The 144,179-nt window shown below is 37.8% G+C and overlaps 2 protein-coding genes across 2 annotated transcripts; both read right to left on the bottom strand.

Annotated features, from left to right (window-relative positions):
• Positions 1 to 1,993: 1,993 nt before the first annotated feature.
• On the bottom strand, positions 1,994 to 77,389 carry SLC30A9 (solute carrier family 30 member 9). The gene is made up of 18 exons (XM_060012633.1): positions 77,132 to 77,389; positions 65,910 to 66,062; positions 54,578 to 54,640; positions 52,483 to 52,582; positions 50,276 to 50,368; positions 49,824 to 49,906; positions 42,356 to 42,414; positions 38,922 to 38,989; positions 36,510 to 36,612; positions 28,516 to 28,571; positions 25,885 to 26,020; positions 23,950 to 23,989; positions 22,725 to 22,796; positions 22,031 to 22,138; positions 19,577 to 19,742; positions 14,669 to 14,798; positions 12,975 to 13,088; positions 1,994 to 6,225 (listed from the first exon to the last, which is right to left on the bottom strand). Exons 1-18 carry the CDS (start codon positions 77,241 to 77,243, stop codon positions 6,181 to 6,183), a joined length of 1,701 nt encoding a protein of 566 aa, XP_059868616.1. The 5' UTR covers positions 77,244 to 77,389; the 3' UTR covers positions 1,994 to 6,180.
• Positions 77,390 to 102,985: 25,596 nt separating this feature from the next.
• Positions 102,986 to 123,878, bottom strand: TMEM33 (transmembrane protein 33). Its single transcript, XM_060012634.1, has 8 exons — positions 123,701 to 123,878; positions 123,513 to 123,584; positions 120,286 to 120,380; positions 119,573 to 119,760; positions 116,258 to 116,325; positions 115,173 to 115,306; positions 110,268 to 110,351; positions 102,986 to 106,103 (listed from the first exon to the last, which is right to left on the bottom strand). The coding sequence occupies exons 2-8, from the start codon at positions 123,555 to 123,557 to the stop codon at positions 105,974 to 105,976; spliced, it is 744 nt and encodes a 247-aa protein (XP_059868617.1). The 5' UTR covers positions 123,558 to 123,584; positions 123,701 to 123,878; the 3' UTR covers positions 102,986 to 105,973.
• Positions 123,879 to 144,179: the final 20,301 nt, after the last annotated feature.

Raw genomic sequence — 144,179 nt, forward strand, 5'->3', positions numbered from 1 at the left:
CTGGCTTTAAAGCTTCGAAGGAGGGACTTCCCTGGTGGTCCAGCGGGTAAGACTCCATGCTCCCAATGCAGGGGGCCCAGGTTCATGCCGCAACAAAGATCCCGCATGCCGCAACTGAGACCCAGCACAGCCAAAATAAATAATTTTTTTTTTTTAAAGGCTTCAAAGGACAGACTGACTCTTTTGTTAGGGGCTAATGCCCATTTACCATTCCCAAAGTCCTAGGGTCCTTAAAAGTTAGGCTCAATCTACTCTGCTTATGCTCTATAAATGCAAGAACAAAGCCCTAGATGACAGCATATCTGTTTACAAGATTTACTGAATATCTTAAACCAACTGTTGAGACCCATGGCTCAAAAAAAAGGTTCCTTGCAAAATATTACTGCTTATTGACAAGGCACCTAGTCACCCAAGAGCTCTGATGGAGATGTATCGCAAGATTAATGTTTTCATGCCGCTAATACAATATCCATTCTGCAGTCCATGAATCGAGGAGTAATCTCAATTTTCAAATCTTATTTAAGAAATACATTTCATAAAGCCACAGTGATTCCTCTGATGGATCTGGGTACAGTCAACTGAAAACCTTCTGGAAAGGATTCACCATTCTAGATACCATTCAGAACATGAATGGTTTGGACTTCCCTGGTGGTGCAGTGGTTAAGAATCCGCCTGCCAGTGCAGGGGACACGGGTTTGAGCCCCGGCCCGGGAAGATTCCCACATGCCGCGGAGCAACTAAGCCCATGTGCCACAATTACTGAGCCTGTGCGCTGCAACTACTGAAGCCTGCACGCACCTAGAGCCCATGCTCTGCAACGAGAAGCCACCACAATGAGAAGCCCGTGCACCGCAACGAAGAGTAGCCCCCGCTCGCCACTACTAGAGAAACCCGTGTGCGGCAACAAAGACCCAACGCAGCCAAAAATAAAAGAAAAAAAAAGAACTTTAGTGGCTCACGGGAAGAAGACAAATTATCAATATTAACAGTACTTTGGAAGAAGTTGATTCCAACCCTCGTAGATGACTTTGAGGGCTTCAAGACTTCAGTGGAGGAAACAGCAAGAAAACTCGAATTCAAAGTGGAGCCTAAAGATGTGACTGAATTGCTGCAGTCTCATGGTAAAACTTTAACAGATGAGAAGTTGCTTATGAATGAGCAGAGAAAGTGGTTTCTCGAGATGGAATTGACTCCTGGTGAAGATGCTGCGAAGATTATTGAAATGACAACAGAGGACTGAAAATACTATGTAAACTTAGTTGATAAAGCAGGGCCGGGTTTGAGAGGATTGACCCCAATTTTGAAAGTTCTGCTGTGGGTAAAATGCTATCAAATGGCATTGCACACTACAGAGAAACCATTCGCAACAGGAAGTCACATGATGCGGTAAACTTCATTATCCTAAGAAATTGCCACAGCAACCCCAGCCTTCAACAGCCACCAACATGGAGACAAGACGCTCCACCAGCAAAGAGCCCCTCAAAAGGCCCAGATGATGGTTAGCATTTTTTAGCAATAAAGTACTTTTAAATTAAGGTATGTACATTGTGCTTTTAGGCATAATGCTATTACACACTTAATAGACTACATACAGTACTGTGTAAACATACTTTTTTGTTTTTTGCGGTACGCGGGCCTCTCACTGTTGTGGCCTCTCCCCTTGCGGAGCACAGGCTCCGGACGCGCAGGCTCAGCGGCCATGGCTCACGGGCCCAGCCGCTCCGCGGCGTGCGGGATCCTCCCGGACCGGGGCACGAACCTGTGTCCCCTGCATCGGTAGGCGGACTCTCTACCACTGCGCCACCAGGGAAGCCCTAAACATAACTTTTATATGCACTGGAAAACCAAAAGATTTGTGTGACTGGCTTTGATCTTTGCTTTATTGCAGTGGTCTGGGACCGAGCCTGCAGTATTTCTGAGGAATGCTTTTACATATAAAATGGTACCTGGCATAAACAGTTCAAATTATCCTGTTGATAGCTATTATATACAATTTTTTTTTTTTTTTTTTTTTACTTTTAAGTCTATTTTAAAACCTCTACAAGCCCTTAAAGACAGACACAATTCTGTACTTTGCTACACAAATTCTAAACTACAGTGCTTCTATTTTCAATACATTTTGATTTTGGGGTGGGAAATATGCCCTCTCAAAATACCAAATTACTTTGGTTTAGTTTCTTGTGAAAAAGAAAACACAGTTGCAATTCCTACAGGATTAGTATAGAATTCAACCTGGATCCCACCGCAGGCTGGCTCTAGGTTCTACCTTTCGGTGTTTTTAATTTTGTATTTTTTCCCCAAATATACTATACTATATAGACACAGTCCCAAAAGAAATAATCCAACTAACATGTTTAAATAATCTTATTTTGTCAAAGTGTAATCATATACTGTGTCACTAAGGGATATAACTTTTTGAATTTGCACTTTACCAACCTACATGACATCCTAATGGTATATTAATAATAGTTCTCTCTATACTTAAAGTGGATCATAAAACAAGAGTTTTTATATCTTGGTTTTGTAAAATGAGGACACCCACAAACTAACAAGCATACTCAAGGAATAATAAATTCTGTTCAAAAACAAAGGCATGATTTTTAAAGGTTAGCACATGAGGTAAAGAAGTGTTTAACAAACATTTATCAGCGGGGAAAATCCCAAACTAAGAAGTGAACTGCTCTTATTTACATACAGCATTTATTAAGGAAAAATGCACCCTGATGGACCAGGAAAATCTTAACCTGCCACAGAAATCAGACAGATGAAATACAATGTAACAGAAACAAAAATTTTCTCTTTTCCATAAAACCAAGATTAGGGATGCTAGTAAACTTAAATGCAAATATAAAGGCTGCCAGACCAATCTTCTATATAAATGCCTTCCCAACTTCCATTTCAGAGACCAGGATGAGGGATTTAGGGGGGACAATCTTTGAATCAACATTTTATCTTCAATTCTTTACTTCACTGACTTCTGACAGTTTGGCAAATTGGGGGTCATCACATTTAAAAGAAATGCCAAAGCTTGACAAATGCATCTAAGAACAATAGTATAAATTCCAAATGCCTGTGCAATTTTCTGTAGTTCCTAGCATTCTACCCCAAAGTTATCACATTTAAAACTTAAGCCGCTTCCTTTATATGATATAATTTTAGCAAAAACCATCATCCAAAGTACAGGATAATTAAGGTAACACTAAAATCATATACCCAAAATTCAAGCCTAATGCCCTTTTGTTGTTCTGGGTTATTTGGTGTGTAGGAGGATGTATGCAGATATTAACTTTGTTTTTGAAAAAACCTGAAAAATTTCCAATCTGATTCTATCTTACAGTTTCCTCAGTATATGTTCAGGAATCTCCCTCTTTGGAACTGAATACTACTTACTGGCCACCAACATGGTCCACTTAAAAATAGATCTCCACCCCTCATCCCCCATCTGCCATGGTCTAAAAAATGTGCCAGCTTCCAGTTTGGGGCCTGTTACTTACAGCCAGAGCTGAAAACAAATATACTTCACCTTTGCTGGTTTCCAGATTTCAGCTTAATACAAACAGGAGCCATGGCCTTGACTGACCTCTTCTCTGTCCAACATTACTTTTGCAATTATTCTACTACAGAAGCTATCTTCCTTAAAAATATTAAGATTTATATGCTTAAATATTCGAACACTACGCATAAGGGTAAGACAAAGTAAGAAGTATTAATTTGGAAAAAAAACAAAAATAAGAAACCTGAACAACTAGATATTATCTTATTTTTAAAGAAAGGGGACCAAATTCCCTGGTTTCAAAATTCAAACTTGACTCTAGTTTAAAAGGAAGGAAAAAAAAAAAAAAAAAACGGACCAGTGATGTCATACATTAAATTCCTAGATAGGCTGTACTTCTTTATGTCAAATTTCACTTAAACAAACTTTAAGGTATCAGTGCAGAACAGAACTGCAGTGAAAGGACAGAAACATAAGCCTTCAATTTTTATTTAAGAATAGGTATGACTTCAATCAAAATAAGGTTAGAACCCAAAGAAATATCAGGAATTGGCCTCTTTCAGGGAGTCCTTTAAAAAATCTACCATTTGGAATAACTACTGCACATCAGCTTTTGAGTTTTTTTTTAAATGAGTTAATATTCTTGTCTAACTATGTGAAAATTTTTAGAGTAATTTTACTGGGAGGAAATTGGATATAATTTGGTGCCTTCCCACATGGCACACTGACATGGAATAAACAAAATGGCAGGTGGGAAAGGGGAAGGAGGAAGACACAGAAAGTAGAGTTAACTATAATGGGTAAAAAAGTTTTTTAAAAAGTAGGAGTGAAGAATTTGAAACCATAAGAACAAATTGGGCTTCCCTGGTGGCGCAGTGGTTGACAATCCGCCTGCCATGCAGGGGACACAGGTTCGTGCCCCGGTCCGGGAAGATCCCACATGCCGCGGAGCGGCTGGGCCCATGAGCCATGGCCGCGGAGCCTGAGCGTCCGGAGCCTGTGTTCCGCTACGGGAGAGGCCACAACACTGAGAGGCCCGCGTATCGCAAAAAAAAAAAAAGAAAAAAAAAAAAAAAGAACAAATTGTGTGCGTGTATGTACGTATATATGTATAAAACAATTTCATATCTTAAAAAATAAAATTGGAATGTTATTTCACTTAAAATGTACAGCACACAAAATGTTTCGTAGTGGTAAAAAGTGTACACCAATGTAAATTTTTACAATTTTCCAGTAAATAACAGTTCTGAATCAAAAAATTACTATTACAAACCCTTTAATCAAATGTTTATTTTTTGTTTCCAGCATTATAACTTGCTATAACTCATAAACTTCAATCTAAGTAAGTTTTTAGACACTGACCTAGGTTCTTAAGCACTCACTTACCCAGCAAAGAGATTATTCACCCAGCTACCACTCTTGCATGGACAATGCTCACTGGTACCTGAACAATTTAAAGTGCATATGAATTCTTTTGATGAATGGAGACACAGCTGTAGTTTTGCACTAAATTTTCAATTACTGAATTGCATGTTTTTTCATCTTGATACCTTATGATCATTAGAAAGCTACTTATCACATAATATTATAATCATACAGTATGCTAAATGCCCATTTGTAACTGCAAGAAACTCATGTTACAGACACACTACTGTCTTATGATATTATACAAAAGTCATGGCCACAAGTTTCTGCATAAGAGGTTTACTTCTCTATCTCTCAAAGAAAGAACTATCCCACAGTTCAGATTTACACAAGTAGTGCCTCTTTTAAAATAAATTAAAAATAAAATGCTGTCCTTTCTGTGAAATTATAAATATTTCTAGTCCACTTTACATGTTAAAATGCTTATAAATGCATTATCTCCTAGTAAATACACATTATGGGACTGAAGCCAGTTAAAAAACAAAAACAAAAAACCAGTCATCACACTGGCCCATGGAAATATCTAGGGCTATTTTATATTTCCTATCACTAGGAAACTTAAACTAAATAAGGAAAAAAAAAGCAAAGAAGAGAAAAGAAATTTTACAAAATGGCAAGTAGCATGACCTAAAAAGAGTGTACTGAAATCTCTTCCTTCCATTCAGTAACAAAGCCCTTTCTGGAATGAACGTTTATGGATAACTAGGTTTGGAAAGTGTTCCTCTTCGTGCTCAGGGCAAAAAACACAAGGTACGTTAAAATAATGTCTACATTCTATAAGGAAAGACAGACTTTGAAATGGAGTGACTGTTTTAAAAACCGCAAACCAAGATTTAGTCAGAATGTTCAAGATTGACAGGTTTTGACGGAGTGAAATCTTCACTGGCAATAAAATTAAAAATCATAATCTTACAGATGCTGCTTATTTTTTACCAATGTGAAGAAAGGAAACATGATTATAAGGTACAATACACAATGACAGGCTAAAATAAGAAATTATGAACAATTTAAGTAACCAAAATGTTTCCTGCTGAAACATAAAAACACGATTTTCAAATTGATTCAACTTGTAATATGTCTCTTAGAAGAAGTTGTCTCTTAGAAGAAGTTGGACTGTTGAATTGCTCTTTACATAAATATTTCCTCCATCTTAAAAAAAAAAAAAAACGGCTTCTGAATGGCATTGACTCCTTCAGTGTGGGAAAGCAGTCTTGGCAAACTTGTTTCCAAGACTCCCTCCAAGGTGATTCATTCCATCAAGTCTATAATATCTCCAGATCTACATGTCGAACTTCAGGATTTCGTTTCTGGAAGGAAAAAAATTACCGCTACGTTATTAATAGCAAAAGACAATTTTCTGTTTCCTTTTATTCCTTTTGGTCACTAAAGCCAATGAAAACATTTGGTCAAACTATTTCATTGTAGCATACTAGCAAGAGAAATATTTACAGAGGGAAAAACATAAGATCAATAGATGAACAGGCCAGTTATACACTATAAAATATATAGTAAGTAGTCCAGCCTCCCTGAGTTTTGTCCATATGTTCATTAATACAATAATGGATTAAGAATCTAGTATGTGCCAAGCACTGCAAAGCACTGGAAATATGCTCATTTGTGGTGAAAATCACTGCAAAGCAATAATAATAATTGAAAGACTAAACTGATATTAACTTATTTTATATGTTCTAGTAGCAATCCGTATAGTCTTGATCTAGCACTGTGCTAGAAAGTAGAGCTATGATTATTAAATAAGACTCTGCTCCTTACCCTGAGGGACTCAGTTTAGCCAGAGAGAAAAGTGTATGAATAACCTCTACGAGCAAAAGCATTATAGCTAATAGGGACTTCCCTGATGGTCCAGTAGTTAAGACTCCACGCTCCCACCGCAGGGGGCCTGGGTTTGATCCCTGGTCAGGGAACTAGATCCCACATGCATGCCGCAACACAACTAAGAGTTTGCATGCCACAACTAAGGAACCCATGAGCCGTAACTAAGGAGGCTGCCTGCCACAACTAAGACCTGGCACAGCCAAAAAAAAAAGCATTATAGCTAATAATAATAACCAGTTAACATATATTGAGCGGTTACTCTTGTGTCAAGTACTATGCTAATAATAAGTAAGGGGGTTCACGGGAAGTGTGTGTTTTAAAATCCTCATAATAACCCAATTATTTCCATTTTACATATTGGAAAAATGAAGGTTAAAGAAATTAACCTGTCCAAAGTCACACAGCTAGTAAGTGATGGAGCCAGGATAGATTCCAGGCCTGACTCCAGACCCCAAGGCTCCTAACTATTTTAATGTACTAAATAATAACTCTGGAAACAAAAACATGAGATTACTTTTGCTCATGAGATCCAGAAAGAACTCACAGAGGATATAGTATCTAAACAAGGTTTGAATACGGTGAATTTTCCAGATAGATGATGAAACGGGACTAGATGAAAGAAATAGCATGAGTAAAGTCAAGAGAGCCTGGAAAGTATGCACTAGCAGTATGGTATAGTTAGAACAGCAGCTGCAAAAAGCAATGAGGTTGGAAAGACAGGCAGAAGCCAGACTGTGAAAAACCTTAAGGAATTCCATTAACGATGAAAAATATCTTTTTAAAAAAATATTTATTTGGCTGCTCCAGGTCTTAGTTGCAGCACGTGGGATCTTTGTTGCCACGTGTGGGATCTTTAGTTGCAACATGTGGGATCTAGTTCCCTGACCAGGGATCGAACCTGGGCCCCCTGCATTGGGAGCGCAGAGTCTTAGCCAATGGACCACCAGGGAAGTCCCTAAAGATACCTTTATTATATGCCTACACTGTACCAAGCACTCAAGTATACAACAATGAATGGGAAATAAACAGCACTTGCCTTGAATGAACTTATCTCTAGTGAGGAAATACGGGTAAGTAAGCAGGCGATTGTAATAGTCTCCTACTACAGAGCAAAGCAAAGATTTGAGGGGATTTTTCCTCTATGGATACATAAAGGAAGGACGTCTAACACAATGTGTGGGGGGGAATTAAAAGTTTAATAAAGTGAATATAATGATATTGTGAGACTGCAGGACAGAAGAGACTTATAAAATAACTAAACCTATACCTACCTAAGAGGAAACGTTTAAGTTAGGAGGAGCAATGTCAGAATCTTACGTAGAAATACGGCAGTAAATATAAAATACTAAAACTATTAAAAATGGTTCTAAAATGTAGAACTAACGATTGAGGAAGGCGAGGCAGGTGACACTTTTGTATAAGCTGTTCAGTTCTGATTTTGTAAACTGTGTGTATTATTTGATAAAAACCGTATAAATAAATCAACAAGGGGAAAAAAGCTCTTCTAAGGGATTCTAATAATCAGTCAGGATTAGTAACTCCTAGCTTAAAAAATAATATCCCAGGAACATTTGCATACTATTCATATTAAACAAATTTAATTATAAAGACAAAAACCTGGTATAATACTGGAGTGTAGCTCCAGCTACAGCACTCATTCTGTTTAGTGTGCACTGGGATTTTTCTTACAACTAGTGCTGGTCAACTGTACCTAGGGGTGCTTTCCTCTTGGGTCCTAAGGTAAGAGTGACCAGGGACCCCACAAGGGGGTGGTAGATGACACTTTTGTTCTCAGTGTTTTCTTTATCTTAAACTATTCCCTCTGTCTAGAATTTCTTAAATTCAATATGGAATAAAAAAGACTTCCTCAAACAGAAATGAAATTGAATTTTGTTTTCCCATTCCAATCAACACTTACTCATCCCAATATGACTTGAAAAATTTTAGCTGTTCATGGAAAGTTTAAAATTATTCAATCTAAAAAGCACTATATAACAAATGTGTAGTAATAAAAAATCTGATCTTAAGAAAAAGAAACTAAAAAGTTAATTTACTCTGCTTTTTAAAATCAAGTTTTCAGAGAGAAAATTAACCAAATTCCTAAAATGTATGTGTCCATTACAAAGCAGACACACACAATGTGTTTGCTGAATGAATGAGAAAAGAAATAGGATTAATATCCTTAAAATTTAACGTTTAGTGTGTAAACAAGATATCATGTGCATAGTAGAAATTAATATATTCATATATTCATGAATATATAACTGTTAAATAGAACTGAAAATCAGTAATTGGTGTCCAACTTATAATTTTCATTCATTTTTTCACCAAATACTTATTGGTCTATTATGTCCCAGGCACTGTTCAATGCGAATTGGAATATTTTACACATCACAGATTTTTTTCCAACACTCATATTATACAGAGATAAAAACCAAATTACATAATTTATTTTACAATGTTGTAGACTCAAGTAAAGAAAATACTACAGGAGGATGTAATTAGAGATTCAAAAGACATAGTAAAGGGCAGAGCATTTAACTGGAATTTATTAGAAATTTGCTATGGCATCTTCCCACTGAATTAATTTCCGATAGAATTATTTCCCCCCAAACAAAAAAACTTCATGGAGATATAGGACAAGAGTCTATCTACTGATTGAATATAGAGGTAGAACAACAACAAAAATCTACATTAACAATTCAAACAATTTCAAAATAAGAACAAGATGTATTTCACATTATAATATGGGACTTTATAAATTAGCCTCTATTATTTGTAACATAGCACTATAAGTTACAGACTTCAAGCCAAAAATATCGCCTGTTCTAATACTTAGATCAATGGCATTTACTCAAAGAGATGGCTATAATCCTGCAGAATTTTATCACTGAGTGTGACCTTCCAAAGTAATTCAATAATTATTAAAATTTAAACTTAGAAGGCAACTATGCTTAGATACTAAAAAGGAGCGAAAATACCAATGTACAAAGTTTTTGTTTTCAAAAGAAAATCAGCTTATTTTCATGCACTCTCTCGGTCTGGTACCTTAACTATGAAGAACTTTCTTTTCACTTGAGATTAATTTACCTTATTACCACCTTAGGGATGTTTCCACCTGAAAGTGTAGGCAAAATGTGGCTTCTTGGTTTGAAAGACTTATATAATTCAAAAACACGAGATAATTCAGTCTATTAATGATTTAATAGCTTCTAGTTAAAGCACAAAATTAGCTTAAAAAATAATAATAAGCATATCTGATTGTGATAAGAGTAAATACAATTAAGAATGGCTAACTTGTTAACTATTCTTAAATCGGCTTCTGACACTATTTCTATTAAAGAGTAAAGCCAAAATAGTTAGTTTTAAAAGTCCATTATTTTCCTTGCCAGGGAAATAAAAACAGATAGAATGGAAATGCAACGTTTATTCATTCTCCAATCACCTTGCAAAAAAATAATCATCTCACATTTTATTGAGAACAATGGTATTCAAAGCATGGTTCAAGGATTACTGGGTTACTGAGACATTTTCAGGGGGGACTCCGAGGTCAAAACTATTCTCATAATTACAGTAAGATATTTTTTGCCTTTTTTTACTATGCTGACATTTCCTCTGATGGCATGGATAAAACTGCTGGCACCTTCACACAACTCAAGGCAACTTGCACCAAATCATACTGGTAGTCATTGTGTTCCTTTATTGCCACCCAGTTTTTTTTTTTTTTTTAAAAAGCCAGTTTCACTTTAAAATGTCCTTCATGAAGTAGTAAAAAGTATTGATTTATTAAACTTCAACCCCTGAATACACTTTAAAAAAATATTCGGTGACAAAATGGGAAGCTGTGCTTCACGCTGAAGTCTGATGTTGTCACAAGGAAAAGCATCCCTGTGATTGCTTGAATGAGCTCAATCAGACGGTTTTTATCTCAACACCCTTTTTACTTGAAAGAATAACTAACAAACTATGGTTATTCAAATTTGGGTATTTGGCAGGCATCTTCTTAAGAAATAAACAAAATGAGTCTACTACTTCAAGGAAAACAACAGTATTTGTTGCTAATAATAAAATGCAAGCTTTCAAGTCAAAATTAGAATGTTGAAAAACTCATATCCACCACCATGAGCCTGACAGCTTCCCACTACTTAGAAATGTATCAACATTTGCATGATGTGCATAAATTCAGTGAGCCAGTATTTTCCAAATGACCAATTCATAATGTTAAAGAATCAAGCATGGGTTAAAAAGATTCAATCAGACAATAAAGATGTTAAAAAAAAAAGATTCAATCAGAGTATAAAGACAGACCAAGAGATTTTAATATAATAGTGTATAGGAGACTGCTAATCATACTCAAAGCAAGGTCTGGCCTTTGCTCTTGGCTATTGGGAGGTAATCTCTAGGTCCTTGGAATATTCTGCCTGATAATTATGTCTTTGTTTATCTTTGTCCACACAGTATCTGCTCTACCTCCAGAAGCAGGTGGAAACTAAAGGTGTCGGCTCTTCCTGAGAGGGGCTGGAGATGAAAGGTCATCCACTCAAGCAGTCAACTACAGAGCCCCAAGAACATTTCTGGACACCAAGGCTCGGTTGAGCTTCTGTGGTTGGCAATACTCCATGCAAACTGTCACACACCACAGTCAGGAAAATAACACCGTCCATGACTCCATGGGGAGAGGACAAGTGAAACTCCAGGTTTGGAACTCTGCCCTATGCATCTCTTCCTTTGGCTAGTTTTAATCTGTATCCTTTCATTATAATAAACCATTCAGTGAGTTCTGTGAGTCCTCCTAGTGAATTATCAAACCTGAGGGTGGTCTTAGGAACCACCTGAACTTTGCAACTGGTATTAGAAATGAAGGTGGTCTTCTGGACTGTGCCCCCTAACTTCACAAACAGTATATGAAAAGTTCATCGATATGGTTTCAGATTTCACAGCACAACTATGCTTTAAGAGGTTACCGGTTGTCAGGTTTTGGTGTAATATTAAAAGAGAATACCAAGTATCTGGAAAGACTATAAGAATACTTAAAAAGGCTCCTCCTTTTTCTTCATATTCTTCAACCAAAATAACGTATGGTAATAGACTGAATGCAGAAGCACAAATGGGAATCTAGCTGTCTTAGATTTTTGTAAAAATGTAAAATACCACTCTTCTATTTATTTCATTTTGGAAACTATAGTTACTTTCCTTCAAACTGTTATTTATATTAACATGAAATACGTTTATTATGTTTTCTAAATGAATAAATATTTTTAAATTTCTCAATTTTAATTAATAATTTGGTAAATATAAATAAATATAACTAAAAAAAACTCTTTGAGTCCTCAATAATTTTTAAGAATCCTAATATCAAAATATCGAGAATTGTTCATCTAGAAATTCTGAAAATCATGCCTGATAAGCTCATGAACTATAATATTAACATTAACAAAATCATCTCTTTTGAAGTGCTTCTATTAATCTGATCACATATCTAGATTCTAAAAGATAGTAAAATAGTGAGAAATGTTTCCCTTCAATTTCTGTCTTTGTTTCTCTTCAATTTTTAACAAAATTAAACAAAAATCAACATCAGCTAAAGAAAATGCATTGCCTTCAACAAGTTATAAACGTTAAAGATCATTTACAAGTTTTCTTCATTGCAAACAATTAGAATTCAAATGTCAATAAATGACAATTTGAGAGCACTGACACTTTTTTAAAGGCAGTCTGGTTAGGTAATATTTCAGTAAAAAACCAACAGGTTGTAATGATCTCCAACTGAACAGAAACAAACAGAAAATATAAAATAATGTCAGACGGGCTAAAGCAGTATGTATGTATATGTTTAAGGTCACACTCTTTTTTAACTTTAGAACAGAGTCTAAAGTTTCCCTTTTACCTTTCTCTAGAAATGTTAGAAACGCTTCTTATTTAAAGACAAACAAGAAAAAAACCGATTATTTTAGAAACTAAGCAAGCAGTATAGAATAGTGGTTATAAGTATGGAATTTGAAATTGAACAGCAAAGGTTCAAATCGCAAGTCCTATACTACCCTGAATACATTATCCAACTTCTCTAACCCAATCATTTTCTTGCCCATAACTACTGATACATCATGGGGTTACTGAGAAAATAAAAGCACATAACTGATGCAATTAGCATAGTGCCTGACATAGATAAGTACTCAAAAAGTAGCTGACACTGTATTATATTATTATTATGAATACATCTTACTTTCAGTTCCTTCTCAAGCCTATCTACTTCAGCTCCTAAAGTATCAATAATATTTTCTCCATGTTTAAGCATAAAGGTCTCTAGTTCTTCAGGAGTCTTCACTTCTTGAATTTCCTATAAAGAAAATGATAGCAGAAAAATGAAACAGATTCTTAAGAAAGTCATAGTGGTACACTGATAATTTCTTTTAAAAATTATAACCAACACCGTTAAGTTTAATAAAAAATGAAAAACTTTCAAGCCATAGGCAATGGACCACATATTTCAAAAACAAAACTCAATTTGAGAAAAAATTGAGTACAACGGTCTACAGACCGTAGCACTGCAAAATCAGTGGGAAAAGGATAGACAATCAATAAATAGTGCTGGGGAAGTTTTTTTTTAGAGGAAAATGCATATACACAACTGAGGAAGGATTAGTAACTAGTATATTAAAAATAAAACATTTTTAAATCTGTCAGAATAACAGAAATTAAGCGAACAAAGCAAGTACAGGAAATCCCAGTGGTCAATAAATTTCTATGTTTATTAACCTCACTACTACCAGGGAAATATAAATTAAATCAACAGGATACTATTTCATATCTATCATAATGATAAAAATTTCGAAACTCTGTCAATACAATCTAGCGAAAATGTGAAGCAATAGAAACTTTGATACATTGATGGTGGGAGTTAAATTGACACACTTTGGAGAACAATTTGCCAACATCTAAGGAAGTTGAAGATATGTTCATCCAATGGCCCACCTATACTTTAAATCTAGCTATGTAATGCCCTAAAGAAATTCTTGCACATGCAAACAAGGAAACATCTATAAGAATGCCACTGTGGCACTGTTTCCAATAGTTTAATACTTGAAACAATATAATTGTCCGTGAAGTAGGGACTGGATAAGCAAACATCTTACTAATATGGACTATTAAATAGCAAGTAAATTAATTAGAGGTATATATATTAACATGGAGGAGGAATCTCAAAAACATGCTGTTTAGCAACTTATAGAGGAAACCATTATGATACAATTTATACCAATTTTTAAACATCTAAAATGTTACATATTACGCTAAGAAAAATATGTTGAGAAGTATAAAAAACTGAATGGAAATGACAGGTACTAAATTCAAGATAATTGTGAGTTCTGGGGATGGAGAAAAGAGAATGGGATCTATAAGGAGAAACAAGGGCTGTAATATTTTTGTAATGATTTCTTTCTTTTTTTAAGATCTTAAGCAAGTACAGTACAGTAAAATGTTAATATTCGACAAAGGCAAGCGGTAGCTTCTGCTCTGTTCATTATATTATCCTGTATAAATTTTCTTTTAAAGTACTCTTAATAAAAAAAGCATGGATTCTGGAGTCAGAGAGATCTGAATTCACATCTGATCCCATATGATGGCTCTGCAATTTTAGGCAAGTTACTTAATCTTTCTGTGCCTGAATTGGCCTATATATAAAAATGAAAATATTATTTCTTTACCTCACAGGTTGTTGACAGTAAATAAAGTAACATATATAAAACACCTGGCACACAACAAGCACTTTAATAATAAGTTACCTCTTCTACTGTCTGAATCAGTTGAAACCTGAAGTGACTTTTACGACTTATAAAAGAAAAAGTTTTATTTACTTAGGAAGTAATTTTTATAACCCTTGGCTATAATAAGAAGAAATCAATAAATACTTTAACTTACTTGTAGCATTTGGTCAAAATCTTGTTTTTCCAAATATGATCTCGTAACAACTCGTCCATCGAAATCTACTTCTGCCTTAAATCTTACTTTCCCTAATCCTAGATCTGTGGCTTTAACGTCATGAATTGCCCTGCAACCAAAAACAATACATACAAATTTATATACACAGACATACATTTTAATGGCAAAAAGTCTAGAATTCTTGTTTTTTACTACCAGTGATGAAAAATGGACTAAGATGGCTTTCAAAGTGTTCGCCATTAAGCACCACCTATCATTTTCCAAACAAATGTTCATTTAGCTCTTTTTGCATAATGCCATACGAAGGTGTAAACAATAAATACTATTTTATGGTAATTTGTATATATATGAACTGCATAGTTTGTGGATTAAAAAATCAACTCTAAATTGCTTTTCTAAAAAACAAAAACAATTGCTTTTCTACAATGTTGTCATTTTATCTTATAATCCTTTTTTCCTTTTTTCAATAGCTTCTTTAAAAGTCTTCATACAACTCTGTGAAGTACTCCATTAGCATGAGGTTGATAATAACTACCTAATGGGACTGATGTGGGGAATGATGAACCAACATATATAAAATGTTTAATATGCTACCAATTACACAGCAGGCATTTAATCAATGACATTCATGAAGTAGATTAAGATGGCATCTTTACTTTACAGATAAAACAATCCCAGAGGGGCATAAGTGACCTGCCTAAGGTAACTCATCTAGGCAACAGGAGAGCCAGGACTCACCCCCAGATCTTTAGATACCCAAACCTAGTGGTCTTTCCATTGTACCATTCTGCCTTCCAGAAAAGGAAGCAGACGCTCAAGCATAATTGCTCTTCCATACCTCCTGCCCTAATCCTCAGGAATCAATTTTCTCCAGAAAACTACTGAGAAATTCCTTTCTTTCTAGAGTAATCATTATAATATCTTTTCTTTAGAGGATACATAAGAAAATTATAAACACTCTGAATTCTGAGGACATAGAGACATCCTACTGGGAAAACAAGCCTAAGTGAGAATCCAAGTACTCTTAAAACATCTGACTCTAATTTCTGAGAGATCTTAAGCAAGTTACTAAATACTGAGTCTAAAATTCTTTATCTATGTGAGTAAAGAAGTATAGATGAAAATAAGAATTAATGATTTTACATTTATAAAGTTATGTATGCCCAGACTGAAATAGAACTTGTTCAGATTGGTAAGAGGTTATATAATTTATTCATTTAAAAAAAGCATATCTAACTCAGTCTTAACACAAGATTTAAAATACTCATGATTTGACTAATGCTTAATTAGCAGTTAATAAAAATGTTCTGATATACTTCTTCCCTATGTTCTTACACATAACTAACTGCAGACAGAAAACTGTGATAGGCAGCTTCTATCATGGTTCCCAATGACCCCCCCCCAACCCCCTACTGTGTTCAGGCCCTTGTGCAACCCTCTCTCCTTCAACTGTGGGCTAGACTTAGCGATTTGCTCCTAACCAACAGAACACGGCAAAATGATGATATGTCATTTCCAAGATTAGATGATGAACCTGTGACTTTTATCGTGTTCATACTCAATATCTATTGTCTTCTCAATCTGCATACTTTGATTAAGCAAGCTACCATGTTGGACAGTCCCACATGGCAAGGAACTAAATCCTGTTGATAACTACATGAGAAAGCTTAGAAGCTGATCCTTCCCCAGGAGATGAATATAGTCCCAGCCAACACCTTGACTGCAGTCTATGAGAAACCCTAAGGTAGAGACTTAGGTAAACCGTGCCCAGATTCCTGACCCACAGAGGCTGTGAGGTAATAAATGTTGTTTTAAATCACAAAGTTTTGGGGTAATTTGTCACAGAGCAATATAGATAACTAATACATTGATTAAAAAACTGTATGAACTTCCTGGAATACTAACATTTATTTTTTCCAACAATTTAATCTACAGATCATCACTATTCCAGAAAATTTCAAATTTGCCACAGTCTTTCTATTTACAGTTCTTTTTTTAGACTTTAATTATAAACAATATATGCAAAATTATAAACACACATATACCTATCAAATGGGTACCAAAATACATGAAGCAAAAACTGAGAGAAATGAAAGGAGAAATAGGCAATTCAACAATAACAGCAGGAGACTTTAACATCCTACTTTCAATAATGGATAGAACAACTAGGCAAGAAGATCAACAGGGAACTAGAAAACGTGAGCACTATAAAATCTAACAGACACAATGCTCCATACAACAGAAGAATATACATTATTCTCAAGTACACATGGAACATTATCCAAGACAGATCATATGCTAGGCCATAAAACAAACCTCAGTAAATTTAAAATGACAGAAATAATAAAAAGAATGTTCGGCAACCACAATGGAATGAAGTAAGAAGTAACAAAGACATTTGAGAAACTCACAAATATGTGGAATTAAACAACACACTCCTAATTAACCAATGGCCAAAGAAGAAATCTAAAGTGAAATTAGAATATATTTTGAAGTGAATGAAAATGAAGACACAACATACTAAAATTTATAGGATGCAGTGAAAGCAGGGCTTAGAAGGATGTTTATAAATGTAAAAGCCTATATTAAAAAAGAAGATGGATATCAAATAAAAAACTTAACCTACCATCTTAAGACACTGGAAAAAGAGCAAACTAAACCTAAAGCAAGCAGAAGGAAGGAAATAATACAGATTAGAGGAGGAACTCATGAAACAGAGAAGAGAAAAACAAAGAAAATCAATTAAACCAAAAGCTAGTTCTCTGAAAAGACCAAGAAAACTGAAAAATCTTTAGCTGGACTGACCAAGAGAAAAAAGAAAGAACACTAAAATTACCAGAATCAGAAATGAAAGAGGAGACATTAGTACCAAACCTAAAGGAATAAAAAGGATTACAAAGGAATACTAGGAACAGCTGTACACCAACAAATTAGATAACTCAGAAGTAATGGACAAATTTCTAGAAAGACACAAACTACTGAAACTGACACAAGAAGAAATAGATAATCTGAATAAACTAATAACAAGAGATAGAATGAGTAATCAAAAAACTAACCATGCAGAAAAGCCCATGTCCAGATGGCATCACTGCTGAATTCTACCAAACATTTAAAGAAGAAATAATAACAATTCTTTATAAACTCTTCTAAAAAAACAGAAGAGGAGGAAACATTTCCCAATTCATTCTATAAGGTCAGTAGTATCTTGATAACAAAATCAGACAAAGACATCACGAGGGAAGGATATTAATATGGAGTATCTCACATTAAGTTATTAAGCCTAATACTGATTCTAAGAATGCTCAATTTCAAATCTTGATCCAGTAGGTAATTACTTCTTAAGAGTAAACATATAGAGCTTAGAATATAAATCTACTACTTACATACTCATTTGTTCTACTGAAGATATAGAGGTCATTTGTTTTTTTTTTTTAATTAATTAATTTATTTATTTATTTTTGGCTGTGTTGTGTCTTCCTTGCTGCACACGGACTTTCCCTAGTTGTGGTGAGCAGGGGCTACTCGTCACTGCAGTGCGTGTGCTTCCCATTGCGGTGGCTTCTCTCGTTGCAGAGCATGGGCTCTAGGCGCATGGGCTTCAGTAGTTGTGGCACATGGGCTCAGTAGTTGTGGCTCATGGGCTTAGCTGCTCTGCGGCATGTGGGATCTTCCTGGACCAGGGCTTGAACCCCTGTCCCCTGCATTGGCAGGTGGATTCTTAACCACTGTGCCACCACGGAAGTCCTAGAGGTCATTCTTAAAAGATTTAACTTAAAGATTTTAATTAGGAAAAATACATTCTTATTTTAAAGTTTATATATGCATATGTAGGTAAGTAGTAGAAAAATCAGGATTTTTTTGGATGTGGACCATTTTTAAAGTCTTCATTGAATTTGTTACAATACTGCTCTGTTTTATGTTTTGGTTTTTTGGCTGCAAGGCATGTGGGATCTTAGCTCCCCAACCAGGGTGAAGTCTTAACCGCTGGACTGCCAGGGAAGTCCCCAAAAGCAGGATTTTAAAGGACTGTTCCTTCCCCTTCATTCTGAAACTACACTGCTGCTGAAGTTCAATAAAAAGTCCTATTAGAAAAAAAAAAAAAAAAAAAAAAAAAAAAAGTCCTATTAGAATAGAACTTTGCATCTCTTCTGATTACCTCCTAACTCTTCAATTCTTTATTTGTATATCATTTAAAGATAAAGATTATATGGAAAAAACATTTAATATAATCTAAAACAAGAAGTCTATTTTCAAAAAAAGTATAAATTATATTCAACTTGGTAATCATATCCCCATGAATAAAAATCTTAAGTTTAATATATTTAATTTGAAATTATAATACAAATATAAGGCAAATACAAATATGAAGGTTTCATATAAGTGGTTCCACATTAAAGAGGCAAATACTTTGCAAACTTCTGTTCCCATTACATCATCTAACTGTTCCTTATTCTAAAAATTAAAGATATACAAATTTAAAAGGAAATTTAGGGAGTGTCCTACATGCTTTCACTTGCTTTCTTGTAAGGTTGCAATGCTGCAAAGTAATAAGATTAAAAAGTTCTAGGGCTTCCCTGGTGGCGCAGCGGTTTAGAGGCCGCCTGCCGATGCAGGGAACACGGGTTCGTGTCCTGGTCTGGGAAGATCCCACATGCCGTGGAGCGGCTAGGCCCGTGAGCCATGGCCGCTGACCCTGAGCGTCTGGAGCCTGTGCTCTGCAACGGGAGAGGCCACAGCAGTGAGAGGCCCGCGTACCGCAAAAAAAAAAAAAAAAAAGTTCTAAAGGCTAGGAATTCAAAACCTCTTCTGGAAGTATTTACAAAACAAGCATTTCTATTTCTTAATACGTTTTTGTAAACCTTAACAGCATCACTGGAATAAGCTGACCTTACTGATGGGTCGTTCTCCAGGAGTTCAGTAAGCCGTTGTACTTGTTCTGGCTGGATGGATCGCCCTAAGAGCGCTTCTGTGTTAGTGTAGATGAGGAATGCTGAGACCACACCTAATAAGGTGCCCACACCCAAAGAACCTAGGCTGTCATACAGTGGATTGCCTAAATAAAAGCACAAAAGAAGTCAGTAAATTAACATTTTCTATTATTTCAATGAGCTTTAGTGAGCAAAGAACCAGAATTAGTAAATCAAGGGACTGTAAATTCATTTCTAATTCCTTTAATGACTTTCTCCTAATAGTTTTACTATTCTATGCAGTTGAATTACTTATGATCTGTTTCTTGCACCTGGTCACATGGGTGAGGGTTCAGAGCATTTTCAAATTAGAGACATACTAATAATACAATGAAGAGTCCATTTCTTTTTGATATATCAGTAGCACTTTTCCTATCTCAAGTTAACAAAATAATTGTAAAATCAAAAGCTAAAAGAAATAACCATTTTTGTGTCTTATTCTTACCAAGATTCTGTGAAAGAACTAAGCCATACAAAAAATTATATGAGGTACTCTTATCTCATTCAACCAAGAATGATACATAGCTAGTACCATTCTAGATTTAAAAAAAAAAAAAAAAAAAGGAAGTTAATTCCTTGCCTCTAATGGCTACCTCAGAGCAGTGGTTCTCAAAGTGCAGTCCTTTGACCAGCAGCGTCAGCATCACTCAAGAACACGGTAGTAATGCAAATTCTCAGGCCTCGCTCAAGATCTTCTACATCAGAAATCTGGGGTTCGGGGTGGGGTGGGTGTGGGTCTAGCATTATGTGCCTTCCCAATCCTGCCAGATGATTCTGATTCTAAAGTTTGCCTTAGGTTATTAGGGCTTTATTCTCTTCCAGAACCAATGAGAAGAGTTGATTTATTATCTATGAATGCATAGGTTAATATTTATATAACAGACATAAATAAATATTATACTTTAAATCTTTATAATAAATTTTACACACAAGGCTTTTATAATGAAAAGTCTTTTTATTCCAAAGATCAAATGTCAATATTAAATTTAACTCTCTTAATGCTTGATAAAGCATTTTTTGTTTTACTAAAAAAATCGCAATTTACATTAGTTTTATTAACATTTAGTCAAAATATAACACTAAAAACTGAATGACTTATTTTGTATTACTAAAGTGTAAAAATATATCCATTTGTAAAACATAATCCACTAGCAAGTTTGTAATTATAGAGTTCAAAATCAAATATTGCTCTTTAGAAATCCAAAGTTAATTAATTATTTTCATTTTAAAATACACATCTATTAATAATCCTACAGAAATCACAGAATTATTAGCTGGAAAATATTTTATTTATTTCTTGGCATGTTATTTAATTTAAATGACAATTTAAATAATTAAATAAAAATTAATGTGAAACTTTCTTGAAACAAAACTTTTTATAAGTTTGATTTGACTGGTTTATAATACTACGTTAAAAAAAATCTATTAAAAGTCAACTTACCTATCAAGTCACACTTTCCTTAAGCCTAAAATTTTGCTAAGTAATAATTTAGGTCTAAAAAAATGTCTAAAATGGTAAGGTCAACCAGAAAAACGATCAAAACAATTAGAAATATTTTGGATCACAGTGAACATCAGAGAATGCTGGTTTACTCTTAAAATATACATTCAAAATGAGAACGACCTATTCATATTTCAGGCTATTTTAAGAAATACTGCAAAACTGTGGAAGCTCATCACCTAAAATTATTTAAAATACGCTAGGACAAACAGGTAAGAATGGTAGTACCATTTCAAGAGAATTCCAACCTCAGAAATTGAGTCTTTTCATACTAAATGGTTCCTTTGTTTTAGAAAATAAAAATAAAATGGTTTTTGTCTTCTTATCCGCCTGTGCTGTACCGGCCTTCAAAACATTTATCTAGCTACCAAAATGAGGATGGAAGCAACTAAAGGGTCAAGGAAACAGGAAAGCAACAGCAGTTATTATTGGTACTAATAGTAGAAAAAGACAAAAGGACAAGAGCTACAATGTATATTTATTTTAAACTTCAGAGTTTATTAAAGTTCTCTCTCATATATTATCTTAAACCTGCAAGGTCACTAGGACAAATATTATTAATATCTTTATAGGTAAAGAACTTAAAGCTCTGTGTAGTTGTGTAGCTTATTAAGTCACAGCTAGAAAGGCTTCGAGCATTACAGAAATGCTCTATTAGCAGCCTTCTTTATTTCTAACTAAGAAATTTCTAATTCAAAAATCTGAACACTTTTACCATCTTATTTGTCTTATACAAACAAATGGTTAGTATGAAATTCACATTTAACCATCTATTGGCTTAAAATTATTCAATGATATAAAGGAAAATTCCCACATATTAGAGAATTATTTTAGTAGCACAAATAAAGCACCTGTAATTTGAGAAATATTTACCTGTTATAGAAGTAAGGCCCATACAAGTGGCTGCTATTGTCACTCCCAACACTGCTGCAGTATCCTCCAATAATATAACATTTGTACTAGGATCACGACTTTCCATTACTTAATCATTGGGGTAGAGACAAGAAAAGAAACTTTTGAAATCTTAATACTATCAGATAACATTTTAATAAGTATCCATTAATTTAATTAAATTAAGATTAAGAAGGAGTTCCCTAGTGGCCTAGTGGTTAGGATTACAGGCTTTCACTGCTGTGACTAGGGTTCAATCCCTGGTCAGGGAACTGAGATGCCTCAAGCCGTGCAGTGCAGCCAAAAAAAAAAAAAAAATTAAGATTAAAAAATGTATGAGATCCTGATTTTTAAAACCTGTTCAATATAAATATAATTTCTTGGTTTAAATGTTAACAATAACAGATATTTAAAGTCAAATTACTTTCTCAAGTTATATAAGCATACACAGAAATACTATAGTTCACATAAGTTAAATCCAAATATAAAGTACTGCTGTTCAAATTACACTACATTTCTCTTTTTAAAAGAGCTGATATATAAGTAAGAGCCACATAGGGAAGACACTGAGATATATTTTGTACACATCTATATGGAACAAAGCAATAATAGCACTAGGCAATTTTAAGGAAACAAAGAAGATGAAATAATACACCTAGGTTTCTAAAATACATACCATACTTGTAAAGTGACATTCCTTTGGCCCGAGCACTCCTACGAAGCTCATTTACAGCAACAAGAAGTGTTGCTGAAAGAAAAGCATTCATATCAGCAAGGAAGAAACTTCATGCCTCCAAACTTTAAAGATGGCATCTCAAAAGATAAATAGGCACAACACTTTAATGCTAAGGGCTGTCAATAAGGAAAAGTTCTATATTAAACCAGTCATTATCAAGACCCCAATTAATCATTATGATATAATGAATCCCGTATTTCTAAACCACAATAATTTAAATATCATTACCACCACAACAGCCTTAATTTATTAGACAGCTACTAGCTGGCAGGCACCACACTAAGCACAATCACTTTGATCCTCCCAACCTTTTGAGGCAGGTGGTGCTATCACCATTTTATAAGACTGCCAAAGATGAAAGGATGATGCATAAAAAATGACAATGTTTTAGAAGTAAGCATACTGTGAGTACAGCAGTGAATTAGGCAGTTTCATACATGATATTAGCACTTCTCTGTCATAATACTGCTATGGCTGAAACTTTCAGAAACATTAACATATTTGTACTGCAAAAAGACAGTCCTCCCTGATAAACGTTACTCAAACCTGATTTTTAAAAACTCAGTATATAGTTAGTTATGTTTTTATACTCCATGGACCTAGAGACTGTCATACAGAGTGAAGTTAAGTCAGAAAGAGAAAAATATCGTTTATTAAGGCATACATGTGGAATCTAGAAAAATGGTACAGATGAACAGGTTTGCAAGGCAGAAACAGAGAGACAGATGTAGCGAACAAATGTATGGACACCAAAATGGGGAAGCAGTGGGTGGGGTGGTGGTGTGATGAATTGGGAGATTGGGATTGACATATATAGACTAATATGTATAAAATAGATAACTAATAAGAACCTGCTGTATAAAAAAATAAAAATGTTTTTTACTTTCCAAAAAAAGAAAAAACCTCAGTATATAGTTAGGTATGTTTTTATACTTCATTTCAAATGATATGATACTCAAGAACAAAATAAAAAGCTTTTCCAAACTTGCCCCATCTTACAGGAACAACCATAGTACATTATACAAAGAATTTCTTCCCTCAAAGAAGATAAAACGTATATTCCTATTTCCACAGCTTTCTTTAATCAAGAGAACTTAGCAATCTATAAAAATAGACTGCTGAATATATATTACTAAGAATAAAAAGATTCTGTGACAGTACATACCTCCTTCAGATACTAATGATCCTGCTAAAATACAATATGCCTAGGAAATATAAAAATAAAGCATAAGTTGATATCTCACTAAAGAATTACAACAGTTCGTGCATAAACTTAATGTTTAAGATGGAAACATAAATTCAAATCCTAGCCAGATAAGGATTTTGATGGGAAACAGTTCAAATGAGGACGAGATAGATGGTATCTTCATAAGAAGAAACAATTAAAAGTTAAAAATTCGATGGCCATCTCATTTTTTTTTTTTTGGCCATCTCATTTTTTAATACTTGAAAAAGTAATACACACACGCACCCCCCAGTGTAGAATGTTATACCATGACTAAAGTTAAATTCATGATATAAAAGAATTACTTAATTAGTAAAAAAAAAAAAAAAAAAAAAAAAAAATTTTAACTTTAAAATGAACACAAGCATTTGAAATCTAGGGTTGTGGATACCAGATGCAGTAAGATACACAACCATACCCAGTAACTTTCAATTTTGTTTGCCCAGCACCAAGAGAATCCTTCCTCAGTCCTCATTCAGAAAGATAAGCAGTTATAAAAAGTAAACAATTTGGGGGAGGAAGATAACACCACTTTCCTTACAATCCCAGACACTCTTGAATTAGATAAAGATACCAAGAATAGCTTTAATCCAAGATATATAGAAATAATTAACACAAATTTTTTAAAATTTTAAGTGAAATTCAAATCAAATATCTATAGAATTTTCAATATTACCTTTTCGGAACCCTAGGCTTCCCTGAAACAGAGGTTTAAAAATTTTGAACCCAGTCCAACACTCTTCTAATTCTGTCAAGGAAACTGAGATTTCCAAGGCTGTGTGGTTTGCTTGAGTAAATAGAAATGGTATTGGAATAAGAACTAGAATACAGGTTTTCCTAACTCAATTCTAGGCTCTTTCCACTGAATCTTACTGGCAACATCAGCAAAAATAGTCTGGAGCTACACTGTGAGATACAGAAGCTGACAGGGGTGCCACATGCCCAATTTGCACTTGTCAAGGGAGCTACAGTCAGAGCTGCCAAGCAGAGTAATCTCCAAGAAGTTTCCATGAGAGGAAAAGAAGACAGCTTTAAGCATCTACAAAGGCCAGTGGAAACCAGTGCAAGATGACGTTGGTGCCAGTAAAGTAGTACCTTTCTGTCCCCTATCTCTACCTTCAGTGCTGCCAGAGGCAATCTATGGAGTAGGAGAGAAGAGAAGCCCTTAAGTGAAAAAATACAGAAGGGAACCACACTCCCATTCTCTCAATGTAGGCTTCCTACCAGAATGAGGGAAAGGAGAAGGTTTAACTTTAAATAAAATTCTAACATATGACTGTTACAAAGGAATGGTTATTTTAACTACTGATAGGACATTTATTCCTGGGACTAAAAGTGAACAGAGGTCTTCTTGCTTTTCAAAAGTAACAGCAGAAATTAACAGAATTGCCCAAAATTTTAACCAAGGACAAAGTGTTTAACAACTGTACCTACAGAGATACTCTTGCTCAACATCACTGAATCATATGGATTTAGAGGTCATGTCCAGTCACATTCTAAAAAACACAACTACAGATACATAACCCTATATTACAGTCAAGAAGGTATATTTCGGGCTTCCCTGGTGGCGCAGTGGTTGAGAGTCTACCTGCCGATGCAGGGGACACAGGTTCGTGCCCTGGTCTGGGAAGATCCCACATGCCGCAGAGCGGCTGGGCCCGTGAGCCATGGCCACTGAGCCTGCGCGTCCGGAGCCTGTGCTCCGCAATGGGAGAGGCCACAACAGTGAGAGGCCCGCATACCGGAAAAAAAAAAAAAAAAAGAAGGTATATTTCGTCCCATTCTTTAACATCAATATGACAAAGGCATTCTACTGTACCTAATCACTATTTCATATTACTTCAAAACTGAGGGGGGAGGAGGGGAGAAGATTACCCATAGAAGAGATTCTATTGGTTGAGGATTAAGCAATCCCATGACTCCATGGTACCAAGATAATCCTGCACCCATCATGAAAATACCAACACCACTAATTAGTGAAGCAATATAGCGCATATTTGAAAATCCATACCTGAAAAATAAAAAAGATAATATAGTTTACAAGAAATACAAATGATTTCCTCTCAAAATGTTTAACAGGTCAATGAAAAAAAAAAACTTCTTATAACATCATGATGTTATGATTTTATATTTAAGTAAAATGTAAGTGCCAAACTCAAATCTAATCAGAAAATCAATACATAAAGTGGAAAAAACTGCAAGATCTTTGAAACTATATAAAAAGAGAGTGAATATGATTTAATTCAGGTATTTTCTAACCCCTCTTTCATATATTTGCTTTGATTTACTAGAGCAACTTTACTTTTATGTAACACAAATGCAGGCAAAATTTATTTTTTAAATGCATTCAGATGTTTAATGAAGATGGTAACATTTATATTTACTTGTAATGCAGCTTCTAATTTGTCTTCTTCTATAATTTATATTTCCTACAATTTATATTACTTATAACTTGACGCTAGATACTTTTTGCTGTTTCTGTATAGTGTAACACACAGTAACTAACTATTATCTTTTTTTTTTTTGGCTGCACCGAGCAGCATGTGGGACCTTAAATCCCAGACCAGGGAGCGAACCCACGCCCCCTGCAGTGCAAGTGCGGAGTCTTAACCACTGGACCGCCAGGGAAGTGCCACTAATTACCATCATTAAAAGACTAAGAGCTTCAGTTTTCTGGGTGTTTTTATGGTAATTTTTTTTGGTTAAATCTCAGGGGTTTTTTAAAGTCTTTTGGTCAGTGTGTGCATTATTCTGTATTACTGTATGTACCAATAAAATACTGAGTAATAAGAAATTTTAAAATATGGGATACTACAAGAGGAAAAGAATCATTCATTAATAAAAGTATTTTCTGGGAAATTTACTCCCAAACCCAAACTCTATGGCACCCTTCTAGCAGATGCAAATTTAAACAAGAGTTCTGAATTAAAATTGCTTTTTGAATTCTTTTTGCAAATATGTAATCTTGCCATAGGAAATTATCAGTTTATAGATGTGATGGTGTTCTATCAGCTTGATTTAGAACAATTTATATTCTTCTAAAGCTTCCCCCTCAAAGTAAGAAAGGAGATATATTTATTTATTTATTTAAGTTAAGGTAAATTAAGATCTAAATTAAATGGCATTACTTTCATTTTATGTGTTTTCAAGGAATTTGGAGATTCTCATTAAAAAAAATTTTTTTTTTGGTTGCATTGGGTCTTAGTTGTGGCATGCAAGCTCTTAGCTGTGGTATGCATGCGGGATCTAGTACTGGGCCAGGGATCAAACCCAGGCCCCTTGCATTGGGAGCCCGCAGAGTCTTAACCACTGCGCCACCAGGGAAGTCCCTAAAATTTTTAACTATGTAGATCTGCACTGTCCAATGTAAGTCGCTAGCTACATAAGACTATTTAAATTTAAATTACTTAAAACTAGATAAAATTTTAATACAGTTCTTCAGTCGCACTAGCCACATTTCAAGTGCTCAACAGCCACATGCAGCTAGTGACTATCACAATGAACAGATATAAATAAATATTTCTATTACTGTAGAAAATTCTATTGGGCAGTACTAAAGTAGGTTGTTGAAAATATCTTAAGAAGAAATCTTTACAACCTAAAACTTTTAAATTTTACCGTTTTTAAATGTTTGGCATATAAAACTGGTCCGGAAAAATTTTTTTTGACAGAGTAAAATACTATAACCATGTGTAATTAGCAGACTAGAAAGGTAGCTGTTCTCTGTCCGAGCTTACTGATAGTTATAGGATATTCAATAATATGCTATTATTTATATGAAAACAGGAGTGCCTGACTTTCAAGTAAAGAAAGGCATTTATATAAAGCACAGAGGCAGATTCCTTTATGGAAATAAAGGTGTATTTGTTTTTTGCCTTAAGGCAAATTTGACTGCTCAAATTCTACTACAGAAGCTTGTTAAAAACAAAATAATACATGTGGAATTCAAAATTTTCACCTGGTTATGTTAGTAGAAGCAACAGAAAAAAAGTCTTTGTATCAAATAACTAATATAATTCAAAATAATATACCCTAAAGAGCATACTCATTTTACAAATAAGTAATTTTGAAATATTAATAGAATCCTATTTCCAAATCACAACAGGGGGATTAAAATACATTAAGCATAAATTTAATAGAAATTATCACTAAAATTTTAGATTGAGTGGCCTATTAGTCCAAATGTGAAATATATATATCTCCTTTGACCAAATAAAACAGAACTCTAAGATCAAAACACGTGCTTTGTTATTAACTATCAAATACAAAGAGGACAGGTTCTCTTTGCTATGTTACAAAGCATAAAAATAATTTGAACCTCATTTTCAAATTATATCTTGAATTTACTTTGACACAGAGGTTGAGTTCTGCATTTTAAATACAACAGCTGAAGAAATGACCAAATCTTTAACACAAAACTGCAGGTCTATAAATTGCAAGAGATTTCTATAATTCAACTACTTGCTGCCAAAACACATGAGAACAAAATAAAGACAACGTCCTTACGGATGAGTAGGATCTGGTGTTTGAACAGACTTACTGATGCCCAATGCTAGTAAGGCCTATGGAGAGAAGAAGGTAAATAATCATTAGCAAGGGAATATAATAAGCCAGTCTGGAGGGCACAACCTGACAATGACAAAGAAGTACTTAACATGTGTATGTCCAATAGCCCAGCAATTCTTGTTTCCAGTACTTACCATAGAGAAATAAAGGTGAACCGAAAGGGGTTCAAAACAACACTGAATAATGATGTAAAATGTGAAAGCAACCTAAAACTCCTTCAGTGGGGAGTGGCAAAATAAATCATGGTATAACCAAACCATAAATTACTTCTACAACAGTGTAAAAGGGAATAGAGCTCTCCGTACTGACATGGTGAAAGCTCCTAGACGTACCATTCAGTGGACGGGAAAAAAGCAAGTTTAGGAACCGCACGTACAATACAAAAGAACTTATGTTTTGTAGTTTTTGTAAATGACATATAATGTAAAGCACAGGAAAAGGTCTGAAAGAACTCACATTTAATTCTGTTTATACCTCTGAGGAGAGAAGTAGGTTTAGCGTGGTCTGTAATATCTGATTTTTTATAGGAAGAATAACTTGTATAGCTGCACAAATAAAAGACACTAAAAGTTTTTTGTTTTGTTTTTTTTTTGATGTGGACCATTTTTTTTTAAGTCTTTATTGAATTTGTTACAATACTGCTTCTGTTTTATGTTTTGGTTTTTTGGCTGCAAGGCATGTGGGATCTTAGTTTCCCGACCAGGGACCGAACCCGCACCACCTGCACTGGAAGGCGAAGTCTCAACCATTGGACCGCCAGGCAAGTACCAAAGACAGTAAGAGTGAGTACAAACTGTATGTGGACATGATACATTTACATTTCTAGTAAAACTGCAAAACCATGCGCATGAAGTATACACATCAATGTATACAGAGCAGTGACTATCTGGGGTGTGGAAGGAAGAAATAAAGATGGAAGACTAGTTATAACTAAAATTTTATTTCTCTACGGAAAAAAAGTCTAAAGTAAATATAAGAAAAATGTAAGTCTTTAATCCTAGTTACCACCTTTCTCTCCTTCCTTCCTCCCTTGCCTTCATCTTTTCTTACTTTTATTTCTGTTTCTTTTTTTGATTGTATCTTTTGTTAAAAAGAGCTATCCACTGGTACCGCTCAATATTATGCTTGCACTTAGTATCCTTTCTCTTAATTTGATGTAAATTTAGAAATCTGAAAAAGATTACACTAGAATTATTTATTTAATAAAAACACAAAGCCTGAGTGAATACCCTATGTGATTTTTTTTGACTAAGCTAGGGTTTTTGCATTTTTTCAGTATTGTATCAAATAATCAAATAGGTAAGTCTTCAAGATTACCAAATTCTTCATGGATGAAGTTTCTCTGTAGGTTACTGGGCATTTATAGAAACATTCCCTCTTGTAAAATACATGGGGATTATACCACCTTGCAAATGGCTAGTCCATTCAGGGACTTCCCTGGCGGTCCAGTGGTTAAGACTCCACACTTCCAATGCAGGGAGTGCGGGTTCGATTCCTGGTCAGAGAACTACAATACATGCCTTGCGGCACAGCCAAAAAAAAAAAAAAAAAAAAAAAAAAAGGCTAAAACAAATATATACTGACTTTTAAGTTTTGATATCAGAAATCCAATCCAAAATATACAGAATATTACAAGTTTTTTTCTACTGTATTCCAAAGGAAAAGAGAGTCAAAACTATCTAAAACACAGATGATGGCTTTTCAGTGAATTAAACTAAGAGAATGAGAGTAAATTAAGAACATATAATTTTTAAATCTGTATATTAAAACTGAAATATTCATTATCAATTCACACTATATATGTATCTGTGTTTATAATGTTTACATAATAGTCAATGAGTGTTCAATTATTTTTAAAGTACTTAATGTTCAGGTTGGCTGTGCAATGAAGTGTGAGATGACAAATGTTTCATAAGTTGAATATGGCCATTATTTATTAGTTCTTCTTATAAAAATAAGATATCATAGACTATCGCTAATCCTGTTCTCCCCCAAAGATTAAAGCCAAAGTTCTATTCTAGAACTTAATATAAATGGCATCACACAGTAACTACTCTTTTGTATTTGCCTTCTTTTATTCAACATACTGTTAGAGATGCTTATATGCTACTTACGGATAAGTATTTCTTTTTATTTCTAGATAATATTCTATTGTATGACTATACAACAACTTGTTTATCCCACTGTTGATGGACATTTGGGTTGATTCCAGTTTTTTGCCCATTATAGCACCTTTATGGTGCTAGAAACATTCTTATACAAGTCTTTGTGGACATTTGTTCACATTACTCTTGGATAAATACTTAGGAGTGGAATTGCTAAGTCAAACAGTAGGCATATGTTTACAAGAAACTGACAAATTTAAGAGTAGCTGTAACATTTTATACTCCACCAGCAACGTCTAAAAAGTCTGGGTGCTTTACATCTTCACCAATATTTGATTGTCAGGCTCTTAAATTTTAGCCATAATAGCGGATGTGTAGAGATGTCTTGTTGGGGTTACAATATACATTTCCTGATGATTAATAGTGTTGAGCACCTTTTTGTGTGTCCATCAACCACATTCAGGTATCATTGTGAAGTACCTTTCCAAGTCTTCAGCTTGTTAAAAAGACTGGACTGTCTTTTTTTTTTTTTTTTTTTTGTGGTATGAGGGCCTCTCACTGTTGCGGCCTCTCCCGTTGCGGAGCACAGACTCCGGACGCGCAGGCTCAGCGGCCATGGCTCACGGGCCCAGCCGCTCCGCGGCATGTGGGATCCTCCCGGACCGGGGCACGAACCCGTGTCCCCTGCGTCAGCAGGCGGACGCTCAACCACTGCGCCACCAGGGAAGCCCTGGACTGTCTTTTTAATACTGAGTTATACAAGTTCTTTATTTATCCTGGATACCAGTCCTTTGTCAGATTATATGCTTTGTGAATATTTTCTCCCTATGAGCAGCTTGCTTATTTATTGCCTTAAAAGTATTCTTCAGGGACTTCCCTGGTGGCGCAGTGGTTAAGAATCCGTCTGCCAATGCAGGGGACACGGGTTCAAGCCCTGGTCTGAGAAGATCCCACATGCCGCAGAGCAACTAAGCCCATGCACCACAACTACTAGAGTCTGCACTCTAGAGCCGGCAAGCCACAACTACTGAGCCCATGTGCCACAACTACTGGGCCCATGCATTGCAACTACTGAAGTCCACGCGCTCTAGGGCCTGCGTGCCGCAACAACTGAGCCCACATGCCGCAACTACTGAAGCCTGCGCACCTAGAGCCTGTGCTCCGCAATGAGAAGCCTGTGCACCACAATGAAGAGTAGTCCCTGCTCGCTGCAACTAGAGAAAGCCCATGTGCAGCAACAAAGCCCCAATGCAGCCCCAAAAAAAGTGTCCTTTAATAAGTAAGAGTATTTAATTTTGATGAAGTTTAATTTGTACATTTTTTTATTTTATGGTTTTGTTTCTGTGTTCTGTTTAAGAAATCTCTGCCTACCCAAAGGCTTAGAAGATATTCTCCTAGGTTTCCTTCTAGTATTTTCATAGTTTTAGCTTGTACATCTGGGTCTATGACCCACCTTAAATTTGTACATGGCATGAGTGGGAATCAAGGTCCTTCGTTTTTTTATCCATGTGGATATCCAACCTTTCCCATACCGTTTGTTGAAGAGTTTCTTTTCTTCACTGAATTGCTTTGGTGCCTTTGTCAAAAATCAACTGACTATGTAACTGAGGGTCTGTTGCTGGACCCTCTATTCTGTTCCACTGGTCTGTCAGTCCTTGTGCCAATACCGCACTGTCTTAATTACTGTGCTCTGAAATAAGTTTTAAAGCCCTCCAAATTTCTTTCATTTATTTTTAGATTGCTTTGAATATTCCAGGTTCTTTACATTTCCATATAAATTTTATTTATTTTTATTATTATTTTGGCCACGCCATGCGGCATGCGGGATTTTAGTTCCCCAACCAGGGATCAAACCCATAACCTCTGCAGTGGAAGAGTGGAGTCTTAACCACTGGACTGCCAGGGAAGTCCCTCCATATAAATTTTAGAATTTAATCAGTTTGTCAATTTCTACAAAAGAATCTGCTGGATTATATGAAATCTATAGATTAATTTAGGGAAATTTGACATATTAACGTGGTTATCAAATCCATGATCATGGTATCTCTCTCCACCTCCTTAGGTCTTTTTTTTTTTTTTTTTTTGCGGTATGCGGGCCCCTCACTATTGTGGCCTCTCCTGTTGCGGAGCACAGGCTCTGGACATAAAGACTCAGCGGCCATGGCTCACGGGCCCAGCCGCTCTGCAGCATGTGGGATCTTCCTGGACCGGGGCACGAACCCGTGTCCCCTACATCGGCAGGCGGACTCTGAACCACTGAGCCAGCAGGGAAGCCCCTTAGGTCATCTTTAATTTCCCCTAGTTACATTTTAAGATTCCAGTGTTAAAGTCTTACACATTTTTTGTTAAATTTACTCCTAAGTATTTAACATCATAAATGGAATTTATTAAAAATTTCACTCTCCATTTGTTTCCTGATAGTAAAAATACAATTGATTTTTTTAAAAATAAATTTATTTATTTACTTATTTTTGGCTGTGTTGGGTCTTCGTTGCTGTGCGTGGCTTTCTCTAGTTGCCGCGAGCGGGGACTACTCTTCGTTGTGGTGCACCGGCTTCTCATCGTGGTGGCTTCTCTTGTTGCGGAGCACAGGCTCTAGGCGTGCGGGCCTCAGTAGCTGTGGCTCGCAGGCTCTAGAGCGCAGGCTCAGTAGTTGTGGCGCACGGGCTTAGTTGCTCCACAGCATGTGGGATCTTCCTGGACCAGGGCTCGAACTCGTGTCTCCTGCATTGGCAGGCGGATTCTTAACCACTGCGCCACCAGGGAAGCACCTGCAACTGACTTTTGTACATTAACCTTCTATTGATTTTGAATGTTAAACTAACCATGCTTCTTGGAATAATACTCACTTGATTATGATGTATTACCATTTTTGTGTACTGCTAGATTCAATGTGATTATATCTTAAGGATTTTTGCATCTATGTTCATGAGAGATACTGGTTTGTATTTTTTTTTCTTGGAATAACTTTAAGGTTTTGGTATCAGGGTTATGATAGCCTTACTAGAGGAGTTGAAAAGTGTTTCCTTCTACTCTATATTTGAAAGTCTGTGTACTACTGGCATTATTTCTTCGTTAAATGTTTGACAGAATTCTCTTGATAATGTCCCACAGGTCTAAGGCTCCCTTCATCTTTTTTAGTCTCTTTTCACTCTAGTTTTAGTATGAATGTTTTCTACTGCCATATATTTGAGTTCACTCATCATTTTTTTCCATGACGTCTAATCTGCTGTTAATTCTATATAATGGATTTTTCACATCAGATATATTTTTCAGCTCTAAAAGTTCCATTTGGTTCTTCTTTGTATCTTCCATTTCTCTTTTCATGATGTTCATATTTTCTTTTCAATACATGAACGTAGTTATAATAGCCACTTATCCTTTTCTGCTAATTCTACCATATGTCAATTGAGTCTTTCTACTGACTAATTTTTCCCCTGGTTGTGAGTCAGACTTTCTGCTTCATGGTCGTCTACTAATTTTTTTATTAGATGCTGACACTGTGAATGTTATACTGTGTGTCTGGATTTTGTCTTCCTTATAATAGCATGTGGGGCTTTATTCTCACAGGTAATTAAGTTACTTGTAAATCAGTGTGATCCCTTAGAGCTTTGTTAGAAAGCTTCTAGAACAGCAGCTGCCAACCTTTTTGGCACCAGGGACCGGTTTCGTGGAAGACAATTTTTCTACGGACCAGTGGCAGACGGTGGGGGGTGGGGTGGAGATGGTTCAGGCGGTGATGCAAGCGATGGGGAGCGGCAGGTGCAGCTTTGCTCGCTCGCTACTCACCTCATGCTGTGTGGACCAGTTCCTAACAGGCCAAGGATAGGTACTGGTATGCGGCCTGGGGGTTGGGGACCCCTGTCCTAGGATAGTCTTTACAACTAAGATAATTTAGCCCTACTACTAAGGTCTGAGCCTTCTACTGGCCTGGGTAATCAGTCAGGACTCTCTATCTCAGAACGTCAGAACTTAATTAATCCAAGCCCGATGTGAACTCTAGGAATTACTCAGCTTAACGCTCCCTGCTGGTTCTTTGCCTGGTCTCATGGAGCTTTACCCTACACATGTGTAATCTAACACTCAACAAAGATTCAACTCAAGGAAAACCCTATGTAGACTTCTGTAGCCTTGTAATTTCTAGCCACTTCAGACTCACTAACCCTAATTTCTACCTTCTCAACTCTATGATGGGTCTCCCACCCTGTTCCACTATCGCAAATGCGCCTCCAAGCAAAACACCAGAGAAATCACAGAGTTCAATCCACCTGTTCCCCTTCCTCAGGGATCATGGTCTTGCATTGCTATTGTCCAATGTTTGAAAATATTGTTTAATATATTTTGTCTAGTTTTTTAGCTGTTTATAGCAAAAGACTGAAGTCCAATCCTCATTAGTCCATCATGGCTAGAAACATAAGTTCTGTACATAATGTTTTACAACTTGATTTTTTTATTCATATCATGGTTATTATTCCAGATCAGTACATAGCTATCTACCACATGCTTTTAAATCCCTAAATAGTATTTCAGAGTACAGACACTTAAAAATTGTATTCAGGGCTTCCCTGGTGGCACAGTGGTTAAGAATCCGCCTGCCAATGCAGGGGACACGGGTACAAGCCCTGGTCCAGGAAGATCCCACATGCCGCGGAGCAACTAAGCCCGTCTGCGACAACTACTGAAGCCTGCGCACCTTGTGCCAAAAGAGAAGCCACTGCAAATGAGAAGCCCATGCACCGCAGCGAAGAGCAGCCCCCGCTCTCCACAACTAGAGAAAGCCCATATGCAGCAACAAAGACCCAATGCAGCCAAAAATAAAATAAATTTTTAAAAAATTGTCTTCAATGTTTTAAATAACAACTAATACTAAAATTAATAATATGTACATATCTCCTTGGCCAAATGTACAAATATTTTCACATTTTAATTTTCTTATGTTCACATAAGCTTTCAACAAAATAGGTACTGTGTGTCATCTCTCTCCCACCCTCCTCTCCCCCGACTCAACAGGCAAAATATTATATAATAGTAGTTATTAAATATTTACTGAGTATAAAAATTTAATTCAAGAGAATGACTGTTAGTACTAATAGCAAATGCCTGTATTGTTTCCTTACTTTTACAAAACGTTTTCATCCATTTGACAGTGAGTTACATGAGTTCTCAGGTTTAATTTTATTAAGATTGCTCTCCCTGCTTCTTACCATTTTATTATTATTTTTAACTTTCTCTTAAATATTCTTATTATGCCTGTGTCTTTTATTGTAAGTTCTCCCAAATCTGTTCTTACATAACAGGAGTATAAATAAATAAATAAATACTAAAAAGGTTTTCTCCTTAACAGGCCACATTCTTTAAAATGTGAAATGATATACAAGTAGAAATGTTGTGTTCTTAAAAAAGGCTTAGATTTGTAGTATTCAAAATCAAAATACTAGTCTAAGGTGAAAATCATTATAATTCATCAATCACATGTGACTATTTTATATCTTTATTCAAAACACTTAAATCCACCGGCTCTTACAGTTATAAGAACTCATATTCACAGACCAAATTTCTACCTAATATAAGAATCTCTTCTACAATATAGCCTCTGTGACTGATAATCTTACACTTCATATTTGATTATTAAAAGTTTTTAAAGCGTAACAAACTGCTTTCAAATACTATGTCATATTTCTATGTACGTCATCATTCAAAAGTAAAACAACTTTCATTTTCTTCTACAACCCAACTATAGGAATCATTATGTTTTTAAATATGTCAACTTTTAGACTAAAGCCTCAAAAAATATATTACTTTAATAAGAAAGAAGCTTTTACCCCTCACCTGATTACAAGTATCAGATAAAGAGTGTATGGCTTCTGAGAACATACTTGCTGAACCCGTATAAATCCAGGCAAGAAATTTGAAGAAACAGTTTAATCCATTGCTAGGAGAGAAAGAGAAAATAACTTAGCATAGGTTTAAATAAAAATTCCCATTAAAAGCTTACTTAATTTACACACACACACACACACACACACACACACACACACACACTAGATTCTGTTCAAAGTAAATTAGAAAGAATCCCTAGTCTTTAAGATTTACTATGTTTTAGGCAACAGGAGTACAAATTTGAAGAACACAGATTATGGTTTCATTAAATATTTAAATGAAAGAGGCATGATACATGCCAGCAAATTACTTAAGTACGTTTTGAGAAGATGAGAAAAGAGGGTGTTCTACATATGAACAAAATGGAATCAGAAAGGAAATTATGTGTCTTATGTGCACTTGGTATTGTTCAGTAGGCCAGTGTCAAAGGGAAGACGTTGGTGAAGGTCGGTTTATTCAATTAGGCAGATGCCAGAGGTGAAGACAAAACTAGACCAAATAGTCTGTGTCATATGAGAAGGCCATACATGCTAAAATAAACATGGTTAGCTCTGAGGAAGCCAGCTGTACTCAGATTCCAACAGTAATAACTAGTATAATTTATCTCAGGCACTATACTATAGTCACTTACCATGTTTTATTATAATTCTATTATGCAAATGCTAACATTGTAGTAGTTACTTCACCCTCATTTTATAAATGAGGAAACTGTACATCCCCTTCCAGCTACCTTTTCTCCTCTCCTCCATTTCAAATAATTTCTTGAAAGAATTATATGCACTCTTGCTGTCTCAGTTTTCCTCACTTTGCACTCAGTCTTCAATCCACTAAACAGTGGCTTCTGCCGCTAACACCTCATAAGATTGTTTTTATCAATATATCAACTGTTTCTTGCTATTAAATTCCTGAAAACATTTTAATATTTTCCTTAATCTCACAGAAGCATTTGCCACTATTTTCTGAAAACACTGTCTTCCTTGATTTCCACAATACTACTGGTTTTCTTCCTACCTTTCTCTTTACTCTTCCTCAGTCTCTTCTGCAGGCTCTTTTTCTTCTACCCGTTTCTTAAATGTTAGCGTTCTTCAAGGTTTTTTCTCAAGAGCTTCTCCTTCCTCATACACTATATACACATTCTCCAGGTGATCTTAACTACTCCTATGGCTTTAATTATCATCTATATACTAATAACTCTTGATTCTATATCTCTAATCCCTCCTGAGCTTTGGAGCCATATATACTAACAATAATAATTATTAAGTACACATTATGTAACAGGTACTATGCTAAGCAGTTTATATACATTACATACATTCCTCCTATGTAAAAAGCTTTCACTGTTAATCCTGTTTCATTAATGAAAAGAATTAATTCTGCTGACCGACTCCCCTTGGGTGCCCTATAAATAGTTCAAACTCAAAAAGGAACTCATTATTTCCTTTACTCCCACCCTGCCCCCTCCTTCCAGCATTCCTTCTCTCAGTGATGGTGCAATATCTATCCAATTGTCCAAATCAGAAACCTGGGCACCATCGCTAACCAGACCACCTAAATACTTTTTGAAACTAACCGTGACTCTCCATCCCTACTACCACTATCTTTTCTGTATTATTACAAATGACCTCTTCTAGTCTAGTGTTCCTCCAATCCTTGAAGATAAGAATTATGTATTTTACCTTTACATTTCCAGACCATATCAAAATTCCTGACACACGTAACATATGTATTTTAGAAATAAAAGAACAAACTAATGAATTAAGGAATTAATGCTCAAACATACAAAATTAGATTATTCAGTAAAATAGATAAAAGGCAAAATAACAGGAATCAAGAAGAAAGAGGAGTACTTCACTGCTATATTTAAAATGAATAACCTACTGTATAGCACAGGGAACTCTGCTCAGTGTTATCTGGCAGCCTGGATGGGAGGGGAGTTTGCGGGGAGAATGGATACATGTATATGTATGGCTGAGTCGCTTTGCTGTGCACCTGAAACTATCACAACATTGTTAACTGCCTATACTCCAATATAAAATAAAAAGTTAAAAAAAAAAAAGAAGAAAGAGGAAAAGAGAAAGAGGCAAAAGCATTAATTATGTTCTATCAAGGTTAAGTGGAAGAAAAATAAAAGCGCAGGTCCTCTTCAGTAGTTATAACCCAGGTTGCTTTAGTTACTCTAAAAATAACCTTGGCCAATTCAACTTTTTAAAAAAGACTTCTATAAATGCCAGTGAAAATGAGAGAAAAATTTTCAGATAGCACCTTTATCTTTATCTAGATACCAAGTAATAAATTTATACATTCAAGGATATATACATTAAAAATATTTCTATTTTAAAAGGCTTATATTTCAGTACTTACATGCAAATGGCAACCATCACCACCTTTCCTGGCCCCTTAAAAAAAACTGATGTTGTTCTAGAGCGTGGCTATAAGACAAAAACAAAAACAAAAAATCTCTTAACATTTCCCAGAGAAGCATTGTGACGCTAATAAGTGACTCTTGACACACCAGAAAATACCTCCTTTATCAATGCCTCTAAACAACTAGATTTACTTATTTAATTCTTTTTCTCTAGAATTTCCTGTTTAAGATGTGAGAAGACAGAAATTGAAAGTACATGTGGGTCCTTTTGCAGAACCCTAATTGTTTATTTCCTTGTAATTCATTTCCTGCCTACTTCAGGAAAAAATCTGAGTTGGTTACATAAAAACCAGAAGTAAAGTGATAAAAATGTACTGCACTGAAATACTCTAAAATTTTCCCATTTCTTGAGCAACTTCTTAACTCATAGTACAAGGAACAGCCAAAGCCAACAAGTTTGTTGCTCTAATTTAACTCATGACTGTTCTCTAAAGACCAAAGACATCAAGTGTTAACAATGTGTTTAATTTCAAAACACACCAAAACAAAAGGAAATCAAACAAGAACATATTCAGGGAAAATATTTTTCTTCAGTCAAATGTTCTTCTGCTATTCCTTGAATTTATACTTTCTGTGTTTCTCCTCCTGCTCTTTCCTCTCCTTGGAATGCTATCATCGTCCACTGCAACCTGGGCAAGCTTTACTCATCTTCTTGTATATCTGGCCAAGTGTCAGCTTTCTACGTAAAGCCTTCCTTGGTCCCCCACAGAGAATACTCACTCTGCTACACATTTATTATTGTACTTTATTTTTCTATTATAAAGTAATAGAAAAATAAAGTACGTCTTTAAAGTAATAGAAAAATAAAGTACGTCTATTGAAGTACGTCATATATTCTGCCTTATGTAATTTATTCAAGAAATATTTACTGTACAAGTACTATATGCCTGGCACAGTTCTAGATGCTGGGGCACAACAGTAAACAAAACAGAGTCCCTGCCTTCATAGATCTCACTGCCTAGTATAGGAAGACAGAGAATAAGTCTGTCATATCTGATAGTGATAAATGTAATAAAGAAACTAAAACAGAGACTGAGAGAATAGTGTTGGGGGGGTATGATGGAGAGGGTTATTTTAGTTAGAATAGTGAGGGAAAGAAGTTCAACGATGAGAAGGAGGCAACCATGAAAAATCTGGAAGAAAAATGGTTGAGGCAGAGTATACAACACACTCAAAGATTCTGAAACAGAAGTAAGTTTCGTGTGAAGAATGGACAAAAACAAGGCTGGTGACTTCCCTGTTCGCACGGTGGTTAAGAATCCACCTGCCAATTCAGGGGACAAGGGTTTGAGTCCTGATCTGGGAAGATCCCACATGCCGCAGAGCAACTAAGCCCATGCGCCACAACTACTGAGCCTGCGCTCTAGAGCCCACAAGCCACAACTACTGAGCTCACGAACCACAGCTACTGAGCGCACGTGCCGCAACTACTGAAGCCCGCACATCGCCCGTGCTCCACAACAAGAGAAGCCACTGCAATGAGAAGCTCGTGCACCAAAACGATGAGTAGCCCCCGAAACTAAAGAAAGCCTGTGCACAGCAACAAGGACCCAACGCAGCCATAAATAAATAAATAAATAAATAAAAATTTTTAAAAAATTAAAAATAGAACTACCATATACCCAGCAATCCCACTCCTGGGCATAAACCCAGAGAGAACCATAATTCAAAAAGATACATGCACCCCCCAATGTTCATTGCAGCACTATTTACAATAGCCAGGACATGGAAGCAACCTAAATGTCTATCAACAGAGGAATGGATAAAAAAGATGTGGTATATATATAGAATGGAATATTACTCAACCATAAAAAGGAATGAAATCGTGCCATTTGCAGAGACGTGGATGGGCCCAGAGACTGTCATACAGGGTGAAGTAAGTCAGAAAGAGAAAAACAAATATTGTATAGTATCGCTTATATGTGGAATCTATGAAAATGATACAGATGAACTTATTTGAAAGCAAAAATAGAGACACAGATGTAGAGAACAAACGTATGGACGCCAAGCAGGGAAGGGGGGGGGGTGGGATGAATTGGAAGATTGTGATTGACATATATACACTACTATATATAAAATATCAATAGATAACTAGTGAGAACCTACTGTATAGCAAGAGAACTCTACTTAGTCTGTGGTGACCTAAATGGGAAGGAAATCCAAAAAAGAGGGGATATATGTCTACGTATAGCTGATTCACTTTGCTGTACAGCAGAAACTAACACAACACTGTAAAGCAACTATACTCCAATAAAAATTAGTTGAAAAAAAAAAAAAGAAAGTAAGATTTGGGGCTGGTCACCAGAGGAGCCAACCATGTAATTAAAGGGTTATAACTTTCCAACCTCCAGTGCTGAGAAAGAGGCTGGAGATTGAGTTCAGCCTCCAATGGCCAGTGGTTTAATCAGTCATGCTTATGTAATGAAGCCTCTGTAAAACCCTGAAAGGAGGGCGTTTGGTGAATGTGCGGAGATTCAGGGAGAGTGGCTGCCCAGAGAGCATGGAAGTTCTGACCCCCTTCCCACATGCCTTGCCTCCTGCACCTCCTCCATCTGGCTGTTCCTGAACTATATATCCTTTAATAATAAACAGGCAATCTAGTTTTAAAAAAATAAAATAAAGAAGTGGGACAGTAAAGGTAAACTTTCTGTACTGGTCCCAATATTAATTTCCTTCTGATAGGAAGGAAAAGAGTTATTCTGGCACACTTGTCAATAAGGTAGTAAGTCTGCTAATGGAAAGATAAGGTACTTCTATCAGATTAGATTTTTTCAATGAAATATAAAACAAGGTCATCAGCTGAAGAGGGAAAGCGAGTCTGCAGGAAGTTTGGGAAGAGAGGAAAAGGTATGCAGTAAGTATTTCACAGAATGGAAGAGTGAACGTACTATGGAAGTTTAGTAAGACTGACAAATATTGAGTGTCCATAGATTTTGTACACTTATATAATAAAGAAAAAAAATCATCAAAATGGCTGTGCAATTTTCTCCTCTAAGGGCTGAGCTTCTTGGGTACAAGCAGAGGATTAGCACTTTGAATGTTAAACAAGGTTAAGAGTAGAAGGAAAAAGAATAAAGGAAATTAAAGGTGTACACAAGAGCTAAATCTTGCTAAAAATCTAACAGAATAAATCATCTATATCTATATGCTTATGTGTATAACACAGTTATGAATTTAAAGAGAACTTATGTCCCACTTTTTTTAATTTTAAGGAAGACAGAAGCAAAGAGACTGTAATTCAGTAAATTACAATCTACTTAAGAAAACCTTGGTACAGGATCACAGACATGCTAGATTTTCACCATGGACTGATACTAGGATTTTCTGTGCAACACATACACACATAACATTAACAGAAAGATATCCTTACCTTGGTATTTCCCAGAAACTCTCTATATTCTCTCAATACTTTTTGGTTTCTAAATAGCCCTATAAGAAAAGAATTACGCAATACATTTAGGTCATACATATTCTTATCAGTCACATTTTAGATTAACACAATTATTCTAAGACTATGTTAAATCATCTTCTACTAGCTACCAACAAAAATGTTATCAGAAGAAATCTGAATTTGCAACTTGATTAAAAAACAGGCAAAGGATTTGAATACTTTTCTCCAAAGATGATATACAGATGGCCAACAGGTGCATGAAAAGATGCTCGTATCACTAATCATCAGAGAAATGCAAATCAAAACCACAACGAGGTATCACTTCACACCCATCAGAATGGCTACTATCAAAAAAAAACAAAAACAAAAAAAAACCAACAGAAAATAACAAGTATAGGGACTTCCCTGGTGGTCCAGTGATTAAGACTCCACACTCCCAATGTAGGGAGCACAGGTTTGATCACTGGTCAGGGAACTAAGATCCCGCACGTCACAGAGCACAGTCAAAAAAATAATAATAATAGTAACAAGTATAGGCAAGGATGTAGAGAAATTGGAAATCTTGAGTATGTTGGTAGGATTATAAAATATTGCAACTGCCATGGAAAACATGGAGGTTCCTCAAAACAATTAAAAACTACTATATGGGGTTTCCCTGGTGGCGCAGTGGTTGAGAATCTGCCTGCTAATGCAGGGGACACGGGTTCGATCCCTGGTCTGGGAGGATCCCACATGCCGTGGAGCAACTAGGCCTGTGAGCCACAACTACTGAGCCTGCGCTTCTGGAGCCTGTGCTCTGAAACAAGAGAGGCCGCGATAGTGAGAGGCCCGTGCACCGCGATAAAGAGCGGCCCCCGCTTGCCACAACAAGAGATAGCACTCGCACAGAAACGAAGACCGGACACAGCAAAAATAAATAAATTAATTAATAAAACTCTTACCCCCAACATCTTCTTGGAAAAACAAAAACTACCATATGATCTAGCAATCCCACTTCTGGGTATATACGCAAAAAAAATGAAAGCACAGTCTCAAAGAGGTATTTTCACACCCAAATTCACAGCAGCACACAGCAGCACCATTCACAATGGGCAAGAAGTGAAAGCAACCAAAACATCCATGGACGAATAAATGGATAAACAAAATGTGGTATATGCATATAATGGAATATTATTTAGACTTTATGAGGAAGTAAATCCTGTCACATGGATGAACCTTGAGGACATTATGCTAAGTGAAATAACTTAGTCAAAAAGACAAATACTGTATGATTCCATTTATGTGAGGTATCTACAGTAGTCAAATTCATAGAAGCAGAAAAAAGAATAGTAGTTACTAGGGGCTCGAGGGAGAGGGAGAAGGGAATTGTTTAACATGTATAGTTTCAGTTTTGCAAGATGAAAAAGGTTCCAGAAGAACATTTTCTGGAAATGTTTCATAACAATGTGAATATACTTAGCACTTCTGAACTGTACACATAAAAACAGTTAAAATGATAAATTTTATGTTGTATTTTTGCAATGAGATAAAGGCAGTTTGCTAAGAGTCTCTTCTCAGTATTAACTAAAAAATACAAGAACCAACTCTTCATTGTTAGCTCAAAGTTTAAAAATACAGGAAAAAATATTTTTCTATTACCGTGCTTTCTCAAATTCTGTACTTTAAATATCTCCTTTAATATATGTACAAGGCTATTCATGGTATCATTATTTTACTAGCAAAAAACTGGAAATGACAGAAGGAGGAAATAACTGAATAAACTATGCTGTACCCCCCAAAATGGAGTATTATAAAAGAAATGAAGAAATGTCTCTATTTCCTGCTATGGAATATTCTCCAGGACATATTATCAAGTAAAAAAAAAAAAAAAGCAAGCACAGAAAGTATGCATAGTATGCCTTATTTATGAAAAGGGGAGTCTAAATTACCAGTATTTATGCTATTTTATTGCTTTTTTTTTTTGCGGAACGTGGGCCTCTCACTGTCGTGGCCTCTCCCGTTGTGGGGCACAGGCTCCAGACGCGCAGGCTCAGCGGCCATGGCCCATGGGCCCAGCCGCTCCGCAGCATGTGGGATCCTCCCGGACCGGGGCACGAACCCGCGTCCCCTGCATCGGCAGGCGGACTCTCAACCACTGCGCCACCAGGGAAGCCCTGCAATTTTTAAACGGAAAAAATAACCCCCAAACTAAATTTTTTTAAATTAATTTATTTTATTTTATTTATTTTTGGTTGTGTTGGGTCTTTGTTGATGTGCATGGGCTTTCTAGTTGCAGCAAGCGGGGGCTACTCTTTGTTGTGGTGTGCGGGCTTCTCACTGCGGTGGCTTCTCTTGTTATGGAGCACACGCTATAGACGCGCGGGCTTCAGTAGCTGTGGCTCGCGGGCTCTAGAGCGCAGGATCAGTAGCTGTGGTGCATGGGCTTAGCTGCTCTGCGGCATGTGTGATCTTCCCAGACCGGGACTTGAATCCATGTCCCCTGCATTGGCAGGTGGATGCTTAACCACTGCACCACCAGGGAAGACCCCAAACTAATTTTTTAAACAGTTACCCATGTTAGAGAGAGGGAGTAGGGTAGAGAAGACAGGGATGGGAGCTAAACTTCTCTGAAGTGTTTTGTCTGGTAAAGGTCGCTTTGGAATTGTGTAAACATTTTACAAAATGATAAAATAAAAATAATTTCTCAAAATGTAAAGCAAAATGAAACAAATGAAGCTAATTTTACATCTGTTAGATGGTTTATCCATACAATGAGAAATTAAAAGTGACTTTAAAGGATAGACATTTGACTATATATCTCCCTCGTGGGATATATAATGATGACAAAAAAAAAAAACCAGAAATCTTAAAACACCTTGATAGCAATATCGATCCTGTTAGTTTGAAACTACACTGTATTCTCTCTATATGTGTGTATACCCACATAAGAACAAACCAAAAATGTAATTAATTATGTTAATGAATTAAGAAATAAGATTTTCAGTGTAAGAGATACAAAAAGAAAAGAAACAATGTTTATCAGAATAACCTATGTGTCTTTTCTTAAGAAACAAAAAGTACTTCCTAGCTCTGTCCACTGAAAAGACCTTAAAAATACATCAACCTGTTAAGAATGAGTATCCCTAATGCCCATAGGTCTCTCAATTTTATTTCCTATTAAAAGGAAAGGGTCTCCTATTAGAAATGGCTGATTCCCAATCTGGGGCAGGAAATATACTAAATAAACCTGAAATATCTTATTGTACTTAAAAGCAAGGATGCTACAACAGTACCTGGATTATGACAAAAGGACTTCGGAGCCAATGTGAGATGTTTCCACTGGCCAAAGTGAAGTTGAGCACTACGACTTTGCCTACTTTGTTCTTTCCTTCCCTGCAAGTCTTCTTCATGCTCTTCCGATCTCCTGATCTCCTTCCTACCCACTGCTGTCCCTCTTGACACTGAACACCCACACACTTAAAACACTCTCCCAACCCCTTTTCTTCCTGTGCTACTGACCACAACTGTCTCATAATTTCCACCTAGAAATTTCACCAACTCATGAGAAGGAAATATTGTCACCTTTAAGCCTTGGTCCTATACAGAACTTAGAAATATAGTTAAAGAAGTCAGAATCCTCCTAAATAAAGCCTGACCAAAAAAAAAGTCTAATTTTTGCAAATACTAGCACGTCTATCTCTACTTTAATCCTGCCACATTACCGTTCAGTTCCACAGAGTAACAGAACTGTAACTGTAGTACAAGTATCTAATTCCCCAATGGATTACACCCTACTCGAAGATTTCATCATATCCTATATTAGCACCTGTATTGCCTATAAAGAAACCCAATGGAAGCCATTAACTGAATAGTGATACCACAATTCTGGGGCTCCCTGACACCCACATGTATTTCTTTCATCAAAAGTAAACATTTCAGGCTTCCCTGGTGGCGCAGTGGTTAAGAGTTCGCCTGCCGATGCAGGAGATGCGGGTTCGTGCCCCGGTCCGGGAAGATCCCACATGCCGTGGAGCGGCTGGGCCCGTGAGCCATGGCCGCTGAGCCTGCGCGTCCGGAGCCTGTGCTCCGCAACAGGAGAGGCTACAACAGTGAGAGGCCCACGTACCGCAAAGAAAAAAAAAAAGTAAACATTTCATGGAATTCCCTAGTGGTCCAGTGGTTAGGACTCTGCACTTCCACTACAGAGGGCACGGGTTCAATCCCTGGTCAGGGAACTAAGATTCCACAAGCCGTGCAGTGCAGCCAAAAAAAAGAAAAAGTAAACATTTCAGCTACAGGAGAGGGTGCAGAGAAAAGGGAACCCTCTTGCACTGTTGGTGGAATGTAAATTGATACAACCGCTATGGAGAACAGTATGGAGGTTCCTTAAAAAAACTAAAAATAGGGCTTCCCTGGTGGCACAGTGGTTGAGAGTCCGCCTGCCGATGCGCACTGGTTAAGAATCCACCTGCCAATGCAGGGGACATGGGTTCGAACCCTGGTCCAGGAAGATCCCACATGCCATGGAGCAACTAAGCCTGTGTGCCACAACTACTGAGCCTGTGCTCTAGAGCCCACGAGCCACAACTACTGAGCCCATGTGCCTACAGCCCATGCTTGGCAACAAGAGAAGCCACTGCAATGAGAAGCCCATGCACCACAACCAAGACCCAAAGGAGCCAAAAACAAATAAATAAAATAAATAAATTTATTAAAAAAAAAAAAGAAACATGCACCCCAATGTTCATTGTGGCACTATTTACAATAGCCAGGTCATGGAAACAACCTAAATGCCCATTGATAGACGAATGGATAAAGAAGATATGGTACATATATACAATGGAATATTACTCAGCCATAAAAAGGAATGAAACCGGGTCATTTGTAGAGATGTGAATGGACCTAGAGACTGTCATACAGAGTGAAGTAAGTCGGAAAGAGAAAAACAAATATTGTATATGAATGCATATATGTAGAATCTAGAAAAATGGTACAGATGAACCTGTTTGCAAGGCAGAAATAGAGACACACATAGAGAACAAATGTATGGACACCAAGGGGGAAAAGGAGGGATGAGATGAATTGGGAGATTGGGATTGACATATATACACTAATATGTATAAAATAACTAATGAGAACCTGCTGTATAGCACAGGGAACTCTACTTCACTTTGCTGTACAGTAGAAACTAACACAACATTGTAAAACAACTATACCCCAATTAAAAAAAAAAAATACATTTCAGCTACAGACTCAACACATCCCTATCAAAACCCCAAGGACATTTTTCACAGAAATAGAACCAAAAAATTCTAAAAGTTTTATGAAACCACAAAAGACCCCAAATAGCCAAAGCAATACTGAGAGAAAAGAATAAAGCTGGAGGTATCACATGCCCTGATTTCAAACTAAATTACAAAGCCATAGTGATCAAAACAGCATGGTATTGGCAGAAAACGAGACATACTTCAGTGGAACAGAATTTAGAGCCCAGAAAGAAACCCACACATATATGGACAATTAATTTATGACAAAGGAGCAAACATCATACAATGGAAGAAGGACAGTCTCTTCAACTCATTAGTTGGGAAAATTGGGACAATGGGACAGTTACATGCAAAAAGATGAAACTAGGCCATTATCTCACACCTTAAACAAAAATCAACACAAAACGGATTAAAGACCTCAATGTAAGGCCTGAAACCATAAAACTCCTAGAAGAAAACATAAGCAGCAGTACACTCTGACATCGGTCTTCACACTATCTTTCTAGCTATACCTCCTCAGGTAAGGGAAACAAAAGCAAAAATAAACCAACAGGACTACATCAAACTAAAAAGCTCCTATGCAGCAAAAAAAACCATCAACAAAATGAAAAGACAACGAACTTAATGAATGGGAAAAGAAATGAAATATCTGATAAGGGGTTAATATCCAAAAAATACAGACAACCCAATTAAACAACAACAACAAAAAGAACCCAATTAAAAAATGCAGGGGAGGGCTTCCCTGGTGGCGCAGTGGTTGAGAGTCCTCCTGCCGATGCAGGGGACACGGGTTCGTGCCCCGGTCCGGGAAGATCCCACATGCCACGGAGCGGCTAGGCCTGTGAGCCATGGCCGCTGAGCCTACGCGTCCGGAGCCTGTGCTCCGCAACGGGAGAGGCCACAGCAGTGAGAGGCCTACATACCGCAAAAAAAAAAAAAAAAAAAAAAGCAGGGGAGCTGAATAGGCATTTTTTCCAAAGACATTTTTTCATACAGATGGCCAACAGAATATGAAAAGATGTTCAACATCACTAATTATTAGGGAAATGTAAATCAAAACACAATGAGACATCACCTCACACCTGTTCGAATGGCTAGTATCAAAAAGGTAAGAAAAAACAAGTGTTGGTGAGGATGTGGAGAAAAGGAAAACCATATGCACTGTTGATGGGAATGCAAATTAGTGCAGCTTACTAAGGAAAACAGTACGGAGATTCCTCAAAAAATTAAGAATAAAATTACCATATGATCCAGCTATCCCATTTTTGGGTATTTAATCCAAAGAATATGAAAACACTAATTAGAAAAGATATACGCACCTCTATGTTCATTGTAGCATTTATTTTCAATACCCAAGATATGGAAACAACCTAAGCCCCCAACAACAGATGAATGGATAAAGATGTGGTATTTTTACTCAATGGAATACTACTCAGTCATAAAAAAAGGCGAACTCTTACCATCTGCTAAGTGAGACAAGTCAGATGGAGAGATGTAAATACCATATGATTTCACTCATATGTGGAATATAAAAAACAAACAAACAAATGAAATAAATGAACAATCCAAAGCAAACCAAAAATGTAGATACAGAAAACAGTAGTGGTTACTTGAGGGTGAAATGGGTAAAACGGATCAACTGTACAGTAACAGATGAAAACTAAATTTTTGGTGGTGATCACACTGTAGGGTAAACAGAAGTAGAAATATAATGTTGTACACATGAAATATATGTTATAAACCAATGTTACCTCACTGAAAAACAAATTTTAAAAAAAGAAACTAAACATTTCATTCCTGTGGATTTAAGTGCAGCTCTCCTTAGCATATCTGTGAATATAAAGATGCGCAACAGCTGTTTGCTTCTTCTGAGAGGCCAAAACCCCTTAGAAACTAGGATTTACCTTTAAACAGGTACAATCTTCAAATCAGACCCTAAGTTTTAATATTCATATATCTTATAGAAACCACGAACTACCTTTGCTTGCTCTCATGATCTTTAAAAAGCTATAGAGGAGAAAACAAATAATACTGTTTTTATAAAATAATTGAATCCCAAAATGAAAACTGGTATTTGCTAGAAGCAACAAAGCCAAAGCCAAGAGGTGGGCAACCACTAGGGAGGGCATAGTTATTATAGGCACAAGTCTTACTTACAAGTTGCTTTTCAGTTAACTCAGCTGTAAATTTAATATACTTACTTTCTCTATATTCTATTTCTGCTTCCTTACGAAGTTTTTTCTCTCTGGCAAGAGCTTCAGGGCTTCCCCAAACTTCCAAAGATCTATGTACACACGACCACCAACAATGACAATTTTAATGACTTTATTATAATCATATTTAAATCTAGATAACTAAAACTATATGAGAATTTAACAACAAAGCATAAGGTCCTTTAGGAAAAATATAAAGCACTTAAATTTTTCTAAATTAAATCTAAACAGTATGAGTGAATTCAACAGCAAGTTTTCTCATAAATTATGACTTTTTTTGCTAACTAGTACATACTAGTAACTCTCAGATAAATTTAGAAATGTAAAAATATTCTGCTTTTAAAACATGTCATTTTAAAAATTCTAAGTCTGTCTAAAATACATTTTTATTAATCCCAAATTCAGCTTGTATTTTTATTCTAAAAGAACTATATTCTTACTTTGCCTCCACATCTGATCTCAAGTATACAGTAAAGGACTCGGTATCTTCATGAGGACTTCGTCGTCTGATTTTTCGAAGTTGTTCTAGATCACTGAAGAAAGAAATATGTTGAATTTATTCAGACAAGGTTCATATGGTTCATGTACTTAAAAGGATTAAGGGCAGATAAAAGCCACTACACTGATCCTCATTTTAATAGCTAAATCTGTATAGCCTATAAAAAGCAGTTTAAAGATGACATTTTGTACACAAAAGTGACTTAGAGACAGCTGAAACACTAAGAATTATTCTTGATGCTCAATATAGATACCATAACATAATATGTAGAGAGTCAATTCCTTTATTAGTGCTTGCATTTTATCTGCTAGGGACACACCATTGCAATGTCTGATGTATGAAGAAAGAAAGTGAAAAGTGGAAAGAACATGGATTAGAGTATTATCCCTCTATTTAAGAATTTAAATTTAAAATTTACAGTCATTTGTTTATATCCAGATTAATACTAAGTGGTAATATCATTCATAGATACCAAGTTATAAAGAATATGTGTCAATTTCATGCTATTTAATTATTTTCCTTTCTCTTAAATTCTGAAAGGTTAATACATTCATCAAGTCACTGCTAAATAGTGATACTAAATTTGATCATTGGTCTTCCTAAGGAAAGTTTGTAATAGCAACGAAAAGACCTATAAATAAAAATTTGGGGCGTATCCTGGTGGCCTAATAGTTAGGATTCCAGGCTCTCACTGCCGTGGCCTGGGTTCAATCCCTGGTCAGGGATAAGATCCTGTAAGCTGTGTGGCGCAGTCAAAAAATAAATAAATAAAAAGTAAAAATAAAATAAAGTAAGTTTAACAATCAACTATCACACATCAAAAAAAAGTCTGGGGCTTCCCTGGTGGCGCAGTGGTTGAGAGTCCGCCTGCCGATGCAGGGGACACGGGTTCGTGCCCCGGTCCAGGAAGATCCCACATGCTGCGGAGCGGCTGGGCCCGTGAGCCATGGCCGCTGAGCCTGCGCGTCCGGAGCCTGTGCTCCGCAACGGGAGAGGCCATAAGAGGCCCACGTACCGCAAAAAACAAAAAGAAAAAAAAAAGTCTGTACCAAGTAACGAAAGATATATATTCTGGTTCCCTCTCTGTCACTGACTCACTAAGTAAGCTACATCATCACTCTTTATTATGTTCCCTGGCCTATGATGTGGAGATAGCAATACTTAACCTACTTAACTCACAAAATTGTTGTATGTGAAACAGAATATAGTTTTTTATCATTATTATAATTGGTTGTTGTTTCAATAGTTATGGAAGTTATAAAACTGATTACAGGAATCCTTATTTCTTGATATTATACCATAGATCATATGACCATGGGCTGGGGGTGGGGTGGGGTGAGGGAGGCTAGATCATCTGATGTCAAAATTACCAAGATATCTTGCACATAAATATGGTTTTTCTAGGTAAACACACAAAAGAGGGGGAAAAGTTTAAATTTGTGGAAAATACCTCACTAAATCTCTTTAATTACAAGAAAATTAATAACAAGATACCAGAGAGAAGGAAAATAATTTATACTCAACGTGAATCACAGCTGGAGTGTGAACATAAACATAATAAAACTGCTTTACCAAAAAAACCAAAATTTTAAAGTTATACAAATATGCAAATAAACTTATCGATAATTTTACTACATATTAACATAACAATAAACTCCTAAGGTTCTTGTGTGACACAAAGATATTGAAGAACCTACCTTTTTGAGTTAAAGGAACCAAGAAACACTGGAACTGCTCGTGCTGGAGCAGCCTTCAGTTTAGTAAGCTAAAAATTGTAACTTTTTTTTTTTTTTCACGGTACGCGGTCCTCTCACTGTTGTGGCCTCTCCCATTGCGGAGCACAGGCTCCGGACGCACAGGCCCAGCGGCCATGGCTCACGGGCCCAGCCGCTCCGCAGCATGTGGGATCTTCCCAGACCGGGGCACGAACCCGCGTCCGCTGCATCGGCAGGCGGACTCTCAACCACTGCGCCACCAGGGAAGCCCCAAAATTGTAACATTTTTTTAACTGAATAAAAATACTTCTTCAATTTAGGAAGGAGCCATGGTAAAGTTTCCACATGGATATTAGCGGGTTAACAAATTCTAGGAAATAACTGGTTATTTAGATTTAGATAGAACTACCCCATTTTTAAAAAATTACTGTACCTGGATTTGAGGCAGAACTCATTCATTGCTCTGACTCCAGTGATGAAATTATTCTGAGTGTACTTTGGTCCATATTCCCTCTTTTTAAGGACTGCTTTGACTAAAACCAAAAATATAGGAAAACATACTAAATATGTACGTTGGAAGTCACATTTGAAGATGAACATATGCTGAGTTTTAAGTGGATTCACTAATAAATTCCATAGAAAACTGTTTTTCGTGATGCACTGAATGGCGTCAGAAAAAAAGAAGTTTACTCCAAGTACAGAACAGGACAGAATTACACTTGTACCCACCCAGCTTTATCTCCATAGTTCATCAGTAACTGATGACAAAATGTCAACCCTTTGTCTAAAGGATACCTTATATAGGTATTACTGGTCTGTTTAAATCGTACCAGTACAATTTAAATTGCTTAGGGTCTAAATGAAAATGAACTGAAGTTTCAATAAAAAATTAGACATTGGTTCGGTGTTTTACAAACACTGGTGAAACCAGCATTTTATAAAAAATGAAAATAGAAAGTAATCAAAGAATACTGCACATAATGAAGAACAAGCACTTTTTGTGAAAACTTGTTTCAGTTACATATAGTAATCTATATATATACTAGATCATTAGTATTTCTGAAGTGGGTTGCAGTCAAAAAAGTCTGAAAGTCATTGGGCAATTTCACATAATGTAACGAAGATGAAGTAACTATAAGGAACATTTTTATCAGTTAAAGATTATAGGAAGTTAATTATAGACTATAGGTAAAATACTGCCTTCTAAATTTTTCCTGTTATCAAGTATCAACCTGTTCATAAAAAGGCCAGAGACATCAATAATAAAATAAAATACCAATTCGGCATCAATTATAGTCTATGAATTAAAAATTACAGTCAACATTGGTCTGTTCATTTTTATAGTGAGACTTTTGGTCACAAAACACAAATAACATAAGCAAACCTCTGAAAATTGTTACCTAGCCACTTCATATTCTATTCTAATGTCTAGTAACTATTGAGTTTTCTATTGTACTTACAAGTTGAAAGAATAAATTAAGACTAAAATTATCCATCACTACAGTAGGTAAAAAGAATCTTAAAATAACACACGAACTATTAAAATCAAAGGCACAAATAATAGTTAACAAGAACATTTCAAAAATAAAGTTCAATATAAAAACCAAAACCTTATTTGAAAAAAAGTATATAAAGAAGTTCAGGTTTCTTTTTGCATGAGTTTCTCTAAACTACCTTACTCTAAAAATCCTAAAATTCTAAGTCCAAATACACTTCTCAGGATCAGAGAGGAGAATTACATTGCTCTTCAAAAAGATTAGGTTTTTTTTTTACATTACTTTTTAATAATTTCTTCAAAGTAGCTAGAAATCCCTGTTGGCCTGTCCTAGCCCAGATTACTGATGATAAGACAACATTAAGTAGTCTTAATTGTGACTGTACACTATCATCTCCAAAGTTATCCTAGAAAAGAAGTCCCATTTTTAGCACAATCTTATAGGGAGGAAACTAAGGCTCAGAGAAATAAAGTAAACTGCCCAAAGTCATACAGCTAGTATGTCCTGAAGTTACAAATTGAATCCACTTTTATCTGACACCAAAGCCATGGTGCTCCTAATCACAGAATTAGTACCTCCATGAAACATGCTACTTTGGAGATGGAAGCCATAGCGCGTTATAAAGAAGAGAGCTGCAAACAAGAATTCCTTCATCACTCAATCACTCCCAGAAAAGGAAATCAGACAAGAATGTCCAAACTCTACCTGGATTTGAACAAGCTGTAGGTGTTGGCCTCTTTTTCTTTATTAATCACATTACTTTTCTAAAAATGATAAAGCAATTGATGATTTTTATTTGCCATTACTCCTTTCTTTGGGCTTTTGAAAAAAGAACTTGCATAAAATTTATGATTAAAATGCAAAGTAAACTTCAGTAGAAAATTAGTTTATAAATAGAATAAATCGTTATGGTCAATATATTTAAAGAAAAATGAACATTCCCTTATAACTATAAAGAGCTCTATATAAACTAACTTTATATAGTTAATTCAAAACACCATTATAATAAAAAATAGAATAAAATATATTTACCTCTTACTTGGAGAGGTTCTTGCTTAATAAGTGGAGCTTTCAGTTCTGCACCAATATTCTCTGCTGTAAAGTTCATTTTTAAAAAGATATTAAGCAGTTGTTTTCATACAAACCTATAAACTTAATTAATATTAGCTGACAATCTGGCAATGTATAAAAAAGATAATATTATCACATGGGCTTCCCTGGTGGCGCAGTGGTTGAGAGTCTGCCTGCCGATGCAGGGGACATGGGTTCGTGCCCTGGTCCGGGAAGATCCCACATGCTGCGGAGCGGCTAGGCCCATGAGCCATGGCCGCTGAGCCTGCGCATCCGGAGCCTGTGCTCCGCAAGGGGAGAGACCACAACAGTGAGAGGCCCGTGTACCACCAAAAAAAAAAAAAAGATAATATTATCACAGACCAAGTTGGATTTATCCTAGGAATGAAAGAGTAGTTAAACATTAGAAAAGCTATTAATTCCCCTCATTAACAGATTGAAGGAGAAAAACTATAGAATCATTTCAGGAGCTAAACAAAGAGCATTTAATAAAATTCAGCACCCATACAAGTTTCAAACCTTTTTAAGAAAATTAGGACAAAAAGGAACTTCCTTAAAGGGTAAAGCAAACCTATAACAAATATTGCGTGAAAATTTAGATGCATCACTTTAAAACAAGGGCACATGCTGTCGATTCTTCCACCCAAAACTGTTCTATAGATACTATTCAATGAAGAAAGGATGACGATTAAGTGGTTATTGGAACAACTGTACAACTCCCTCCCCTCCAAAAAATTTAATGAAAGAAAACTGTAATCTACCTCACACCATAAACAACCAATTCCAGGTAAATTCATGACTTAAATAGGAGAAGATATATCCAGCAAATATAATCAACAAAGGATAACTATCAAGAATATTTAAGAATTCCTCCAGATCTATTAACAAAAAGACAACCCATTAGAAAAAATAAGGGCAGAAGACAAGAACAAACTTGCACAGGAAAGGAAATACAAATAACCAATAAACATATGAAGAGATGATAGCCTCGGGCTTCCCTGGTGGCGCAGTGGTTGAGAGTTCGCCTGCCGATGCAGGGGACACGGGTTCGTGCCCCCGTCCGGGAAGATCCCACATGCCGCGGAGTGGCTGGGCCTGTGAGCCATGGCCACTGAGCCTGCGCATCCGGAGCCTGTGCTACGCAACGGGAGAGGCCACAACAGTGAGAGGCCCGCGTACCTCAAAAAAAAAAAAAAAAAGAAAAAAAGAAAAAAAAGAATCCACCTGCCAATGCAGGGGACACGGGTTCGAGCCCTGGTCCGGGAAGATCCCACATGCTGCGGAGCAACTAAACCCGTGCACCACAACTACTGAGCCTGCGCTCTAGACCCCACGAGCCACAATTACTGAGCCCGTGTGCCACAACTACTGAAGCCCACATGCCTAGAGCCCGTGCTCTGCAACAAGAGAGGTCACCGCAATGAGAAGCCCGCATACCGCAATGAAGAGTAGTCCCCGCTCCCCACAACTAGAGGAAGCCCGCATGCAGCTTGCAAATAAACAATAAATAAATAAATAAAATAAAAAGGTTTTAAAAAGAAGAATGCAAGGTTTTCAGGTTAGGTGGTAAATTCCCAGGCGTTGATTTTATTATGCTTTCTAACTTACATATACATAGCATGTATTCTTTTATATGTATCAAATATTTTGTAATAAAAATCTCACCCTTAAAACCTTTTATCATATCTTCATTCAATAATATAACATTTTGGAGCTTATTAACAATAGCTAACATTTACTAAGTATGTGCCATGTGCCACATACAGTACACTATATGTTTTACCTGCATTATTTCATTTAATCCTCACAAAACTGCTCTGAGGTAAGTACTATTATTATCTTCATCTTATTCAGGAAGTTTTGGAACTTCCCTCAAAGTCACACAGCTAGTATTTTAAACATGGAAGCACAGTCAGGATTGAAACCCAAGTCATTTCGATTAGTCTCCTCTCTTAACCACTTTCCTACATTACCTCTATGTTTAAAATAATAATTGATTTATAAGTAGATATTTGTGTATTTTTGGGAAAAGAGGATAGAAGTGAAAACTGGATCAGCAACATGAAGATCACTGGCAACCTTCTGACAACAGCAGTTTCAGCAGGAAGAGTAGGGACAGAGCAACAGGTTGAGGTGAGAATGGGAGATGAGGAAGTGAAAGCAATATCTGGACTTTAGTTAAGAGCTGGAAAAGAGGATGGAATCAAGGAAATATTGATTTTATTTTATATAGAGGTGGAAATGATGAAATAAATGGAAATGAACCATTTCTACATATTTAGAATATGAGTATATATAAATGATAGGCAACACCATGAAAGCTGACTGACTACTTGGTTACCTGATTTAGACTTCTGCCACCTTATCGTCTGACTTCGGTTTACCATCCTTTTTTTCCTTTGCTTTTATTTTTCTTTTGCCTTTCTTGCCATCTGTTAGATTTATAAAGTTTTCTATATCCTCCTCTCACCCCACGCCCATGCTGGTTTCAAATTTATAAGATTATAGTTCTACTGTTTTCATGATTCCATTTAGCAATTTAACATACATAACTTTCCTATAAATCTTTCTAACCATCTGTTATTCCCCATCTCTACCTTCCTCTGAACAAGAAAAAAACCTTTAACCACTGAAAACTTCTTCTATCTTATTACTCTTGACTAAAATTGTAGCATTTAGTATAAAATGTTTATGATTTTTACTATCAATAATTAACTTTCCAACACATTTTATCCACTTCTTGCTTTTCACTGTCCCTTTTATATCCCAACGCTTCTTTCCCTGAGTTTACTCTGCATCTTATGGAAATACATATTTGAATAGTTTTTTTTTAATGTGGGTAGGTTAGTAGTAAATGATAGTCATCTTTATATATGTGAAATGTTTTTATTTTGCCTTCCCTCTAGAATGATTATTTAGACAAGTATAAAATTCTAGGGTAACATTTATTTTTCCTCTTACCCTTTCATGGCTATTACTCCAAATCACTCCTCCCTTATTTTCTGCATATTGTTGCAGATAAAAAGTCTACTTCAAGAGAGCAACAATTGTACTGATAGCAAGCTGACTTTCTCTTTGGCAACTTTTAAGTTGGGTTGTTTCTTGTTTCAGTTTTGAAATCTATGGGTTTCTTTTCATTTACCCTGTTTAGTACTAAAAGTGTATTTTTGATCTGAAGATCCTTGTTTTTCTCAAATTCTGAAAAATTCTTATCCATTATCTCTTTATATATAATTTCTACACCATTTCTCTATTCTCTCTCTCTGAAATGCCTATTAAATATAGGCTAGAGCTTCATGCCTTTTTAAAGCTCTTTCATTTTCTTGGAAAATCTTTTTGCTTTCCTATGCTCATTCAGGGTGAATTTCAATTTACTAATTCTCTACTTGACTATGGCTATTTAATCTATTAAATTCTTACTTTAGTGATCACACTTTTATTCGTAAGCTCTATAGTTGGTTCTTTCCCAGATTTCCTTGTTCTGCTTTTATTTCTGCCAGTTTGTGTTTCAAAATATGAGTACTCCTCAAGTCCATTCTCTACATCTGTGTCTCTATTCTGTCCTGCCCCTGTCTGTGTCTCTATTCCTGTCCTGCCCCTACGTTCATCAGAACCATTTTTTTTTTCAGATTCCATATGTGTGTTAACATACGGTATTTGTTTTTCTCTTTCTGACTTACTTCACTCTGTATGACAGACTCTAGGTCCATCCACCTCACTACAAATAACTCAATTTCGTTTTTTTATGGCTGAGTAATATTCCATTGTATATATGTGCCACACCTTCTTTATCCATTCAACTTGTTGATGGACACTTAGGTTGCTTCCTGCATGGTATGTTTTGATAACCAAAATGTGCAGAAAATCCCAAAAGGCTTTATTTTAACTATTCATCAGATCCTAAGTAGGTTATGATGGCATAGTAGTAAAAAAAAAAAAAAAAAAAAAAAGGCTTAAAAACACTTCTATTTAATTAATTAATAACTATGGCTTATAACATTTGACATTGATCAGTTAAATAACTGATATTTTATTTTTGTCTACCTACACAGCAAACTAATTCTAAAGTATCTTTATCTATAGAATCTATATATCAATTACTTAAAAATTTTGTTTTGGGGAATACAGCCCTGGGCAGAGAAAAGTGAAGGGACAGAGTGGTAGAATAATAAACTTTCAACACTCACCTAGTGTCTGAACAACTGAAATCTACTGTCTAAAGTTTCACAGACAACCCTCCTCTCTACAATGATCAAAGTCATTCAAACAAATCACATAAAATAAGTTGCTCTAAAATTGATACTTTTTTTTTTTGCGGTATGCGGGCCTCTCACTGTTGTGGCCTCTCCCATTGCAGAGCACAGACTCCAGACGTGCAGGCTCAGCGGCCATGGCTCATGGGCCCAGCCACTCCACGGCATGTGGGATCTTCCCGGACCGGGGCACGAACCCACGTCCCCTGCATCGGCAGGCGGACTCTCAACCACTGCGCCACCAGGGAAGCCCTAAAACTGATACTTCTGGATATTCTTCTCACCACAAACTGTCTAGACGTTACTAATTATATAGTGTTACGAATCACAGGGAGGTTCCTGGTTGCCTAGTGGTTAGGATTCTGGGCTTTCACTGACATGGCCCAGGTTCAATCCCTGGTTGGGGAACTGAGATCCCACAAGCCACCCAGTGCAGCAAAAAAGAATCACAAACAAGGAGTGCTAGTAAATGGCTCAAACACATGTATGAATACTTTTTTTGCACACCACCATCTTAATAAACTTACACTGGATCACTGGAGTAGAATCTTTATGATTTCAATAAGTAACCAGACATTCTATCCATGAATATCTCTAGAAGTTTGTTTTAAGCTCAAGCCCTGGCTGTTTGCCACACATCTGCTGTCATTAGCAAAATTAAAACTGATTTTACTAAAATTTAAAACATTTGAATGCTCCTTAAAAACTTAAGGATTCCTTAGCAAGTCTCTGCCTCTTAATGAGCTGTTTCTGACTTTATCATGTGATCTGAATTATTCAGAAGTCGATCTCAAACTCTTAAATATACAAATTATCTTTCAATCAAGCAATTACTTGCTGTCTATCTGATGGTTAACAAGGTCTAATTTGGCCTAAGCAAATTCTGAAAACTTGAGCCCAAAATAAAACAATCAATAAACAATGTACTCCGAATATAATAAAATAAACTAACATCTTAATTTCAGTCAGCAGAGAAAAAAGAAACCTAGTCACAGATTTCAATTTCAAGCCTTCTGTATAGTGGAACCAACATTAAATATTTTTGCCTGAGTCGATGTTCATCTCAGAAAAGCATTAAAACATGTTTTACCTTTAATTATATTATTTCATCATCTGTTTCTTCTCCCATTTCAATGTTCTAATAAATATGCTTATTTCTGGAACTTAGGAACTCATGACACCCTCCATTCCTTCATCCTCTAATATCAAACTCTCAATCAATATTTACCCCAGCAGCTCTCCATCACCACAAGGAAAAGAGAAGAAACTGGCTAAAACTGCGTAGTAAGCCCAAAAGAAGATGAGGCTTAGGGAAAAGGATGAAAAACAGGCATCATAAACATAAACACAGGTTTCTCAAGGAATCTGTCAAATCTTCCCTGTGAAAGACATCCGACTATAGGAAAGACAGTCTTGAAATGTTTATTATTCTTCTTCAAATACTCTCTTCTCCTAACACCATACTCTGCTTGGCTTTTCTTTTACCTCTCCAGACTGCACCTCCTCAAGTCTTCTTTGCAAGCTCCTCCTCTTCCACTTGTCCCTTACTCACTGGGGATTCTGTACTAGCTCTTATCTCCCCAATCTAAACTCTCTCCCTATACTGTCTCAAACACATTCATGACTTCAGTTACCACCCGGGTGTAGCTAATAACTCCTAAATCTCTATCCCCAGGTTAGAACTCTATGCATTCACTTATTTACAAAATATTAAACCCCTACTATGGGCAAGCCACTGCTCTAGGCACTGAAGTTCCTGCTATCACGAGGCTTGTAAATGGCGGGAAAAATAAAGCAGATACTGAAAATATCAGTCAGTAATAAGTGCTAACTATACAGAGAATTAAAATGAGTGTAATATTAAAGACTGACTGGGTGTGCAGAGCTGACATGTCATTTAAGATGTAAATGACCAGGACTTCCCTGGTGGCGCAGTGGTTATGAATTCGCCTGCCAATGCAGGGTACATGGGTTCAAGCCCTGGTCCAGGAAGATCCCACATGCCGCCGGGCAACTAAGCCTGTGCACCACAACTACTGAGCCTGTGCTCTAGAGCCCACAAGCCACAATTACTGAGCCTGCGTGTTGCAACTACTGAAGCCACGAGCCTAGAGCCCGTGCTCCACAATGAGAAGCCACCACAATGAGAAGCCCGCGCACCGCAACGAAGAGTAGCCCCCACTCACCACAACCAGAGAAAGCCGGCGCGCAACAACAAAGAAACAACGCAGCCAAAAATAAAATAAATTTAAAAATAGGGCTTCCCTGGTGGCGCAGTGGTTGAGAGTCCGCCTGCCGATGCAGGGGACGCGGGGTCATGCCCCGGTCCGGGAGGATCCCACATGCTGCAGAGCAGCTGGGCCCATGAGCCATGGCCACTGAGCCTGCGCGTCCGGAGCCTGTGCTCCGCAGAGGGAGAGGCCACAGCAGTGAGAGGCCCGCGTACCGTAAATAAATAAATTAATTAATTAAGCAAATAAATAAGTTTATTTATTTATATTTTTAAAAAGATGTAAATGACCAAAACGGTCAGCCACATGAAGAAGGGCATCTTGGAAGGAAAAAGCAACTAGAGCACACACCCTAAAACAAGAATAAGTTTGGTATTTTCTAAGAACCAAAAGGAGACTGGTTTGGCTGAAATATAATGAGAAAGTAAGAGTGGAATTAAGGAGCCCCGGGAGAGGCTACTGCACTAATCCAGCCAAAAGATCATGTCTCACAGTAGAAAAGTAGTATAACCAACTGCCTACTTACTAGTCATCTGCTAAGATGCCCCAGAGGCACCTATGATTCAGATGTCCAAGAATGAATCCTCACCTTCTCATTAATATATACTCCAGCTTTGGTATTCCTAATTTTATTTTTTGATAGATTAATTATTTTATTTATTTACTTTTGGCTGTGCTGGGTCTTCGTTGCTCGGGCTTTCTCTAGTTGCGGCGAGTGGGGGCTACTCTTCGTTGCAGTACGCAGGCTTCTCATTGCGGTGGCTTCTCTTGTTGCGGAGCACGGGCTCTAGGCACACGGGCTTCAGTAGTTGCAGTACGCAGGCTCAGTAGCTGTGGCTCACAGGCTCTAGAACACAGGCTCAGTAGTTGTGGCGCACAGGCTTAGTTGCCCTGCAGCATGTGGGAACTTCCCAGACCAAGGATCAACCCACGTCCCCTGCATTGGCAGGCAGATTCTTAACCACTACACCACCAGAGAAGTCCCTTAATTTTAGAAATCACCGACACAATCACCCAATCCAATCCAGTAACCATGCACTGTCCTTTACTTGACCCTCTCTCTTTCAGTCCCCCAAATTCAATCACCAGGTCTTAATTACTCAGCTCCTAAATCTCTTGCGTTCACCTACTCCCTTAAAAAAATCATTGACATTAACCTAGACTACAGCCTCATTTGTATTACTGTTTTCAGTCTCCCTCCTTTGCAATCTGTTTTCCAGTCTGCATCTAGTTATCTTTCTAAAATCTTAAATCTGATTAAGTACTTCCTCTACTTAAAATACTCCAATAGATTCCCACTGCCTATAAAACAGCCCAAACTCCTAAACAAAACCCTAATCTGACTACTGTTTACCTCTTGAGTTTCACCCCTTGTACTTTCAAAACTACCAACCCCACCACGAGATCCTCTACTCACTAGTCTAGACACACTAAGTTACTTGCAGTGTTACCTTTTTTCTCCACCATTCATCACACCAATGCCTACTTTCAGGTCACTAATTAGATATCATTTCCTATGGAAACCTTCCTCAACCACTCAAGACTCAGTTAGGTGCCCCTCCAGCACACAGTATTTCTTCTATCACAGTACTTACTATACTTTTTTTGCTTAATTTTCTATTTCAGTAATAAAGAGAATATAAACTCAGAGAGTCATTCTCATTTGCTGCCATATAAGAAGTGCTCAATAAATACTCCTTGAATAAATTAATGAATAAATGAATAAATAAAGGACTTCTTTTTTTTTTTTTTTTTTTTTTTGCGGTACGCAGGCCTCTCACTGTTGCGGCCTCTCCTGTTGCAGCGCACAGGCTCCGGACACGCAGGCTCAGCGGCCATGGCTCACGGGCCCAGCCGCTCTGTGGCATGTAGGATCCTCCTGGACCGGGGCATGAACTCGCGTCCCCTGCATCGGCAGGCAGACTCTCAACCACTGCGCCACCAGGGAAGCCCCAAGGACTTCTTTTTAATGCTGCACAGCAGACTAGGAAAAAAAAAACTCTTCAAATGCATTGCTAAGCTAGCAAAATGATGTGAAGAGGGCAAAAATGAAGGGAAAGCAGGACCTCTGTAGAATAAGAGAGCAGACCAAAGCCAGTTTTTTCCCTGAAGATTTCTGTTGAAGCTTACATTCTTTGAGATTCTACTTCCACAGCTCCAAGTGGCATGGGAGAACAAAGAATAAAACTAGGTTCTGCTAAAGATGGAGAGTCTAACAGGAGATACCCAGAAAAAAAGCTAGACACCTGGCATTACTGTGACCTAGAAAAAACACACAGAGAAGGGGATAGCAAGGAAGCAAGCCTGCACCTACTCTGGTGTCACATAGTGGAAAAGAGAAAAACTCCCCTGAAAATCCTAAGGATAAGGCAGCTCACACAAGTTTATAGTCTGGATTCATGCTACCAACGTGGTCCAAAAATCTTAAGCTGACTTTAATTTAATGTGGTCCCAAGTTGTGTCCCCAGCAGCTAACAGAGGCAAATGCAAACTCTCTATGCAGGAACACATCCTCAATAAGAGACATCAAATAGTTCCAAGATATAAAACTGCATGGAAAATGAACACTTCTCAGTTTAAAAACAGATAGGGCATCATGAATGAGAGCAAGAAATGGAGGAAAAAGATAATACAGTAAGAACCAAAAGATTTCAGAGAGCAGAATTTTCAGTCCCAGATTATAAAATAGCTATGTTTAATATGCCTAATAACAAAGAAGTCTGAAAACATAAGCAAGGCGCAAGAGACCAACCAAGCAAGATGAAAAATAGAAGTAATTTCTAGAAATGAAAAATATAATCATTAAAATTAAAAACCCAACAGATGTACCAACCAGCAGATTAGAGGCAACTAAAGAGGGAATTAGTGAACTAGGTAGGCCTAAGGAAATAACCCAGGATCTAGGCCAGAAATATAAAGAAATACAAAGTATGTCAGAGAGGTTTAGAGACATGGAAAATAAAGCAAGAAGATCCAAAATATTTCTAACTAGAGTTCCAAAAGAAGATAAAAGAGAAATGAGAGGGGGTAATACATACTTCAAGGGACAGTGACAGAGAATCGTAGAATTCCAGAATTGTATTGATAGAAAAATGCCAATTCTCAGATCCAGGAAGCCCAACAAATCTCAGGAAGGGTAAATGCAAAGAAATACACACCCAGTCACTTCATAGTAAAACTGCAGTTTACACCAAAGAAAAAGACTTTCAAAATACAGTTAATCAAATTTAAAAAGCAGACAAACAGAAAAGACATGGAAACAAAGGCAAAATATCTGACTTCTCAACAGCAACAGTGAAAGCCAAAAGACAGTGGAATAAGATATTAAAATGTGCGTTTACCATGAAAGATCCTCACCTAAAGGAATTTCTATAGGATGTATTCCACATCAGACAGAAAGAGCAGAGAAATAAGAAAAGATGGTTAACAAAGATTTTAGATAAATTTGAACAAATAGCAATGTTTATTTTACAGAAGGAAAAGAGAGCAGAATAGACACAAAATACTAGCAAACAAATCACATGTGAGTTTGGAGGGGGTGACCAGAGTTAAAACATTCTAAGTTCTTTGTATTTTTCAGAAGGAAAGTAAACTTTTCAATTACCTTTAGACTTTAGTACAGACATAAAGTATATAACTCCCAAGCAAGTGTGTGTTGTTTCTGTGTATGAGGGAGAGGGGATAATGGAATGAGAAAAAAAAGGTTTTTTTAGAAGGCAAAAAAGGAATTAAAAAAAAAAAATAAACGCACAGGGAAGCACATGATACAATGGGCAGAAATATGTCCAAACATATCGATTATTACAGTAAATGTAAACAGACTAAATTTTCAGTTAAAAGACAAAGATTATCAAATTAGGACAAAAAAAGGTTAAAGCCAAAGGACAGGAAAAATTACACCATTTGCCATTTCATTGGCAAATACCAATGAAATCTGGTGAAGATATCACTAAAAAAAAAAAAAAAAGAGTTGTTACATAACAATAAAAGGTCTAATTCATCAGTGTTATGTAACAATTCTACATGTGTATGCATCTAACAACATAGCTTCAAAACACATAATGCAAAATTTTAGGTAAAACTAAAAGAAAGTACAACTTTACTTGATTCAGTGTGCAACAGGGAACAGTATTTGAAAAGCTTCCAAATGTCACTAAATTCTGCCATTCTAAAAGAAAAAAAGTTTTTTAATTTCAAACAAACTAATAATAAGGATTTTTATACCCAATAAAACTATGGCTTAAATTCCTACTTTAAGAAGAAAGGTTCAAAATTAATGAGCAAAATAGCTAACTGATATGCTAGTTTAAAAATGAATAACACAGTAAATACAAAGGAAGCAGAAAAGAGAATATATTTAAGGTAAGAGTGGAAATTAATGAAATAAGAGACAAACATATGATATAGATTCAAAGTAAAAAAAATTACTTGGAAAAATAATAAAACAGACAAAGTTTTGGCAAAATTAATCAAGAAAATAAGACAAACACCACTAGGAATTGAAAAAAGGGTGTAACTACATATGCTGCTACAAGTATACAGAGAGTACCATAAACTTCATGCCAATAAATTAAAAGTTTAGTTGAAGTGGATAAATTGCTAGAAAAAAACAGAACTTACCAAAATTTAGTCAAAAAGAAATAGAAAAATTAAAAGAAATTAAGTTAGCAGTTTAATGACTCCTCACCAAGAAAACACTAGTCCAGATGGTTTTACATGTAAGTTCTGTCAAACATTCAAGGAACAAATAATCTTATGCAAACTATCCCAGTATACAGAAGAAAACTATTTTAAAAGATTTATACATACCTGCTTCATCAAATGATGGTACTTTTTCCATTTTGTGAGTTTGTGATCCCTGTCCTTCTTTCTGAACATTTGTGGAATACGACTTTACTTGATTCAGTGTGCAACAGGGAACAATATTTGAAAAGCTCCCAAATGTCACTAAATTCTGCCATTCTAAAAGAAAAAAATTTTAATTTCAAACAAATTTCAAATAAGGATTTTTATACCCAATAAAACATACCTATGATAAGAGAATAATTTTACAGAATAACAGTAAAACTTTCATCCTGTTAAATATCCAAATGCACAATGCTAAGCCACCCTTTCCATGGAGGTGTTTCATTGAGCCCTAGGTATACAGGGTCTATATTTTGTAAAGGAAAAGAAAATATTTTTCCCCTAATTTGCAAATTTATTTATATGGTAACTTTTAAAATTATATAAAATCAAAATATTTGTATTATTCAGCTGTTCTGAAAGGTCTCTGGCATTTAAAAGATATTCTTTATTTTGTATGCTGGTTGCATGATTAAAAAAATGGCATAATGTACTTTTCAGAATAAGAACTCTGAGAAGGGGAAGGTCAGGAGGGTGTCCTACTCAAAACTACCCTGCATCTTCCTTCTGCTAGATGGAGACTGAGTCATCTTTCATTTCACAATCAATATGTGAATTATATTAATCAGTCATTCATACTGTCACTGATGTTTTTAAATCAGATAATTAGATCAACATTTGGTGAGATTTCTCGGTATTTGGGAATTCTAATTGAGGGAAGAATAGAAGACTAATTATAAAGCAGTTTAGCTGTTGCATCTGGGTTGACTGTGAGCTTTAGAGGGCTGAAATACAGAAGGAAAATATATTCCACATTTGCATCAAAGTGGTAGAAAAGTAAATCTATCTGTCTCTACTCTCATGTGACCCTCTTGCTTTTATTTTTTGATGCTGTGTACTTAAAACTCAAAAATCTTGTTTAGGTATAATTTATATATTTTCTAAAGTTTTAGGTGAAATAATGAAATTATATCATTAGAAACAGTCAAGTTTCTCCAAGAGTGGAGGGTTAAGCACTTAAGAGTTGAAACTTTTCTGGGGCTTCCCTGGTGGCGCAGTGGTTGGGAATCCACCTGCCAATGCAGGGGACATGGGTTCGAGCCCTGGTCCGGGAAGATCCCACATGCCACGGAGCAACTAAGCCCGTGAGCCACAACTACTGGGCCCATGTGCTGCAACTACTGAAGCCCATGCGCCTAGAGCCCGTGCTCCGCAACAAGAGAAGCCACTGCAATGAGAAGCCCACACACCGCAACAAAGACCCAACACAGCCAAAAATAAATAAATGAATAAATTTATAAAAAAAACAAACAACAAAAAAAAAACCCACAACATAAAAAAAAAAGTTGAAACTTTTCTAACTGCTTAATAATGATCTTCCCAAAATGTTAATTCATGTATGTGCATGTGTAGATTGCCTGCCAAAATCAAGAAAAATAAATTTTTTAATGGCTCAGAGAATTCATCAGGAACAACAATTATTGTGAACACTGAAGATAATCTGAAAAGCATGAGGACATAAGGCAGCATAAGTATTCACTCAAATTTCAGGCTTAGAACTTGTTTTCTTCAAAAACTTTCTGATGCCAACTTACTCTTTCATTTATTTGGTAAATATTTGTTGAAGGCCAAGTATGTTTTTTTTGTTTTTGTTGTTTTTAATAAATTTATTTATTTTTGGCTGTGTTGGGTCTTCCTTGCTGCGTGCAGGCTTTCTCTAGTTGCGGCGAGCGGGGGCCAGTCTTTGTTGCAGTGCACGGGCTTTTCATTGCAGTGGCTTCTCTTCTTGAGGAGCACGAGCTCTAGGCACGTGGGCTTCAGTAGTTGTGGCACATGGGCTCAGCAGCTGTGGCTCGCAGGCTCTAGAGTGCAGGCTCAGTAGTTGCGGTGCACAGGCTTACTTGCTCCACGGCATGTGGGATCTTCCAGAACCAGGGATCAAACCCGTGTCCCCTGATTGGCAGGCAGATTCTTAACCACTGTGCCACCAGGGAAGTCCCCCAGCATGTTTTTTTGATCATTTGCCTCTACTTATTAAAGGCTGAGTAAAGTGAATATAACAATGTATCTTCTTGCACGTTAAAATATGTAGCTTCCCTGGTGGCGCAGTGGTTGAGAGTCCGTCTGCCGATGCAGGGGGACACGGGTTCGTGCCCCGGTCTGGAAAGATCCCACATGCCGCGGAGTCGCTGGGCCCGTGAGCCATGGCCGCTGAGCCTGCGCGTCTGGAACCTGTGCTCCGCAACGGGAGAGGCCACAACAGTGAGAGGCCTGCGTACCACAAAAAATAAATAAATAAATAAAAATATGTAACCTACCAACAAAATTAGTGAAGAAAGGGTTAAAGCAAATTCTCCTAAGAAACCCACCCTCCAGGAGAGCATCTTCTTCACCACAGCCACTGGTGTTCCGACTTGTCAGCCCTATTCAAAATATCTTTTGTGATTATTACCTAACAAAAACACTATGACACCAACATTTTTTTTACCCACTGATGAAACACTTCTATAGAGACTCTGCTAAGGTGTTTAAAGAGGGATTACTACAGTCTAAAAATCCTTCCTCAGAAGAGGACAATGTTTTCGTGACTTGATCCTAGATCTTTTTCAAGGTTCTCCTTAATTTTTAAAACGTTATTACAGAAAATTTCAATTATATGCAAAGGTAGAAAAAAACAGTACAATAAACGTACACATACTCATTACTTCAACAATTATCAACTCATGGCCAACCTTGTTTCACCTCTGCCTGCACCTGCATCTCCCCACCTACATATTAATTTGATGTAAATCTCAGACATAAAATAATTTCATTCATAAATATTTCAGTATGCATTCTAAGAGATAAGAACTTTTTAAAACATAGCCATACCACCATTGCAAGTAAAAAAAAAATCCTTAATATCATCAAATATCCTCAATTTCCAATTTCCACTATTACAAGTCATAATTTTTGTGTATGTGAACAGATCTTAATTTGGTCCACATACTACAATTGAATGAGATGTCTTTTAAGTCTCTTTTCTACAGGATATGTGTTTTAGAGCAATTTTTATATTGAAGAAACCAGCTGCTTGTACTAAATTTTTGTCCTGTTTTCCAGTCTGAATTTTACTGATTTAATTCCCATGGTGTTGTTTAACCTGTACTTCTATGTGTTCTATAAATCGATGGATATAAAGGCTTTATCCAAATTCAGGTTCCTTTTTATTAGGACAACACTACTTGATAAGTGGTGATGTGTTCTTTAACCAGGAGCCACATAATATTTGGTTATCTCTATTTGTGATAGTGTCTGCTGTTGTTCAATGCCTAGAATCATTTATTCCTCAGGTGGTTACAAAATGGTGATATTATAGTTTTATCCTTCATTTTTTAGTCAGAATACTTCTACAAAGAGAAAATTCCCTTCATGTATTTGGTTATCCAGCAGTATAGTTCATATAAGAAAGTCAGGCTGTATGCTTAATTTTTTCCCTTTATTTACCAGTTCTCAGAATAATGAGTTCACTACCTACCATCCTGCAATAGTGACACAATAATTTGCATGTGTATGTATCACTATGATTCCATAGATTTAAACATTATTTGATGTATATCAATCCATTTTAGTCATTATCCTGATTTATGTCCAAACTGTCCATCCCGTTTTGGGCCAGTAGGGGTCTCTTCAAATTGACTCCTGTGTCCTTTTTGTTTTTGGCCTCTCCCCGCGGCTTGTGGGATCTTAGTTCCCTGACCAGGGATCGAACCCTTAACTTCAACAGTGAAAGCACAGAGTCCTAACCACTGGACCACCAGGGAATTCCCAACTCCTGTGTCCTTTGACACTATCTTAGTAATCTTGATAGCTTCCTTGCTCACCGTTTCAAAAAGTAATTACTTTTTAACTTTAGAAGAATTTTAGGTATCAGCTTTAATTTTTTTTTTTTTTTTTTTTGCGGCATGTGGGCCTCTCACTGCTGTGGCCTCTCCCGCCGCGGAGCACAGGCTCCAGGCGCAGGCTCAGCGGCCAAGACCCACGGGCCCAGCCGCTCCGCGGCATGCGAGATCCTCCCAGACGGGGGCACGAACCCGTGTCCCCCGCATCAGCAGGCGGACTCCCAACCACTGCGCCACCAGGGAAGCCGCTAGGTATCAGCTTTAAAAGTACACATTTGCCATGAACACAAGATTGAAAATTACACAGAAATTGCATAATGTTTCTACCTTTAACATTTTATATTCTAAAAAATACACAAGACCACATTTGATTCAATAAAACAGAATACCTAACACACAGCAGTAGAAACTCAACCATTTGTTGAATAAATTACTGAATTTGTTAATTAATTCTAGAAGGCAGAAAGACAGTAAAAAAAAGTAACCACCATTCATACCCTTTCTTCAAGGTGACTTCTAAAATAAGCTATGTTATGGTTAGATTAGTCTTTAGTTTGGTGCTCACTACTCTATGGGCCTGGACAAGGAACTTCTCATTGCTGCATATACAAGGCTGTTCGTCGAGACTGCAGAGCTACTGGTATCTTATCAGTCTAGTCGAAACAATCACTTTTCTCTGCTTTTATTTTACTGTTACTGCCTCTGCAACTCCTAATAACATTGCTACTGATCACCCTTTGTCCTCTCTCCAATCTTGTTTGTCACCTACCACTTACTCTGGCTTTTGGAGGAAATTTAGCCTTTTCATACTACAACAATACAAAATACAAACAATACAAAAACAATACAAATAGAACAATACAAAAAACTCTTTTTCTCCCACGCAAACTGACAATTCTGTCTACTGTGTATGTTGCTTCTGCAATAATAATAACTAAAAACAAACAAAAAGATTTCTTAACGGTTTGAAATGTTTTGCTTCAGGCTAATTTCAGGACCAGAGACAAACCTGCACCTAAGTCGTCGTCTTTTTTTTTTTTTTTTTTTTGCGGTACGCGGGCCTCTCCCGCTGCGGAGCATGCGCAGGCTCAGCGGCCATGGCTCACGGGCCTAGCCACTCCGCGGCATGTGGGATCTTCCCGGACCGGGGCACGAACCCGTGTCCCCTGCATCGGCAGGCGGACTCTCAACCACTGCGCCATCAGGGGAGCCCCAGTCTCTTTTCTTAAGAGACCATTGCAGGGACTTCCCTGGTGGTCCAGTGGTTAAGACTCCGTGCTCCGGATGCAGGGGAACCAGATTCGACCCCCGGTCAGGGAACTAGATCCCGCATGCCACAACTAAAGATCCCGGAGGCAGCAATGAAGACCCTGCAGCACGCAACTAATACCCAGCACAGCCAAATAAATAAATATTTTTTTAAAAAGACCATTGCAGATTGATGGACCTAGAAATTATCATACCAAGTGAAGTCAGACAGAGAAAGACAAATATCATATGATATCACTTATATGTGGAATCTAAAAAATGATACAAATAAACTTATTTACAAAACAGAAACAGACTCACAAATATAGAAAACATACTTATGGTTACCAAAGGGGAAAAGAGGGGAGGGATAAATTAGGAACTTGAGATTAACATATATACACTACTAAACATAAAACAGATAAACAACAAGGACCTACTGTATAGCACAGGGAACTATATTCAATACCTTGTAATAACCTACCATGGAAAAGAATCTAAAAAAGAATATATATATATGTATATTCTGAAAAATATACATTCTGAAAAAGAATATACGTGTGTGTGTATAACTGAGTCATGATGTTGCATTAAAAAAAGCAGGAGACAAACTAATACAGCTTGGTTTCAACTATTCAAAAATGCTACTGGTGAAATATCTGGATTATGCATAATTTTTACTCTATACCTTATACTTTTCTGTATGTTCCCCAAATGCCTAAAATTTTAAATTAAAAATACATCCATTGTTAAATTACTTCAAATATTATACTGCTAATAGTAACACACTGACTATCTTTAGTTTACTTTTATGCTTTCAGCTAACAAAAAATGCAGGAAAATCCCTCTTATGTCTAATCATCTGGCAAGCACAAGTGTGACCTAGACCAGGTGGCTCAACCTTCAGGACTATCGCTGATGTGATTTTTCACCAGAACAGAGTAAGCAATAGGGAATCCTTTTCTTTTTTTTTTTTTTTTGGAGTATGTAAAGAATATACAACTTCCTGCACTGCATCTTGGCACACCAACTCTGCTGCCTTAATTCTTGTAAATATTTGCTTAGGAAAAGGGGGAAAAATATCAAATACATTAAGGATTTGCCAAGTGCCACTGTACTAAATGCTTTACCTGTATTATCACACTATAATTTATATCCCAAAACATACCTCAAAGCCATCTACATCTCTCCATCTCCATTGCTAAGTACCATGGCCCAACCACAATCCTGTTTGCGTAGGTAACTCTAATTAATAGCCCCCAGTGATCTCCTTATTTACACTCTTCCCTTTCCAATCCATTCTCTACACAGTAGTCAGAATGATATTTTTTAAACACTTGCTTTTTTTTTTTAAACCTACAACCCAAAAGGCTATGATGCCTCCCCAATCTCCTTTCACACACCCCTCCCGCCCTTCCAACCACACTCCAGCCACAGCACGTTTCCTCCTGCGCCTGAATACAAGTCTAGTCTCTAGGGTTTCTATTTGCTCTGCCTGGATTGCTCTTTGCCCCAGATGTTCACTTGGCTTGCTCATTTTCATTTTTCATGCCTTGGCTCAGTTTCCACCTCCTCAGGAAAGCTGGAGTCCCAGGCCAGCACAGCTAATGAAATGGCCCCTGCTGGCTACCTTCTAGCCCATCACTCTGCTTATTTCCTTTATAGCATTTAGATATGTTTTCTCATTCCTCATTTCCAAAAAAGGTGGAAACTGTGTCTGTCTTGTTCAGTACTGCACCACCAGCAACTACAACCTCCTTCCTGAATGATCCTCACTCACAAAAACCCTATGAAGCACATACTGTGGTTAACCTCATTTTACAGGTAACCCTATTATTAACCTGAACTACACAGAATCATGCTGTCAGCCTGCCAAAATGGTCTTTTATAACTGTCAATGTTCCTATTAGTTATTTAAGGGGTTAAATTCCCACTCTACTTTTCATATGGTAATACTAGCAGATTGCAGACAGAAATTTAAAAATACAAAGGTCAATTTCTATATTTATATTTAAAAACTATACTTTTATCAATCTCGGACTTAAGCAAAAGCACATATCTGTTGATTTGGCATGTAGTCCTTAAAGGAGCATCTTCCCATCTCAAATCATTGTCAAATGAGGCAAGACATAAATACGTGAACAAATAAAATAAGTGCTTATGCAAAGCCAAAAGAACTTTTTTAAAAAAGGGCATATTTACTAGAGAAACTAAGTAATATTTTTATTATTTAGAAGTATATGTTTGTGTAGATCATTTGAAAAACATTAAAGTTAATTAAAAAAATTTTCTAGAGAAAGTCACTGGTAATATCATAGTATATATTCTTACTACATTTTTTCTAGTTTCAAGAGCATTTTCCCACGTCACTAAATATTCTTCTAAATTATGATTTAAAAAAAAAAATGTTTGCATCTATCACCAGCCCTTAATAACTGTACCAGGGCTTCCCTGGTGGCGCAGTGGTTAAGCATCCACCTGCCAATGCAGGGGACACGGGTTCGAGCCCTGGTCTGGGAAGATCCCACATGCCGCGGAGCAACTAAGCCCGTGCGCCACAACTACTGAGCCTGCGCTCTACAGCCTGTGAGCCGCAACTACTGAGTCCGTGTGTCTAGAGCCCGTGCTCCACAAGAGAAGCCACTGCAATGAGAAGCCAGCACACCACAACGAAGAGTAGCCCCCACTCACCGCAACAAGAGAAAGCCTGCACACAGCAACGAAGACCCAACCAGTCAAAAATAAATTTATAAAAATAAAATAAAAAATAATTGTACCATAACATTTCCTATTCTTCATAACTGTAAACGTTACCTATTTACCACTATTAATAATAAACTTGTGCACAGATTTTAATATGTATCTGATTATTTCTTGAAAGCAAATCCCTTTAAATAGAATTGTTGGGTGAGAAGGCATATACCTTTAAAGTTCTTTTTTTTTTTTTTTTTTGCGGTACGCGGGCCTCTCACTGTTGTGGCCTCTCCCGTTGTGGAGCACAGGCTCCGGACGCGCAGGCCCAGCGGCCATGGCTCACAGGCCCAGCCGCTCCGCGGCATGTGGGATCTTCCCAGACCGGGGCACGAACCCGTGTCCCCTGCATCGGCAGGCGGACTCTCAACCACTGCGCCACCAGGGAAGCCCCCATAAAGTTTTTTTTTTTTTAAGTAAGGTTTTATTTATTTATTACTTATTTATCTTTTGGCTGCACTGGGTCTTCATTGCTGCACGCGGGCTTTCTCTAGTTGCAGCGAGTGGGAGCTACTCTTCGTTGCGGTGTGTGGCTTATTGCGGAGGCTTCTCTTGTTGCAGAGCATGGGCTCTAGGTATGCGGAATTCAGTAGTTGTGGCTCGCTGGCTCTAGAGCGCAGGCTCAGTAGTTGTGGCACACAGGCTTAGTTGCTCCGTGGCATGTGGGATCTTCCTGGACCAGGGCTCTAACCCGTGTCCGCTGCATTGGCAGGCGGATTCTTAACCACTGAACTACCAGGGAAGTCCTAAAGTTATTTTTAATATAAAGAATAACTGACTTCCAAAACACTGTTCAACTAACTATATGTCCCAATCAGTAGTAAGAGAGTTCCTGCCTTCCTGCATCCTCAATATGAAGAATCACTATGAAAAACTTAGCTAATATGAGACAATGAGTAGTAAATCCTTTAGACTTATATTTCTATGCTTATTAGTAAGTATGGAACATTTTTGCATTTTTATTGGCTACTCGAATGACTTTATGAAACCATTCATTTCCTTTGCCCATTTTTCTACTGGAATGTACGTTGGTTTGTAAAAATTCTTTATAAATTAGGGATACTAACTTTATAAGTGTACTGTGCAATACAGTACTCACTGTTTACTGAGCACTTGAAATGTGGAGTCTGAACTAAGTTGTGCTGTAAGTGTAAACTGGACTCCAGAGACGGTAAGAAAAGATAATGTAAAATATCTCAATAATTTTTATATTGATTACGTGTTGAAATATTTTGAATATACTGGATAAAATATATTAATAAAATTAATTTCATCTGTTTTTACTTTCTAAAATATGGCTATCAGACAAAGCAAAATAACATACAGGGTTCACATTATATTTCTTTCTGACAGATCTGCTCTAGAATATTGTCTTGCTTTTTGCCTTTAAATGTTTTCAGTGTTAGTTTGACCCACAGACATTTCTCATTTTTAAGTATACAAATGAAGCAGTTGTTTCCTTCAAGATTTCCTCCTCAACTTATTCTTTATAAGTTTTTCCCAGCCACACAGCAGTTTCAGAAGCATAAACTAAACTTTGACAAAGAAAAATATTTATTTTTAGAATTCTTTCTCAAAAGTTCTGCAAATATTTTCTTCTTACATGCATCCAACTTAGTACTCTTTTTAGTTAGTACTCTTAGTACTCTAAAGAGTACTTAGTACTCTTTTTCTAAATTAGTACTTTTTCTAAATAAATTTTTTAAGCTTTATCATAATTATGGTTGCCCTTTTAAAAATTGTTTCAGTATTTTTGAAACTAAATTTGCACAAACAAGGTTACTTTTTACATCTACTGTTTTTAAGCATGAAAACACATTTTAATTTTTTGGTAATAAACACTGCAAACAACTTTGCAGTCATTCCGACTGGTGAGACAGGTGATTATTATCTGTAGTTCACAGAGGGATGAGACAAAGAGCACATAATTTTCGACTTGACAGCGACAGACAATAATGGATTACAAATTACACTATTTCAACTTCTTTTTACCCACCCTTAAAGGGCAGTTTAGACTAAATTCAACAGTCACTCCACGTTAATTTAAGTGTAAAATGCCGAAATTGCTTGGTCAATAAAAGCAACTAGGCCAGAAAGTTTAACTGGGGATTTTGGAGTACAGTACAACCAGATGAATCATTTTGTTCACAAGAGAATCAGGTACATTTCCATTATAGGAAAAATCCACAGTTACACGTTTTTATCACTACCAAAAAGCACCCAAAATAGTGCTGTTAAAATTAACCCTTCCGAAATCTTAAAAGCCAGTTTTTATATTTATTGCAAATAAAAGGACCATATTCTAAAATAATTGCACAGAATAGGCATTATTTTAGCTTATGTTACTTATAAACTTGAATGACTACGACTTCCAATTTCTACTGCAAGGTCACAAACATGCTACAAGTTTTTTCAAACATAAATTTTGGGTAAATGTTTCTGTAAACACTCTATTCATCCCCAAGACCCTGGGGGATTAGATTAGGGGTGGATTTGGTTCTGTCTCTTCCCTCATTGTTCCTAACAGTTCCCAAGTGTCAAGCAACCTATGGCATGCCAATGACGGCAAAAACGGAGGTAAGCCTAATTAAAACTTGCAAGTTCAAGATTATTTTGTAAATTGTCAATTTAAATTTGAGTCAGAAACGACATCTGAAAAAGAGGGATAAAACCTCCCGACAACCACTTTTTTCTGAGTTCAGCTCCAGTGGACACTTTTTCACCAAAAAGATTGTTCAACCGAACTGGTCTCATTCAACAACTGTAGGATGGTCATACCCCCATCTTAAAGGATGTCTCGTAAATGTTGCGTAGCAACCCCCAAATTCCTCCTTAGAAAATTTAATAACACAGGTTGGGAGTACGAGAAAAGGAACAGGGTAAGAAAATCTATTTGGTCAAAGTGCTCAAAAAAGGTAAGGCTGTGAGCTCAAAAGACCGTGGAACTTTGTGGAGTCAGCAATTTCGCACTGGCTGCGGGGGGAGGCGGGCGGTCACCGCCGGGCACTGTCATGCTCACGTAATGTTTTATCTGAAACGAAGTGGTCCGTTTCATGGATGCGACCCGGCCCGAGAATTGCCCCCAAATGCCCGCGGGGACCGTGGGCGAGACCAGGATCAGGGAGGCCTGTAGGGGCCGCCGCAGGCTGAGCAGGCTGAACTGCAAAGGCGGAGGTCCGACAAGAAGGTTCTGGGGTTGGGAAAGGGCAAGGCGGCATACTTCCGAGGCGAGGCGCCCGGCGCCGAGACCGGCCTTGTCTTCCAGTCCGGCTTCCGCGGAGTCAGAGGCCGGCGCAGGACACTCACCCTGGAGGTCGCTGGAGCCGCAGGCTGCCGCCCTGCAGCGCAGACGGAGCCGGCACAGGGAAGACCAGCTACATCTGTGGGCCGCGGCGGCGGCGGCCAAGCCCGGTAACATCCTGGCGGGGCAAAGGCCCCCACTCGAACACCGCTTGCTACCTCCGCTCCGCCGCCGAAACCAACTAACTCCATAGACCGGACACTACCGAACACCAACGCCTGCGCCGCCGCAGGCGGCCTTAGCGAACTCGGAAATGGTAACATTATTTAATGACCTGGCCGCGGAGGCAGCGGAAATGACGTACACGCAGAGCGCGAATCGCGAGATCTTGCCCCGGAAGAGCTTGGTAGGGCGTGGCTGCGCAGAAAGTTTGGTGTGTTCGCTTTGTCTTAACGCGGTACTGCGTTTGCACCTTGCTTGGATATCTACAAGTTACTTGTTTGCTTCTTAACCGCCAGGAAAGCCTTGGCAGAAGTGACAGCCGTTGAGGGCTCTGCCTTTTTCTTTTTTCTGGGCTCAGATCCTGGGCCATGGTGTTGGAAATGGGAGGTAAGGTGGGAAGGAAGGACAGTGGCCTTCTGAGCCTCTCCCTCTCCAGAGCCTTTGTGGATAATCCCAAGCCTAGGCTAATTTGTCCTCAGTGCCCTCGGGACCTGGAACACAGTACATCACAACAGCGTTGTGTAGCCATTACCGTGAAGGCAAGTACCCACAGAATCAGTTAACTTGCCCTAGTAACGTCTGAACGTCGGATTCCTGTCTGTAATATACAGTACTAAGACTTAAACGTTCAGGATTTGTCTGGGTAAAAGCAGACGTGCAGACATGCAAATAGGAGTCAGTTTGGCCCCAGGGAGAAGGAGACGAGAACAATATTCACCAAGCATTAACTGTGTTGTTTATGTGACATGCTCATTCAGGTCTTAGCTCAAACTGGAATGAGGCCTGCCTTGACCACCCTAGCTATTGTAAGGGAGCAAAATTTGCCACCCCAAAATGGGTTTCTTTGGCAAGAGAATTAATTTAGGCTGATTTTTTTTTTTTTAAGGCCCAAAAGACTCATCACCTTTGACCTTTCCCTTACCTGCCTAAAAGAATATAGAGAACTTGTTCCAAGAAGGGAGCTATCACCATAGATAACTGTAGTACACACTAGGTATATAGACAGGGAGGAACCTAGCAAAGTCGCTTGTTAAAATTCCTCTCTGTCCTCTTGTCTCTGTGGGCGCAGCAAACATTTGTTTACCAAACATTTGCTTTTTTGTCTCCTTACCACTTGCCTTCCTCCCCTTGGAAGCCCCAAACTACTACCCCCAGCATCCTCTTTTTTCTTTAGCTGAAGATGGTATTCACGGTGAGGGTTTGGGCCATTTTGGAGAGTTAGTCAGTTTTCCTGGGTCTCTCCCATGTATACATGTTATTAAACTTTCGTTTGATTTTCTCTTGTTAATCTGTCTCATGTTAATTTAATTCTTAGACCAGCTATTGTAACGGAAGAGCCAATTTTGACTCCATGTTGGATCTGTTTCTTCGACTTTAGCCTTTGCTTTTCGTTGCTTTTGTTATTAAAATCATACATGATGGCCTGCCTCAGGGAACCCTACCCACCTGTGTATGTCCCCGAGCCTGGCCATTCCAGGAGATGTTTTGCAAGACTGATGGCCCTTTTTACTTTACTTTCTTCCCACCTCTCCCTCTCTATTCTGCCTTTTTACTTTACTTCCCTCTCTGACTCTATAAAAGAAGCTTACATCCAGATTACCATAAGGTGGTTATTTTGAGACACAAGTCTGCCATCTTCTCCGTCTGCCAGCTTTCCGAATAAAGTCGTGTTCCTTGCCTCAACGCCTTGTCTCTGATATATTGGCCTGTCGTTTGGTGAGCAGAGAGCGAGCTTGGACTCAGTAACACTAGGACTTAGAAGGGTAGAGGAAAATTTCTTCCTCCCGACGCTATAATAGGCCTGTTTATTATCTACCCTGTTGCCCTGTATACTTTTCTTCAAAATGTCTATAGATATTTGAAATTATATATGTATTTATTTTTTTATTTTCTGTCTCTCAATAAAAAATAAACATCGTGATGCTGGAATCTTGTGTTTTGCACACTGCTGTTTCCAGGGGCTAAAACAGTGCCTGACACAAATAAATTAATCGAATCGAATGCATGATGGTTTGTTTTAAAATTAATGAGTCATTTAACTGTAGTATTACTGTTGTCGAACCCAAGTTCGTGTGTCCTATGCACAAAGAGGCCAAACAAACCAAGACGTAGGAGTCTGGAGCAGAGAAGGGTTTATTGCAGGGCCAAGCAAAGCCGTAACTCCCTGAATGTTTTCAGGGAAGAGTTTCTGCGGGCAAAATTCGGATGAAGGTCTGCAGGGTGTGTGACCTTCCTCTGATTGGTTGGTGGTGAGGTAGCAGGTTGAGATTGAGATTCCAAGAATCTCAATCATCAGCCTTCTGGTTCCAACCAGTCTAGGGTCCACGTGGCTTGTGCTCAGCCGGAAGTTACCATCCTCCACCTGGGTGGGGAGCCTTAGTTCCTGTAGAACTCAGAGATATATTGTTATGTATATCTACTGAGTAGGAACCAGGACCCTGCTTTATTGTTGCACTATTGTTTCTTGACCGCTCCTCCTTTGTTTCTGCATTCCTTCACTTCCCTAATTAGTAACTTTGAATAACTCGTAACTTGGAGAGGGTCTGGGAGGCTGTAGCCTTTTTCCTATAAGTAAGAAACAGGGGACATGGAAAGGCCCCACAGGGTCCTGCTCAGTTTCACTACAAAATAACTAATTCAAGGGGAAATAAATTACTATGTTCCCAATTTTAAGAGAATCAGCACAGTCTTTTATGCTGACTGAGAAACTACAACCAGTGAGGTGACAGTGATTAAATTATCACAAGAATGGTAAGCAATTCAACTTCCTATGACAAACATAGATTAAAACATTAAGTGGTTAAACATTAAAAAATGCTGTTCCTGGGACTTCCCAGGTGGCGCAGTGGTTAAGAATGCACCTGCCAATGTAGGGGACACGGGTGCGAGCCCTGGTCCGGGAAGATCCCACATGCTGCAGAGGAACTAAGCCCGTGCACCACAACTACTGAGCCCATGTGCCACGTGCTCCACGACAAGAGAAGCCACCGCAATGAGAAGCCCACGCACCACAACAAAGAGTAGCCCCCGCTCGCCGCAACTAGAAAAAGCCCGTGTGCAGCAACAAAGACTCAACGCAGCCAAAAATAAAGAAATTAATAAATTTCTTTTAAAAAAATGCTGTTCCTTAAATATTTATAACCTCAAGATTACTGAAAAATCTGAATATTACTGGAAAGTTCTTATCCTTTCCTTATAAGTAGATTTTAGCAGAAATCCAGCTTTATGATATAAAATACATAAAGGCTTAACTCTAATTTTATGGTAACTATATGTTGCGTTAGCCTTTACTATATTGCTAACTTAAATGCCTTGGATTCTTAAAGTTGACCCCTACTTTCAACTATCATTTTAATCAAGACTGGTCAAAACTTCATAGGATTTACTTTTATGTACAATAGGATTTTAATTTTTCTTTATATGTATTTTCTAATAATTCTTAGAGGAATATTCATTCCTTTTGTGATAAGAAACATTTTTTAAATACATTCTTTTGCAGGGTTGTTAAAATAATTTTAATAACAGCTGTGTGATGTGAAGAACGTGTTGCTGGTGTATACCACAATATCACCACGTGCTACTTTTTTCCTACCCTCCTTTCCCCTGATATAGCTGGGCAATATAGCATCGTATAACTCGACTTACAGACACTATTAATTTTAATAAACCTCTAGAAGACTTGACTTGCCAAAAGTTTCAAGAATAAAGTGAATCATGCTGTGTTATCTTTTTTAACCCTCACAATGCTGTATCACATAATAAGTTCTCCATGGACTTGTATTAAAATACTTCTGCACTTGTCTTGGTATTTACACCTATATTGTCATCATATATTCGTCTTGCTGGATAGGCTCAAAAATTTCCCCAAGTGCTGAAAATTGAGGCAATGTTGTAAGCAGTCAGAGTCGGGGAGCCCCTGGAAAAAGAGAACTAGGAATGGCTTTCTTGACATAAGAGATGACATTTTTGGCCTAAGCCATCGTGTGCTCTAAGCCTGGTCACGATGCTTGCCCTTGAACAGGTCTTAGTAATTAATGATCTCGAGGGAATGCAGAAACAAAAGAAAAACAGTCAAAAAACAATAGTCCAGTGATAAAACAGAGTCCTAGTTTCTCCTCAAGGGATATATATAACAATCTGATACTTATCTTTGAGTTCTGTAGGCACTAAGGCCCCCACCTAGGTGGAGGATGGAATGATGATGAATTTTCCTGACCCTCATGACTTCAGTCAACTCAAGTTTGGACTCTGTCAACCTTTGCCCCAATTCTATACTGAATTCTCCTCTGCTCAAGCCCCTTCATGAACATGCATGTATCCTTAGCTAAAAAATACCCCAATTTTGCTGTTCAGGGAGACACTGCTTTGGAAAGGATCCTCAGTGTTCTCCTTACTTGCTGCAAGTAATAAATCCTTCCTTCTCCCCCTCTTTGGCTTGGTTGTGTCTCTTGGATGGACACCCACCAAGAAGCAAACCCAGTTTTCAGGTAATGAAACAGGAGGGAAGGGGGCAGGGCACAACTTTTAAAAGAATGACATAGCCCAAGGACATGACATAAACTGATTAGAACCAAATAGGTCCAAGATGGCAGACAAGTTGATTTCCACTAGACCTTGAGCCTCAGTATACAGACGCTCATTGTAACACACCCACAGGTGCCATGACAGTTCCAAGGGCAACCATAAAGGTCAAAAAGTAGGCGGTGGCCCAATTCCTGGAAATCCCCACCCTTTCCCCAAAATAGATGGAATACTCCTCCCACTCATTAGCCTATGAAATTACCCACCCTTATAAAAACTGACAATCCCATACCCTGGTGCTGCTTTCACCTTCTGAGATGGACAACAGTGTCTGTGGAGGGTGTTTCTCTCTAAATAAATCCACTTCTTACCTATCACTTTGTCTCTCACTAAATTCTTCCTGTGATGAGACATCAAGAACCTGAGCATCATTAAGTCCTGAGACCAGGTATGCGATCTCAGTTAAAAGATCATGGGTTCAAGTTCCAATCTGGGTTTGGGCTGGGTTTGAGTCCCTGCCCGTGGGTTCAAGTCCCAGTCTGAGTTGCATGGTTTCAGTAACAGCATCAGTTTTAGAGTTCCTTAGGGGAATTTCCACTGACCCTAAATTCTTTGAGGATTCTCATCCTTCCTTTACTTTAAAGCTCAAATTGAGACACATTCAGCAGGTGCCTATATGTACTAAACAGGTAACATCACGGAGCTTATTTTCTATTGGAGGAGACAGAAAATTTAAAAATAAACACATATAATTTCAAATAGTGATAGTAGTAGTAGCAATGTTGATCATTTACTAATTGCCATACCCTCTATTTGCATTATCTCATTCATAACACCTTAGCAAGTTATAGATGAGGAAACCAAGGCACGTCTCTCTCTTAACTACCAAACTTTACTTTCTAAGCCAGTGGGTTTTGTCCTTTGGAAGAAAATATAAGGTCTTTTGCTGTTTTCTGAACAGTAGGTCAAGAGAGAGCATTTCCCCAGATTTTATATCCCATTGTTTGTGTGAGCAACATGATATTAATTTGTCTGTTTCATGAGAATTTTTGTTATAAATAGATGCCGAAATATAGGGAATACTAAGTCAGATAGATGGAAATAGAAGTAGGAAAATGGGAAGTGTCATTTGATTATTATCATTAACCACAACTCCTGCAACATTTTCCATTAACTCTGAAGAAGTTCCACATCTTACAGAAATTCCACATCTTACAGCTTCTATAGTTGAGCTGACTATTCCTTGGTTTCATCCTGTCGATAGCGTTGGGAAAATGATTCTGATCATGAGACCAACTTAACTGTTTATCTGGAAAACTTAGATAATCCATTACAAGATAAAGTCAGTGGCTTTATCCTGAAGCTTACCAAGAACACAAATTTAATTTTGAACACGGATGTATTTGTTGGTGTCATGATGTTTTTCCCTGTGAAGTTGAGAAAGGAGGGAGTTTGCCTATCTGAACACTTCAAAAAGAAAATGACCACACCAAGGGTGTCATTGCCTGCTATACAACCAAGGTCAGAAGCAATGGGGGTCTGCACAGACACATGTTGCGTGTATAGGCAGACCTCTCCTGCCGAAGCACAGGAAGTGAAATGTGGAATTGACATGGTTTCTGACCAGTTTGCTAACTTTCCTCTCCATTTTTCAGAAAAGGTGATTGATTTTCCCAAGATCACTCAGCAAGGATGTGCTAGAACCTGGAGTCAGACTCAGGCCCTCCGACTCCAAATCTGTGTTATACACATCAGTGAAGGTGGTGGAGAGACAGAGGTTTATGGGTTTTCCCCCAGCATTATTCTATGAAGGTACTTGTGGGGGCTTTTATTCTCAATTATTTGTGAAATGACCATAGAGTACTCCACTACCATTAAACTTAGGTTCACTCTTTGCCACTTCCATGCAAGAATAAGATGTCTTCTTGGGTGTCTTCAAGAAGAGGAGACAGGACTTCCCAGGTGGCGCAGTGGTTGAGAGTCCGCCTGCCGATGCAGGGGACACAGGTTCGTGCCCCGGTCCAGGAAGATCCCACATGCCACGGAACGGCTGGGCCCGTGAGCCATGGCCACTGAGCCTGTGCATCCGGAGCCTGTGCTCTGCAGCAGGAGAGGCCACAACTGTGAGAGGCCCGCGTACCGCAAAAGAAAAAAAAAAGAAGAGGAGATATATCTCCATCGCCGTTTGGATGTTTGCTTAGCCACCGAGCTTACTGACCTGTCCCAATGCTATGAATTTGGAGGAAACTTTTGAGCATGGAAGAGAGATGGTACAGCGACTGGAGAGAATTTCTGTGATATGTAGACTATGGATCCCGTCTGATGCTACAGAACTCAGAGTTGGAATCACCGAGAGTAAATGAGACTGAGGCCTGCAGACTTGCCATGGAACACAACATGGGGCAAGAGGTATGTATGTTTCAGATGAATGTAGCTCACCACCGCCAGCTGGGAGTGAGCTGACAGATACAGCAAGACTTGCAAGGAGCTACCAAAGAATAGGGGGCTCTTGGGACCGAGTTTCTCCTCCGTGGGGCCTGTTGGGATCCCCATTCATCCTCACTGACAGTGAGCAAGATAAGCCGCACTGACCTACAGAAAGGGGACAGCAACCCTACCACAGTTAGGCAATACTTAAGGTATTGGCCTTTAGCCTTCTTGACCTCCTGACCCCACCATCGGAAGAGCAAGCAGCCCTTCCCCTTAAATGTTACATGACTTTTGGTTACATTCCTAAAAGGCTCCTCAGCCTCTAGGATATTTTCCCCCTCTTTTAAGAAACAACTTGCTCCATCCCCAGCATTCCACTCAATTTCCTCATCCACCACCTCCTCCCATCTTTCACAATTCTGCCCCTCCAACCTTACCAGCCCGCCCGCCCCAGCTCAGTCCCATGTTCTCCCGCCTAACCACATCATGCTGGCTTTGCCGCAGTCACTCTCAACCAGCGGCAACGTCTAGAGACATTTCGGTTCTCACAACTGGTAACTACTGGCATCTAGTGGGTAGAGGTCAAAGATGCTGCTAAACAGCCTGCAATAATCAGGGTAGCCTGTCACAACAACGAATTAGACTCCTCGAAATGTCAACAGAGCTGCTGTTGAAAAACTCTTCTTCCGAGTCACAATTCGAAATTACAAATTAAAGGCAATGCCCATCAGCTTCTACCAAATGTGCGTGTGTGTGTGTGTGTTTGTATTTTTTTTCTATAAAGATGTCCTTTTTCTTTTTTAAAATTTATTTATTTTTATTTATTTATTTTTGGCCGTGTTGGGTCTTTGTTGCTGTGCGCGGGCTTTCTCTAGTTGTGGCGAGCGGGGGCTACTCTTTGTTGCGGTGCGTGGGTTTCTCATTGCGGTGGCTTCTCTTGTTGCGGAGCACGGGCTCTAGGCGCGCAGGCTTCAGTAGTTGTGGCACGTGGGCTCAGTAGTTGTGGCTCACGCGCTTAGTTGCTCCATGGCACATGGGATCTTCCCAGACCAGGACTCAAACCCCGGTCCCCCATGTCGGCAGGCGGATTCTTAACCACTGCACCACAAGGGAAGGCCCTGTGTGTGTATTTTTTTAACTCCTAAATCCTCACATATGCATCTTGATACTGACAGGTTTTCCCATCCACCAGGTCTGTCCATGTCTGAAGCCACTTCCCCATTTCAGCATCACTGGTGGGAATTAGGGAGAGAGGAACAGGGAGTACTCCTCATCTTCTTGCCTCCAATATCTATGCAAGTGGGGACGGGAAGGTAAAAAGATACACAGGACTAGATTCTAGCTTTGTTTTATTCTCAGCCTCTTGTGAACCCATCCTCCAAATATTTCAGCAGCGTGGATATGCTTCATTACAGCCGCTTTGTTCCCATCAACTTCACTCCACTATCTCCTAACACCTCCAACATTTGTTCTTTTGTCTTTCAGTAGCTTGCTGGAAATACTTTTGCGTGACATCAATCTATATATATATCAGATTTCTGTGAAATTTGACACTGATTATTTGATCTTTCTAAAAATATCCAGGCCTTTATTTTTAGCCTTTTTTTTTAAAAGAGGTTGGATTGAGTCAATTCTGGTATTAATTTTGGCTATGCCATATTTACTTCTGGACACAGCAGTTATAGAGAAACTGAAATGGGAAGAAAATAGTCCTGTCCCTGCCCTGTTTCCTAGTTAAGAAAGAGCCAACTTTGAAGAAGGGAAGCCAAAGCATGGCTTGTAACAAGCTGAAAATAATGCCCTTGAGAGCTGAAGGCTAAACTGTGCCCCAGAAATGGTAAATAAGCTTGACCCTGGGTTTGGCTTATTTACAATAAGAAAAAAATCAATTGAAGAATTTCACATTCCTCTACAAAAGTAGACCATAAAGAGCCACTACACTTTCTGAAGAATTAGGACAAATAGAAGAATTTAATAGATAGAAAATAATTAAACAAACAAAAGCAAAATTTAAAGACTGCAGCAAAACATTAAAAAACAATGTGTTTTGGTTTTTTTTTTAAAGCTAAAAACATTTTAGAGGACTTCCTTGGCCGTCCTGTGGTAAAGACTCCGTGCTTCCACGGCAGGGGACGCCGGTTCCATCCCCGGTCTGGGAACTAAGATCCTGCATGCGGCTCGGCTCCGCCAAAAAAAAATTGAGAAAGTGTCAAAAGAATAATTACTAAACCCACAGGGTTGTGACAGATGTTACAGTCAGAGGCCATAGTACAAAAAATAATTATTCATTAACTTGCACTGTAGCATCTGCTACATGTTATTTCAGCAACTGAATTGTGCAGAAATGACAGTGAATTCTAAACTTAAATATCTAATAATTTAGCAGGGTCATTCCTGCTTTCAAAAAAAAAAAAAAGAAAAGGAAAGAAATATTAAAGGTTATCGAAAAAGTGGTTATGGGGTGTCAAGACTAGTCATAGAATCTAATATACCATTTGAACTGGGCAACAGGCTTCTCACGGACCTTGCTGCTGAATACTGTGGATTTTATGGTAATAGGCATGACGCTCTGAGATGGCCCAATATCTTACACCCCTGCTGTTTTTTTGATAATGGGCTCACACTTTTATTCCTTTTCCATACTCCACCCCCCAGTCCATGATAAAACCGAGGCAATGGGTTTTGGCTGTTACTTACCAACATGTCAAATGAGAAAATATGCAACTGATAAAGCTTAGAAGCAAGGTCAGGAATAAAGAAAAGTAAATTTGAAAGCAGACAGATTGTTTAACAGTTGTTATTGGAAACAAATTCTGGATTAAACAAAGTTTTTTAAACTAAATTTAGGCCTCTTGACCTGGAATATTTTTTCGAATGATAGAACTCAGTGCCAGTGAAGGACATTTATATTTTGTGGCTGCCCAGCATAGTTTGAACACACTTCCAATATCTGGAGAATCTCCCACCTTGTGGGTTTAACTCCCCAAGGTGGAAGGCTGGCATTTGCTTTCCCAGGCTCCTTTCCAGCTAGGGCCCACAGATGTGACAGAGGCTCCAACCAACCATCAGAAATCTGTGAGAGGCCTCAACTTGCAAGAAAATAATGGGAAAAGCATGGCATCTCATGGAACACGTTTTGACGAGGGAAGAGATGTGAGGCACAAATACACAAATTCAGAGGCAGTAGAGACAGAAGCCCAGGGGCGTGTCCCAGCAATAGTGACGACCGTGTCAATGGAAACTGAAATAGGAAGCTGTGTCATTTCCTGGTTATAGAGCTTCCAAGCCTGAGTCTCCCCTCCTTTTAAAAAATGCTGTTAGCTGCCCAATATCCTTTCAAAAAAATCCTTTTCTGTTTAACTAACTGGGGTGGATTTTGTTCAAATTTTTATGTTAAAGTCCTACCCCCAATGTGACTGTATTTGGAGACAGGACCTTTGGGAGGGAATTAAGGTTAAATGAGGTCATAAGGGTAGGGCCCTAAGCCAATAGGTGGCTTTATAAGAGGAGGAAGAGAGAAATATCCTTCTCTCTCTCCCTCCAAGTACACATATCAAAGAAAGGCCACCTGACCATACAGTGAGATGGTGGCTACCAAGAGGCCTCAGAATGAAATCTACTTTGCTGGCACCTTGACCTTGGAATTCCCAACCTGCAGAACTGTGAGAAAATAAATTTCTGTTGTTTAAGTCACCTAGTTTGTGATATTTTGTTATGGCATCCTGAGCAGACTAATACACCATATAATGGAAGAGCAAGGTGGTTTACTCTATAATAAAGCAGCCTTAATGTTGGTCAATTTAATATACACACAAAATCCTAAAGGATGTTCAATCGCACTTCATTTTCAGGCCATGCAATCCAAACAACACAAAGTCCATAAGTACACAAGCCAGTGGAGTGTTTTAATCTGTTCAACTTGTCCCTAAGCTCCATTCACAGTCATGGAGTCTTAGTCCCAGACTCTGGGGGAACAGCATGTGGTAACACCAAGGTCACCAGAGAATCTTTGACAATCTCCTTCATACCTTCCATATCTGTGTTGTTGAATACACTAACCAGTAGTCATATGTGGAGAGTGAGACTTTGATATATGGCTAGTCTGAATTGAGATGTGCTGTAAGAATGAAATATATATTGAAGGCTTAATATGAAAAAAAGAATGTAAAATTATTAATAATAACAGTTGATAATGTTTTAGATATAGTGGGTTAAATAAAACATATTATCAAAATTAATTTCACCTGTTTCTTTTTACTGTTTTAATATGCTATTAGAACATTTTATTTTTATCATTTTTAAAATATTTATTTATTTAGGCTGAGCCCCGTCTTAGTTGTGGCATGTGGGATCTTCATTGCGGCATGCAGGATCTTTAGTTGTGGCATGCGAACACTTAGTTGTGGCATGTATGTGGGATCTAGTTCCCTGACCAGGGATCAAACCCAGGCCCCCTGCATTGGGAGCAGGAATTCTCAGCCACTGGACCATCACGGAATTCCCAACTACTAGAACATTTAAAATTATATATGTGGCTTGCATGTGTGCCTTGCATTATATTCCTATCGGACAGTGCCGCTCCATACACACACGCAGTCTCTTGGCTGTGTTGGGTTTTTCTTGCTGCACTTGGGCTTTCTCTAGTTGCAGCGAGCGGGGGCTACTCTTCGTTGCGGTGTGCGGGCTTCTCAAGGTTGTGTCTTCTCTTGTTGTGGAGCACGGGCTTTAGGCACGTGGCCTTCAGTAGTTGTGGCACGCAGGCTCAGTAGTTGTGGCTCGCGGGCTCTAGAGCACAGACTCAGTAGTTGGTTGTGCTGCATGGGCTCAGTTACTCCGTGACATGCGGGATCTTCCCAGACCAGGGCTCGAACCCGAGTCCCCTGCATTGGCAAGCGGATTCTTAACCACTGCGCCACCAGGGAAGTCCCTCTTAGTCCTTCTGATACATTCACTCTTTCCTTAAAGTCTCAGCTCCAGTTTTTCCTGGGTCTTGCCTTCAAAGGATGCTGTCCATCTTTCTCTGCTCCAAGTGGTTCTGCTTTTGATAGTGATTAGGTTTCAAAACTTGAGTATGCTTGAGGTGGGGGGTGGGTAGTCCTCACGGGGGTCTGATTCCCAGATAAAATATCTATTGCAATTAGAACTTTCCTCATTGCACTGATACTTGTTCTCCTTCATTGCCTTAGGTAACATTTTAAAAACACTCTTCTACAGAAGAAAAAAAAAAAGATGAACTTTATTTGGGAAAATAAACTAACAACAAAACCACAAAAAACAAAAAACCTTAACCCTTCTATTAATGTAGGCTTTAGAATTCAACATTCTAGAAAAATGGAAGGAAGTGGTAGGGAAGAAAACCCAGTCCTGTCATACATACATTAGTGATCTGGATCCTATATTACCCTCTGTTCTTCAAAAGAGGAACATATGTGGAAAGTGTTTAAATGGATTACCCAAGGTCATAGATCTGTAGAAGTAGTTAGTACTGAAACCCGGGTTCTCAGCTTTATTCTGTTCTCTTACCATTATATCACAATATCATGTAATCTCCAAAATTTAGTGACAATTCAAAGTTTTACAGTACCTGGGTAGGGGAGAAAATGGGAGGTGGTCATTGTTACAAACATCAATTATTACTAAACAGTACCTGGAAAATAATTATAGTTATTTTCTGACTATTTGGGATATAAATAAGTGGGAAATTATGTTAACAACTCTTCAATTTATTCAGTATAGCACTCCACAGAATTGTCCTAAATTATAGATGACGACGACAGCCAAAATGTTTTGAGCCCTTTATGTGAAGCACTATGCTAAACACTCTATATGCTTGAGCTCATTTTATCATTTCACAATGGATAGGATATTATTATCCCCATTTTACAGGAGAAACAGAAATCACACAGCTAAGAAGTGACTGAAACCAGGTCTGTCTGATCTCAGAGCCCTAGATCCTGGCCGTGCTCTACTGCTTTCCAGTGATCGCACAGGCTCCGGACGTGCAGGCTCAGCGGCCGTGGCTCATGGGCTCACTCCGCGGCACGTGGGATCCTCCCAGACTGGGGCACGAACCTGAATCCCCTGCATCGGCAGGTGGACTCCCAACCACGCGCCACCAGGGAAGCCCTTTCCAGTGATCTTATCTCTGCTACTTCCTATGTGTCTCAGGTCATACCCATATCTAAAGAAAATAAAATTGTAATTCTGGGCATCATTCTCTGCACATTAACAGATAAATTTAGTTTCGAGCATTTCTTAGACTATTTTTCCATCCTTCTTAAGAATTCATTTGGGATCGTTTAGAAAGAGCATGTTTTGGAGAGGACTTTCAATCATTTACTGATTTTGAAGAAGTACTTCTGGAGAGAACTCTTGCAATTACAGAGGCTGATCTGACTTTGCCAAGTAATAGCAGTTTTGCTTTCTGTCCCTTGCATAAACTTTTATGTCCCTGGAATTGTGAGAGGTTAAAAAAAAAAAATCCACCTATCAACATAAGGCTTTGTACTTTAATAAGGGAAACAGAACAACATTCTCTTAAAGGGTCCAGAGTTTCTTTTTTTCCCTGAAAGGTGCTGACTTAAAACATGGCAACATAAATTTTAATCAACACTGACTCATCAAGTAGGATTTTGAAGGAAGTTCTTTAAATTCCAGGAGTCCCAGAATCTCCTAAGGTAAAATGAGAAGCATAATGTAAAATGTAGCTATTTGTACAAAACTTCACAGTGTACAAGTTCACCTCAAACAATCCTCAAAATAATTCTCTACTGGCCGTATTATACAAATGAGGAAATTGTTCTCCAAGGAAATTAAAAGAATGTCTGTAAAGATTGGAACCACCGTGTGTGGACTTTTTGACATTACTCCTGATGTTGCATGTATTTTAACTCCTTCATTATGTTTTAACATGTGAGCTAGTATGTCACCTGAATCCATCACGAAAAAGAAAACCAGAGACATCCTGAATAAAAAAGAGGCCAGAGTATGTGGCAAAGCCTTTATTTACTTTTCCCATGGAGTTTTTTATCCTATCATAGCACAGATTCTACCTCTCCACCATCACTTTCCCTCTCTATTCATCCCTTCTCCCAAATCTTTCGCTATCTCCTGCCTCCCATTATCTTGGACTGGCAATAAAGGAGCCTTTAGTTTCCATCTATCTGGGAAGGAGGCTTTGGGTCCTTCAGATTTTTCAGAATGAAACACCACCAAAGGAACCTTTTTTTCATTTTTCTCTTGTTAATGCTGACTAGTTCTCAAATCAACCTAAAAAAATCATGTTAAACAGGAAAAAAAATTCCCCCCCTCACACACACCTTAAAAGCAACCCCAAAATGGCAAAATGTAAAGAATTTTCAGAATGAGTGAATACACACAGGTAATCTATTCCAGCTCCTGGTAAACTTAGGGTAAGGGGTGGGAGCCAGAACAGGACACTAAAGGCAGGAGGTAAAGAAGAGGCCCCACGCAAGGAGGGGAATTTAACAGAAGTTTGCATAACAAACAACTGCATTTGAAGTCTAGAGACAGCTAGGAAAGTTGGCTTTTTTTACCTTGGTGTCAGGTGGAGGGAAGAAAAATATTCCCTAAGAATTCGTAACCACAAGCCAGTATTCATAACATTTGTACCCTAAATTTACACTTCCTGTGTGGGGGGGGGAAAAAAGAGCTAAGAGCTAAGAATTGAGTTTAAGTGGTCCCAGTGTGTAATGCCCCAAGGCACCTGGCAGAAGCAAATTTAAATCCTTTTAACCCAAAACTCTGTTGCATGCTCAAATTGCTAAAGTTTAATGGGGAGAAAAAGAAAAAGAAAAAAAAAAAGGCAAGTGTGTATAAATTCCAAAATAGTAGAGTGGGAAAAATGGGTTGAAAAAAAAAATCTAAGGGAAAAAAACCACACAAACAAACAACGAAAGACACAAACAAGAAAAGAGGAAAAGGGCTTCCCTTGTGGTGCAGTAGTTGAGAATCTGCCTGCCAATACAGGGGACACGGGTTCGAGCCCTGGTCTGGGAAGATCCCACATGCCGCGGAGCAACTGGGCCTGTGAGCCATGGCCACTGAGCTCGCGCGTCTGGAGCCTGTGCTCCGCAACAAAAGAGGCCGCGATAGTGAGAGGCCCGCGCACTGCGATGAAGCTCGCCGCAACTAGAGAAAGCCCTCGCACAGAAACGAAGACCCAACACAGCCAAAAATAAATAAATAAAATTTTTTTAAAAAAAAGGAGGAAAAAAGAAACAGAAAAGGCAGAACAAATAGCACAAAATAAGACTCTAGAAATAAACCCACATATATCAGTAATAACAGTAATTATAAGTGGACTAAACTATGCAGTTAAAAAACAAAGTTATCCAACCATTTTTAAAAGTTTAGCTATATATTATTGCTAGTCACGTTTCAGTCAGGGAAGCAGAACTTTGCGTTACGAGACAAGGAATTTATACTGAAAGTAGATTTTATACAATTGGGGGAGGAGGTGGAGACCTCAATATCCAGAAAGGGGAGATAGATAATCAAAGATACTGACTAGTCTCCTAAGCACTGCCATGCGTGTTGAAGACTATAAGGAAAAAATGAGAAACAAAGCATATCCCATCTATCGCGAAGCGGATATGGAATAGGAATTTGTGGAGAGTTCTATGGGAAGTTACTGCCCCTGTGAGTCTACCACCTCTGGGTCCGCAGCCAAGCAGTGGAGGCCGACCTGGAGCAGCCTTCAGGAGGAAGAGCTGTAAGAAGCACAAAGAGAAAAACACACTGGACCCTGCTGGGCATCTGTTGCAGTTACTCATCACCCTGTCTACAAACCTTCAAAGTAAAGGCCACTCCTTCACATCTACCTGTCAATTCTCATACAAATTCCTTTTGGGAGCCAAGTCTAACCCAGAAAAGGAAATTCTGGGAAAATGTAGTTCCCAGCTTGATTGAGCTGACGATAGAACAATCCAGAATAACTGTTTATAAGAGACACATCTAAAGCATAAAGAACAGGAGTGGGAACAGACACGTCAGGCAAAAACTAAGCAAAAGAAACCTGGTGTACTTGATTAAAATCAAACAAAACAGATTTTAAAGCAAAAGTTGTTTTCTAGAGTTAGAGGGCCATGATATAAAATGTTCAACTGGAAGATAAAATTCTAAAGTTGCCTACACCTAATAATATAGCCTTAAAATACACAAGGCAAAAATTGAGAGGATTACCAGGAGAAACTGACAAATCTGTTATCACAGTGAGAGACTCTGACATACCTTTTCGAATAATAGTAAAAGCAGATGAGAAATAAGAAAGAATATACGAGATTGAACAACACTAATAAAAAGTGTAAAGGAAAAATACTGTGCTGTGAAAGAGAAGCTGGGGAGGTATTAGGTATTATCTTAGATTAGAGGTTGAGGTTTTGCCAGGTGGATACAGCAGGACCATGGGGCAAGTGTTGAGGACACTGCCAAAAGAAAGGTTCAAATGATGTCAACGTGCTTGGAGAAAAAGGAAATAAAGACAAGGATAAGGTGAGGAAGAGGGAAAAAGTAGGACTGCCTGTGGAATGATATTTCGCCCATTGGCCTTCCAAGTGTGCTGGTGGGCTTTTCACCTAAGCTGAGCTCTAGGCTTAGAGAGAAGTTCTTTCTTCCTGATTTGTCTTTCTGTACCTCAGAGTATAAAGGGGAAAGGTGTCATGGAGTCACTCAACTAAGCCTTAGGCCACAGGGGCCTGAGGATCTCTCCTTACTTAAGAGGTGCCTACTCTCCTTTCCCTTCCCCTCCTCTCTCTGGTCAAAATTGAGAATTATTGGCAAGAGAGTATGAAGAAGATTGAAGCATTATAGAGTTCAAACCTAGGTATTTTCTCTTACAAAAGGCATCTGAGTCAGGACAAGGCCTGTGACAAGGATGGAGCACAAAGGAAAGAGATAGAGAAGATCTTTAAGCCTGTTTTCGTCAGCAAAAGGAATGAGTTCTTGGGGTTAACGTAATCCAGCCCAACTCACCAGGACCGGAAGTCAAAAGGGTCTAGTACAGAACCCATTACTATTAACAGTGTGAACTGGCCCAGGAAGAGACCACAAGCTGGTGGCCCATAGCTAAATTGGGTCCACAGTATGAGACTGGCAGTGTTTAGAACGTTTTCTTAACTTGAATTTGAATGTCGTTACGGGTACTTTCTGTCTCAGTTCAGTCTTCCCACTGCTCCTGACATTCCTGTCACTGGCCAATTCACCTATTCTTGTTAGGAAACTTAAATACATTGGTGTTTGTGGCATTATCCCTTCCGTTTATTTTCCTTGGGTAACAGTAAATACTGAGTTGAAAACCTGGGATCCTGGCCATCTGTTTCTTTTTAAAAGCCTTGATCAACATCAGTAGCAACAATAAAAACCAAACAAAAAATCCTCAAAAGATTCTATGTGACTTTGCATTGTGATTTACAACCAGATTTACTAAGTGGTTAATTACAACCCAAATTAATTTTGCATTTTTCAAAGGGCTTTTTTATATTCCATTGAATGGTAAGAATAAACAATGAAAATATAGGAGATGGGCTACACAGTCTTAACTAAAAGATTATATGGAAATGACACTGAAATAACTAACCAGTGTTAAGTTCTACTGATGTCTGTGAGTGATAATGTATTATTTCAAGGTTAAAAAAATGGGTATTTGGTGTAATTAATATGCAATACTTTTTTCCTGGCATGGTAGTTAGGAGATCCATCTATAAGAGAATCCTATGACAACCAAAAACAGTTCGCTTATAGAAGAAGAGCATCTACCTCCTCTTATCCTTGCTCAAAACTTTGAAGACACGTAAGAGTGTCCAAGATGACCTCCTTAAGGTTGGACAAACAGCCCATGTATGGAGGCATCTCCTAAGTATCGAATCATTTATTCTATAAATTTTTGTTTTATTTAAAGATATATATTTATTTACTTTGGCTGTGCTGGGTTTAGTTGCGGCATGCAGGATCTTTAGTTGCGGCATGCTGACTTCTTAATTGTGGCATGTGGGCTCTTTTTAGTTGTGGCATGCATGCGGGATCTAGTTCCTTGACCAGGGATCGAACCTGGGCCCCCTGCATTGGGAGCGCAGAATCTTACCCACTGGACCACCATGGAAGTCCCTATTCTACAAAATTTTAAAAAAGAAAGAACTAATCTTATGATACCCAAATTATGATGGTATCCCAAAGAACATCCATAAGCTGTCACAAGACTGTTACTTAGACTATAAAAATGCGCACTCACTCAGTGAACGTGGGCTGAATGAGGGCTCTAATGATTTCCTTCACAAATTATCAGTCAGGAATTCCCACTGACCTGTCTGTGGAAATTCGGTTTCTCAGCCATAAAACAGAGATAAAAAGTCTACTTGTTTCATAAATATAATGGAAAAATTCATTAGCTCACTTAGGTACCTTGGAAACTAATAGTGATTATTAACCAATGAAAATGGTCTAAAAACTTTTTTTAACATTAAAAGGTAGAAATCATTAGTGAGAAGGCCTTTATATCCTTGATTGGGTGTTTAATGTAAAAACCACTGGAAATAAAATCAAGAGTCAAGCAATGTTTCTCTCCCTCCACCCCTTGCCCATGGCTTTTTATTACAGGCAGAATGAGAGCCAATAGAATTATTTCTCCAAAAACTTGCCACCAAGGGGCACTTTGCTTGTAGTGTAATTAAAATAAGATTCTAAAGTTTTAAAATTTGAGAATCTGATAACTACCAGTATATAGAAAATAGAGTAGGAATGATTTTATAAACTAACTTCAAAGTTGCTTGTGCATCTTATTATAGAAAGGTTAAAAGATATGGATGTTATCAAAAGCATTTCAGGGACTTCCCTGGTGGTCCAGTGGTTAAGCTTCCGTGCTCCCAACGCAGGGAGCCAGGGTTCCATCCCTGGTCAGGGAACTAGATCCCGCATACCGCAGCTAACAGCCTTTATGCGGCAGCAAAGATCTTGCATGCTGCAACAAAGATCTCGCATGCTGCAACTAAGACCCAGTGCAGCCAAAAAAATAAATAAATATTTTTAAAAGCTTATCAGTACTATATAAATATGTATAGTTAATTATAGCTGCACAAAACCACTTTAGAGCAAGTATAATGAACATAAAAGCTCAAATGGAGTTGTAATAAACCTTACAGATTCTTTGATTTTTACCACAGTAAGTTAATATCCTTTCTGTTAAGAAAAAAAAAGAAAGAAAAAAGCCCTCTGGTAGGTTCTAATTATAAGGGTAAACGTTTAATTACTCACTTAGAAAGAATATTTTATTCCCAGCAATATATCCATATAACTAAAAATATCAGAGCCCAAATTAAAATATTTTTCTAAAAACTGTTCCAATATTTTTGTAAGAAATGTTCTGCTTTTATTTTGAAATTGAGGATCATCCTCAGGAAAGGAAAATATAAAGTTCATATTAAAAACTTCAGTTCAAACTAAGTCTAATAATACAGTAAGCCCTAAAGGGAAGTTTAGCCTTTCAGACAAAGGTAATTTGTAAATACCTCAAAAGATGAACTATATACTTTGTATATTACTAAATGGAACTGTAAAACATGAACCTGATAATTCACAGTGTCAAGGACCATTATTTCAGATCAGAGAAACCTGCATATACAACTGTATTTTTTATGAGTTAATGACAAAAAACGATACCCATTTTATTCTGGATCACTGCAAGTTTCATTTCTTTGTCTTGAGGGTTTGTAGTTTGTTACTTAAATGAAATGGCCTATTACTCTTGGAAGTCTAGGAATAAATAATTGTAGAGCTCCAAATTTAAATAATTTAAATGAAAAAAATACTATAAACTACTGTTTTCTTTTTAAAGGCTATCATTTTTTAAAAATTGGGAATAAATTGACCTGAATTCCACTATTTAATTATTTGGAAATATCTATAGTTTTAAAGGTAATTTAATAAGAACAATGGTTCTAATGTTATTTATCTCCATCTTTGGTTAACAGCACTCCCTTCCTTTGAAGCAATGACCTAACCCCTCTCTGTTTCCAGTAAGACTGCCGAAGTCCCACACTCACCATGTTTTCAAGGAAAAAAATCCTTGGACACACTACCTCCTTTTGGAGGGAGAAAGTGAAGTGGGAAGGCAAAATCTTCCCTACCTCTTTCCCTACAGGGTGGTGGTTTCTGTGTCTTTCTCTGAGGACAGCAGCACAGGGGAAAAAGTCTTCCTTTTACTGAAAAACACTAGAATTTTCCCTTTCCCTTATGTTATGCTTATTGTTATAAAATTGTGTTAAGCCTTTTTCACATCAGAGCGTTGCTGTTAGTCAATCACTTCTAGACACCCAATCTAAAAGACCTATGTTACTGTTAATTTTTTAATACTGATCTTCAAAAGGATCCTTATCTTTTATTTTTTAAAAATAAATTTATTTATTTTTGGCTGTGTTGGGTCTTCGTTGCTGCGCACAGGCTTTCTCTAGTTGCAGCGAGCTGGGGCTACTCTTCGTTGCGGTGCGCGGGCTTCTCATTGCGGTGGCTTCTCTTATTGCGAAGCACAGGCTCTAGGCTCGTGGGCTTCAGTAGTTGTGGCACATGGGCTCAGGAGTTGTGGCTCACGGGCTCCAGAGCACAGGCTCAGTAGTTGTGGCACACAGGCTCAGTTGCTCCGTGGCATGTGGGATCTTTCCCGGACCAGGGCTCGAACCTGTGTCCCCTGCATTGGCAGGCAGATTCCCAACCACTGTGCCACCAGGGAAGTCCCAGGATCCTTATCTTTTAGAAACACAATGTAATTTTTACTTAGTGGTATAGAATACTGTGAATTATTTAAACTAGAAGAAAAAGTAAATAGAGGTGAAAGTAGACTGGGGTAGCCATGGTGGAGGATTTAATGAGGGCTGGGTGATAATAATATGGAAGTTCATCATACTATTCTATTTTTATGTATGTTCAAAACTCACCATAAGAAGTTTAAAAAAAACCAAACCTTTGTTGACAAATTGCCTGTTTAGACTCATAACTCTCGGGGATCTTGGCTGACAACTTTTTTTTAATGTTTATATTATTTTTATTAAATTTTATTTGCCTATAATGTATACATCAGTAGTATAATGCATGATGGAAAATTCATGATTTATAAAATAGTAATGAAATTACCCTCACCTTAGTCCCCAGGGTAGGCAACAAATCTATACACAGACATGCAACTATACATCTGCTTCTCTCTTAATCTTATATCTTAAAGATTTTTCCACATCCGTACATCACAGAGCCTCCTCATTCTTTCGTATTGTACTCTGGATATGTTATTTACCTATGCCATTACTTAACTGTGTCCACTGAAAGGAAAACAAACACTACTTCTTCCTTTACTCACACTCATAATACTTAAGATGCCAGATGTGTGGGGTTTCCTACACCAAGCAATGCTGCGATATTCTGCAGACACCAACTGGGTGTCGTACAGTTCAGTTCAGTCTGACACCATCCATCTGATCCCACAAGTTACGGGCTCAGGCTCATGGTGCTGTCCCCACTTCAGACGCCAATTGCAAGTCCCAGGTTGTCACCTACTCTTCTGACTGGCTGACTATAATTCAGCATTCCCACAATCACCACCTCAGGTTTGATACTTTGCTAGAACAGCTCACAGAACTCAGGGAAATGTGTTTACGTTTATCATATAATAAAGGATGTGGATGAACAGCTAGATGAGGAGACATCATGGAAGTCCAGAAGGGTTCCAAGTGTAGGAGGTTCTGTCCCCATGGATTTGGGTTGCGCCACCCTCCCAGCACGGGTATGTTCACCAGTCTGGCAGCTCTCCAAAGCCCACAGTTCAGGGATTTTCATGGAGGCTTCATTATATAGGCATGATCAATTATTAACTCAATCTCCAGCTTCTTCTCCCAGGAGGAAGGTGGTGGTGTTACCGAACTCAGGTTCTGCTGCTCGCCGCTGGAATGCCAATACTCAAGAGATGAGAGTGCTGGTTGGAAAGGAAAAGTTGCTTTATTCAGGAAGCAATCTGGGGAGAAGATGGACTGGTATCCAAAAATCAACTTTGAAGATTCTGCTTGACTATGAAAGTTTTTTAAGGGAGAATCATTTGGGGAAGAGGGATCTGACTTCCCATGTGCACTTTCTTCTGATTGGTCTATGGTGAGGTAACAGAGCCGTGTTCAAGGAATCTTGTGCTCGGCCTTAAGTTACCATTCTCCACCCAAGTGGGGGCCATAGTTCCTACAGAACTCAAAGATATTGTTATATTCCTTAAGGAGGAACCAGGACCCTGCCCCACAGCTGCACTATTGTTTCTTGACTGCTCCTCCTTTTTTCTGCTTTCGAAACTCTCCTTCCCCGATAAGCAATGGCTGACTGCTTCCTTGAGGAGTCACTCCATTCAACCAGGCTTAGGGAATGACATGACCTTTCCCTCCCCAAAGCTCAGAATTATTTCCTAAACAGCTTCAAATATCCCCATATGCTCAGGGAAAGAGCATTATGAATTAACAATATATGTTCCTAAGAGCCTATACCACTGATCTTTAGGAAATCAATTCTAACACTCAATTTATTGAGCTATCAAACATTTTTCCCCTTACAAGGACAACTCATTTACGAATTCAATATTTATTCACCTCTCAAAATTGCCTTTATACAACTGATTTCCATAATGCCTCTTAGACTACAATCTCTAAGTGGACAAGGATTTAACTTGCTTCTTCAGTGTTTTGCTTAGTACCAGTTATTAAAATTGCCACACAAAATATCTGCCAGCTCTAAACATCTGGAAGGGAAATATATTCCTCTATGTTATCCTGTGTTGATTTATGACTCTGAATATACTGTGTATTGTGAATCATTTTAGGGTTACAAATAACTCATCCACTAGGCTGTAAATTTCACTAGACAAACAAGTACAGGAGAGCAAGCAAGTGAACAGCCGAGAGATGCACTACAATTTTTCTTTTCTTTCCAGTTTCACCTTAGCCCACATTTTTTTTTCCAGTTTCATACTAGATCACAAAATTACACCAGTTCTATTGTTTGTGATGAGCTGAAGACAAAAAAAGAAGCTCAAATTCACCTTATTCTAACAATAAGGCAAGGAAGAGCAATGGAAAGCTAAATTCTAAATGTTTTTTTGCATCATAACATTTTCAAATCAGCTTAAATCCAGAGAAAATTTTTTTTATTATGCAATTTGATTTTTACATCAATAAAATCTTAGATATAACAATACAGATGAGGGAACAACAATTTAATTTGTATTGAAATAAATATTAGATATACAAAGCAAATACAGTGAAAAAGGGTCACAATAAATTACAAGTGGAGACATTATTTTGCTCAATCACCAAAGAAAGCCCTTGACACTTCCAATTTCACACCATCAAATTTATCATTCTTGCTGATTTAAGCAGAACACAAAACAAATATGGATCCCACGGCTTACTTTCACAGGTACCAGCACAGATAATTTAGTATGGTGATTCAATTTGAGAATCAGTAGGGACCAGTAAATCACTGCATAAAAGAAAGAGTGAATGAGGTCCTTTTTCCTAAGTGTCAGCAGGCTAGGATTATTATGTTTATTAGATTTTCTTGAAAGGAGTTCACATTTTCTCAAATATTCAGGAGCAATATTATGTCCCCTCTGAGCCCTACATTAGCATTTATGTGCTTTGATCTTGAATACAGGGGAATGATGAATTTTTCAATTTATTTTATAAATTTATACAGTCTGGATAGTATTGGCCTGAAGAGTATGTAACTCCCCAACCTGTATAATATTAGATATTAAAAATGGATTCAAAAGAAGTTACTAAGAAATGCTGACATACTGTGTATACAGATTTTTTAGTTCAATATATCCCATTATATAGAGAACCAGAAGTAATGCATTTATATATCAAGCAGTTTTTTATGACTCTCTTTCTAATCCTTGTGACCCTTTTACATTTGTTTCAATATATACATATCACAAATGTTATCTGCCCAAGACTTTGCCCATTTGGTCTCAACTTACAGATACATACGCAAGCAAAAATTCATATCAAAAGCATTTGTCTTATTTTAAAGTTACAAAAGAAAATAATCTAGGTTGGAACTAAACTGTCATGAACCAAGAAAAAAAATGGTTAGTTTAAAAGTACTGAGCATATCAAAAAAGTAGCTCGGGAAAACTATGATGGAAAAAGTGAAATGATTCTTGGGCCTTTCCTTCCTCTGGAATGTGAGCTAATTTTTAGATTCCAGCAAAGATACCCAATAATAATTTTTCTCTATCATTTTCTAAGAAAAAGAATCTGTTTTAGACTAAAAAAATACTGTACTTTATCTCTTGTCACATCAACTCAAATTCAGTGCAGCTCAGTTTTCCTATTTGCGCTGCACAACAGGAGAGAGACTACTCTATAGTTAATCCCTCACACAGGGATGTGTTCCTTTCTAAGAACCCTCCCAAATACCACCTCTGAAGATAAACACGTCATAGAGTAATTACTACCAGGAAACCTCCCAAACTTTTAGCAGCTCCTTTCTTATCCTTAGTATCAGATCCAGTCACAACTTTCCACCCAGAATATTATAACAGGCCTGCTCATTACAACAATCTCTGGAAATAACTCCTGGATTTATAAAACGTATATGCCTTTGGTATATTATCTGTTGAGCTACACTATCATATAACCTATGTAGAATTCTCTTAACTCTAGAGAAATTCCAACGAGATGATAAGTGAAACTATCAATAGTTGTCTCTGCAACTCAAACTAAATTTACAAATCTAGGTACCCTTCCTAATATCCAAAAATTTCAATATGCTTTTGTATTATTGTGAAAAGTCTAAATTTTAAGAGATGGAACTAGTTACACCTTGTACACCTACAAAATGACCATGAACAAATTTTAAGTAGCATTTTTCTACATACCTGAAATGAAGGAGAAAGAGCAATTTTATAATTGATGTGTTTAGGTAATTTAGGCACTTATGAAAACAAAAAAACGCAGAGAGACCATGATCTGAATAACACCAATAATTGTGGCCTATTCTACTATTTACCTAGGAAGCAGATATTAACAGGGTACTTCTTCCAGCTTTTGAACATTTCAATATTTTTAAAATGTACTCATAGTAAATGCTTACTAAATATTTACTGAATACTGAATAATTACATATTAAAGAGTCATGGAATTCAGGTCCTTAGTTTTATGCTGACTCAGGATTTAGTGGCATTTAACCTTCCAACATGGCCCATAAAACAGCTGAGGACTACTTGAGGAAAGAGTGCCACCTACTGCTCATAAGCATAACTGTGGTTACTTTCTCCCTTGAGGTTTTTCATTACAGAATAAAAATCAGTCTCAATATGGGTGACAGCATTGAGGGTAGCAGATCAAAAGGGGATTTGGGTAGATGGGTGGATGGGAGCTTCAGAACTATATTAATTAAAACAGATTCCTTAGCATTAGATAAGGATCTTTACCACAATCCCTCAAAATTAATTTTATTCTTATCTCAAACTTAAAAAGAACAAAAACTCTTCAGTTCTGCTCGTAGCATTATATACACACTTATTTTCCTTTTTCGGATGAATAATATTCATGTCCTAAACTCACAAACCTAAACTGACTTTTGATCCTGATTTTTGGGAGGAAAAGAAGTATTTTGATAGCTTTACAATTCTTAGTTATACAACAGACCATAAATCCTTCACAACTTCTGGTTTAATGTTAAGCATGCCTTGATTTTCCCTGTAAGGGAGGTTCCTAAATAACTAAATTCATTTTTTTTTTTTTTAAAAAGGTTAGCTTTTGGGCTTCCCTGGTGATGCAGTGGTTGAGAGGCCGCCTGCCGATGCAGGGGATGTGGGTTCGTGCCCCGGTCCAGGAGGATCCCACATGCCGCGGAGCGGCTGGGTCCAGTGAGCCGTGGCCGCCGGGCCTGCGCGTCCGGAGCCTGTGCTCCGCAACGGGAGAGGCCGCAGCAGTGAGGGGCTGGCGTTCCGGGGGGGAAAAAAAGGTTAGCTTTTTTTCTTGCTTACTTCTTCTAGGAGCATCTACCTTCGTGAATTTTACGCCAAGATAATTTAAATACTAATTGTTATTTATGAAATTTCTCTTTAGACTGATGTTAAATAGTTAAAATTCATGAGGAATCAAGTATACAAATGGAATATAGAATCTTTGTTAGAAATAAAGTAGATTTTGTTCCACCTGTCCAAGAAGGTTTAATATCTAAAAGTACTAGAAGAACAGCAGCATTATACCACTTCCTAAAGAATATTCTGGATGTTAAATCAACTTTTTTTTAAACCTGTAAGTAAAAATAAATTCACCTATGCAGCTATAACTTCTCCTAGTACATTCATTCTATATACTCTATTTCCTTAATTTTAATTTGATAGATATGCAAGTTACCCTATAATTTCAGATGTCAAATTAGCTAGTTGTATGTATTCATACTGCAAAATTCCTAACTACATGTTCATGCTAACTAAACATCTAGTAATGCTCAAATTGTAAGATTTATTTTTTCATGAGTTTAGTAGTATTTTGTTTATAAATCAAGCCTTCCTTTAAAGAACATGAGCATATCAGAAATATAACTCCATTATGTGATAAAAGCATTGACTTTTGAAGCACAGAGGGTTTTAAATTGTAATAGTATTAATGTTATATTCTTTTTGTTAAACATGAATTATTTCCTTTAGGAAAATCCTTTTGACCAATAGTAATTTTCAACATAAAGAGGAAAAACTAAAAACAGAGGCATACTTATAGATCATTCGAAGAAACATCATCATGGTAGAAACAAGAGCACACAAAAAGAAAATTAATAAATGGAAAAACTGGTGAAATGTGAATAAGTTCTGTACCTTAATAGTTAATAGCATTGCTCCAGGGTTAATTTCTTAGTTTTAATAAATGTTGTATAGTTATGGACGCTGTTAACACAAGAAGCTGAGTAAAGGGTATATAGGAACTCTCTTTACTATTTTTTACAACTCTTCTACAAATCTAAAATTATCTCAAGATTAAAAAAAATTGTAAAAGCAAACAAAAACACCTAGTAACTTAAAAGTATGCCTTCAGCTGCCAAAATTTCTTGATACAATTCAAATTTTTAAAAACGTCATTAGAAATCAATAATATATTGTTTACTTAACCTTATAATTACTTTATTGCTCTAGAAAGTTTAGTTTTTAAAACCATCAGATAGTGATAGTGAGACTGCCCCACCCCTACAATCAGCTGTATACTACAAGGCTTCTCTAACTTAGTAGATAAATATTACAAAATTACAAAAGTAGCTGGTGACAGTTGAGCTATCAAGTAGGTATCACATTTCTATAGATCAAAAAGTTGAAAAAGAAAACTGATGTTACTGATAAGTCAGAGTATACTGGAGAAATCCAAGTTACATGCACATAGAAGAAAACTGGTCACAAAAAACCGTTACATTACTCTGTATTTACATTTTGCAAGGTTTTAAACATTTCCAATCATGCAACAATAAAGATCAGAATGAATTTTAAAAAGGAGTTAATGGAAGCTCAACGAACACATTTAACATATTATACAACTCAAATCACAGTTGCATAATACATCCAACCCCCCCAAATACAGCTGTGCGTTATACCACCGAAACGTGTACTATTTCCCCCACAATTCCTCCCCTGCCTCCATTCCCAGGCAATAACCTTTCCTATAAATCTTTCTATTTAACCTTTTAAGTCAGATTTGATGGGTAAGTATGTATAATCTTCGTTATTATTTCAGAACAGATACAAAGTTTAATCATGCGCTCAATCTTCAGTTACATTCCTTTCAAAAGGCATCTGAATTGCTGCAACTGTCTATGAAAATCAAGCCTAAGAAACCGAGAAAACTCACAGTCAAGAATCTGATCTAAGTAATTGTATAAACTACAGTAATACTAAAACCTATGTATCCACATTTCTAAAAGAAGGATTTCCTATTTGAGAAATGTTACTCAATGGGTCTGTGAAAGGAAAACTGTCCGACTACTGTATTGCTCTCTGATGTAAAACGCTTAGGTGACCACAAATATTTACCCAATTGGTTAACAAGCTTTCAGTTGGGCCTTTTTAAAAAAAAATATTCAAAGCCACAGAAATAATTATGAAAATAAAATTTTGGAAGGTCATAGTATAAGATACATATAGAATTCCTATTATAATCGTACATCTAAAATAAATCTGTCCTAACAAAGCAGCACAAAATCAATTTAAAAGCAATTTGAAATTAAATACAGTGGGAAGTGTTTTTGTTAAAATCATCAACCAAAATTACTGAATGGCAAAAGAATACTGTCTCAAAATATACTGAATTTACATGTTAATGTTACTATAATGAACTCATGCCAGATATAAATTCAGGTTACCAATTAGATGAAAACACATTTTAGAGCTATTTTTACCAGAGAAATAAATGTACTTCATGATAAAGGCACAGCAGCATCTAAAGAATTTTTGATACATTTATCACAAGATTCAAACTTCCCTAACTATTAACAATACATTACAATAAAGTTTCTCAGAAAGTGTTTAAAAGGCTTGATTTAACATGCCAGGAAAATGATCATTTTTCTTTCGAGATGCATTTATGTAAATTATGTAAATTGCATTGAGGTCAGTTTTACACCTGGAATTAACCATCCATAGCAGAAGTAACAGCAGCTAACAATGCGTATTTATATTATATATAACTTAGCTGGATGTTAAACTATGCAACTGTTGGTGCCAGCCTGCTTATAAAGGCAATGCTCTGGAGACAAAGTCTTCTCACAAACAGTGGGCAAGCAGGTTTCATTATTAGATGTTCAACAACAATCCTCAGTTCATTAAACAAGGTCCTGCAACATAAAACAGTTTTCTTTCAGGAACCCAATGAAAAAGCAACGTAACACAAGAGCAAATGCTAATGAAGGACTTTCCCACAGCCATTAAAGAATTTGAAGTAAAAGTAACCAGGATGCACTGTAGGGAACATACAAAATAAAATTCCCCAAATCACCTGTTTCCTTTCTCGGGGAAAAAAATCATTTAACAAAAGCATTTAATAAATGGCTCTCTCTGAGGGCTGAGATTAGGGATGATCTGTATCTTCTTTACAGTTGAGTCACATAATTTTCATATTTGACTTAGGCAAATTCAACTAGTTCTAAAAAAGAGACCAAGAAAGTGAAAATTATATAATATGAGCAATCCCACCTACTATTTCCTTAAAAGAACGTACTGCCTCTTAGAGCTTTCCTCATCTGAAAAATGGGGCTACGTACTTATTGGAGTCACAGTGAAGTTTAAATGAGACAACACGGAAGATGCTCAATAAATGTTACCTCCCAACTGGATCATTCCATTGATCAAATAAGCTCTTGTTTGCCTTCAGACTAAATCCCACCTCCTCAACATCCCGTGCCTTCTGCAATCTTGTCTCAGTTGAATTTTCCTGCTTCATCTCCTACCACTCTCTGCCACGATGCCCATGTTACGCTGCCTGTTTTGAGCCTAGGCTGGCTGTGGATCACGACTTTGCCTTAACTGTGCCACTTGCCTACGAAGTACTCTTTATTACATACTGTAATCACACACACATCACACATATTGTACAGGTTAGCAGACACAAAATCATGTATACTGTACTGTAATTTATAAGTGCTTTAAAGAATCATGAAGGATAATTTTGGCTGTTCATATTTTTATGTGCTGACTCATCCTACATAAAGATACAACTTCTACCTTTTTGTATGCTCTGTGTTATTTTTATGGTTAGCAGAAGGCAATAATCTGTTTTTTAAAAGGATGTAATACACTCTCACACAAAAACAGGAAGGAAATTTGGAAAGATGCACATTTATCTAAAAACCTGACCTTCTTCTTGTATCTCCTACCTTTGTGACAGCCGCATTACTCATGACTCTCCAAGGTTCCCAGGCCAGAAACCTGGAGGTCTTCTTTATATTATTCTTCTTCCCTAAGCCCCAAGTTCCAACCCTCCTAAATAGCTTTCAAATTTATCCCTTTTTTACCACTGAATTAGTTCAGGCTCTGGACTTCTCTAACAGTTTCCAAATTGGTCTTTTTGTCCTTTTGGTAAGCCTGAAATCCATCTTCTGGAATCGTATTTCTAAATCAGACCTTATCGTGTTCTCAACCCCTCCACATTACAAACTTCAAATGCTCTTCCTACCTTAGAATAAAGTCCAAACCCTTCCACATGATCTAGTTCCTGTCTCCCTTTCTGGGCACAGATCTTCACTACTTCCCTATATACCTCCTCAACTCAAGTGACAACTACTGGCATGCCAAGCGCATTCAGGCACCCACATGCCAGAACTCAGACTTCAAAAGGCTTGGCCTTCTATTACCACCTCCTCCGTGAATTCTCATCTGTCTCCCTCTGCACTGTGTGCCTTCACAGCACCTTCATCATCATACTGACTTATGTAGCTATCTAATTCACTCAGCTCTAAGTCCCTAGAAAGCAGGTATTTCAATCCCACATTAAACTTGTTATCATCAACACACAATCACTGTCTTCAGAATAAATGACGCTAATGAATCAAGTTAGAGGGCATCCTGAAAACACTCTAGTTAAACCCCTTCAGGTTACCGATGAGGCATGCCTCGTTCTCGTATTCATGGTTCTATCCCTGGCATAAACAACAGCACTTTCAGTGGTGATGAAAATGTCTGTTTGTCCAATGCAGCGGCCATCAGCCACGCATGGCTTCTGAGCACTTAACAATATGGTTAGTGTTGACTCAGGAACTGAGTTTTAAATTTTATGAATTTTAATTAATTTAAATTTAAATGGTCAAATGTGGCTGGTGGCTGTTCTATTAGCACAGCTCTGCACAATCTACACTAGACATGAACAAAGGACTCATATGACTAACTTGAGAATAAATATCGTGATAAGTGAACATGGTACAAACTGGCTATATAGACTGTCTCATAACCCTTAACAAAAAAAAAGTATAGTGTAGAAAATGTAGTTTATAGCCTGCTTATCAATATTTATAAGCCCAAATATTTTTCATTACCTTTCCACTGTTTTGATTAAAATGTGTACTAATGCGAGATGTTTATTAGCACATATTTGTGTTATCTTATAGCACTGCTATCCTTTCTTTTCTATTCCACTGAATACTTCTACATTTTTATAGGTAATGATATGATTTAAGGATATGTGGAGAAAACAAGAGTAGAGAAGAAGAGGATATAAAGAAGCAGAGAAAAACAAATCTACTGATGAAAACTGGATGCCAGGGTAGGGAACCAGAATATGATGTCTAAAATGAATACAAGAACCAGAAAGCAAAAGGGAAAAACTCATGGAAGCAAGTAAAATTAAAGGTTTATTTTTTACCAAGAAGTCATTAAGAACCTATGTCTAAAGAAAATAAGCTCTATTTTAGGAAGTACTGTGAAAAAGACATTGTCTGTGAGAACATAAAAACCCCTTCAAAGGAGAATAAGAAGCATAAAAAAAGGAAAATAAACTATTAAGAACCTAATAGAATCTAAGCACTTTTAAAAACACTACTTCATTTCACCTCCAGAAGGAGGTTTTTCTCTCTGTCAGTGAAGAAATTAAAATTTAAGTAACTCGCCTGAAGTCATAATGATGGACCTGGCAAATGATGGACCAGCATTCAAATTCAGTTTTTACTTTGCTTGTGAAAATATAATAGAGATCATGCTAACACACTCACTGGATTTCTGGCTGAATTCTACTACATGATGAATTTATTTTAAACGTGAAAACAAAAACTATGTTAACATTAGTATCTGAGTAACATATTTAAGAAGCCATTAAAAACAGCTATTCAGGGACTTCCCTGGTGGCACAGTGTTTAAAGAATCTGCCTGCCAATGCAGGGGACATGGATTTGAGCCCTGGTCCGGGAAGATCCCACATGCGGCAGAGCAACTAAGCCCGTGTACCACAACTACTGAGCACGCGCTCTAGAGCCTGTGAGCCACAACTATTGAGCCCACGCGCCTAGAGCCCGTGCTCTGCAAGAGAAGCCACCATGATGAAAAGCCCACCAAAATAAATAAATAAATATATTTTTAAAAAAAGAAAAGCTATTCATTTTTGTTTTCTTCTAATTTTTGAGATCAGAAGGCACAATTTATTGTACATTAATTTAAGCCTCCGTTCCTCAATATTATGATAATTTACTAAAATATTTCTCTGCTTCATTTTTCCACTCAAAACAATTCTGCACAGGCTATCAGAAAACTATTATGATCATGTCAAAACCATCATTCCTATACATCCAAAAAGTAAGTTCTAAACTTCTTACCCTGAAACTCAAGAAGTTTTATGATATGGCTCCAATATACCTTTTAAATCTTTGCTCCAAGCACTCACCATTCAGAATTTCCCTTATAGTCAAATAGGTCTACTCAATGCCCCTTAAACTCTGCTTTTGTCTTCTTGCCTCTGAACTTGTTCTGTTTTCCTACCTAAAATGCTTTTCCTTATTCTGTCTATTCAAAGGCTTTAATCCTTCTAGAACAAATTAAAATCTCTATTTTGTGAAACTTTCCTGGGCTCTTCTCTCTTCTGGCTCAATGATCTCTCCCCTGTTGTGGACTATAGTACTGATATAGTAGAATAAACATGACAATTCATCATAGATTGACACGTGAATACCATATCCTAAACTACTGCTTCCTTTCTTATTATTTGACATGTGTTTTTTGTTTCTTCAACTAGGAAAGTGCCTTGAGAGTGGGACTTATGTCCTACACATTTTAAAACTCCTTAAGCTTTAGCACTGTTTTAGAAGTGGTCAAGAAAAGTCTAGTCTTAGTGTCTGAAAAGAAGTACAACCACCTCCTCATCAATCCTAGGTAGTTCTAAGGCCAAAACTTAAATTCACAAAAACACTGCTTGCTTATAAATTCTAATATAAAAGTTAAACAACTCTTAAAAGTTACAAATACTGTATTTCACAATACTCTTAATAAATAAAACAGGTTTAAACTAGTCACCAGCTTACCGACAATAGGGATTTCTTCGAGAGGAGTATCGAAGAGTAAGGAATCTATAGTATATAAAAGGCTGGAGCAAACTTCCTTGACCACTGAAATAAACAAATACAAGGGCAATAAATACACATCATCAATTCATATGTATACTCTCAAAATTTAAAGGCAATTTAATTGGAGAATGTGTGTGTCTTCATTCACCAAATGGTCACAGTATTATCTATCATATCTAAATCCAAGTTATTCATGTATTTATGTAGGTATTACTTTTTTAAATTTTTAAAAGCTTTTAAATAAACCAGCAAATATTAAATAAATGCTTCAACAATTACCACTAATAACTGATAATAAAGTTTTAAAACTTTATAAAATATTTAAAACGAAAAGTAATTTATTTTATATAAGCAAATAAGAAAACTAATAAAACCACACAGGGTCACTAGTAAATTTACATAGCCTACACTATTTTTCTTCGTTTAAAAAACAATGACAATACCTCAACAGTCATATATATGTTTATGAAATTCTAAGTCTGGAATACTTTCCTAGGAAAAACTATCTTAAGATATTCACTAAAATAACTACAGATAAAATGCAGCAACAAACTAACATGCATAGTTAGGTAGCAGGGCTAAGTAAATCATATGTTTCATGGACTTGGTATGCAACTACTTAAAATCTTGACTATGAAAACTACACAGTAACTCTGAAGAAAGCAGAATATAAAGCTATACATATTGCTACAACTATATTTTAAAACTTTTTGGGGGAATAAATGCACTAAGATGCTAAATATGGTTTGTTTTTCAGGTTAATTTTTTTAGTCCCACCCCTCACCCCCCACCCCTTTTTTATTTCTGGCCACACCATGAGACTTGCGGGATCTTAGTTCCCCAACCAGGGATCAAACCTGGGCCCCTGCAGTGGAAGCGTGGAGTCCCAACCACTGGACCGCCAGGGAATTCCCTTTTTCAGCCTTTTTTTCCCTAAACTATGTGATATTACTGTCATAATAAAAGTTTACATGATTACAAACTTATAACTAAATGTAATATCCACCTTCCCCAATAAATCATATAAAACTTTAACTCTTTAAATTGAGAAATTCACATATTACAGAAAACGTTAAGTAGAAAAGAATATTCAATGAAAAACAAATTTTCCATGAGCCAAGTTAGTTCCTTCCTCAAAGTCATAGCATCCTTCCAGAAATTTACATAAACAAGTGTATATAATGACTAACACACAGTGCTCATTTTGTAATGCACTGAATCCATTTAACTCTAGGAGGGAAGTGGTATTATCATTCTGATTTTAAAGATGAAGAAACTGAGGCAGAAAGAAATATACATGTCTTTAAACACACACACCCCAAAATATAAATGGGGAATACCCTACACAGTTCTCAACCACTTTTAAACTTATTATATCTTGGAGATCATCCCCTATCACAACACATAAATTACCTCATTCTTTTCACAGCTTCAAATATTCCATCTTATGCATGTACTATTATGTAACAAGCTCTCTACTAATGAATAAAACTACAACGATCATCCTTTTACTTGTCTTTGCACATGTGTGTGTGTATATGTAAGATAAACTCATACACTACATGTATAAGAAAACTCATAGAATGTTCACTTTTAAATACAGAGCTTTATGCATTACTGCTACAAGTTTAACTTAATAAAGCCTTCTAATATCAGACTGTGTTTCTACCATGAAAGGTAGCATTTAAGGAATAATGACTTAAAATTGTTTTTAATTTTACAGTTTGCGTTGTAGTCAAGTGACACACTTGAAACATGAATAGCTTTTCTTATTAGGGATTGAATAAAACTTTATTACTTAATTTTAATTTTTTAGAATAACAAAGTGATTCCCCTATTTAAATATTTTTGGTAAATTCTCATTTCCTTTACAATCTTAAAAATTAAAATCAACTTGTACATAGTTAAGTGTTTAAATAAAAGATTAAGTAGCACAATTGACTTAATATACCAGTATAGTCAAAACTTGGTGCTCCAACAAAAAATTCACTGCAGTTCCAAAAATGAGGCTTTTTTTTTTGTGGGGGAGGGCTGTGTTGGGTCTTCACTGCTGCGCACAGGCTTTCTGTAGTTGCAGCGAGCGGGGCTACTCTTCGTTGTGGTGTGTGGGCTTTTAAGTTGTGGCTCACGGGCTCTAGAGTGCAGGCTCAGTAGCTGTGGCGCACGGGCTTAGCTGCTCCACGGCCTGTGGGATCTTCCCACACCAGGGATCGAACCTGTGTCCCCTGCATTGGCAGGCAGAGTCTTAACCACTGCACCACCAGGGAAGTCCCAAAAATGAGGTTTTTGTTTAAGTGTGCCTGGCATCTCAGCATTTCATTATAATTCTCTTAAGCTTACCTAAAAGGAGAACAAATTATTTTGTTTATTAACCACAATGTGGCGGTTTCAGATATAGTCACCAATTACCTCCACATAAAGAGTTCGTTTTGGTAGCTACATTTTCTTTCACCCAGGTACATGAAACAAATCACAGAACCTCATGTGACTCAAGACCAGATGACCCAAGAAAAAGAAAAATGAGCAAGAAAGTAAGAGGGCAAAAGGTTCCTTTTACCAATTAAAATGTTTACGTGTATCATCAGGATCACAAAAAAGAGATGAACTAACTTCTAGGGTGAAAATTTCAGAGTGGAATAATCGACAAATACAGTTGCATCAAATTCTATACCCAACATTCATGGTACGTTACAACTAGAAGGAGTTTTGGCAATTACTTATTTCAACTACTACTAATTTTTTAAGTGTAGAAAATCAAGGCCCAGAAGGCTAAGTTAGTGGTCAAATCAACTAGAATCCAGCTCCCAAACACCCAATAAGAAGTCTTCCCATTGTATCATTCCAGGACCCTATTTAGAGTATATTATCTAGTTTTGAACCCCACAACTTAAGCAACATGTGGTGATCCTGGAGTTTTCAGAGAAAGATGTTATTTATAAGAATGATACAGATGCATTTATGAGGAAATCTAGAAAACTCTATTACCAGCTTAAAGAAAGAATGCTAAAGAAAGGAGTAACTGTCAGGTATATAAAAACCTTACTAGTTAACCAAGGCAATGAACATTAAAATGAAATATTTCATAGACAAAAACAAGTTTGTTACAAATTAATGAGATTATGGAAAACAGGTAATACAGACCTATTAGAGGACAATTTGGTATGGTCTATTAAATATAAAATGCACCTAGCTTACACTCAGCAAAAGTACAGACTCGCACAAAAGTATAAGCAGACAGGTAAAAAAAATGTTTACTGCATCAACATTTGGAAAAGTAAAAATCTGGAAACAAATGGCCATCAACAGGGGAATGGGTAATAAAATATAGCATAATAATATGATGGAACACTGTACAGCCATTAAGTGAAACAAACCAGAAATATGAATGTCATATAAATAGGTCATGAAAACATACTGTATGAACAAGACAAGCAAGATGCAGACAACTGATGCCTTTGATATAAAATAAAAACTAAACAAAGGGACTTCCCAGGTGGCGCAGTGCTTAAGAATCCACCTGCCAATGCAGGGGACATGGGTTTGAGCCCTGATCCAGGAAGATCCCACATGCCACGGAGCAACTAAGCCTGTGTGCCACAACTACTGAGCCCACGTGCTGCAACTACTGAAGCCTGCACACCTAGAGCCCATGCTCTGCAACAAAAGAAGCCACTGCAATGAGAAGCCAGCACACCGCAACGAAGAGTAGCCCCCGCTCGCCTCAACTAGAGGAAGCCTGCGCGCAGCAACGAAGACCCAATGCAGCCAAAAATAAAATAAATTTATTAAAAAAAACCCAAAAGGGCTTCCCTGGTGGTGCAGCGGTTGAGAGTCCGCCTGCCGATGCAGGGGACACGGGTTCGTGCCCCGGTCTGGGAGGATCCCACATGCCACGGAGCGGCTGGGCCCGTGAGCCATGGCCGCAGGACCTGCGCGTCCGGAGCCTGTGCTCCGCAACGGGAGAGGCCACAACAGTGAGAGGCCCGCGTACCGCAAAAAAAAAAAAAACCCAAAAAACTAAACAAAGCCCCGTACCCATAAAATAATAATATATATTTTCTATCCATCTGTGTAAGTACTTTAAAAGAACTACATACATGTACCCATATCAAACTCTTTAACTCTGGGAAGGAGAGGACAGAACCCAATTAGGATTCACAGTCAAATGGTATTTTAGCTTTTATTTGTAACGTCCTATTATTTGAGAAACTGAAAATTGAAAAAGCAATAATCTGGGCAGAAATGTGGTTTTAAAACTTAAATGCAAGAATATAGGTAGGTCAATACTATCCTAAAGTTCTATTTTTAAAAGGAGCCTGCGTGTCCGGAGCCTGTGCTCCGCAACGGGAGAGGCCCCAACAGTGAGAGGCCCGCGTACCACAAAAAAAAAAAAAAAGAAAAATAAAAGGAAGGCTTTCTTTATTCATGCATTCCTTCTATAATTAACATACGAACAAAATATGGAGGTGGTAGTAAGCAACTAATAATACCAGACCTTAATTTTTCAGATTTTTCTCTAGTATGGGAAAAATCATCTCAATAATGTTAGAATGGACTAAACTAGCCTTCCTAAGATTCTTTCAAAAGTAGTTATTCTGAAATTAATTTTCAAAATGTTAAATGATAAATCACAAGGAATAATAAAGAAGACAAATGCCTAGGTTTATCATAGTAAACTACAGGAGTTTACTATACTCTCAGGTTCTCTACTATCATCTGAAAAGATGATTGCTAAAATCCATCTTAAGCTCTGAATCTCAGTATGCACTTCAACAGATGTAAGCAGGATAAAATTTGAGTTGATACATTTATTATGTTCACTTAGACACCAGCCTCCTAAAATAAGTATATTTTTATTCTTACCTAAAAAGCATAAAAACTGTAGCAGGCATCAAGAATATTTCATTACAAGCAATGAATTTCAGAATATTCTGTTGATTAGTGCTTAATTTATCCAAGAGAGATCTCAGCAGAGGTAAACTATTTGAACCCTTTGCCTAAAACATAAGAAAACAAACATTAGAAATAACAAAAGCATTTTCGATCACTCAATTATTTTCTTTCTTTAGATAAATTGCATATCCAATACACAATACAACCAAAAGACAATTATTTGAAAATGATGATATAAAAATGTACAAATTATTTAGGGACAACAGTTAACGTATTTTCCTGCTTTATTGTATTTTCTATATTTGTAGAGTTAAATAGAGAAACAACTTCAATAAAAGTCCCTTTCATTCATAGACACTTTATCTTCCTTATTTCAAGAAAAGTGGTGGTTATTTCTCTCCAACCATAACAAAACCTGGCTACCCAGAAATACAGTTAAAGTATCTGTGACTCCTTAGTTGATTAAAGGTAGAAATTACAGAGTCCAATTACTGCTGTGATCCAAGAACTATAGGGATAAATAAGGCGGCCAACACAAGGCACAATTCTGGATATTTTAATTCAAATTTCAGTGCACATGCAGTCAATCTGCCTGGCACACTGCAGTTATTAGGCTTAATGATCCAACCCAGTAATAAGAAAAAAATTCTAGGAAAGTAGCAGTTCTGAACGTCAGTGTAAAAGAAATTTGGTACACTCTACACACACGGTATGTTAAAATTACTGACAGAACAAGAGATCTCTGACAACTTATCAAATCAAAAATATATGATTTTTTTTTAAATAAAAAGATCTATTTCAAACTTCAGAAATTACTCCAGGAACTGGGGGGTAAACTTGAATACAACCCCTTATCTACAAAATGTACTATTTTATCGAAACTTAAACAGTAAAAAATACCAAAACTTTCAAATCATGAATTTAGAGCAAGTTTGTACGGAATACAGGAACTTTTTGTGACAAATGCCCAAATGTCTTAAAACTCAAATTTGTGTTAACTATCTGTAAATCCAGGAGTCAAAAACAAAAAACAAAGCCAGCACAATTTTACTTACATCAAGGACCTTTTTCGTGTATGTGGCAGCATGAAGTAAAGAAAATAGCAAGACTGGGAAAATACTCACTGAAGAAAATAATTAAGGAAAACATTAAAAATTCATCAAGCACTCTGCAAAACAGGCTATGTATTATGTTCAAATATACAGATCTAAAATGGCATCTGCTAAAATGAGTTCAGTGATGGCTTTTGGTCTACTGATACACTTTATAAAATGAAGGTTTTTTTAATCTGTAAAGAAGAAAGTCAACTTGCATTTTTTAAACCTCATAGTTCTTTTTATGAATAGTGAAAAAAGCTTTTTCACCTATTCCTATTGGATAAAATATTGCGAACATTGGCTAAATTAAGTTGAAATCTAGGCCATCTCAAAGCGTTAAGTAATACAGCTTTTAACCCTACAATGGTCATCCTGGACAGAATAACTTAGCCTTCAGATACCAAAATAGTCTTTTGTACTGCTTTCATCAACTCAGTTGCTTAGGAAAGAGTATAGAGTGGTGGTTTAAAGAGTAGTTCTCAAATTTTCCTCAACTAAAGATGTTCAATTCTTTCTTTCCTACAAGGACCCCATTATTTTGAGATACTGTTCCAATCAAGCTTTTACAGTTAATGTGTTCTCAATTTGTACAAATAAAAAAGACAGTGTATATTTGGTTTTGTATATAGTCAACTGAGAGTCTCATCAGTTTAATTACAGATGTGAGCAAAGAATCCTTATATTTGAGTTTCACTGTTTGGCTTTATGTCATAGATAAAATATACAATTTTCATTCAGCTTTCTGAAAAATGGAAATTGCTCAAAAGACTTTACACCAATTTCTGCTAGGTTGATAACAAAAAAACCCCACTTGTCCAAGTTATTTCCATGAAATGATATAGACAGTTAATTATGAAGGGCAAAAATACTTGTCCTAAAATAGTAGCAATTTCTAAGAAATAAACCATTATATTTTTCTACACCAACTGAAAGCTTGGTGTGAGGGAAATGACCACTACAGCATAACCTGAGTATCAAATTCATTATAACCACAACTCATCATTTAAGACCCAAAGGTTCCTAAGTTCCAGGTGGCTAGTAAACAATGACCTATAGCCAAGTATTATAAAAATCCTAACTCTCTAATATAAATGTTCTCCGATTAATATCCTCAATAATTCTTCTGTGCCATTCATAAAATTTAAGTAAAATGCCAATCTCCTGAGTAGAGATCATACACACACACACACAGAGTTTTACACTTTTAACAGAATCCTTAATTCAGAGTCAAGATATCTGGGTTGCACTCTTGGCTCTGACACTAACTTCATTTCCCTAGGCCAAGTTCCATCTTCTGTCATATGAATTTGCAGCGATCAAACCTAGGGATTTCTAATGAGTCTTACATCTCTAACATTCTATAGTTCACAAATCCTTGATAAGAGATTCATAACCTTAGCATTCATTGTTACATTTAAACTATTTAGAAAACACAAGGGGTGAAGAGTGTACAATAGAAAAAGGACAATACAATACCTTTCTAAGAGCAAAGATCACAACATGACTTTGGGATCACCTTTATTAACATAATACCCAACTATTTTAGCAATCAGATTAGTATTTCTTGCCAATTAATAGTTTATGTTATTCCCACTGCATACTCCCCGCTCCCCTCCCTGTAAGAATTTAAAGAACATTAAATCCTTAATCTCCAACATTCCCTAGAGATGGCCTAGCAAATAACTAATTGGATAGACAAGGCAGAGAGGTTGTCTTCACTGTCATGAGTCATTTGGCACAGTCTCAGGATTCACTCAATAAAACTGTCCCAGAGGTCAGTATTGATGTATTCAATTTGCTCTACATTAATTATCTAGAAAACACAGCTTCTATCATTTGTTTTTCTTTTCAAAGAAATTTTAAGCTAATAAGGGCAGAAATATGAACCTCTATATAATTTCCCATTATATCTCAGAAAAGCAAGAATTTTAATATTGGTGATTATAAAGGACCTCAATGAATGTGGCTGACAAAAGCAGGTCAACCCGATGATATGCCAAACAAATGTGCTTATCATTTACAGTTGTAGTACAACAATTACCTAGTGAGTTTTACCTACATTACTACTCACTTGCCAATGTGATGCCAGGCAAGTTACTTTAAACTCTTTGAGCCTCAGTAGCCTTATCAATAATATAATGCTCACCATAATTTTTTTCAGAGTGTTGCAAGGATTAAGTATGTCAAGTCTGTATATACTGGCAAAATAGGTGCTCAAAAAAATGTCACTTTCCTCCTATTCTCTTTTCCTTAAAACTTATAAACAATCTATTTAAAATTTGATACTTCATGAACATAGAAAATATTATCTAAATAGGCAGTATTTAGTGTTAGAGATATATTTTATTGTGCTTTCCATTATGTACAGTTGTATCATAATTATTCAAGAACACTTAAGAACAGTACTTTTGAAAGTACAGAATACTCCCCTGAGGGATGATTCATAGGGAGGCAGGGGTGGGGGGTGGACAACCTATTAAAATGATTAAGTTTAGGGAACACTGATAACTCTTAGGTCTCACAATGCACACTACCATATCAAAGGTCCTACAGTAAAGAAGTCTATTTAACAATGTTTAACCTATTGCTTCCCAAACATACCAAACTGCAGAATCCCTTCCCCTCCTTTTTAAGAATACCTACTTTTATCCCACAACATATTTTTGAAATGTATAAACATACAAATTCCAAATGAGTTATTTAATTCTCATTGGCTCCAGAGAGTATCCATGTGTCCTTATATTCTACTCTATCCATAGCAAATACTAATTTCTATTTATTTTATTAATTATCCCATTCTCAGCTTAAGTAAGTTATTTCTTGATTAATTTCCATTTGTTTCTAGCTCACTGGGAGTTGAAAGAAAGAGCTGATGACTTCTCTTTTCTTAAGGCAAGGCATCTGGGCATTTTCCCAAAGAATGTGTGAATTAAATGAAAGAAACATATATTAAAATAAGTCCTCCATAGGCTTGTGCTTTGAATCTGAATTTTAAAATACCCATTGCTAATAAAGAAGCTTACAAGAGGCAAGATCAAAGATACAAAGTTTAAAATTCCCAATCAGCTCTTCAAAATTTGGACTTCACATTGCAGAGTCAGAAATTCTTACACTTAATGTATCTTCATTCAAATGAAGCACCAACAAACCAACCAACCCAGGCTTCACGGAACACCCTCATTGCTGAATCCTTCCTGTAGCAAAAAATAATAAGAAGAGATCTCCTATACACTCAGTAGGCAATTTCACTGTCAAAAAGGTACAAAAGGATACTTGTAACAGGGTAGGAATTGACAAAGATGAGTGAATACAACAGGTAGTGGCAGCTGTCCTCTAACAAAGCCTGGGCCAGGAATGCTCTGCTTAACTGGAAGTGTGGTAATCTTTGGTGCAGTCTCAGAGCACTAGTCAGAGCATTTGCCAGCAAAGCACGTTGGTAAAAGCTTGCTGCTTCATGCAACCTGCAAATTACCAGGGGAGAGGTTATCATGAGATGTAAACAACTACTGTGTCTCTTCCACCTTTGTGAATTGCATCATAATTGCACAATACCTAAATTTATTACTTCTCAATAGAAAAAAAAATTGCTTGACCCTACTATACCTTTTTAGAAGCATCACTTTATATATATACCCAACTGAATTTTTATTTATTTCTATTGAAGCATAGTTGATGTACAATACCCAACTGAATTTTATAAAGCAGTCATTCTTCCTTTTAACAATCAAAAATGCAAAAAAACCATGAACTTATCTCATCCCCACATCCATTTTCTCTCAATTTTCAATGTGATGTTACTTTTCACAAAGCACATGATATAAAATATACCTCCAGTTGGTATTACTAGAATATTAGTGCCTTAAGGATGAGACCTGTGTCTTAGTTGTCCCTGAACCCCTTGCAGTTTAACAAGTATGACACCTAAAAGGTATTCCAGAAAAAGTGAACAAGTGAATACCAAAGGCAGAAACATGTATAATACATACCCAAGAAGAGGCAGAACAAACAAAGCAGAGCAGTAAACTGTGAACAAGCGAGAAAGCCACATTGCCGTGTCCAGTTTATTGGCCATCAAGAATTGCTGAATGTAAAAAGAAAAATACTGTAGTAAATTAAGCTTGCAAATTATGTTTTTAAGGATGAATATTATGTAGTTTTATTCCTATTCAAAATGTCTCAATGCCCCTGTAGCAATTGTTTTTTTAAGATCATTAAGTGTAAACTCTTAGGGCAACTGTTTCATGTATATGCTCAGTAACAAACCCAAACTCCCTATAGTTTTTTTTTTTTTTATAAGTTTGTTTGTTTGTGGTGGCTTCGTTGCTGTGAAGCATGGGCTCTAGGTGCACAGGCTTCAGTAGTTGTGGCACGTGGGCTCAGTAGTTGTGGCTCGTGGGCTCTAGAGCGCAGGCTCAGTAGTTGTGGCACACAGGCTTAGTTGCTCCGCGGCATGTGGGATCTTCCAGCGCCAGAGCTCGAACCTGTGTCCCCTGCACTGGCAGGCAGATTCTGAACCACTGAGCCACCAGGGAAGTCCCCTCCTTATAGTTTCGATATGGAAAGCATAGGAAGTACTTAACAGAAAAATACCAGTTGACATTAAAAAAAAAGACTAATTAGGCAAGAAAAATTTAACTACAATTGTCTGTATTCCTTCAACACTTGTAATACTGGCTTCACCTACTTTAAAAGAACATTAAATAAGAATTAATTGCTCTCAAGAGAACCATAATGCCTATTCTTAGAAAAAAATCTCAAATTCAAACAGGCAAGTCTCAGGTCTGAGTAAAAAGGCATCACACAAAGCCAATTTGGACTATATCAACCTTACAAAGGAGAAATGTAAAACCATGGTAATAGTCACTTAGCCTCTGGATGATTTGCCAACGTACACAAAAAGCCTGGCATACTGTAGGGGCTCAAAATATGGCTGTCAGGTGTTAATGGCACGTGACATTGTGTCATTATTCTCACCTCCGATTTTATGACTTTCTTCATCCTCTTGAAGCTCCCTGACAAGTCTTAGCCTGGTTTCTGTGGCCCTGGATTAAACTTCCATATATCACTTTCTTCTCCATTTTTTCCTCATTCTATCTTTTCTTTTGCTTCATTTTGCCAACAGATGTGTCCATCATCACGAATGCAATAACTTAAAATCAGTTTTCTCATTCAAACTGTATTGTGTATTCAAATTCTAAAGTGGCTTTTACATTTTTTGATAGAACCTACACAATTTATACATCAAGACCCAATACAGACATATGTGAGTATATAAAATAAACAAAAATCTCACAAAAACAATATTTATCTTTACTATGTGTGATAAATTTTGGTATTTTGTATTCTATTTAATGTTTTATAAACAGTGTTTCCATGAAAAGGATTTCGAATCTCACTAATTGGTCTTAACCTGGAGTCTTAAACACTGCTCAAAGCAATCTAACTTATTTATCATTTGAAAGAAGATATAAAAAAAGTTTTGGGGAAAAATGCAAGTATCTTTTAAAATTCAAGGATGCTTTTTATTTAATTTTATTGCATGCTTTCTAACAGTATGCAGGTAATTTCAGATATATGCCTCCACTTTATTCTACCCAATCCTACTACTGTTACTCTTCTAAATTTAAATGATCACCAGTAGTGGTGATGAAGGAAGGATGAATCCAGCTTACAGTGCTCAGTTTCTCTACAAATATTCAGATTCTACGTGATAGTTTGAAATTTAATTTTAGAACATTTTCTTTAAAACCTATTTGTTTACGGTGTTCATTTGGTGATAAATCACTAAACTGTGCATTTCATCTTGTACACTTTTATGCATGTGCATTTTACTACACAATTTAAAAAAGGTTTAAAAAAGCGTATTGGTTTACATTTTAAGAGTGAACTGACTGACCATGTTACAAATAATTCAGGCAAAAAATATAATGCATCTTTGGGTGAAAAAACTATTGAGGTGAAAAATTATTCACACAATCTTAAAGTATCATGACATAGAACACTTTTTATTTATAAAGGGAAACAAGTTATCTTTACAACAGAAACTCTGGTGGACACCACCTTAACCAAACGATCAAACTTATCTCCAATGATGAGATAAATCAACATAAAATGTTTTCTGATATATATAATGCCCTGAGAAGAACGGAATATCACTTATTTAATATTCCTACCAAAATGTTTAACCTGGATCTAGTCATCTGTAGGGGGAGGGGGGGTGGGAATCAGACAACTCCAATTTGAGAAGCGTTCTGCAAAACAACAGGTCTCAACTCTCGAAAGACAAAAATGGGAGGACAAGGAAACTGTTCCAGACTAAAAGGGACCAAAGGCCAGGAAACACAATGCACACTTCCTGATTGAGTCTAGATAAGGAGGAAGAAGCTTTAAAGGACAACTGAGGAAATCTGAATATAAATTGTGTATTAGGTTGATAACACGTATCAACGTTAAATTTCCCCAATTTAACTGCAAAAATTGCTGTGATAACTGCACTGTGGTCACGTAGAAGAATACTGAAGTACTTATGGGTTAATGATCATGATGTAAGCAACTCTCAAATGGTTCAGCAAAATTAAGGGAAGAAAAAAAGAAAAAGTGTGCATATAAACAGACGTTGCAAATGTCTGAAAAGAAAAAAGTCACTCGGCTCAGTTCACATACTTAGTGTTTAAAATCAGAGGACAATTATGCTTCTGTTACAAGAAACTAGTAAGCAGCAGGCCTGCATCTTAAAAATAAAAAAGTTACAAAAGCATAGTAACATTTCTCTTCGTAAAACGACGAAAGGAAAAGAGAACGACCGCTCCCCTCTTTCTGCTTAAAAACGGGCACAACGGTTCTGGGCCAACACGCGTGTGCGGAACAAGGCGTGTGTCACGCCTCGACCTCAGGTGGCATCTTCAACCTTAGGACACAGGACAGGGACCGAGGGGTGGGAAGAAGCAAGAAGACCCAATCTCCGCGGCATACAGGTGGGCATACAGGTGAGCGCCACCTGCTCCAGGCCGGCCTGGTGTCGCTTCAGAAACAGAAACCTGTAGCTCCCTCTAACGTCTTCGCTCACGATGGGCCCTCTCCCCACCCCCACCCGCACCAGTAATCCCAGTCCTGAAAGCAAGGCGCCTCTGCAACGCCTCGGACCCGACTTCCAACACTTCCTGCTCATTCCTAACTTGCAAATCAAGCCACGCGGCCCTGCCCGGTCACTTACCACTGCGCCCGCCCCTCGGGGGCCGTTCGGGGCCGTATCCGCCATGGGGGTCTAACACACGCGTCTGGGACGCTGCAATCGGAAAGGGAAAAGAGCGAAGGAAGGTCAGCGCCGGGTCCGCGACTCCGGGAACTGGCTTTCCTGCTCCCGGCGGGAGCTTCCGAGCCTCCTCAGAGCAAAGGACTCACCGCTTCAGTGCAACGGACTGTCCCACGGGTACCCGCAGCGGCCAAGAAATACCTGTCCGGCACCGCCAAGAGCAAAGCTGGGTTTCTAGAAAGAGCGGAGAGAAGGCGGAGCTTCGGAACAAGCCCCTACAGAGCCGAGGTAAGGGCGCCGGCTCCAGGTTCTTGCCGAACCCGGAAGTGCTCCTTTCACTTCCGTGGGGAAGAGGCGGTGACGCAGAGGGGAAACCCGCAGCAGTGCCCTGAGGCATGACGGGAAGTGTCGTTTTTCTGGCTTCGGCTTTCCGTGTCGTGCACGCCAGTTGCTCGGTAAGCTAAGAAGCGGGGCTGGCCAAGCAGCTTTTGTCTCATCGTTACAGCTCAAAGATGGCCATGCCTGCCCATGGCAAACCACGAAGGCTCTCTATTCCCTGATATAGAAGCCTCAGAAATGTCTTCTTTGCTGTTTTGTTCCAGGGGCTCGCATGGCCCTGTGGTGCTACTTCTAACATTAGTTCTTTCAGCAAGCACTTCCTGAGGCTTGCTGTGTGACAGGCTCCATACTTGGCAAGGAGGATAAAAAGATGGTTGTGACACAGACTGCGGGAGAGATAGGCAAGATGAAATCACGGCACACTGCTTGTGTCCTATGCAGAGAGGCCGAGTTAATCACAGGAGGCCCTAATCAGAGGGGTCTGGGAAGGGTTCCTGGAAAATCTAATTCTGGCCCTAGCTTCTGAGGTAGTTCAAGGAGAAGGTAGCTACATGGGGGAGGGTATTGCAGACGGCAACAGAAAGCGCGTGAAGCAACAGGACAGAGAACTTGTTCAGTATAACCACAATGAACATGCCAGTGGAGGCGGGGAAAGGCGCGGGAGGCGTGTTTGTGTGTGTGCGTGTGTTCCGGGGAGGATGTGCATTGTGCAAGATCTGGGTTAGAGAGGCCAGCAGATGTGCTAAAGAGAGGATCTGAACTTGACCCGAAATCCAGAGAACCATGGTACAATTTTAAGAAGTGTGACATTGTGAGACATAAAAAGATCACTCTGGAAGCAGGATAAGAGGATGATCACAGAGGCAAATCAAAAGCCTGGTGCTTAATAGGGAGGCCATTGCATATATATAGCAGAGAAGTGATGGGATTCTGAACCAGGCAGTGTTATGGGGGAAGAGAAGAGGAAAGATGACTTGGAGAGGCCATCCAAGATTTGATGACTGACTAGATATGGGTGTGCTGGAGAAGGAAGGTCATCTTTTTTTCTTTTTTTTTTTTTTGTGGTACGCGGGCCTCTCACTCTTGTGGCCTCTCCCGTTGTGCAGCACAGGCTCCGGACGCGCAGGCTCAGCGGCCATGGCTCACGGGCCCAGCCCCTCCGTGGCGTGTGGGATCTTCCCGGACTGGGGCACGAACCTGTGTCCCCTGCATCGGCAGGCGGACTCTCAACGACTGCGCCACCAGGGAAGCCCGGAAGGTCATCTTTTGAGACCTAGAGAAGAGCTGTAGAGAAGGAAGACTTAGAAGAGCAGGACATTGAGAATAAAATCTGAGGGGTTTGGGGGCAGGAAGCTGACTAGAGATATACAGGCAGCTGGTACCCCACTTGAAAACCATGACTCTGTAATACTCTGACTTCTCTTAGATGTATAGATTTCCACCAGTAGCCATGAGTAGTTTAGGAGCTAGTCTGCTGTAGCTGACAAGTCAAATGGTGCCATCTTGAAATCAAAGTAGGGGCTTTCCAGGTGGCGCAGTGGTTAAGAATCCGCCTGCCAATGCAGGGGACATGGGTTCGAGCCCAGGTCCGGGAAGGTCCCACATGCCACGGAGCTACCAAGCCCGTGCACCACAATTACTGAGCCTGCGCTCTAGAGCCCGTGAGCCACAACTACTGAGCCTGCATGCCACAACTACTGAAGCCCATGCGCCTAGAACCCGTGCTCAGCAACAAGAGAAGCCACCGCAATGAGAAACCCACAGACCGCAACGAAGAGTAGCCCCTGCTCACCGCAACTAGAGAAAGCCCATGCACAGCAGCAAAGACCCAACGCAGCCAAAGATAAATAAATAAATAAATAAATAAATATATTTAAAAAAGAAACTACAGTAAACTCCTGTTTTTCTAAGGCCACTGCCCAAGTTCAAGTCCTCAGTATCTTCAGCCTGGATTACCCATCTAAGGTAAAATGCCACATCTTCTGCACTCCTCACATATCATTTACTCCATATTTTTATAGCACTTATTGAAACCGTTCACCTCTGATTGGGACTTGAACCCATGTGCCGGGACTCGAACCCAGCCTAAACCCAGAATGGGACTTGAACCCACAGACTTTTAATTAGAATCAGTCAACTCATGTCTGGACTTACTGAGGCTCAGGTTCTTTGTGTCTCAGCACAGAAGGAATTCATCGAGAGGCAAAGTGATAGACAAGAAGTAGCTTTATTAATATAGGACGTTTGTGAGAGATGCAAGCAGGTAGGCGAGGGAGCTTTGCCCCAAGGATTAAGTGGGCTACATTTTTATAATCAAAGGAAAGTGGAGGAGGGAGAAACGACCCCCTTCTTCCTCATTCTTCGAGTAGCCATCAGGTTTACATCAGCAGTTCCTCCTTCTTATGGAGCAGGAGAGTGTCTGACCCTATGAGGTCAAACTAGGACTGTCATAAGCGTTTATTCAAATCAGCAGAAGGGTGGTAACATTTTTATTTTACTTAATGACCTGGGGCATATCTCCTGCTTTATAGTTAAGCAAGCCTGCTTCATTCCATGACGTTTCTTTCTCTTCTTTTTTTAAAAATTTATTTTATTTATTTATTTTTGTCAGCATTGGGTCTTCGTTGCTGCGCACGGGCTTTCTCTAGCTGTGGCGAGCGGGGGCCACTCTTCATTGCGGTGCGCGGGCTTCTCATTGCAGTGGCCTCTCCTGTTGTGGAGCACGAGCTCTAGGCCCACGGGCTTCAGTAGTTGTGGCACACGGGCTCAGTAGTTGTGGCTCGCGGGCTCTAGAGCGCAGGCTCAGTATTTGTGGTGTACAGGCTTAGTTGCTCCACAGCATGTGGGATCTTCCTGGACCAGGGCTCGAACCCGTGTCCCCTGCATTGGCAGGTGGATTCTTTTTTTTTTTTTTAACATCTTTATTCGAGTAATATTGCTTTACAATGGTGTGTTAGTTTCTGCTTTATAACAAAGTGAATCAGTTATACATATACATATGTTCCCATATCTCTTCCCTCTTGCATCTCCCTCCCTCCCACCCTCCCTATCCCACCCCTCTAGCTGGTCACAAACCACCTAGCTGATCTCCCTGTGCTATGCGGCTACTTCCCACTAGCTATCTATTTTATGTTTGGTAGTGTATATATGTCCATGCCACTCTCTCACTTTGTCACAGCTTACCCTTCCCCCTCCCCATATCCTCAAGTCCATTCTCTACTAGGTCTGTCTTTATTCCCATCTTACCTCTAGGTTCTTCATGACGTTTTTTTTTCTTAGATTCCATATATATGTGTTAGCATACGGTATTTGTTTTTCTCTTTCTGACTTACTTCACTCTGTATGACAGACTCTAGGTCCATCCACCTCACTACAAATAACTCAATTTCGTTTCTTTTTATGGCTGAGTAATATTTCATTGTATCTATGTGCCACATCTTCTTTATCCATTCATCTATTGATGGGCACTTAGGTTGCTTCCATGTCCTGGCTATTGTAAATAGAGCTGCAGTGAACATTTTGGTACATAACTCTTTTGTGTGTGTGTGTGTGTGGTATGCGGGTCTCTCACTGCTGTGGCCTCTCCCGTTGCGGAGCACAGGCTCCGGACGCGCAGGCTCAGCAGCCATGGCTCACGGGCCCAGCCGCTCCGCGGCATGTGGGATTTTCCCAGACTGGGGCGCGAACCCGTGTCCCCTGCATCGGCAGGCAGACTCTCAACCACTGCGCCACCAGGGAAGCCCGGTACATGACTCTATTTGAATTATGGTTTTCTCAGGGTATATGCCCAGTAGTGGGATTGCTGGGTTGTATGGTAGTTCTATTTGTAGATTTTTAAGGAACCTCCATACTGTTCTCCATAGTGGCTGTATCAATTTACATTCCCACCAACAGTGCAAGAGGGTTCCCTTTTCTCCACACCCTCTCCAGCATTTATTGTTTCTAGATTTTTTTTTTTAACATCTTTATTGGGGTATAATTGCTTTACAATGGTGTGTTAGTTTCTGCTTTATAACAAAGTGAATCAGTCATACATAAACATATGTTCCCATATGTCTTCCCTCTTGCATCTCCCTCCCTCCCACCCTCCCTATCCCACCCCTCCAGGCTGTCACAAAGCACCGAGCCAATATCCCTGTGCCATGCGGCTGCTTCCCACTAGCTATCTACCTTACTACGTTTGTTAGTGTGTATATGCCCATGGCTCTCTCTCGCCCTGTCACAGCTCACCCTTCCCCCTCCCCATAACCTCAAGTCCGTTCTCTAGGAGGTCTGTGTCTTTATTCCTGCTTTACCCCTAAGTTCTTCATGACATTTTTTTTCTTAAATTCCATATATATGTGTTAGCATACGGTATTTGTCTTTTTCTTTCTGACTTACTTCACTCTGTATGACAGACTCTAGGTCTATCCACCTCATTACAAATAGCTCAATTTCGTTTCTTTTTATGGCTGAGTAATATTCCATTGTATATATGTGCCACATCTTCTTTCTCCATTCATCCGATGATGGGCACTTAGGTTGTTTCCATCTCCGGGCTATTGTAAATAGAGCTGCAATGAACATTTTGGTACATGACTCTTTTTGAATTTTGGTTTTCTCAGGGTATATGCCCAGTAGTGGGATTGCTGGGTCATATGGTAGTTCTATTTGTAGTTTTTTAAGGAACCTCCATACTGTTCTCCATAGTGGCTGAACCAATTCACATTCCCACCAGCAGTGCAAGAGTGTTCCCTTTTCTCCGCACCCTCTCCAGCATTTATTGTTTCTAGATTTTTTGATGATGGCCATTCTGACTGGTGTGAGATGAAATCTCATCGTAGTTTTGATTTGCATTTCTCTAATGATTAGTGATGTTGAGTACCCTTTCATGTGTTTGTTGGCAATCTGTATATCTTCTTTAGAGAAATGTCTATTTAGATCTTCTGCCCAATTTTGAATTGGGTTGTTTGTTTTTTTGTTATTTATTTTTTTTTTAATTTAATTTTTTAAATTTATTTTTGGCTGCATTGGGTATTCGTTGCTGCACGTGGGCTTTCCCTAGTTGTGGTGAGTGGGGGCTACTCTTTGTTGTGGTGCACGGGCTTCTCATTGCAGTGGCTTCTCTTGTTGTGGAGGACAGGTTTAGGCACACAGGCTTCAGTAGTTGTGGCACATGGGCTCAGTAGTTGTGGCTCGTGGGCTCTAGAGCACAGGTTCAGTAGTTATGGCACACAGGCTTAGTTGCCCCGCGGCATGTGGGATCTTCCCGGACCAGGGCTCGAACCCATGTCCCCTGCATTGGCAGGTGGATTCTTAACCACTGCGCCACCAGGGAAGCCCCTGGTTTTTTTTGTTATTGAGCTGCATGAGCTTCTTGTAAATTTTGGAGATTAATCCTTTGTCAGTTGCTTCATTTGCAAATATTTTCTCCCATTCTGAGGGTTGTCTTTTGGTCTTGTTTATGATTTCCTTTGCTGTGCAAAAGCTTTGAAGTTTCATTAGGTCCCACTTGTTTATTTTTGTTTTTATTTCCATTTCTGTAGGAAGTGGGTCAAAAAGGATCTTGCCTTGATTTATGTCATGGCAGGCGGATTCTTAACCACTGTGCCACCAGGGAAGTCCCCACAATGTTTCTTGAACGATTATTAACTTACAGTGGTCTCCCAAAGTTCCCTGGGTTTCCCTATCTGTAATCCCCTAGTGGGACTTCTACAACTACCTGTATAACTATCCTATTCCATCCCTATTGTTATCACTCTCTAACATTTCTTATAATTATTTGTGTACCTACCAGGGAGTGCATGTGTATGTGTGTGTGTGTGTATATATGTGTGTGTCTCTAAGCTTGATCTGCCCTAACAAAACATCAGGCTGGGTGGGTTAAACAACAGAAATTTATTTCTCACAGTTCTGGAAGCTGATAAGTCCGAGATCAAGGTGCTGGCAGGTAGGATTCATTCTGAGGCCTCTTCTCTTAACTGGTAAGTGGCTGCCCTTTCACTATGTGCTCACATGACCTTCCAGGTGGGTGCATGTGTAAGGAGAGGGAGGGAGGGAGGGAAAGAGAGACGGAGAGAGAGGGAGATCTCTTCCTTTTTTAATAAGGCCACCCTGTCCCATCAAACTAGGGGTCCACCCTTATTACCTCACTTACCCTTAATTACCTCCTAAAAATCCTATCTCCAAATATAGTCACATTATGGGTTAGGGCTTCAACATATGAATTTTGGAGGGACACAGTTCAGTCCATATATATGTTTTACTGATTTAAAGGATCCTCTTATTATAAAAATACTAAAATATAAGTGTGTTCTATTGTAAATTCCATATAGCCAATTGATTCTCACAGAATACTGTTGATTTTTGCTGAACTCTTGTAGACATAGCAACATATGGTTGCAATTGATGAACCAGTGTAGTTCCATGAACGTTGCTTGATATTTTTTTAAGCAGTAAGATGAAAGTGACATATATTGAAACTTTACTCTTTCAAAAATAATGTGATCAGCTTCTTTGCTGACTTGAATAATAGTTTCTGAATATTGGAAGACTGCTTACTCAGTTTTTTAATGCTATTCACAGTGTAACAGCTACAGACATAACACATTTTTAAGTTTAATCTATATTATTAACATTATCTTCATCACTTTTAAGTCTAGACTATCAACAAAACAATAAATCAACCCCTGATTTATGGTGTTTGCTGATATTTCCATGATGTAAATGCTCCCACCATGATCAATTTCAAACGGTCAACATAATGTCACTGAACATGTAGTTGGGAAGAGACGAACATTACACCCCATTATATAATATTTCCATTGTGTAGATACTATAGAAATAAATAAAATATCTGACATTGATAATGGTGTACAATATAGTGCTGTAGTAAAAATAATTAGGAACTGAGTTTTGAATAGTATCTATTTTTAATATAACTTATTGTAAATGTATACAGTTAAAAATTTTAATAGCAGCTGTGCATAGAAGCCAGCTCACCAGTTCTTAAGAACTTGACAGTCAGCTTTTGCAAGCCAGTATGAGCTGGGTCGTACATACCACTATGTATCTTTGTTTATGACATTCCCTCAGCCCTTTCCTCCCATTTCCTTTAGGTATTAGAATTTTCCTTAGTTAAAAAAAAAAATTGAATCTTTTCCATGGAGCAACATGGCAGTTAAACCTTAATCAAGAGATTAAATTTAGCACCATGAATGTAGTGGGTTATCTTGACACTGTCTCCTGATGTGACATAATATTCACAACATTTTCTAAAGAAATTCTTGACAGATTATCTACTCCAAATCAAATACAGCCCATCTAGACCTAACTTTTAGTTTACAGAAAATGTAAAGAGAGTAACAAGTTAAACAACACCATGAGATAAAAATCAAAATGAAGTACCTTCTACAGAATAACTGGCCTGAACCCTTCAAAAAGTAAGTATCAGGAAGCAACCTAAACGTCCATCAACAGAGGAATGGATAAAGAAGATGTGGTACATATGTACAATGGAATATTAGTCAGCCATGAAAAAGAACAAAATAATGCCATTTGCAGCAACATGGATAGACCTAGAGATTGTCATACTGAGTGAAGTAAGTCAGACAGAGAAAGACAAATATCATATGATATCGCTTATATGTGGAATCTAAAAAAATGGTACAAATGAACTTATTTACAAAACAGAAATAGAGTCACAGATGTAGAAAACAAAGTTATGGTTACCAGAGGGGAAAGGGTGGGAGGGATAAATTGGGATTGACATATACAGACTACTATAAATAAAATAGATAACTGTAAGGACCTACTGTATAGCACAGGGAAGTCTACTCAATACTCTGTAATGGCCTATATGGGAAAAGAATCTAAAAAAGAGTACATATATGTATAATGTGTAACTGATTCACTTTGCTGTACAGCAGAAACTAACACAACATTTATACTCCAATAAAACTTTTTTAAAAAGTAAGTATCATTATAAAAGGTGGGAGAGTTATTCCAAATTAAAAGCATGTACAAAGTCATAATAGCCAAGTGCGTGGTTTGATTATCTAGATTCTAGATTGGGAACTAGCAATAAAAGGAATTTGGGGACAATTATATACATTTGATTATGGAATGGATATTAGATGACATTATGTGATTATTGTTAATTATTTTTGAGGGGTGTGTGATTTACAGGTAAAGTTTCTGGATGTCTGCAACTTGTATTCAAAAGTTTCAGAAAAAAAAAACTAGGTAGATGGATGGACAGATAGAACAAAAGCAAATGTAGCAAAATGTTAACAATTGTTCAATCAAGGTGGAAGATATGAGTATTCATTCTTATTCTCTGATTTCATCTCTGTGTTCAGATTTTCCATATTAAAAAGTTTAGAAGGGACTTTCCTTGTTGCACAGTGGTTAAGAGTCCACCTGCCAATGCAGGGGACATGGGTTTGAGTCCTGGTCCCTGAAGATCCCACATGCCGCAGAGCAACTGAGCCGGTGCACCATGACTCCTGAGCCTACACGCCACAACTACTGAGGCCCGTGCGACTAGAGCCCATGCTCTGCAACGGAAGGGGCCACCACAATGGGAGGCCCGTGCACTGCAACGAAGAGTGGCCCCGCTCGCAGCAACTGGAGAAGGTGTGCGCAACGACGAGGACCAAAAAAAAAAAAAAAAAAAAAAAAGTTTAGAAGAGAACAGAAGGTATTTTGTTATAGCAATATAATGACTTCTGAGTTTTAATATGCCAAAAATCATACAGTAATTTATTATCAGGTATTGTATATAACGATCAATCAACTGACAACTCAATTTGGTCCTCCACTGGTATTGAAAACAAGTAATTGAAAGTGAACAGCAGCAGAATATGCCACTTTGCTATAAAGGTTATTTTAAGCTGAAGGAAATTGAGAAGTAGCAGGTACAAGCTCTCTGCCCTCTCCTCCATTTGTCTAAAAACAGAACATAAATTTGTAAAGTTCTTCCCCCTCCTCTCTCTACCAGGAAGGACAAAAGTTACCCTTACCAGCCCAGACACGGCACCAAAGCAATCTCTTGTACATAACAAACTTTACTAACTAACCCTTATTTTCCATTAGTTCCCATATATATTTGCCTTCCCACAATTTGCCACCCTAGAAACTCAAAAGTCCTTTTCCTTTATTTTGTCAGTCTCTTGTTGAGATGCTATATAAGCCCAAGTTCTAACCACTCCTTTGAGTTACTCCCATGTGTATGAATCATGTTAAGAAACTTCAGTTTGTTTTTCTTGTTACTCTTTTGTCAGTCTAATTTATAAGACCCCAGCCAATGAAACTAGGAAGGGTAGAGGGAAAAGATTTTTTTCCTCCCATGCAAAAGTCACCCAGATTGCAAAAGGATTTGTTTACATGGTTACTGAGTCAAATTTTTTCTCAGTATCTAACCTGATATTTTAAATTGTCCCTTTGTTCAGTGCTCTAGAAAATTTGACAGCTACTGAGACTCAGAAGATTGAGTAAGATGCCTTTCAAAATGTGAAAAGGAGGTCAGAAAGAACCAGTGTGACAAGTTCTTAGAAAGATAACTTTTAGGAAAACAAGTACATGGAAGTTATGGTTTGGTCCATTCCATTAAAACTATCAGTGCCAGTATATCTTTTAGAAAACCTTTTTGTACTCTCAGGGGTACATGTGTCACAGAAGTTAATCATTTGCCATATTTACTTTATATTGTTTCTTTTTTTATAAAACAATACATATACAGTTGAAACCCATCCCCATTCCATTATCCTAACTATCCAGAGCTACCTCTTCACTGAACTTTCTGTTCATGTTTTTATAGTTGTCTTGCATATGTATTTATTACCTAGGTACATGGAGAATAAAATACAGTACAGTTTTGTATCCTTCTACAATTTTTTTTTTTTTTTGGCGGTACGCGGGCCTCTCACTGTTGTGGCCTCTCCCGTTGCGGAGCACAGGCTCCGGACGCGCAGGCTTAGCGGCCATGGCTCACGGACCCAGCCGCTCCATGGCATGTGGGATCTTCCCGGACCGGGGCATGAACCCGTCTCCCCTGCATTGGCAGGCGGACTCTCAACCACTGCGCCACCAGGGAAGCCCTAGAGTAAATATTTGAAGTGGAATGGGTAAGCCATAGGGTATCTTCAACCTTGCATATAAAAATAATTGCAAATTTACTCCTCTGAGTGGTTGTACTTAGTGTATGAGAATATCCCTAATCCCTGCCAACACTTGTTATTTTTAGTTCTCACCAATCTTATGTGTATGAAATGGCATATCATTGTTTTAATTTGCATCTTCCTAAGTAGCAATGAGGTTGAGCATCTTTTCACAACTTTATTGGCCATTTAGGTTTTCTCTTTTTTTTTCTCTTCTTCTTTTCTATTGTGTTGTTTGTCTTTTATTATTATTATCCATTATTATTTGTTGGAGTTTTAAAAATTTATGTTTAAATGTTAAAATTATGTTTTGATACTAGTCCTTTGTTATGAGTTGGAAAATTTCCTTTCCCTTTCAAAGCTGAATCAAAATACTAAGTGAATACATGGGGGATGGATGGAGGAACAATCTGTCCCACAACCTTAGACCCCAAGCTGAACTAGAAACTGCCAGGCCTGGCTCCATGAAGCTGCTAAATTAAGATAAATGAAAAGAGGGCACAAACAAGGTTGCTTTCCAAATCTTGCTGATTTATGAAAGATGATATTCCCCATCAAAACTCTTTTTAATAGTTTGACTTTGTTTTCCTGACTGAATCAACTTAATCATATTATTCTAACAATTGAGTTATTTTGATTTCATTCTCTTTGCCTCTTCTGCATTCTCAGATGTGCTGAAAATACACTAAAAAGGACCACAGATCTACATCTACATGTACAGCCTACAATGGGGGTTCTAGAAAGATTTCAAAGAAGAAATAATTTCTTTTGAATGGATAAAAATAAGGGGATAACTACCATTCTTACAAATGGTGCTCACTTTTAGTGACAGATTTTCTTTTTCTATTGTCTTTCCCTGGAGCTTAAGGCTCTCAAAGTCAGACTGTATTTTCTCCATTTCTGCGTCATTCCCCCAGACTTCAAACAAAACTATAGATGCTGATATGGATCCCAGGACAGTGTTTCAGGAAATTTAGGGACAGCATAAAATATACTGAGGTCATAGTGGGAGAAGTTGAAACCACTTTGCCAAGACATTTGGTTCTGTAAGAGCTTTCGCTGTTAATGTTGACTATTGAATGCCATGACATGTATCATTTCTCTTCTGTGGGAAGTATTGTGAATAGTTTTGTGATTTGTGTTATGTTTAATGTATGAATGATATTTAACCCCCTTCTTTGTTTTTTAACACTTGGAATTTGTCTTTTTTTCCCCTAGTGTATTTCTTTACTTTCTTTTTCGATCCATCTGTTTGGTAGTGTTAATTAAATAAGGAGACCATTAGACCAAGGTGGTTCTAATACCTTATCAGCCTACTAAGCAAACCAAAACCTAAGCCTGTTCATACCTCAAGGTTAAGAAATCAAAACCTAAGGACAACCAATTGCAAACAGCCAACTAAGCTTTTCCAAATAAGGCAAACATTTAAGCTGTTTCCTTGCTTTGCTTCTGCCCTTCTTCTATAAAAGTCTTTCCCCTAGTTCCTGTCAGTGGAGCTTCTAAGTACTTCTGGTTTGGCAATGCTGGATTAGAGTTGATTTTTGCTGAAATAAACTCTTAACATTTTTAATATACCTCAGTTTATCTTTTAACAGTACTGAGATAACTTCCCAAATCTACATGGTCATCTTAGTCAGGACTTTCTTGATTGCAAGTTACAGAAATTAGGCCCAAATGGACTTAAGTGGGAAAAGGTACAAAATACTGATAATTGGCTACTTTGAAGAGACCAGAGTTAAACGATCTTGTAACAGGCATGACTGGGCCTAAGAGTACAAATGATATCAAAGGAATCTGTGTTCTGGTTTCTGCTTACTTCTGAGTTGACTTCATTGTCAAGCTGATCCTCCCTTAACTCCAATTCATATTCCACCAGGTTAGCAAGACCAGCCCATAGAAAGTGCTTCTTGCCTGGTGCTTTCAAATAATGGTCCAAGCTTGATTCTCAGTGGGTCAAGTCTGGTCCTATAAATTCTTAAACCAATCGGTGAGACAGAAGGGCCAGGCTTGGGTCATTCACCCACCTTTGTTTAAATGGAGTAGTAAGAGGAATACGTGTGGCATCAGCCTCATCTGAAACTCTGAGTGTGTTGCTATGAAAAGAATGAGGTATGAATGCCAGGAAAGCAAAAACAACATAATTCCACTTCAATCATCATTTTTTTAGCTCATGCTTTTTATATTTTTGCTTTTTTTTCAGTGCCTGTCAGTCAGTTTCTACTTGATAAGAGTTTCCATAGGATGAGAGTCAAGTTCTAAGTTTTACCCAGCTTATTTTAATTGAAAGAAAGAAAATTCTGCTGTAACACAAACCCTGTAGCTGGAGCAGTTGGCTACCAAAAAGCCATTACTCCATTTGGCTAGAAATTGGCTGATGGAGCAAGAATTGATTCCAGAGTTATTGATGATTTGGCTCTTCCCAGTTTTCAAGGGGAATTCTACTGAACCATCAAGTCATCAATTTGCTCATTTCTGCTTCCATCAGTGATTAATGATCCTGTGGTTGGATAGAGCATTTTTGCAATTGCTAAGTGCTGAGTCACTCATCTCATTAGGAATACATTCCTTCTTTTATTTGCTGCCCCAAAGTAAGCTCCATAAGCTCTGCGGTTATAGTGTGAGGTCTTAATTTGTGTGTGTGTGTGTGTATGTGTGTGTGTGTGTTGGGCTCGCCTGGATAATCCAGGATACTCTCTCTGTACTAAGGTCAGCTGATTAGCCATCTTAATTCTATCTGCAAACTTAATTCCCCTTCGCCATGTAACCTAACATATTTACAGGTTCTAAGGATGAGAATGTGGACATCTTGAAGGTAGGGGGAGGCAAGGACTATTCTGCCTTTAACATCCTCAGACATGTAAAAAATTCTGCCTGGATGGAGGTGAGATTGACTTCCCTACCCACCCACTCCTGTAGAAAAATCCAGTTTTGCTTCCATTTGTAAATTCATTCAACATTTCTTTACTCCATATAAATTTGACTTCTCCTTTGAACCACTTTTAAGAAATTTCCCAGTTCTCTCACCACTTAATGAGCTACAGAAAATCTTTGACATATGTTTGACATAAAATCTTTGACATAATTTCTTATTTTATAAATATTATACATTTATAATATGTCATAGTTTTACCTTGTTTTGAAAATATATCAGACACTTAGCTACTAGAGATAGAAATTTTATATATATATATATATATATATATATATATATATATATATATATATATATATATATATATATATATATATATATATATATATATGTTGGGCTACACCCCACAGGCTCGGAAGCCCTGCACTTGCCCAGCTTTAAGACAGAAGAAAGAGCATGGAGTCAGCAACAGAGACTTCAGTGGTTTAATGGACAGGGGGATTTACATGTCTGAAGCAAGGTCCTGGAGTGACACCCCTACCGTGGATAACGGGTAGGACGTGGCAGTAGTGTTCTAGGTGGGGGGGGGGTTGGAGGTGGGGACCGTGGAGGGGATTGGGGGTTACCAGTTATGGGGGAGCTGACATCAGGTTGGCTCATCGTTTACCAGGGAAACTAGCAGAGGGGTATGCCCCTCACCACCCCTTTGATATGCTACCTTGGTGGCTAAAGTTAGAACAATCTTTAGCTGGGGCCTGGGGCAAGTACGTAGGAAGGTCGGTCAGGTGAGTAGGGTGAAGCAGGCACTGGTCGAGCAGGGGATGGACAGAGAGCAAGAGAACAGCCATCTTGGGTGGCCTGATCATATATATACACACTAGAGATGTTTTCTAGGGCTTCAGAAAACGAGGATATCCACCACCTCTTCTATCTTCCTATAATTTCAACATGGGCAGGAGATGGACCTGGCTGGGACTGTACTGCCTACTGGTTGAAAGTCAAAGATCAGGTTACTTCCCCCGACATGTGAAACGTTTTTTTGTTTTTTTTGAGGCACAAAATAAGATCATATTTAATTTAATGCTGAAAGAAACTCACGTTTGTATAACAATCAATTCAAGGGAATTGTTTCAAATCATCTGTTCGTTACTCTACCTGGATCCCAGAAGTTTTAAAACCTACATCTTAAAGCTGACAATTAGCTTTCACCCTACCTCTAGTCATTGACTGACAAATAGTGTTTCGGCAAGATTAAATAAAAAATTTAAACGTTTCTGGGTAAAAATTTAAACTGGTAAAGTCCAGTTACTCTTCACAAGGATGTTGGAGAGTTCTCCATTCTGATGAGTAGCAATTACCCTAGCTCTATTTTCTTTCATCTCAGGCACCTAAACTCACCCTGACAGAGTAACTTACTTTACCCTACCTATTGAAACACAACATCACAGTAGATCAAAATTTCCAGTAGTCTAGAAGAAACAAGGAAAACACGAGACAATAAACTCGACGTAACCTTATTAGCGTGAAAATTAATAAAGGGAAAGCTCACTAAAATGGAGTCAGGAGGCCAGAAGGGGGAGCTCTCATGCACACACCACCCAACACCAATACTGATCCCAATAGGAAGAGATGTACTTCGCATCTCCGCAGAAAGTGACACTACTTTACCACCATCAGCCAGAGGAAGAAAGATATTCTCCTTGCCTGGCAAGAGCTCATCCAGTGACGGACTGTCACAACTCAGCCAGTGAAAGGCCACTGTACCTCGAACTCCCAAATTCCTGTAATGTACTTTTCGTTTATAACAGCTTATCCTAACTTCCCCTTCTCTTCTATGAGTTTCCCCTCCTTTGTTTTAAAGGGCTCGCATGTAGTTCACCATACTTGCATGTCCCAAATAACAATTTTTTCCTGCTCCTGCATAAACCTGTTTTGCTGGTCAAATAACTGGCTGTTTTATTGTTTTAGGCTAACATTACCAATCCAAATCCTTTTCATTTGCTACTTTGACACAGAGGAACTGGACAGTAGCTCTATAGATTAAGATTGTCCTACCCATCTGTGCTTTAATTATTACAAAATTTCAGTAAAATAAAAATGAGTAATAAATTATGATGATAATAATAATAGTAAAATGAGTATCACATAATGGAATTTGCAGGCTTGTTAGAAACCTGAAAAAGTCAGTTTGTGTTCTAAATGGTATTTAAGTGTATTTATCCTTTTCATCAGAGTTGAAAGGAATAATTTTTATTTCTTTTTAATTTGTATATCTTCTCTCCATTAGTAACGAAAATAATTTGTATTTTAGATGATAGACTTACTATGCTTTAATATTTTTTCACTATGAAAATAATATATGCTTATATTAGAAAATTTGGAAAAAAAATTTTAAAGTAAGAGGAAAAGTTATTTACAGTACAGCCATCCAGACAACCATTAGCTTTTATTAATGCCTAAGTGTTTGTTGGACTTTTCTCTTACATTGTAATATTCATCCATATAAAAATTTTTTTATATTACTCTTTTCACATAATACAATAAGCAATCCTATGTCATTGTTACTTAAGTTTTATTGGCTACCTAGTATTTCACCAGCTAGGTATTCCATAGTTTAAGTAATATTGTTATATTTGTTATCTTTATGGCTATAATAGGAATTTGACTGTTATGGTGGCTTAAAAGATATTTATTCATTTTTTATTACTGCTTGATAATTAAATAATTCATATAAGAAGAACAAAATTCTGTAGTTAACATTTTCAAAATATAAAATTCAGATTTTTTTATTGAAAAATTCTGCAATAGAACCTTAAAAACAAAACAAACAAACAGGGACTTCCCTGGTGGTGCAGTGGTTAAGAATCTGCCTGCCAATGCAGGGGACATGGGTTCGAGCCCTGGTCGGGAAGATCCCACATGCCGCGGAGCAACTTAAACCCGGGCGCCACAACTACTGAGCTTGCACTCTAGAGGCTTTGAGCCACAACTACTAAGACTGTGTGCCACAACTACTGAAGCCCGAGCACCTAGAGCCCGTGCTCCGCAACAAGAGAAGCCACCACAATGAGAATCCCGCACACTGCAATGAAGAGTAGCCCCTGCTCGCCACAACTAGAGAAAGCCCGTGCACAGCAACAAAGACCCAATGCAGCCAAAAAATAAAAAAAAAAACCTTTAAAACTCAATGCAAATCACTAGACTATTTGTCCATGAATTCAACTACAGTTTTAAAGACAATAAGAAATTCTCCTTTTCCTTGACATCAGTATCATTGTTACCCATATTGTATAACAAGAGACATATATTGATCACTGACCATAAGCTTAGTAAGAGCAGCTTGTAAAAGTAGGCACTGAGCATATAATACAAACATAAAATGGAAGTCAGTTTTAAGCACTAGTTCCTTCCATTTTATTCAGAGCTGTTTTTTCAACATTCATTTATTCATTAACTATTGAAGGATCACTAACTAGGTACCAGACACTGGAGAGAGGATAGTTAATAAAAGAGATGAAGGCCGTGTCCTCTTACAGCTTTCATTCTAGGGCTGGCTGGGTCGTCTTCAAACTATTTATTATGACATATTCAATGCCCTCTGGGATTTGGCTGCTAATGATGAAGAACCAGAACACTGTGCTGAGTTACTCAAAAGGCACTGCCCCTCTCTAGGCACTCATGTCCTCTGTGGTAGCTAGTTAATATGAACATGACCACTCCTACTAGACTTGACGTTGTAAAGGGAGGGAATGTTTATGGAAGCTCAGGAAAAGAAAGCCATGTGGAGAGGGCTGTCTTGGTCAAAGCTATAACCTTTGGTCTAAGAGGCAGCCATTCTGCAGCAACCCCACAGGGAGAAAGCCAGGGATTAAAAACAAAACAAAACAAAACAACTCTGTTCCTACCTCCCTCTGATCTCCTACCAGGGATCCGCATTGCCCAAATCCAAATTGCAGCTAAAGAGCAAGGGTGACCATTGATGCAGCTAATGTAATCAGCTTCCCAGGGCTAAGAACTGAGCAGAGAAAGGTAGAGAGTGGATCTGGAGGGACAAATAGAAGATATTCAACACAAACCCTATGAAATGGGTAGTATTATTGTGCCCATTTTACAGATGTGGGAACTGAGGTACCCACAGTAATGTGCCCATTAGATAATGGGGGGGGCAAAACTGGCATTTAAATCCAGAGTCTGTGTATTTACTATCTAAACTGCCATTCTTTCTCCATATCTCCCAAATAGTGCCATACACAGGAGAGGTCCTCAGTAAATACCTTTTGAAAGGAAGGAAAAGGAAAGAGGAAATAAACGAAACTATTTGTGAAGAATTCAAGTTAGCTCTCTAGAAGAATATCCTGGGTTAACAAAGGCAACAAATGCTCATCTGGCAAATTTTCATGAACCAGATAAATCCTGGTTTTTAAGGATTGCTCAAGTTTACTCCCCCTGAAGGTGAGGACTGTGAATCAGAGAGGCTCTATCCAAGGCCCTGTCTTCATGATTCTCTCTAATCAAAAGAAAATTTTTTACGGTGGTAAAATATACATGACATAAAATTGACCTTTTTTAAAAATAAATTTATTTATCTATGTTTTTTGGCTGCGTTCGGTCTTCGTTGCTGCGTGCGGGCTTTCTCTAGTTGCGGCAAGCGGTGGCTACTCTTTGTTGCGGTGCGCGGGCTTCTCGTTGCAGTGGCTTCTCTTGCTGAGGAGCACAGGCTCTAGGCGTGTGGGCTTCAGTAGTTGTGGCTCACAGCCTCTAGAGCTCAGGCTCAGTAGTTGTGGCACACGGGCTTAGTTGCTCCGTGGCATGTGGGATCTTCCCGGACCAGGGCTTGAACCCATGTCCCCTGCATTGGCAGGCAGATTCTTAACCACTGCACCACCAGGGAAGTCCCAAATTTACCATTTTTAAGTGTACATTTCAGTGGCATTAAATACATTCACATTGTTGTGTAACCATTACCACCATCCATCTCCAGAAATTCTTCACCTTCCCAAATTGAAACTCTGTACCCACTAAACAATAACTCCCTATTCCTCCTCTTCAGCCACTGGCAACCATCATTCTTCTTTCTGTCTCTATGAATTTGACTATTCTATGTACCTTATATAAAAGGAATCCTATTGGTACAGCCACTATGGAGAACAGTATGGAGGTTCCTTAAAAAACTAAAAGTAGAGCTACCATATAATCCAGCAATCCCGCTCGAGGACATATATCCAGAGAAAACCATAATTTTGAAAAGATGCATGCACCCCAATGTTCATTGCAGCACTATTTACAATAGCCAGGACATGGAAGCAACCTAAATGTCCATTGATAGAGGAATGGATAAAGAATATGTGGTACATATTTACAGTGGAATATTACTCAGCCATAAAAAGGAACGAAATAACACCATTTGCAGGGACACAGATGGACCTAGAGATTGTCACACAGAGTGATTAAGTCAGAAGGAGAAAGACAAATATCATATAACATCGCTTATATGTGGAATCTTGAAAAATGGTACAGATGAACTTATTTGCAAAACAGAAATAGAGTCACAGATGTAGAAAACAAACTTATAGTTACCAAGGGGGAGGAGGGTGGGATGAATTGGGAGATTGGGACTGACATATATACACTACTATATATAAAATAGGTAACTAATGAGAACCTACTGTATAGCACAGGGAACTCTACTCAATGCTCTGTGGTGACCTAAATGGGAAAGGAATCTAAAAAAGAGTGGATATATTTATATGTGTAACTGATTCACTTTGCTGTACAGCAGAAACTAACACAACATTGTAAAACGACAACAAAAAAATACGGATCCCCAAAAATTTAATAAAAAAATAAAAGGAATAATACACTATTTGTCCTTTTGTATCTGGTATGTTTCATTTAGCATAATGCTTCAAGGTTCATCCATGTTGTAGCATGTATCAGAATTTCATTCCTTTTTAAGGCTATATATTGCATTGCATATATATACCCCATTTTATCTATTCACCCATCAATGGACATTTGGGCTGTGTCAATCTTTTGGCTATGGTGAATGACACCACCATGAACAGTGGTGTACAAATATCTGTTTGAGTCCCTGCTTTATATTCTTTCAGATATATACCCGGAAATGAAATTGTAGGATTACACAGTAATTCTATGTTTAATTTTTTGAGGAAATGTCATACTATTTTACATAGTGGCTGCACCATTTTTCATTCCCACCAGCAGTGCATATGGGTTCCAATTTCCCCCTATCCTTTACAACACTTGTTGTTTTCTGTTTTGTTTTGTTTTTAATAGCAAACATCCTAACGGATGTGAAGTGGTATCTCATTTTGGCTTTGATTTACATTTTCTTAATGATTAGTGGTGTCAAGCATCTTTTCATGTGCTTATTGGCCAGTTATATATCTTCTTTGGAAAAACGTCTAGTCAAGTCTGTTATGGCCTGAAGTGTGTCCCCGCCACCAAAAAAAAAAAATTCATGTCGAAACCCTAACCCTCACCTCCTAAGAATGTGACTGTATTTGTAAATAGAGCCTTTAAAAAGGTAACTAGGTTAAAACGAAGCCATTAGAGTGGGCCCTAATCCAATCTGACTGGTTATAAGACGCGGAGGTTTGAAGACACCAGGTAGCTATCAGGGACGTTTGTGCACAGAGAATAGAACACAGGGAGGAGGTGCCATCTGCAAACCAAAGAGAGAGGGCTTGGGAGAAACCAACCCTGCAGACACCTTGATCCTGGACTTCCAGCCTCCAGCACTGTGAGAAAATAAATTTCTGTTGTTTAAGCTTCCTAGCCTGTGGTATTTGTTATGGCAGCTCTGGCAAATTAATATATAAGTCCTTTGTCCATTTTTAAAATTGGGTTGTTTGATTATTTGTTTTTGAGTTGTCAGAGTTTTTTTATGTATCCTACATATTAATCTCTTATTAGATACATGATTTGCAAACATTTTTCTCCCATTCAGTGGGTTGCCTTTTCACTCTGTTGATAGTATCCTTTGATGCACAAAAGTTTTTAATTTTAATGAAGTCCAATTTATCTATTTTTTCTTTTGTTCTGTGTGCTTTTGATGTCATATCTAAGAAATCATTACCAAATCCAATGTCATGAAGCTTTCCCCCTATGTTTTCTTCTAAGAGTTTTTCTTCTAAGAATTTTAGCTCTTACACTTAGGTCTTTGAGCCTTAAAAGTTATTTGTTGAGCACCTAATCTATTTACAGAATTAGGTATTTAACAAAAAATGCTAAACTTTGTTTTTAGTAGGCAATGTG

The sequence above is a fragment of the Delphinus delphis genome, chromosome 5 (assembly GCF_949987515.2).
Source record: "Delphinus delphis chromosome 5, mDelDel1.2, whole genome shotgun sequence".
NCBI lineage: Eukaryota > Metazoa > Chordata > Mammalia > Artiodactyla > Delphinidae > Delphinus > Delphinus delphis.

What these genes read in the sequence shown, in the direction of transcription:
- SLC30A9 (XM_060012633.1), bottom strand. Translation starts at nt 77,243, where the DNA reads ATGTTACCGGGCTTGGCCGCCGCCGCCGCGGCCCACAGATGTAGCTGG. An exon ending in ACCATCATTTGATGAAGCAG is followed by an intron (nt 54,641 to 65,909) that starts GTATGTATAAAT and finishes TGAACTTTACAG; the next exon opens with CAGAGAATATTGGTGCAGAA. An exon ending in ACACCAGATCCTACTCATCC is followed by an intron (nt 26,021 to 28,515) that starts GTAAGGACGTTG and finishes TTTATTTTTCAG; the next exon opens with GTATGGATTTTCAAATATGC.
- TMEM33 (XM_060012634.1), bottom strand. Translation starts at nt 123,557, where the DNA reads ATGGCGGATACGGCCCCGAACGGCCCCCGAGGGGCGGGCGCAGTG. An exon ending in TTTGTTCTGCCTCTTCTTGG is followed by an intron (nt 119,761 to 120,285) that starts GTATGTATTATA and finishes GGTAATTTGCAG; the next exon opens with GTTGCATGAAGCAGCAAGCT. An exon ending in ACACGAAAAAGGTCCTTGAT is followed by an intron (nt 115,307 to 116,257) that starts GTAAGTAAAATT and finishes CTTATGTTTTAG; the next exon opens with GCAAAGGGTTCAAATAGTTT.